This window comes from Peromyscus maniculatus, chromosome 9, assembly GCF_049852395.1.
Source record: "Peromyscus maniculatus bairdii isolate BWxNUB_F1_BW_parent chromosome 9, HU_Pman_BW_mat_3.1, whole genome shotgun sequence".
Lineage (NCBI taxonomy): Eukaryota > Metazoa > Chordata > Mammalia > Rodentia > Cricetidae > Peromyscus > Peromyscus maniculatus.
Window position 1 is genome coordinate 55,641,933 of NC_134860.1, and position 135,148 is coordinate 55,777,080.

At 43.8% G+C, this 135,148-nt stretch overlaps 4 protein-coding genes and 1 non-coding gene across 14 annotated transcripts; 2 read left to right on the forward strand and 3 right to left on the reverse strand.

The window, feature by feature from the left end:
- Positions 1-18,510: 18,510 nt before the first annotated feature.
- Sap18 (Sin3A associated protein 18) lies at positions 18,511-24,413 on the forward strand. Its single transcript, XM_006988434.3, has 4 exons — positions 18,511-18,671; positions 18,809-18,918; positions 23,548-23,670; positions 24,012-24,413. Exons 1-4 carry the CDS (start codon positions 18,543-18,545, stop codon positions 24,163-24,165), a joined length of 516 nt encoding a protein of 171 aa, XP_006988496.1. The 5' UTR covers positions 18,511-18,542; the 3' UTR covers positions 24,166-24,413.
- Positions 24,414-28,768: 4,355 nt separating this feature from the next.
- Positions 28,769-48,503, reverse strand: Ska3 (spindle and kinetochore associated complex subunit 3). The gene is made up of 9 exons (XM_016006915.3): positions 48,094-48,503; positions 45,238-45,299; positions 44,481-44,646; positions 42,636-43,047; positions 38,651-38,757; positions 34,032-34,117; positions 32,207-32,398; positions 30,050-30,223; positions 28,769-29,634 (listed from the first exon to the last, which is right to left on the reverse strand). Exons 1-8 carry the CDS (start codon positions 48,194-48,196, stop codon positions 30,098-30,100), a joined length of 1,254 nt encoding a protein of 417 aa, XP_015862401.2. The 5' UTR covers positions 48,197-48,503; the 3' UTR covers positions 28,769-29,634; positions 30,050-30,097.
- Positions 48,310-49,179, forward strand: Mrpl57 (mitochondrial ribosomal protein L57). Its single transcript, XM_006988436.4, has 2 exons — positions 48,310-48,410; positions 48,726-49,179. The coding sequence occupies exon 2, from the start codon at positions 48,734-48,736 to the stop codon at positions 49,040-49,042; it is 309 nt and encodes a 102-aa protein (XP_006988498.1). The 5' UTR covers positions 48,310-48,410; positions 48,726-48,733; the 3' UTR covers positions 49,043-49,179.
- Positions 49,180-52,175: 2,996 nt separating this feature from the next.
- LOC121832478 (U1 spliceosomal RNA) lies at positions 52,176-52,339 on the reverse strand. Its single transcript, XR_006076132.1, has one exon. It is a non-coding gene; the product is annotated as a U1 spliceosomal RNA (small nuclear RNA).
- Positions 52,340-54,062: 1,723 nt separating this feature from the next.
- Zdhhc20 (zDHHC palmitoyltransferase 20) lies at positions 54,063-121,077 on the reverse strand. Of its 10 annotated transcripts, none has more exons than XM_076545097.1 (16): positions 120,790-120,924; positions 103,431-103,538; positions 101,484-101,510; positions 96,617-96,643; positions 92,215-92,318; positions 88,830-88,950; positions 80,985-81,054; positions 79,813-79,845; positions 78,957-79,077; positions 73,223-73,258; positions 70,826-70,958; positions 65,471-65,597; positions 61,792-61,881; positions 60,271-60,386; positions 58,849-58,927; positions 54,063-57,734 (listed from the first exon to the last, which is right to left on the reverse strand). In XM_076545097.1, exons 5-15 carry the CDS (start codon positions 92,272-92,274, stop codon positions 58,887-58,889), a joined length of 948 nt encoding a protein of 315 aa, XP_076401212.1. In that variant the 5' UTR covers positions 92,275-92,318; positions 96,617-96,643; positions 101,484-101,510; positions 103,431-103,538; positions 120,790-120,924; the 3' UTR covers positions 54,063-57,734; positions 58,849-58,886. The 10 variants fall into 10 exon arrangements, 6 of the variants coding, with proteins under 6 accessions (XP_076401212.1, XP_015862386.1, XP_015862389.1 ...); XR_013042437.1 differs by lacking the exon at positions 103,431-103,538 and adding an exon at positions 60,737-60,781 and having other exon boundaries at positions 57,455-57,734; positions 120,790-121,061; XR_001579834.3 differs by lacking the exons at positions 58,849-58,927; positions 103,431-103,538 and adding an exon at positions 60,737-60,781 and having other exon boundaries at positions 120,790-121,061.
- Between the last annotated feature and the right edge of the window lie 14,071 nt (positions 121,078-135,148).

Genomic DNA, 135,148 nt, shown 5'->3' on the forward strand with positions numbered 1-135,148 from the left:
AAACTGTATGGCCGTGGCAGGCTTCTTGCTAATTGTTCTTATAGCTTAAATTAATCCATTTCCACAAATCTATACCTTGCCACGTGGCTCGTGGCTTACCGGCATCTTCACATGCTGCTTGTCCTGGCAGGCGGCTGGCAGGCAGTCTCCTTCTGCCTTCCTGTTCTTTTATTTCTCTTTGTTAGTCCCACCTATACTTCCTGCCTAGCCACAGGCCAATCAGTGTTTTATTTATTGACCAATCAGAGCAACTTGACATACAGACCATCCCCCAACACAGCCAAGTGCAGACCATCTCAGACACCTGCACTCAGGCCCGTGGTCCTAATCATTCTCTATGCGGACCTGCTGGGTAAAGCCATGAGGAACCCAAGAATGGGCTCCCACAGGACATACAGAACATCCCACAGCAGATCTGCATGTTTATTTTGAATCCCAGGTGATTCTGACGCAGGGAACTGTAAACTTCTACTTGAAGATTTGGAATATATGGAACCTTCAGCCATGGGTCCTACTTACAAACTGAAATCCACATAAGGTTGTTTGAACTCAGGCAACTGAAGAATCCCAGGTGGGTGGTGTGGACTGGAAGCAGAATACTACAGATTTACAAACCACTCTGCTCCAGAAGGCAGAAGGACACACAAAGATGTGTGTTGTGTATTATATTTTAAAGGCCCAGGCTTGTACTTCTTTAGGTGGAATGTCATAATGAAATTTGTTCTTTCCACAGGATTGCTGGGCTGGGAAGAGTGCTTACTGTTCTAGCAGAGACCTGAGTTTGGTCCCCAGCAACCACGTGAGGCAGCTCACACAGCCGGTCATTCCAGCTCCAGGGGCTCCAATGCCTTTGTGATCCTCAGCACTCACGGGCACACACCCACACACAGACACATATATACATTTAAAAAATTACCAAGCAAGGCAGGCAGTCTGCAGCACAAGCCTGACAACCTGGGTTTGATCCCCAAAATCACAGTGGATGGAGAAAACTGGCTTCCATAAGTTATCTTTTGACCTCTACATGAATTGTGGTATGTGTACACTTGTGCTCACACAATAACATACATACAACACAATAATAATAATAATGATATATGTTAAAATTACCATGAAAATGTTGAAGTATCAATCTATATTTACACAGCAAATTATACAGCTATAAGTATATAGCCAGGCATGGTGACTCTTGCATGTAATCCCAGCACCCCGGAGGCTGAGGCAGGAAGATTACTGTAAGTATGAGGCAAACCGAGATAGTGAGCTCCAGGCCAGCCTGGGTTACAGAGTAAGACCCTGTCTCAAAAAATCAATTAACTAGGCTGGTTGGTGGTGGTGCATGCCTTTAATCCCAGAACTTGGGAGGCAGAGCCAGGCGGATCTCTGTGAGTTGGAGGCCAGCCTGGTCTACAGAGCGAGTTCTAGGACAGGCTCCAAAACTACACAAAGAAACCCTGTCTCAAGAAAAACCAACCAACCAACCAACCAACCAAACAAACAAACAAAACAAAAACCCAAAACCAAAAAACCAATTAACCTAGCCAACTACCGAGGGCTGGTGAGGTCATAGATCTTGAAGGATCTTTATTAAGTTCACTAACCCAGCATAATTCCCAAGTGCATCTTAAAGATTTATCCTTATACCCTCAGATAAGTGTAGCTCTCAGCCCTCGCCAGAGAAACTTCTCTTCGCAACAGAGACTATGACAGGAAATCGTAACTGATCAAAATATAGAGAACAAGTGACCAATGGGGCTCCTGGTCCCAACTGATACATTTCCAACGGAACTACTGCACCTAAGGCTCAAGGAACATCGAGGAAGAGGAAGCAGAAAGATTGTAAGAGCCAGAAAAATGGGAAGTCTGCTGTGAGATTGCATCTCCTAGAAATGCTATGGAAGCTACAGCCATGGAGTCTCAAAACCAGGATGATACCAGGAGACATCTAGTATGAAAGGGGGGAATCTCAGTGTCCCAGCCTTAGACAAAGAGTTACAAGCAAGTAGGGAATTCTGAGACTGGAAGAAATAGCCTTCCTGAGGGAAGGACCCTCCTATTTGTTATTCACTACAAGTCGTCAGCCCTTGAAATCATACACCTACAAGTAACACTGTACAGACTTCACAGGTTACATCTATATATTTATGCATTAGCAATTAAGACAATAACAATGAAAGAAAAAGAGGCCATGGATCTGAGATAGAGCAAGGAGATATACATGGGAGGGGCGGGAGGGAGGGAAGGGAAGGAGAGAAATTATATAATTATAGTTTAATTTCAAAAAGTAAAAAAAAATTTAAAAAACCCATCAATTAATTGGATTTTAATGAACTGAAATGAAAAAAATACACATGAATTCATTTATATTATTTTTGTGTATCTATCAATCCTCATAAAATGAATGAAAAACACCAAAATGTTCTCAGTGGCTATAACAACCTAAAAATGTTGTGAACAACTTAAATTTTAATTCTATTATCTTGATTTTCTCACAGAATTTTGTATAGTAAATGTGTCTTTTAATAAAAATGCAGGGAAAATTAATCTTATTTAATATAAGTACTATTATAAAATAACAATTGTCTGTTTAATAAGTAGGTGATAATAGGCTTTCTGCCCACCCCACCCCCATTAATAGGTTTCTCTGCTGACACAGTAAGCCAGAACAAACTGAATTGAAAAAGTATGAAAACAGGTTTATTTGAGCAAAGCAACTCCTGGTCCCAGAGACAGAGGCCAGAGAAGCCACACACCTGAACTAAAGCAGGGAGATTTTATACCCTGTAGGCAAGGGGTGATGATGTGTCCACCATAAACTGGGTTTGTGGCCAAGTATGGTCAAAAGCTGAATGCTTAGGTGGGCACTTTGGCTGCTGCCAGCAACAGGAGAGGAAGTTGCAATAGTCACCAGGAATTTGGAACTGGGCTTTTTGGTGCCTTTTCTTTGTTGGAGGCTCTCTGAGAGGTCAGGATTTGAGGAGAGAGAGACAGGAATGGGGCTTTCCAGATCATGCAGGGTGAGCTGGAGGTTCCAACAAAACAGGTGAGTGCACCCTACAATTTTCTGTATGATAGATATGTTACTAAATGTATAATGTTAATATGCATATACTAACAATTTAAAGGTGGATATCTCAGTCTGTGATTATGATGTGTGTGTGTGTGTGTGTGTGTGTGTGTGTGTGTGTGTGTGTGTACATGGCAGTCTCTCCAATAGCCATGATTTCACCTACCGAAGCTTCAGTGACCCATTATTTACCATGGTCCAAAGATATTAAAGGGGCCATTTCAGGACTAATCACATTCACGCAACTACAGCCTGGGCCATCCATTTGGCAATCATATCCACACTGTATACACTACCTACCTGTTAATCCCTCAGGAGCCATCTGTTTTATCAGATTGATTGTGATAGAGTTGTGGTGCTAGTATTCAAATGACCTTTATATTATTTAATAATTTATCCAATTATCATAGTAGTAAAAATGACAATTATGATATAAGAAATAAATCTTAAAGCCAGGTGGTGGTGGTGGCACATGCCTTTAATCCCAGCACTTGGGAGGCAGAAGTAAGTAATTCTCTCTCTATGAGTTTGAGGCCAGCCTTGTCTACACAGTGAGTTCCAGGACAGCCAGAGGTGTTACACAGGGAAACCCTGTCACAAACAAACAAACAAACAAACAAAAGAAGAGAGAGAGAAAGAGAGAGAGAGAGAGAGAGAGAGAGAGAAATTTTATAGGAGTTGAGGGGGAAAGAATATGGTAAATATACTATATGAAATTCTTAAAGACTAAAAACATTAAAAAAAAGTAAACTAATTTCCTTCCTTCCTTTCTTGTTCTCTGGACATCTTGGCAGCTGCTCTTGGTTGGGGCAGGAAGATGGTGGCTGCAAAGAAGATGGGAAAATCTCTGGAGTTATGAAAAATGCAAAGTACATGCTGCGATGTGAATGGACTTGAGGATGACCAGACAGGGCCAAGCCTAGCTGGTCATCCTCGCCAACAACGGCCCAGCTTTGAGGAAATGTGAACTAGGACGTTAGCCAAAACGCTGTCTGTCACTACAGTGACAGTCATACTGAACTGGGTGCAGCAGGCAGAAGCACTACAGAGTTCATGCTAGCCCTCGCTGGCCTGGGGGATGCTGGCCCTTGCTGGCTCTCGCTGGCCCTCACTGGCCCTCACTGGCCCGGGGGATGCTGGCCCTCACTGGCCCTGGGATGCTGGCGTTAATACACCCATGCCGGGACAGACTGGTGCCAAGTAAACCAAAAAAGCTTTTCTTTAAGAAAACATGCCAGAGCATGTTTAAAAACAAATACATTTATATATTAATAATTGACTCTGTTTTGTGATTGTATCGTCCATCTCTTTTGGAACCTAACATAAATAAACTTAATCACAGATGGACAGGAGAAAACAGGGGTCCATGCTACCTGTGTCTTCAGGCATCTGCTGGAGTCTCAGGCTGTTGACAGAGGGGACTCCTGTAGATATTTTCTTGAAAACAAAAGGCTTTTAAAGGCAAAACATAGCTTTTAAAGGACAACCCATCTGACTTCTCTCAAGTTCAAACAACTTCAGCCAGGTAACTCTTCCCTCCAGAGCCTCCCTGGCCACCTGCTGGACCAACACACCTAAAATACCAGGAGGAGGCTGTGTTAGGAGTGTGTTTCAGTTTGTCTGTGTTTGAATTTGTGACCTTTAAAATTTATTTGTGTGCTGTGGGATGTCTTTCTGTACATTGTGAATATGTGTTGCTTGGATTGGTTGATAAATAAAACGCTGATTGGCCAGTAGCCAGGTAGGAAGTACAGGCAGGCAAGCAGATGAGGAGAATTCTGGGAAGAGGAAGGACAGAATCAGGAGTTGCCAGCCAGACACAGAGGAAGCAAGGTGACTAGGCAGAACTGAGAAAAGGTACCAAGCCACGTGGCTAAACACAAATAAGAATTATGGGTTAATTTAAGTGTAAGAGCTAATCAGTAATAAGCCTAAACTAATGACTGAGCAGTTATAATTAATATAAGCCTCTGTGTGCTTACTTGGAGGACGCAAGTGGGAGAGATTTGTCCTGGGTGCCAGCCGGGTGGGACACAGGAAAACTTCCTGTTTGTGTGTGTGTGCGCGAGAGTTTCTCAAAGTGAATAACAATAAGGAAAATCTTTGAACAAAGGACTTTGGTAGAGAACTGAGACCCTCTGCTTGCCTGACCACCACACCTGAGATTCAGAAGGTCATGTCAGGTCCATGGCAGTGCATGCATGCCATGGTGCTGTGGCCTCCCACACAATTCCCTACTTAACCTCCCTGCTCCCTTCTCTCAATGAAACCTGGTGTGTTTATTTTGTGACTTCCAGCTGGGTTCTTCCTTCTACTCCCAATTTTAGATCTCCTTTCTTTATATATTTTTCCTTCACCTCCCACCTCCTTGACAAGAGTCTCTTAAAACTGGATTGTTGAAACTACACCCCTGTTGGTAAGTAGTGTGGAAATGTCCACAGTGTGTGAATGGCCAAGACTGCAGGGAACCCCCAGCCCCTACTGTCCACCCACAGCCTGTGATCAACCTTAGAGAGCCCTGGGATCCAGGTTTGGAATTCCTCAGGACAAACAATGTGAAACACATTTTTAAAAAATGGTGAGGAGGCTGTCAGTGGTTGCATAATAGTAAGACTCATTCTAGATTTTCTGATGAAAAATAAAATAACTATCCCTTCCATTCTCCACAGAGGAAGTGTGGTAGTTTGAATGTAATTGGCTCCCATAATCTCGTAGGAAGTGGTACTATTAGAGGTGTGGCTTTGTTGGAGTGGGTGTGGCCTTGTTGGAGGAAGTGTGTCACTATGGAAGTGTGCTTTGAGGTTTCCTATGCTTAGGATACTGCCCAATGTCTCAGCTGACTTCCTGTTGCCTGTAAAATGTAGGACTCTCAGCTACTTCTCTAGCACCAAGTCTGCCTGCACACCACCATGCTCCCCATCATGATGATAATGGACTGAACCTTTGAAGCTGTAAGCAAGCCACCCCAATTAAATGCTTTTTTTTTATATAACATAAATGGTCATGGTAGGCAATAGAAACCCTAACTAAGACAGGAAGGCTGTTTTGTTTAGCAACAGTAGACAAAAATAATCTCTAAGAAGGCTGGCAAGATGGCTGAGCAGGTAAAGAAAGTCACTTGCCTCTAAGCCTGGTGTGGTGGCTTGAATGAGATGTCTCCCAGTATGATGTCTCCCACATTTAAATACTTGAGCCAAAGTTGATGGTAATATGTGTGAAGGCTTAGGAGGTGTCTTGTTGGAGGGAGTGTGTCATTGCAGCTAAGCTTTGAGAGTCTGAAGACTCAAGGTCATTTTGAGTTTCGTCTTTCTGCTTCTTTCTTGTGGTTCAAGATGTGAGCCCTCAGCTGCTTCTCCTACCTCCATGCTACCATGTTTCCCTGCCATGACGGGAACCCTGGAACCCGTCTGGACCATAACCCCAAATCAACTCTTTCTTCTAGAAGTTGCCTTGGTCATGGTGTTTTATCACAGTAATAGAAAAGTAATACACCTGATGATTTGAGTTTGACCCTCAGAACTGACAGAAGGCAAAAACTCCTCTCTCTCTCTCCTCCGTAAAGCTGTTCTCTGACTTCCACGTGCGCACCATGGCACACACAAGCATGCACTGATGCACACATGCACATAAATAAATACGGGGGCGGGGCATTAACAACAATAAAATACTCTGGGAAAAACAATAATGTGGGCCAGCAGACCTTCCAGAGGCAGCCCCCGAGTATGACGGTAAAGGGCGAAGGTGGCCGCTGAGCTCTTCCAGCTCCTCAGAGGTGTCAGTGTCCCCATCCATGGCAGAGGAGCCCCCTCCCCCCCCCCCCCCCCCCCCGGGAGGTGAGCTGGCTGGGCTCCTCTTGGGGAAAGAGACTGTGCCTGTAGTACCAGGGAGCTCCCATGGAGGATAACTAAGGTGAACAGAGGTGTTCTCTGTCCGCACGCTGTCCTCAATTTGTGACCCAAATCTTCTCAGGCAGCCTAGAGGTTAAAGAAAGCTTTGCTGTTCTAAGAGCAAGGTGAGGAGAGGCAGCACACATCTGGAACCCCAGCATCTGGGAGGTGAGGCTGAAGCTACATAGCAAGACCTGTCTCAAAAACAACAAAACCTAGTTAAAGCGTTCATGTGCCCAGGCAAGGTGGAGCCAAAGCAAGAAAATCTGTGTAAATTCCTGGCCAGCCAGGAATACATAGTGAGAAGGTGTCTGAAAAAAAAAAAAAAAAAAAAAAGGAAAAGAAAAAAACAACACAAAAAATCACAACAAAAACTCCAAAAACACATGACTTGTTTCAGACGATGTAATGATATTTTGACATTGTTTTATCTAGAACAATGGTATGGAAGTAATGTGGGAGCAGTTGATAGCACGTGGACCCACGGAAATTCACTGTCAGTTCTGGGTACTCTGTACTTTTATGTAGTGTAAATACTTTTCTTCTGAAGCCAAAAACAGAAAAGCATTTCTAAAAATGTCCTAAGACAATTTTCAATCATTTTTTTCTGATTGTCAAGTGAAGCCTTAGACAGAATAACTGCCAAGGAAGAAGCCCAGGCCTGGGGTTGTATACCCTGGATGGCAAGCATTCTTCTCGCTGCTTTTTCTGGTGTGTGTGTAACTGTGTGTTTGGTCATATATATGCCATTCATTAAATGAAAATTTTGAAAAAAATCTAACTTCTTTATTTCTAAATTAGATTTTAGAAATTTAGAAATTCTCCAATTTCTAAACAGTATCTTGCTGAGTGTGCACTTAGGCTGGCTTTGAACTCTTGACCCTCTGTCCCTCAAGTGCTAGAATTGTAGGCAGGTGCCACTTGTCCAGCCAAAGCTCATGCTTTTGGCTTTAAATTAAACTTTCATCACTGCCCTGTACAACTTGCTCCTGATAAATATGTTGGTACTGCAGATTATTTTTCTTTTAATAATGGAAGTATAGATTTATTAAGAGTGAGAATAAAAGTCTAGAATATACTAAGTAGAGTGGGAGTGGATTCCAGCAAACATATTGCTTAACACAGCAAATTCTTGAGAAAGGAGTGTGTTTTTAAGGGATATTTATTTAATTATTTTCAATTATTTACATTTTACCTTATGTGTATGCTGAATGAATATGGGTGACTTTAAGGCTAGAAGAGAATGTTCAATTCTCTCAAACTAGAGTGACAGATAGTTGTGAGCTGCCTGATGTGGGTGCTGGGTACCCAAGCCTTCTGCAAGAGCAGCAAGTGCTCTTAACCTCCGTGCTTTTGTTCCAGCCCCCAGGAGTGTAAAGCTGAACCATCCAAATGCTTAAGGTTGGGGATGAAGTGAGAGACTTCCATTCTTTGAACCAGCTTTATTCTGTTCCTTTGGGTTAACATCTTCTGCAAGAGAGATTGTTACTGGACACATAGTTGCAAAAGGATCTCACAACAACCTGAGAAGCTGTCTGGAGAAATGGGTTTCCAAAGTCCATGCCCAGGCAGGCAGAGGCAGGAGGATCTGGAGTTCAAGGACAGTTTCACTGAGTTTGAAGTAGCCTGAAGAGCCTTTGTGGCTCAAAAAAGAATCTAGGAAGTGCTCTTCAGAGGACATGACTTTTGTCCCAGGGTGAATGCATGCTGTAGATGGGGCAGGAACCTGGGGGGGACTGCTTCAGACTGAGGAGGCAGCAGGGGTGATTGTCTTGGACTGAGGGGGAGACCTAGGGAGATGGCAGGGTCAGTAGGACCATAGCATGGAAACCGGCTCTTTATTCTAAATTGCAATAGTGTATTAGTCAGGGTTCTCTAGAGTAACAGAACTTACAGGATGAACAGCTCTATAAATACATACAGAAAGGGGACTGACTAGAGTGGCTTGCAGGCTGTGGTCCAGCCAATCCAACAACGGCTGCTTATGAACGGAAGGTCCAAGGGTCCAGTAGTCGTTCAGTCCATGAGGGCAGGTATCTCAGCTGGTCTTCGGTACGACAGAACCCTGAAGAAGGAGGCTCTAATGCCAGTGAAGGAATAGACTGGATAGCCAGGCGAGAGCGAGCAGGCAAGGAGCGCAAGCTTCCTTCTTCCATGTCCTTATACAGGCTTCCAGCAGAAGGTGTGGCCCAGAATAGAGTGGATCTTCCCATCTCAAAAGATCTGGAATAAAGGTGTGTCTTCCCACCTCAAAGATCTGGATCAGTAATGGATGATCCTACTTCAAATGATTAAGCAAAAACTCCTCACAGAGCTGGGCAGTGGTGGCCCATGACTTTAGTCCCAGCACTTGGAAGGCAGAAGCAGGTGGATCTCTGTAGTTCAAGGCCAGCCTGGTCTACAAGTTCCAGGACAGCCAAGGAAGAAAAAAAAAAGCCCCTCACAGTTGTGCTTACCTGCTTTTGGGTTTTAGATAATTCCAAATGTGGTCAAGTTGACAACCAAGAATAGTCACCACAACTGAAATGCTTCAAAGTTTTTTGATGGAGCGGACTTTGGATTTAAAAACCCTACCTTTCTATTGTAGGGCCTGTGAGAATAGCTCGGTAAGGCCATTAGGAGCATCGGGATGGGTTGTGGCAGCATCACTCACAGTCCTAATGCAGCGACCATTTAATAGTTTCTCATGTCGTGCTGACTCTAAACCATAAAATTATTATTAATATTATTATTTTGGTTTTTTGAGACAGGGTTTCTCTGTGTAGTTTTGGTGCCTGTCCTGGATCTCGCTCCATAGATCAGGCTGGCCTCGAACTCAGAGATCTGCCTGGCTCTGCCTCCCTGAGCGCTGGGATTAAAGGTGTGCACCACTACCACTGCCCGCTCATAAAATTATTTTTGTTGCTACTTAATAACTACAAGTTTGCTACCGTCATAAATCATAATGTAAATATTTGATATACAGAATATATGAGATATGATCCCTGTGAAAAGGTCTTTCAACCCCAAAGGGTCATAACCCACAGGTTGAGAACCAATGCTCTGGAGGAAAGAAATATGCTTTTTTCCCTCTTGGTAACAGGCAGGTGCTCTGCTGAGGTTGCTCACCTGTGCCCCTTTGAGACAGAATCCCACAACGCTGTGCTTTTATAAATTCTGCACATTCTGTCCCCCACATTTGTACCTGGAAGAGTGTCATTTTTAGAACTCGAGAAGCTTCCAATAATCCCCCAGGGAACTACAAAGGCATAACCCCAAACTTTTCTAAATCAGAACCTCTATGGATAATGCATTTCATTCATCTCGACGGAAACACATTCTGCCTAGTGCTCATAAAGCCTTGCTCTCTGTCATCAGAAAGCATCCATTCTTTTACATCTTAACAGTGTGAAATTGCGGTGGCTGGCTGTGGGGCACTGGAGAAACCTCCCACTGCGTATGCTGATTTTAATTAGGATAATCTGCCTTCTCCTAGTTCCTGCTGCTGAGGCCATGTAAAAAAGGGGGGGGGGCACAAAAAGGAAGTACAGAGTTTAGTGAGTTATATCCATGTAACTCCGATGTTCCCTTTCTAATTTAAAAATTATGATAATGTTTCTATAAAATTCACTTTATTATTTTAATCCTTTTGAGGTATGTCCTTCAGTGTCCTCAAGTAGATTCACAGTGTGGTACATCCAACACTACAATCCATAGCCAGAGGTTTTCGTCATCTCAAACGCAAACTCTGTACTCATTAAGCAATAATGCCCCACTGGACCCAACCTTCGCCGTTGGTAACCTTTATTCTACTCTCTGTATTATGAGTCTGACTATTCTAAGTGCCCATGTGAGTAAAATCTTGTTTATCCTATGTCCTGCTTGCTTCACTTGCCATGTTTTCAGAGCTCATCAGTGATAGCAAGTACCAGGATACTGTTCCCTTTAAAAACTAAATACCCCGCAGTGTGTCTTTTCTTCCTTCCTTTTTATTCTTTATTTCTTTGTGCAGGGTTTCTCTGTGTAGTCCTGGCTGTCCTGTAACTCGCTCTGTAGACCAGGTTGGCCTCAAACTCAGAGATCCTCCTGCCTCTGCTTCCTGGGATTAAAGTGCCAGCCCCGACAGTCTGTGTGTCTTTTCCTCTGTGAATGTGCCTTATTGGGACTTTCTAGATTGACTCTTGTGGCTAACGCTGCTGTGCACACTGATGAAGTGTCTGTCGGAGCCCCTGCTTTAGTTCCTTTGAATACATATCCAGGAGCATAATACTTGCTTGTATAAATTCTAAATAAACCAATAATACAGAGAAAGGACGCATCACCTAAAGGTTTTTGTGTTTAGAGCTGCTCCTACAAGGCTGAGGAATGGATTGGTGGATGCTGACAAGTGATCCTAGTTTTCTTTAAAATCGTTTGTTGTATGGGCGCATGCTCACACGTGTGTGGAGGTCAGGGGACAACGTGGGGCGTTCCATCCTCTTTTTTCCACTGTGGGTTTCAGGTACTGAACTCAAGTCACCAAGCTTGCTCAGCTGCACCTTTACAGACCGACCCCAATTCCCTGAGGAACACTGCAGATTTACTGCCTCAGGGAATTAGGAAATGCCATTTTGGTGAGCACTGGGTTATTTGGAAAAGTACCCCAAAGAAAACTGGTATCTAGGAAGTGAACTCTCCCCCATATCACCACCAAAGGCTTTGAGTGTCTTCATTTTCATAGCTACAAAATTTTCCTTTTTAACTGATTGGTAACAGTGCCCTCATGTGTCTGCAGGCTTCCATTATGAACATTTCAGAAAAGACTTACTATCAGAATCATATAACAGGGGAGGGAATTCAAATATCATTTAAAAAAATCAACACTGGCCAGGCGGTGGTGATGCACTCCTTTAATCCCAGCACTCGGGAGGCAGAGCCAGGCGGATCTTTGTGAGTTCGAGGCCAGCCTGGGCTACAGAGTGAGATCCAGGAAAGGCACAAAGCTATACAGAGAAGCCCTGTCTTGAAAACCAAAAAAAAAAAAAAAAATCAATACTGCCTGCCTGCTGGATCTTATTTTAAGCACATTTAAAAAACAAAACAAAACAAAATTCTGACAGTGATCCGAATCCCAGAGATTAATGGAGACCCACACACACCCTTGTCTAACATACAAAGCACATTCTAGCACTGTGGAAGCCATGCTGGCCTGCGCACACAGTACAGTTGAAGTCACCCTCAGACAACACTACTCTGAACATCATCATTTTCTTGCTTTCCCCAAGCAATGTCAGATGAGATCTCCTAGTCTGGAGATCTACATAGGCTACCCCCTCCTCTAGCTATCCTATACTTGCTTTCCTCTGTCTCTTGAAAGAGTCAAGTGTTTCTCATTTACTTTCATCTTTGGTGTTATTCCAGTTTAAGAATATTTTCCTAAACCGGGTGATGGTGCCGCACGCCTTTAATCCCAGTGGCTTTGGGGGCAGAGGCACGCAAATCTCTGTGAGTTTGAGGCCAGCCTGGTCTACAGAGTGAGTCCCAGTGTCACGAGCCACAAGGGTATGAAATAGAAAGTCCAGCTGCATATAATAAGCTATACTTTGACCGGCCAACGGTCTGTCAAATGGGAAGCCATTTATCACAGATAATATTTGGTGTTATACAGTTTTAATATTCAGCTGTGTCTTGCTATGAATTCCTTGTGCTCATAATTCTCCCAGGTGTGTGTGTATGTGTGTGTATGTGTGTGTGTATACCTCCCTCTCGGGCACAGACGCTCAAAGTATTCGGATAAAGTCACATAGGCAGAACTTTCTGGCTCTGAGCTCTTGACTCCTTTTTTAGCGTGTGAATTGCATATCTGCCTTTTGCAAATATTTCCTTTTAGCCACATCCAAAGATAGGGCCAGCCCCAAAGCATTAAAAGGCAAGAGAGGAACAGAATAGCTACCAGACCACTTGCTAGGTGCCCGAAGAGCCCCTGAACTAGGTCAAACGTCCTTTGGAGACAACCTGGCTCCCAGGCCGGTGCCTGGCCCCTAGATGCATAGCTTTGTGCTTGTGCAAATCAAGTTGAGATCTTCCCCCCTTTTCCACTGCCCCAGAGCAACTTCTTAGATCAAAGGGGTTTCCTCTCACCAGGTACTTCAAGCTCTGAGGCAGACTAGCTATCAGTACTCCTCCTCTGCCCTGTCAGAAAACTGGAGAAAAACAGTGGCAGTTTTATTTTAGTGACTTATAGATGTCTTTATCCAATCAGCTGTGAGTTTGTAGTTTGAGCACATTCATGATAGACTCGTAATGTCTTCACCTCCACACAGTAAGGATAGATTCCTAGCACGTAAATTCCTTCTCTGACTTATTCCAGGGACTATCTGACTCCACCCTTATTCTCTGCCCTCTTTTGGGGCTGCAAATGAAGTTGTCAGGAAGCTTCTGGTGGAGACCTTGCAATTCTTATGTTGTATTGTAAACATGAAGGTGTTTGGGAAAGATATAGATGGGTCTGAGAGAACCGGGCAGAATGATGGTGACAGACGATTAAACGAGCTGACGAAAGAGCTCCGTGTATCTAGATTTATCCTGTGCCGTTGGTAGCGTCTCTTCTGGGCACCCTGGGAAGAATCTTATTAAGGCTGGTCCTATAATAATATACGAAATCCCAGTGCAGCCAAGGGTACACCCAGAAACCCTGTCTCCAAAATAAACAAAAACAAAAAAAGAATATACTCCTAAAACAGCTTCCAATTATCACACAAGAGATGTTAGAACACTAGCCAAGATGCCACCCTAAATTCGTGGTGAGTTTCTTCTGGGGTAAACATAAGGATGGAATAGTGGGGTCTTAGGGTATATATATGACTAGTTTTTCTACACTCAACCTTCCAAACTGGATGAGCACTGTCTGTAAGAATCCCCCTTGTCGTAGCCTTGACACGGGGCTGCCCATCACACGTCCACATTCTGGCCAGCCTAGCAGGGTGAAATGTGACCTTGTGGTGGTCTGAGTTTGCATGGCTGCCACAGTAGTGGTGTGCACCTGCAGACTTTCAGATGGTCACTCCAAGTTCTAGGCCACCTGGGGTCGGGGAATTAGCTCAGTGGTAGAGTGCTTGCCTAGCAAGCACAAGGCCCTGGGCTCTGAAAAAAAACAAAACTTCCAGGCCACCTGAGGTGACATGGTAACACCTTGTTTCAAAACATACAAAAGTCCCCCAGGGGAGGTGGTGGCGCACACCTTTAATCCCAGTGCTGGGGAAGTAGAGCCAGGTTGATCTCTGTGAGTTCCAAGCCAGCCTGGTCTACAGAGTGAGTTCCAGGACAGCCGAGGAAGGGCTAAGCTGTTGGGTGTCTTCACATGTTGACCCGCTGTTCACATTTAGTAAGTTCATTTGGCTCTTGTCCCTTGGAATAGTCAGTCCTCCCTCTCTCCTGTATTCTGAGGCAGTGGCTCATGTATCCCAGGCTAGCCTCAAATTCACCATGTTGTCCAAGATGACTTGAACGCTCGATCTTCCTCCTCCACTTCCCAGTGCTGAGAATGGACGCAGAAAGGCACATGCAGCTACGTCCAGGGCCTTGAGCATGTTCCGTGACCACTCGACAACTGAGCAGTATCCTAGGCTTTTGGCTGCTTTTTTCTTTTTATCAATTCACAGGTGTGCCCCCCCCCCCCCCCCACGTTACACAGGGTTTCTCTGTGTAACAGCCCTGGCTGTCCTGGGACTCACTCTGTAGACCAGGCTGGCCTCGAACTCAGAGACCCTTCTGCCTCTGCCTCCTGAGTACTGTGATTAAAGGCATGCACCACCCCACCATGCCCTGCTTTCATAGGTGTTTTCTATTGTTTGTGGAACTATTTTGTTAATAGTATAGTGTTTGATACAGAAAGGTGTAAACAATATAAAAATGCTTTTATTCCCTTTTTTCCCCAATTACATTTAGTGTGTGTGTGTGTGTGTGTGTGTGTGTGTGTGTGTGTGTGTGTGAGGTACAACTTGTGGGAGCTAATTCTCTCTCCTACCCTGTGGGTCCTAGGGATGATCTTGAACTTAGGCTGGCAGACTTGCTTGCAGGACCCTTCACTCACTGAGCTGGCCACCATTCCTCCTCCTTTTTGGACAGGGTCACTCTTAGCTCAGGCTGGCCTTAAAATCACTATGTAGTATAGGCTGGCCTTAAACTCATAGCAATTTTTCTGCATTAGCCTCCTAACTGCTGGTATTATAGGCATGTGCTACTACTCACAGCTTAAATATACCATTAAAACAATAATCTTAGATAATACATGGTAGTGCACACCTTAATCTTGGCACTTGGGCGGTAGAGGCAGTTGGATCTCTGTGAGTTCAAGGCTAACCTGGTCTACACAGTGAGTTCCAGGACAGCCAGGGCTATGTAGAGAAACCCTACCTCAAACAAACAAGCAAGCAAACAAATAAACAAACACCCAAACAAACAAAAGAAATAAACTTTCATCAAACTAAGAATGTTATAAAGTGGTGTTGTGGTTTAGATTGTAAATGTCTCTCAAAAGTACAAGTATCTAGCCAGGTGGTGGTGGCACATACCTTTAATCCCAGCATTTGGGAGGCAGAGAGACAGACACAGAGAGAGACACAGAGAGATTGATTGATTGAATGATTGATTCATTCATTCATTCTATAAGTTCTGTGGCTCCAGAGAGCCCCGACTAGTACAGTGCTGATGCTGGGTTTGAACTCAGGGCCGCCTAGGTGCTAGAGGGGCTAGGTGAGCACTCTGCCGCTACACTATCTCCCAGTCCAACGGTGTTTATTTTTGAGACACTATCCCTGTGTAGTTTGGCCTGGCTTTGACCTGGCTGTGTAGCTCAGGCTAGCTCTTAATTTACAATCCTCCTGCTCTAGCCATTTAGTGCTGGCATTATGATGCTTTGTTTAAACGTTTTTATAGAATATGGTGTACGGTAGTCGTGGCCAAGTGGTTAAGATGATGGACTAGAATATAGTGTATGATAATTCAAGGAATCACTATCCTATTGATAGACATAGACTGTTCCTGCTGGTTTTATGTAGTCCAGGCTGGCCTCAAACTCACTATTTAAGCTAAAGATGACATTGAACTCATAATTATCCTTCATTCTCTGTCTCCCAAGTGCTGGAATTACAGGCAGTGCCACCATATGTGTGTGTGTGTATGTGTGTGTGTGTGTGTGTGTGTGTGTGTATCTCATGTAGTTCAGGGTGGCCTTGAATTTTCAAGGGTGTCCTTGAACTCCTGATCTTTCTGTCTCTACTTCCCAAGAGAACTGGGACTACCTCATAAAGTGCTGGGGATGTCTTTCTGTATGCTGTAAATGTGTTGCTCTGATTGATTGATAAATAAAATGCTGATTGGCCAGTAGCCAGGCAGGAAATAAAGTATAGATGGGATAAGAAGAGAGAATTCTGGGAAGTGGAAGGCTGAGTGAGGAGACGCTGCCAGATGCTGCCATGAGAAGCAAGGTGTAAAGTATCAGTAAGCCATGAGCCACATGGAGTGGAGGAAGGTGGAATATGGTGGGGATCCTGCAAACAACCCCAGAACCAAGGAAAGTCCTTCTATTAGAGATGTCTCTACGAGGGGAATGGTCTCTGAATTTAGCAGATTAGTGAAGGTACTAGATGGGGAAATTAGGCTGAGATTTAGCAAGTTAATCCTATTGTCCCACTCTGCCTTGGGTCTGTTAACTGCTACAAACTCATATGATTGGGGAAGGAGGTCCCACATAGAGATGTAAGACCTGGCTGATGCTCTCTAATGGAGCAGCGTCTGCCTGAAGTTAAGAACATTCTACATCTGTTTTAAGATTTATTTATTTTTAAGACTTATTTATTATATATACAGTATTCTGCCTGAATGTATGCCTGCACATACATCAGATCCCATTACAGTTGGTTGTGAGCCACCATGTGGTTGCTAGGAATTGAACTCAGGACCTCTGGAGGAGCAGTCAGTGCTCTTAACCTCTGAGCCATCTCTCCAGCCCCTACATCCTTTTTAAAGGTGTATTTTATTTTATGTGTATGGGCGTTTTGATGGCTCATGTCTGTGTACCACATGCATGTAGTGCCTGAGGAATCCAGAAGAGATAATCAGAGCCTCTGGGACTGGAGTTACAGATAGCCAGGTGGGTGCTGGGAACCTATCTGCTCCTCTGTAAGAACAGCAAGTGAAGAGTACTCTTACAAGGTCTCTGGATACACTCGGGCAAAGATTTTCTCTAGAGTCTAAACACCAAGAAGGGTTTGTTAGGATGAGTGATGAGCACCAAATAACCCTGAGTAATACAAACCAGCCTGCCTTCCCACCACAGTGTAGAAGTGCCCAGTCCAACAGCGCTATTGTTAGTATCTAACTTTTGCCAATAAAGCACACCCAATTTGTTTTAAAAGCCAGTCTATTAAAAGCGGCCGCTACAGCTTTAACAAATGCTCTGGATTAATAATGAGCTTCAGAACCGAATGTGCTTGCTGTCACATTAGATTTGATTTTCAAAGCAACTGCCCAGCTTTTTCTAAAACTCATTTTTCAGTGGGGTTCAGTTTGTTCGGCCTCTTCATACTTGGGATAGCGGCTGTCACGATCATCTGGCTCACAAATACCTCTGGTGCTATGTGGTTTGCATTTTTATCTGTATAGCATATTGTGAAGGTTTTATCAATTCATCTTTCCCGGCCGGTCACAGATCCAGAAGATAGTCTAGGTTATTCCCACCCCACTCCCCCACCCCCGCCCGCAAAAGCTCCTGCTTTTGCACTTTCATTCACTGTTTTGTTTTTGGGTGTTTTGTTTTGTTTTGTCTTGGGACATGGTCTCTCTACAGAACTGTCCTGGTGCTCACTGTACAGGTCAGGCTGACCTCGAACCCACAGAGATTCACCTGCCTCTGCCCCTCGTGTGCTGGGGTTAAAGGCGACCCCTGGGCGCGCGCCTCCACCCCGCTCCCATCTGGTTCACTTGAATTTTGTGTGACATGAGAAGAGCCCCATTTGTTCACTTCCCTAGTACAGGTAAGACAGTCTCACCACCTCCTACAGAAAAGGCATCATATTCTGCAGGCAGTACCTGTCTACTTTAGGGGTCCCTTCCCCTTTTATCACCAACATCACTACCTTGCTCATATTCTTAAAGTTCTTAAGCTTCTCGTGTTCGCTACACATTTTCATCTTTTCGTATGAAGACGCCACGAGAAGCTTACCTGGGCTGCCGGGCTGGGGTGGCGGACGCCTTTAATTCCAGCACTCGGGAGGCAGAAGCAGACGGATCTCTGTGAGTTCGAGGCCACCCTGGTCTACAGAGAGAGCTCCAGGACAGGGTCCAAAACTACACAGAGAAACCCTGTCTCGGTAAAACAAAACTATAAGCTTACCTGGGCTGTGAACCTACACGTAAAGAAAACAGCTAATACACAATCAACTTTTCCAGAGACCGTGCATAGCCCACCGCGCATGCGTGTGTCCTGCCCCCTCCCCAGAGCACCGCGCAGGCGCGCCCAGGCTCCCCCCCCCACACACAGGGAAGTGCGCCTGCGCCGACCGACGCCCCGCCCCGCCACTCGCCCGCTATAAAACCTCGTGCCTTTCCTCGCGAGAGACGACTAGCTCATGCTCGCCGCAGGGGTCGGAGGTCAGGGCGAGCGTCTCCCGGGCCGAAGGAGGAAGATGGCGGTGGAATCGCGCGTTACCCAGGAGGAGATTAAGAAGGAGCCCGAGAAGCCGATCGACCGCGAGAAGGTGCGGGCCGCGGGCTGCTGCGGGGCAGAGGCGGACGGGGGGCGGGCGGACGGGCGGGCGGACGCGGCCTGCGGACGGACGGGTGGGCGGGAAGGGCCAAGCGGCGCGGCCGCGGCTGACTCCCCGCCTCTCCGCAGACCTGCCCGCTCCTGCTGCGGGTCTTCACCACCAACAACGGCCGCCACCACCGAATGGACGAGTTCTCCCGCGGGAACGTGCCCTCGAGCGAGCTGCAGATCTACACCTGGTGAGCCGCGCGGGGCTGGGGCCTGGCGGGCTGCGCCCTGGGGGACCGGGCTCTGCTGCGGGAGGGAAGAAGCGGGCTCGCCCGCCCCGGAACGCCTGTAGGCGCGGTGGCGAAGCGTTAGGTTTGGAAGGAACAGACCGGCGTCGCTCTCAGCATACGGCCACCGGGCACAAAAACACGTAGGTGGTTTAAAAGGCGGGAGTGGGACGACGGTAGGTGGTCGGGGGGTTGCTTGGCTGTTGCGTGGCGTTCTCAGAGCATCGGCAATCTGACGCCTCCGAGGAGCGCAGCGCCAGAAACTAAAAAGCACCAGCAAACCCCCAGTCCTTTCTGCACTGGCGCTTGGTGTAAAAGCCTTTGGTGGTGGTTCAGTGAAGACGGCTGTTCAAAGGTTTTGCCGAATGTTTTATCTCCGCGTTACTGCCTTGCTGCCCGCTCAGCTGGGACCACACAAGCTTGTCCTTCGTATTGTGTCGGGCTAACATCGTAATGGCTTTTGAAAAGCAGTAAAAGCTAATTTTAATATATTTTTTGTTGTAAAATATAATACGACATTTGCCACTTTAACTTTTGAAAGTTGTGCAACGTCTGCTCCTAAAATCTTTTCACACACTTCACAACTGGAAACTCTGCACCTGTTAATCAAGCAGTAATTTCTTAGTACAGGTGGATCTGAGTTCGAGGACAGCCAGGGCTACACAGAGACTCTCTCAAACAAACACCCCCAAAAATAATGGGTAGTGATTGGACTTATAGGGAAGAATTAATCAGTAATGGCTTAATGTAAACCACTTTTCAAATATTAAAATTCCATGTGTCTCCCAACAAAGATGATTTCCAATTTGCTAGTACTTTCCTTACATTCTCAGGATATAATGTGCTGCCTTTCTATACAGTGAGCTCAGCTTTTCAGAGAGGGTTACCTCTCTATCTGTAGAGATTGTTCCAGAACCACTTGGATATAAAAATCTTGGAATACTCATGTTTTTTACTTTAAAAAAAAAGAATGTAGTGTTTACCTAGAACCTGTGCACATCCTGCAGTGTATCCTTTTAGGACTTTCGGCTGATAAATTCAGGCCTACCCAGATTGTTAAAGCTTATTTAATTCCCCCCCCCCCCCCACAGGGTTTCTCGGTAGCTTTGGTGCCTGTCCTGGACTAGCTCTGTAGTTCAGGCTGGTCTCGAACTCACAGAGATCCACCTGGCTCTGCCTCCCGACGCTATTTAATTTTTTTTAAAAAAATCGCCTTAAAACAAAAGCAAATTAATTATCTCACTGCAGAGTTTATACCAGCATTGAAGGTCACTGGAGGCAAAATTTAAATTTTCCGAGTTAACTGCGGAATAGGATATGAATTCTGACAGTAAAATGCCGCTGCACAATTAAGAAGGTAACAGCGTGAGTCTTTTTATCTGAAGTTTTACAACTCATTTGACTGCACAGTGAACTACATTTCTTCTGAGAAAATAAGTTTTTATTTGAAATATACTTAGCATGAACTATATATTTTTATGTCATAGTTTCATTATGATATCTTTAAATTTTTTATTTTCTTATGTGTATGGCTGTTTTGCCTGCATGTACGTGTGTGCACCACATGAATGCCTGGTGCCCACTGAGGTCAGAAGTGGGTGTTGGATCCCTGGGACTGGAGTTACAGATGGTTGTAAGCTGCCATGTCAGTGCTGGGAATTGAAACAGGGTCTTTGCAAGAGCATCCAGTGCTCTTAACTGCTGAGCCAGCTCTTCAGTACCCCTCCTCCCAACCCCCACAATATCTTTCAAAAAAAATTTTTTTTTTCGTTTTAGGCCGAGTGGTGGCACACACCTTTAATCCCAGCACTCGGCAGGCAGAGGCAGGCGGATCTCTGAGTTTGAGGCTAGCCTGGTCTACAGAGCGAGTTCCAAGACAGCAGGACAGCCAGGGCTGTTACACAGAGAAACCCTGTCTTGAAACCTCCCCCACCCACCCCCAAAAAAAGAAGAAAAGAAAAAAGTTTTTTAGGCCCTGGAGAGAGAGCTGAGAGGATAATAGTTCTTACAGGGGTCCAGAGTTCAGCTCCCAGCACACATAGGGTGATCCAGTGCACTCATCTGGCCCACATAGACAGACACTAGGCACACACATGGTGCACATTAACATATATGCAAGTCGAATACTCATACACATAAAACAAAAAGTTAATCTTTTCCAAAATCCCTCTTTCTGTATTGCATACATGCTTAGAGAGGCCCAGAGTAATGTTAATAGCACCGATTATTTTTTAATTGGTAAGAATTGGGCTATAATTCATTGCATTCTAGAAAAGTAATGCATATACGTTCTTCCTGCAATTTATAAAATGGCCTTTGGTCTGGAATATTCCCATGGCAAAAGACAGGGTAGACCTTCCAGCCTGTTTGTAGAAATATCTTTCCCTGTGGTTGTGGGCTTGGTTACTTATTTGTTCTACTTAAGTGTGTTTGTACCACTGCTTTGTCTGTTCCCAGTGGGCAGGAATGCCGCTTGGGGGAGCCTTCGCTGATCTAACGTGTATCTTTATGATAATACAAGGACTGTCTTTCTTGGTGACGGTGACACCTACAAGTCACTTATTAGCCTGACAGGTTGGAACTTAGCAAGTATCAGGCATTGGCATGCTGTACTGTCCTGTGCATGCAGAGACCCTCTTCTAGAGGTGACAACAGGTGCCACTCCACGGCAGTTTATAGATGGGAGCTGAGGGGGTAGCTCAAAGTAAGTTGCTTGGCTCTGTGCATGAAGGCTTGGTCAGAAAACCACAAAGACAAAAAAGCCTGGAAACTTTAGAAAAGAACTCAGCACAGCTGAACAAGGAGGGAAATGAGTTTTTATCTGTGTTTAAGAGTTAGAGATAACCAGAATGTGTGTAACAAGATGAAGAAGGGAAGACTTGGAAAGGTTTAAACTAGGGCGATCGATTGGGCAGCTAAATGAGTGGTGGTAATTTTTTTTTTTTAATCGAGCTAGCAGAAGGCATGTTCTGGAAGACTGAGTTCTAGTATGGGAATATTGAGAATGTGGTCATCCTGGGTATTTACACCCCAAGTACTTTATGGTGGTGTGGATTTGTAAAGTTCACAGTGAAAATGCAATGGGTTCTGTGGTTCTCTTCCTTGATACTATTACATCAGTGTTCTCATTCTCAAGTGTCTAATGTTCTGCTGGTTTTTTTTTTTTTTTTGGTTGTTGTATGAGTGTTCTCATTCTCAAGTGTCTAATGTTCTGCTGTTCTTTTTTTTCAGTGTTCTCATTCTTAAGCGTCTAATGTTCTGCCGGCTGTTGTTGTTTGTTCTAGGACTTAGCACAAAATGCTGTTTTAAGTTTAGACTTGCATTTCACTTTTCTCATTGTTATGGGCAGAAACAATATAAATGGGAACCAGGTTGTTAAACGTTGCTAAGATGTTCGTGTTTTCAGTTATTTTGTTCTAGATTGTGTATATATTAGCTCAAAGGACTATCCTTAGCTCTGAGTTCAGATAAGGCATTTAATTAAAATTTAATTACTTTACATCCTAACCAGTTTCCCCGCCCTCCTCTCCCATTCCCTCCCCAACCTCCCTTCTGCCCCCCCATCTACTACTATTTTTTTGTTCAGATAAGTATTTTAAGTTAATAATGGCTTATGTTGTAAAAGGAGCCCATATTTGTCTTAAAATTTCATGTCCTTGGCTTTAGGATTCCATTATTAAAAAATGACTTTTTATTATTTTGTGTTGTGTTATGCACTTGTAGAGGTCTGAGGGCGTCTTTTGGAATATGTTCTCTCCACATTTACTTGAGAATTCTGGGGCTTGAACTCAGGACAACAGGCTTGTGCAGCAAGTGCCTTACCTACTGAACCATCTTTTCATTACACTTCTGTGTGTACTTGTGGCGTATGGGTGTGTCATGGTTCATGTGTGGAGGTCAGAACACAGGTGGCGGGAGTTGCTTCTCTCCTTCCATCCTGCGGGTTCCGTGGATCGGATTCAGGTCATCGGGCTTGGCCGCACGTACCTTTCTTTACCTGCTAAGCCATCTTGCCCGCCTCCATCATTAAGATTCTGTGAGAGAACAAGAAATTGCATATCCTTATGAAGATTCTATCTCAGCACATTGATTCTAAGGTGCATTCCAGTTTTAGGGGCTGTAATGTATGAGAGATTATGTATTTTAGAAATTAAAACAATTTGTATAGTTGAAAAACTTGGACTGTTTCTTGTAGGTAAGTACATCACTGAGCCAGATGATGTTATGTAGCTTCAGAAGAGGTTATGTGGGACTTTCCTTAAACTTGTAACAAGATTAATTTATTGATATTTTTAGCATTGAAGCCACCACAGGAAATATTCAGAGGCAAATCATTTTTTAAATTATTAGTTGTGTTTGCTCACATTCCATGAAATGCTAGAAGAGGTCAGAGGACAGCTGTGGAGTTGGTTCTCTCCTTCTGACCTTTGCTTGGGTTGACACAGGTTGCCAGGATTGTGTGACAAATGTCCTTTTCCCTGCCAGGCCATCTTGCCAATAAATCATATAGTGTGAGGCCCTGGAATACAACTTGTTTTTATGTCTTTGTTATACTAACGTTTATTAATCATATTACCCTTTCAAAAAATTTAGGATGGATGCAACCTTGAAAGAACTGACTAGTTTAGTAAAGGAAGTCTACCCAGAAGCGAGAAAGAAGGGCACACACTTCAATTTTGCAATTGTTTTTATGGATCTTAAAAGACCTGGATATCGGTAGGTGACTTGTTACTTTAATTTCTGATATCTGCAGTTTGCAAAGCCGCGCCGCTGCCTCCCCCCCCAAAAAAAAAAAAAAAAAGCTATCAGTCTGTTTCAGGCTTTAGTGTTGGAATTACAGGAATATGCCGCCATGCCTGGCTTTGGGAGAATCCCTTTAGCGGCCCTCTTGAGTGGCAGTGGTGGTGTCTATGGCTTTAGAGTCAGATCTGGCTTAGTTTGAATGTAGTACTTAAATTCTGTAAATTTGTTGTGTGGAGATCATTTCATGTTCTCTAGTGCATACTGTTCCCTTGATGCATTTCTAGTCTGTTAACAGTTGACTTCCTTTCCTGCAGAGTTAAGGAGATTGGCAGCACCATGTCTGGAAGGAAGGGCACTGATGACTCCATGACCCTGCAGTCACAGAAGTTCCAAATAGGGGATTATCTGGACATAGCCATCACGCCTCCAAACCGGGCACCTCCTTCAGGACGGATGAGACCATATTAAATTCTATTGACTTTCTTGAAGTTATTTTTAAGCCAGTTTGTAAAATAAACTTACTTAATCTTTTCCTCCCTTGAACCTTGCCATTAAGCCTTTAAATTCTAAGCAAATTGTAACACATTTATTTAGGAATTAGAGTTGGATGTACTTTGGTATATTAAAGTCTGTATGTTTTAAGCCCTTCTGTAAAATACGAAGAAAAGTGCTCTTAGCATTCTATATAAAACTATTGTGAAATACGTGTGCAATTAGCCCAGGTGTGAAAGTTAATGGAGATCTGGGAACAGAGTCTCACCACATGGATTTTTACTAAGCAGCAGAGGACATTTTAAGCCCTAAAGAGGCAGAACAAGAAAGCCATGGGGTTGTATCAAATGGTGCAGTATGTTTGTGGCTTTAGACTGTAGGCCTGTGTGAATAAGACAAGTTGAAGAAACCATCTTATGTTGGAAAAGTTTGGCTCACGTTGGTGACACAAGATAAAATAGGTGGTAGGAGCTGGAGAGACAGCTCAGGTGAAGAGCACTTGCTGCTCTTGCAGAGGACCCAGGTCCTAGTCCCATTCATTATCTGCATGATGGCTCACAACTCTATAACTTTAGTCCTAGGGGTTCTGACCCCCTCTCTTGACCTCGGCACCAAGCATGCATGTAGTAAAGAGAGGAAATGAGTCAGAGCCTAGGCTCCAGTGAGGCTTACCTGGGAGAGCTGAGAATGGAGGGAGAGCTTGAGGGAAGCATGTCCTGTGAAGTGCTGGGCAACTGTGAAAGCTCTAGATGAGTGAGTGCCTGTAGAGCAGCAGGTGAGGTGGCTGAGTGGGTAGGACACTGACTGGGTACCTTGGTTTCAGTATTAGATGTGTAAGTGTGCACCCTGGCACATGTGTGTGAAGGGTGAGTCAGGAGGGGGAGAGTTAATAGTGACTGACATGAAGAACTGGACTTGTCCTACCGATTTCTAGCTTATGCGGGACGGCTTAGCTGTCCCAGATACTGCACAGAGCATACTGCCAAGCACCATCTCAAACCTCCATAGCTGAGGTGCGGTGACTGACTTCGATCCACTTGGTAAGGCTGTGTGCCTCTTGAGTTCAAGACAGGCATTTGGATTAACTGACCCTGACCCTGCTTTATTGAATTCATACACAAATACAAATTCCAATCTTAAAATACATGGCTGTGCTTTCACCCTGAAAGTGGTTAAGAGTAGCAGAACGATGGCCTGTCTGGTTTGTTGCCTTAAACACTTGCCAATGGCTATGATTTCCTAGGGCTGGCAAGAAAATAAGCTTCTAAAAGTATTTATCCTATTAGGATTAATCTTGATCAGGTAACCATTCTTGGAAGCAAAAATTAGATTCTTTTTCCCCCAAATGAGGAAATTCCTAGGGGCAGTAAGCTAAAACCTAAGATCAAGATAAACTACATTTGTTTATTTGGAGGAAGGGGAGTGTGAGTCAGGGCAACTCTTGGGAATTGGTTCTCTGCTTCCACCATTGAGTCTCACAGATCACACTCAGGTTGTTGTCAGACTTGGTAGCAGGCACCTTTACCCACTGAGCATCCCACCTGCCCAAAGAGCATCTGAACATACAATTTTTATTTGATGTGTTTGAGTGTTTGCCTGCATGTCTGTCATGTGGATGCATGGTCCATTTAGAGGTCAGAGGGTAGTGTCAGACTCCTGGAACCGGCACTCCAGACAACTAGCTGTGTGTCTGCATGTGGATGCTGGGAACCAAACTCCTCTGCAGAAATAACAAGTGCTCTCTGTAGCCCTTGTTTTTGAGATAAGGTCTCCCTTTGCAGACCAGGCTGGCCTAGAATTCAAAGATCTGACCCGCTTCTGCTTTCTATCCTGGGATCAAAGACACAGGGGACTACACCTAGCACAAAGCATTATTAATACTAAACACAAGTCACTTTAATAAGCAAGTCACCTGGGAATGTTACAGTCATTACCCTGGAAAGGTGCTGTGGGAGACCTTTGGGGTTTGGTTTCTCAAGACAGGGTTTCTCTGCATAGCCCTGGCTGTCCTGGAACTTGCCCTGTAGACCAGCCTGGCCCTGAACTCATGGATCTGCCTCTGCCTCCTGAGTGCTGGGATCAAGCATGTGTTACCACTGCCTGGCTTGCCTAGCCAGGTGACTGAGAACTTGGCACACAGCCCAGGGTCAGCTGTTTTCCATAGAGGGAAACATGCCTGCCCCTCTGCTCTGCACCTTAGGTTATTCTGATGTCTGACCCTACTCAGCTGCTTTAACCACTTCCAAGGAAACTTCATGTACAGTAACTTAAATAAAAACATTTTTTGAGATGGTGTCTCGCTGTAGTCCTGGTGAACTCTCTGTAGATCGGGATGGCCTTGAACTCCTCACCATCCTGCTATTGTGCTTATAGGTCTGGTTGTACTCAACTAAAATTTGAATGTGAATGAGGTGGACTTTCAGGTAGTAGTCAGAAACTGGCAGAAAACTTACACTGTTTCTTGTTTCTGATTCACTGCAGTCAGACTTTCCAGCAGTGACTGACTGCAGGTGACTTAAAGATCAGAGACAGAACCTCAAATCATGTAAGGATGAAAAGAGTGTCGTGAAAAGGTAACTGCTGAAACCACGTGGTACAATTCTGGAGATGGCGTGAGTCCGTTCCCAAGAATGTGAGGTTCTACTCCAGATAAAGGACTCAGTCAACAGAAGAGCCAAATGCACCTTTTGTGGTGCTGGGAATCAAAACAGGGTCCTTCACACGTTAGTCAGGCACAGGCACTGCACCACACCCCAGGGTTCCCACCAACTTTTTATGTAGTTTTGACAATAATCGGAGGTAGAAATACCAGGTTATGCAGCCAAGGTGAGAACTGAGAGAACTTACCAGATTTTAGAGACCATCGGAGCTTTGCAAAAACGCGTAAAACAGGACACAAGGAAAATAATGCCTCAGTTTCTTCTTCTGAAATGCTACTTGCCTACCTCCAATTTAAGAATTACATAGGCTACTAAACAGCATTTAGAATCAAAATGACAATAAAACTCAGTAACTGATGTGATCACTAGTTAAGCAAGCATGAAACCAAGGGCAAAGGCCACAGAAGGCAAGGGTCCAACAGGCAGCCCATGTGGGAGGTGGACATGAGTTTACACTCGGATATACAGTACAAGTTCTACTTAGTGTGACAGACAATACAGCATTCAAGAGCTGGACTGGCATCTGGAACCAACCCTCTTCATTGTTTACAACCAACTCCAAGTAGCGTAAAGGACAGCTGTTTATGATCATTTATATGGGAAGTCCCCAGCATAGCTAGCTGGCCTCCAGCTCACAATGGAGGAATTGCCTGTCTTGCTAGGGCCTGTGTGGACTCTGTCCAGGTAGACTCACTCCACGTGGCTCCAGGTGTGCCTCTGCACATATCCCACAGCACTGTGCCAGAGTTTGCTATGCTGTTTGTTCTTTTCCTGGGTTTTCGAGACAGGATTTCTCTGTGTAGCCCTGGCTATCTTGGAACTCGCTCTGTAGACCAGGTTAGCCTGAACTCAGAGATCCATCTGCCTCTGTCTGCCTCCTGAGTGCTGGAACTAAAGGTGTGTGCCACCACTGCCCAGTGAGCCATAAGTTCTTAAGTGTAGAGAAGGAGGCAAACAATGTCAACTGTCAACTGCTTGAAGACAGAAGAGAATGAAGAAGAGTTGGCAGAAAAGTGTAAGACCCAAGGCAGGGAGCTGAAAACTGGTGTGGCTAAGGCACCCATTGCAGGAGAGCAATCACCTAGGCCACAGTAAAGATCTCAGATCTCATTTAAAAAGAACAGTGGGAAAACACCCTGGAAAGACCACAGCGTGTGCAGCTTGAGGAACGAGAAGCATCATTCCAAGTAAGAAACTATGGAGAGTAGGGAAGTGCTGAGGGTGAAGCACAGGAGAACAAATTCATATAATCTGAGGGGCCAAGGTCAAAAGAAGCAGAGCTTAAGCCCAAAGTCTACCACTAACCTTGAAAAAACCCTATCTTGTCTTTCCCTTCTAGCCCCATCCATTTATTAGTTGTGTTTAGCAAAAACGCCAAGGAGCTGCCCAAACCTGCTCTCTGTCCCCCGCCTCCCACCCCCGTTTTCATCAGTCCACCCCAAACATCACGTAAAAATTAACATCAACTTTGACAAACCTATCAAGCCTCCGGATTCTCAGCACTGAAACAAACGATCGCTCTGCCTAAAATACTTCTTCCTGCGTCACTAGCCTCTTTAAACCTTTGCTAGAACACTCTCCTCTTCCCACTTTTCTTTAAAAATTTTATTAGATTTACTCATTGTATTTTGTGTTTTGCTTGCATGTAGTATGTGTACCGCATCTGTGTGTGCTTGGTGCCCATGAAGTCAGAAGAGGGCATCAGATGCCCTGGAACTGGAGTTAGGGATGGTTGTGAACTACTACCTGGGAACCTGGAAGCAACAAGCACTCTGAGCCACGTTGTTTTCAGCCTTCTCCCCAGCCGCTCTTCGCCCCCTCAGCAGTCTCTCAGTTATGTGGATGCACGGCCACAAATGCCAGGTAGTGAAAAGGGCTGAAGAGATTTCAGTCAGCAGCACACACAAGGTGGGCAGGAGTTTTACTCTGAAAATCCTTTTATTATGTAACAAATTTATACAAATACCTACCCTGAGCCAGGAGCCTTGGGAACATCTTGATTACCCTGGAGTTCTTCCACTGCATTTTCAGTGCATAATTAGAATAATCCTCTTATGCCACACAAAATTTCCTAAAGCTGCTGGGCAGTGGTGGCACATTCCTTTAATCGCAGCACTTGGGAGACAGAGGCAGAGGGATCTCTGAGTTCAAGGCCAGCCTGGTCTACAGAGTGAGTTCCGGGACACAGGACGGCCAGGGCTACACAGAGAAACCCTGTCACGGGGGTTAGGAAAAAAAACCAAAAAGGAAAATTCCCTAAGCCCATTAAGTACTACCTATGGTATTTGCCAATTATTTCTTCTCAGAATTTCAGCTGGTCTCTCTAGAACACCAGCTCCTCATTCCCCTACTGGCTGCACTGCAAAACCTTCCCAAAAGCACTGTCATGAACGTAAGAGAACTACTTTCTAGCTGTTCTGGGATCAGAAGGATCTTGGGCCTAGAAGGATATTAGATAGTTCTAGAATCAAGATGTTCCCAAGGCTCCCGGCTCAAGGTAGGTGTCCAGAATCTTCCAGAAAGAATGAAGTTCAGATCTGCTGGGTGGCCAAGCTAGAGAGGCCAACACAGTGTGGCAGAACAGAAACATTAATGTAAGAATGAAATAAAACTGGAAAACTGGGAGAAAAGAAGGCAGACACAGCAGTGAGCCCTCCTTCCATCTCACTGGTCTCTCTGTGTTAACCAGCTAAATTTTCTAATAGAAGATTTGAGAAAACTTAAGTCCAGCTCACTTTCCCGTTGCTGTCCAGCTTCTTTATTGGATGTATCCACACTAGAATTCCTATAAACAGAAACAAATAAAACCAAGTAAGGACAATTAAGAGACATCAGGACAGAAGGCAATATGGTAACTAAGTATTTTATACTTACACACACACACACACACACACACAAATCTTTAAAAGAAGAGAGGCTGGTGGCATGTGCCAAGGCAGGCAGGCAGATGTGTGATTTGAGGCCAGCCTGGTCTATGTAGCAAGTTCCAGGCCAGCCAAGGTTATACAGTTAAGAGCCTGTTTCAAGAATAATAAAATTTTTTACAAAGGGAAGTTCGGAACAGATGCATCACCACACCAGCAGACTTGCTAACCTGGGAATGTGAGATTCAAGGGCCAGCTCCAGGCTCAGGTGGAGCCAGGCTGTTAACCCGCACTGGCAAGGCAAATGAAAAGGGAAACCAGCACTAGTGTTCTCACCCTAGTTTTCAAATGCCTCAGGTAACACAGGCACGTCCTGCAGTGGCATCACCAGTTTTCCTTGTTGGCAGCACCTCGGATGCTCTGCCCCCCGTACTTGAGGAAGCCTTTCCTGGATGGCATTGCTTTAACTTCCATTGGAGTAGCTAGGTTTGAGTTGTGCTTTGTTAACATCTAAAACAAAAACAATGAAAAATCTGGAAGGTGTTCTAAACACTCTAAAAGAGCCATGAACAATTAGATAAAGGTTATTTAAAATACTTAAAATATCAGCAGTCCATACAGACACTGAACAGCAAAGAAAGCAACATGAATTTCGCATGAAGTAGGATATCTAAACTCTAAATACACGTGTACTAGAGTCAATGCCTGAGAGCCGTGTTGAGTCTGATGGTGTAGACAGGAAGTCTACACACTGAAGAGAAGGGACACAAGGGCTAAACGCATGTGCACTGCGTCTCCACAAGACTGAGCAAATGAGCACCCATCATGGAGGGAGAGGCTCCCAGGCCCTCCCTGCCTCTCCCCTCTGTGTCTAGACGTTTAAGGAGGAGGGTGAGACATTGTCTTCAGTGACATAGCCACTCCTAAACAGCCCTAAGGAAACTTATTTGAGGACACACTCTCTTAACAGAGAAGGTAATGGATGTTTGTGCATCTGTGACATAAACAGGTTATGCACATGTATGAAAATGTTATCATGTAAGCTGGGCGGTGGTGGCGCACGCCTTTAATCCCAGCACTTGGGAGGCAGAAGCAGGCGGATCTCTGTGAGTCGAGGCCAGCCTGGTCTACAGAGCGAGATCCAGGACAGCCAGGACTACACACAGAGAAACCCTGTCTCAAAAAGCAAAAAGGGAAAAAAAAAAAATGAAATCCATTACTTTATATAATTAACACATTAAAAGAAACTAGAAGCAGATGCTGACTGTAAGGTGTCCCTGGGCATGTAATAAAAGGTAGAGTGTGTCTATATCATACATAATCCCAGTGTTTTGCCCACAGCACTATAAGAAAAGCAAACAACCACCAAAGATGAGGTCTCCTTACCTTCTCATAAAGAAACCCACAACAGGAAATACTCTCCACATACACCCTCACAAAGACAGACATTCTGTTTAGTTTATCTCCTAAGAAGGCAGGCAGTCAGGAGGAGGGACTGGAGACAGCAGTAAGAGCATGCACTGCTCTTACAGAGGACCAAAGTTCGGTTCCCAGCTCCCATTTTGGGCAGCTCACAATTGCCTGTAACTCTGCATCTGACACCCTCTTCTGGCTACTCAGGCACCTACACTCATAGGTAGGTATATATATCCCACAGACATACATGTATTATATACACAATTAAAAGTGCAATAAATATTTTTTAAAAAGACAAACATTTGGGCTGGAGAAATGGCTTAGAGGTTAAGAGTACTGACTGCTCTTCCAGAGGTCCTGAGTTCAATTCCCAGCAACCACATGGTGGCTCACAGCCATCTGTAATGAGATCTGGTGCCCTCTTCTGGCCTGCATCTGTATACATAATAAATAAATAAATCTTAAAAAAAAAAAAAAAAAAAAAAGACAAACATTGAACAGATCCTTTGTTGATCTTGCAGGGTGAGTCAGTTCTACTAGCATTTAGGTATTTTCTCAGTTTATTGTTCTCATGGCTCCCCATGAGGCAGGACAGCTCTAGAAGAGTCACTTAGATTCTTTGCACTAAGTACTGATGGCCAACACTTTAACTGGATTAGTCAGGGTCAGAGCGGTCAGCAGTATCTACTAGTTGGTGATGCCATACTACAGAGTCATCTATTTTAATGCCACGTCAATCAGTTTGAGTTATTAATGACACCCTGAGGCTATAGTGAATAGGGGGAAGGGCACTCACTTTCAGTGGAACAATGAATAACCAAAGTGGCAAGCACAGGTAAAAACTAACAGAAACAACACACTGTAGAACACAAATTTAGAGAGAAAACACCTTCTGCGTAACATCACTAAAACCAACTTAGGAACTGGTATCTGGTGCAAGAAAACCTTAAGGATATTCTCAATACCCAAAGTCACATATTGGCTTGATGGTAAATATGACAGTTTATATGCAATTTCAGTTCTCTAACACAAATATATAATTTTGAAAATATTAGAAGAAAATAGCCTGGCAATAACCTGGAGAATGTCTTCTGGAATTGCAGTAACTGCTGGAGGAGAAGGTGTCCTGATATTTTCACAAGAAGTAATTGTAGAAGGGGGGTCTGCAAAATTCTCATAGCATTCATCTGAATTTAAAATTAATGGATCACAGTCTTTCACTTCCAAATCACTTGATGAACTATTTGGTTTTGGATAATTTTTATATACCTGCAGAATAAAAATAAATCACTGAATTATTGTAAGTAAGTAGTGTTGTAAATAAATTTTTATTTAATTAGCTCTATTGGAGTCTACTAAAGCAAGCCCCAAATGATCCCACTTTCCTGACTGAGTTCTACCCAAATCAAGAAAATCGTACATAGAAGACAAAGTCTCATCTTCACTACTAATACAGGCTTTCAGGGAGAACTCAAAAGAACAGTGGCTGAACCCCAGATCCCATCCCATCCCATCTCAGGCAGTACTAAACTGAGGTCTTTGCGAGCTCAAGTGGGTAGCAGTGTCTGAGTCAGTGCAGAATTTAGGTGCTAAGGGCAGAGAAGAAAACAAAAGGAGGAGAGGCTAGTCTGGGCCAGACATCAAAGCCCAGCTCAGAATAGAATCTTCCTATACACTGTCTTCGTACATACATCTAAGAGATGCTCAGCATGCACTTAACTCACACTAAGTCTCACGTCAATAAAGAAAGAGTGGCGAGGAATACCACAGCAGTAGAGTGCCTTCCACAGGGACAGAAACACAAGTGGGCGTGGTGGTGCAGGCAGAGCATGAGGAGGAGGAGGTCACCGTCAATTCTCAACTATAAAGCAAGGTCAAGGCCACTCTGAGCGACAAGACACCCTAGTTCTTAAACAGAGCAAATACACACAACAAAAGATGTACATGGACTGAAAACAGCAAGTACCTGCAGGCAGCCAGCCTGTTAAAAAGAACCTGTCTACAGATGCCCTGTCTCGTATTACTAGTCACAGCTCGGGTGCACCAAGCTACAGTGTAGGTGCTTAAACACTGCCTGATTAGTGGCTGCTACATGGAACACTAAAAATGACAGCAGCCCGATCATCAAGTCTTGTTGTCCCACCTGTCTCAGCTGTCCCACCTGACTAAGGAAGCTGTCTCACGAGGAAGGTTTTGATTATGTTAAGTAAGTTAGCAGGAAAAACTGAGCCAGGGAGACATTAAATTACCTAAAAATCTGTTATCTAGGGAAAACCACTCTGATCTGTTTCTACTTATTCTTTTTTCTTTCCTTTTTTTGGGGGTGGGGTGGGGGAGGAGGTTTCAAAACAGGGTTTCTCTGTGTAGTTTTGGAGCCTGTCCTGAAACTTGTCTGTAGACCAGGCTGGCCTCAAACTCACAGAGATTCACCTGCCTCTGCCTCCTGAGTGCGGGGATTAAAGGTGTGCACCACCACCACCACCACCACCACCAGCCGGCCCATTCTTTTTTCTTAAAATAGATGTGTGTATATAATCATTTATCTTCAAGGACATCAAATTTCTTGAAAATATTCTTTTTGTTTGGTCATCCATTATTTAGACTGACAGACACTTGGCATCAGCTCTTAGATGTGCTCACTTTCTCACTAGCGGTTACATTTCTGTACTCCTGTCTATATTGTTATTCTATAAATCTGTCTCAATTCCCCTTGGATAGATTTTGACATGATATGGAAAAATCTACGGGTCCTAATTGATGGTGCCTAACAATTCCCCAGAATGTACTGCACATGTATTCCCAAGAGCTTCACTGATCTCGTCTGTTATGGACACTGAGTCCAGAAGTCATGTCTGAGTCCTAAGGAGGAAGATGACAGTTTTTAACTTTAGTAGAACTTTACCAAAGCTCCACTGTCCACTGTAGACGGAATTTTCAAACCAGGAGTGCAGAATTTAGGTGGCAATGGTGAATTTGTATATTCAGCATCTAGAAGACATAAAATAGGCATGAAAATTAAGTTGAAGTAAGTATCCAACTTTTGTAAATTATGTGTGTGTGTGTGTGTGTGTGTGCGCGCGCGCGTGCACGCACGCGCAGTCAGCTATCCCTGGAGCTGGAGATAGAGGTGGTTGTGAGTGCCTGATGTGGGTGCTAGGAACTGAATCCAGGTACTCTAGAAAAGTAGTATGTGCTCCTAACCACTGAGCCATGTTAATTGTCAATTTAGCCTATATATTTTGTTACTATTGTTCTAAAAATCTAAGTATGGAGTGTGGTTTGGCTGGACAAGAAAAACCAAAACTGTTAAATTCACATATATACTTATCATTAATATTAGTAAAAGTTGCATGGTATAAGAACAGTACAAAGTAATGAATTCTGCTGTAACAGGTAACATATAATAGCAACCAACTATTGGGGATCTAACTCAGTTGTCAGAATGTTTGCTAAGGCCCTGGGTTCAGTCCCTGCTGTCAAAATAATTTTTAAAGAAATCATGAAAATAGCTACAAAGATAACTATAAATCAATCTATTAAAAACTGTGTAAACAGGCCATTGAAATGGCTCAGCAGATAAAATCACTTGTCACATCAACCTTATGACTAGTGCTCAATGCCCATATGACACAGTGACTCTCAAAAATTTTCCTTGGACTTCCATACACACTATGACAAGCACATACCCATACTCATATACAAACATCATACACACACACACACACACCAATAACAAATAAAAATTTAAAAAAAGATACACACACACACACACACACACACACACACATATATATATATAAAAACAAGTGCTGGGCGGTGCACACCTTTAATCCCAGCACTTGGGAGGCAGAGGCAGGCGGATCTCTCTGAGTTCAAGGCCAGTCTGGTCTACAGAGTGAGTTCCAGGATAGCCAACGCTACACAGATAAACCTTGCCTTGAAAAACCAAAACCAAAAAACACAAAACAACAACAACAACAAAACAAATGAAAAACACACAACAACAACAGCAAAAAACAAACAAGCAAACTGTAATGGCTGGGCATAGTACACTTCAATTGGTGGAGTGCTTGCCTGGCACGCACGAAGCCCCGAGTTCAATCCCCACTAGTACAGAAAGTAGGTGGAGGAGGACCCGCAAGGGTGAAGTCAGGCTCAGTGGTTAAGAGCACTTGCTGCTCTTGAAGAGGTCCTAGGTTAGTTCTGAGCACTCACATGCAGCTCACAACAACCTGTAGCATGAGTTCCAGGATTCCAGTGCCTTCTTCTGCCCTTTGTGGGCACTACACACATAGTGCACAGATACTCAAGCAGGCAAAGCACTCATATACATAAAATGAAAATAAATAAATCTTTTAAGAAAGGTATTTTAACTGGACATGGTGGTTCAAACCTGTAATCCCAGAACTCAGGGGTTGAGGCAGAGGACGGCTGAGTTCAAGACTCAAGGTGAGACACTGTCTTCAACTATATATTCATTCTCCTTCCTCTTTTTTCGGCGAGTGGTGTGGTGTGTAGAGTGTGGTGTGTGCACAAGTGTGCTTCGTTGGGTACACTTGACTGCGGCTAGAAGCAGACACCAAGGGTCTTTCTCGGTTGCACCCCATCTTTTTGTTGTTGGGCTTCCAGACAGGCTTTCTCTGTGTCCCACAGCTGTCCTGGGATGCACTCTGGAGACCAGGCTAGCCTTAAATGCAGAGCTCCACCTGTCTGTCTCCCAAGTGCTGAGATCTTTTTCTTTGAGATAGTCTCTCACCGAGCCTGAGGGGTTCACCTGTCTCTGCCTCCCCCAGGGCTGGCACCAACATGCACGGATCACCGTGTCTGGACTTTATACAAGTTCTGGGAACGCAAACCTAAGTCAGTCTTCATGTCTGTGTGGCAAACACTTTACTAATTGAACTATCTCCTCAGCCATACTTTTAAAAAAGCTCACACTCTATTGATTTATTCACTTTTATGTATATGGTCGTTTTGTCTGCATGAATGTGCATATTTGTGCCTGTGGAGGTCAGAAAAGGACATTGGAGACCCTGGAATTGGAGTCACAGATGGTTGTGAGCTAGGAATCATGGCTGTCAGAAAATCAAACCAGGTCCCTGCAAGAGCAGCTAATGTTCTTCCCTGCTGAGTCACCTCTCCAGACCTAATTTCATTTAAAAAAAAAAAAAAAACATTCTTGGGAGCTAAAGAGAAAGCTCAGTGGTTGGGATACTGGCTTCTCGTCCAGAGAACTACTGTTCAATTTCTAACGCCTACATGGCAGCTTACAACCATCTGTAACTCCAGTCCCAGGGGATCCGACATCCTCTCCTAGCTAGCCTCTGAAGGTACTAGACGTGTATGTACATGATGCACAGACACACATGCAGACGAAATACCCATCCACATTTCAAAAGAATAAAAGCAGATCTTGGTAGGCAGCTCTTCCGCTCCTGCTCCGCCCAGTGCTTTCCCATGATACAGACACGAGCTGTTGTCTTTCTCTAAACATTTCTTTAATACCGTCCTGCTCTTCCTTATAGAGTGGGCTGTAAGTTACCACGAGTACAAGCCAGTTACATTTTTAAAATTGCTTGTACCAACAGTGCTTATTAATAACATGTCATGAAATTAGCATATTTTTTCTAAAACTAAGTGCAAGACTTTGGAAAGATAAAGACAGTGTTAAACATTTGCCAATTCGGTGAAAAGAACTCACAGATTTGCAAAAGTTAAATAAAGGACGGCTGGAGAGATGGTTCCATGTCTGAGAGCACTGGCTGCTCCTCCAGAGGACTTGAATTCAGTTCCCCAGGACCCACATGGCGGCTCCCAGTCACCTGTAGTCTAGGTCCAGGGGATCTAATGGCCTCTTCTGACCGCCACAGGCACCAGGCACACGTGAGTGTACGGACATAAATGTAGGCAAAATACTCATATACATAAAATAAAAATGATTTTAAAAAAATTTTTTGTTCGCTAGTGTTTTGCCTGCATTTATATCTGTGTGAGGGGGTCAGAAGCCCTCGAACTGGTGTTACAGACAGGTGTGATGCCATGTGGTTGCTGGGAATTGAACTGGGTCCTCTGGAAGAGCAGCCAGTGTTCTTAAACACTGAGTCCCCTATACGTGATTTTTTTAAAAAATTAAAGAGAAAATGATGAATATATATTTTGGAGGGTGGAGCTGTTTCTGAGACAATCTCAAAGTAGCCCAGGCTGGCCGCAAACTTAGCCTTTTCCTCCCTAGTGATGGGATCCCAAGTGTGCCTCCCCGTATCTGTTTCAAGTGAACATGACCCTGGGGAGATGGGCCTGCTCTGCAAGCATGAGGGCCTGAGTTCAGGTCTCCAGCTCTGTCTCAGTCAGGATCTCTACTGCGGTGACCACGCCACTCTTGTTAAGGAAAACACATACAGGCTTACAGTTTCAGAGGTTTAGTCCATTATCTCGTGGTGGGGCAGGGCAGCGTGCAGGGAGATAAGGTGCTGGAGGAGGAGCTGCTGCTACCTGTTGATATGCAGGCAACAGGAAGTAGACGGTCTCACTGGCCTGGGCTTGAGCATATATGGACCTCAAAGCCTGCCTCTACAGTGACACACTTCCTCCAACAAGGCCACACCTCTAATAGTGCCCCTCCTTTTGGGGGCCATGGCACTATGTAGTAGTAACTCCAGTGATGGGGAATGGCAGGCTCACCCCTGAAGCTCACTGGCCAGTCAGCATAGTCAAATCAATGTGGGCTCCAGCTTCAATAAGAGAACCCATCTCAAAAGCTAAGGTGGTAAACAATCAGGGAGACACTCTATTCAACCTCTGGCCTCCACACAACCCACATGGACACTTCCAACAAGAGTAGGTTAAACTATGGAGAACAAAAACCTGACACATACTACACATAATCAGAAATAATGCTGAGAACTTATTGGAGCTGGACGGAAAACTTATTGCTGGGCTCAGCAATTAAGAGCACTGGCTGCTCTTGCAGAAGAACCAGGTCTCGTTCCCAGCATCCTTATGGTGGCTCACAACTACCAGTAACTCCAGTTCCAGCAGCTCCAGTGCCCTCTTCTGGACTCCAAGGGTACTAGGAACACACGTGTGGGGCACAGACATATGTGAAGGCAATCAAACATACACATGAAATATAGTTGAAAGAAAAAAATTATCAGAAAAAATGTATCACTCTCCCCCATGAAATCAAGCTGAACCTAAGTGGAATGGTACTAAATAAGACCCAGTACCACCAAATTAAAAAGATGCAGTAAGGGGGGATGGAGAGAGGGCTCAGCAGTTAAAGAACACTGGCTGCTCTTTCAGAGGACCCAGGTTCAATTCCCAGCACCTACATGGCAGTTCACAACTGTCTGTAACTTCAGTTCCAAGGAATCCAACACCCTCACACAGACAAATGTGCACGTTAAAAAACAAACAAAAGATGTAGTAAACTACCTAAGGTTAATAATCTAATTAGAGAATCATTTTGTACAAAGTTAACCAGGAACGAGTACAAAGGAGAAGCTAATTTTTTAAACTCACCAGTTTTTTCCAGCTGCTCGATTATGGAACCAGGAATGGCTAAAGAATTCTCACTGGTCACAGGCCCTGTCCCTACGGCCTCTCCACTGGCACTATTCAGAGGGGAACTGTAAAGTCACGAGAGTTAACATTCAACCTTTGCAGAAAAACTTCATCTTACAATATTTCAGGCTGGGGTAGTTCATTTTTGGTTTATGAAATAAAGACCAATTGAAGAATCATTAAAATAATTGAAAAATATATTGGAAAACCTATCATTTACTTTAAATATTTAAGTAGTATACATATTTATTTTAAATATACAAATCTGTAAAGCAAGGTGTGGCGGCACATACATGCAATCCTAGCACTTGACAGACAACAGGTGATGCCCTGCTTGATCGTCCTGGAGTGGATTAACTACCTCTAACTTAGAGGAAAGCTGTGGGATTTACCCAGGATGCAAATGCAGTAAATCAGCAAGACTTCATTAGTAACCTAGTGTGGCAGGATTTGTTTTTATTAGCCTATCTGATAGAAAGCAAAATTATTCAAGCCCAGTAACAAGTTGGGTGACGGGGGGAGGCTGGAGAGATGGTTCAGTGGTTAAGAGCACTGGCTGCTCTTCCAGAAGACCAGGATTTAATTCCTAACTCCAGTCCCAGGAGCTCTGACACCCTCCTTCACCAGGCATGAATGAGGTCACAGATATACATTCAGATAAAACACCCAAACACACAAAATAAAATTAAAAATAAAAAAAATCTCATTATTTTAGAGTAAGAAGACTGAATCTGTCATTTTATTAAGATTGACTTGCCCTAGCCAGGCAGTGGTGGTGCACAACATTAATCCCAGCACTCTGGAGGCAGAGGCAGGTGAATCTCTGTGAGTCTGGGCCAGCCTGGTTTAAAGAGCGAGTTCCAGGATAGTTAGGGCTACTCAGAGATTGACTTGCCCAATTACACAAATACACATGAGGGAACACTGCATGCTGTGGATTCTATCACTCCTTAGGACATCAACAGCTTACACTTCATGGATGAAATTACTGATAAAATAGGAAATAGCTGAAATCTTTCTAAAAGTGGGCTGGAGAGATGGCTCAGTGCTGTGGAATGGTCTATATGTCAAATTGCTCTGATTGGTCAATAAATAAAACACTGATTGGCCAGTGGCCAGGCAGGAAGTACGTGGGACAAGGAGAGAGGAGAATTCTGGGAAGCGGAAGGCTGAGGCAGAGAGACACTGCCAGCTGCCACCATGACCAGCAGCATGTGAAGACACCGGTAAGCCACCAGCCACGTGGCAAGGTATAGATTTATGGAAATGGATTAATTTAAGCTATAAGAACGGTTAGCAAGAAGCCTGCCACGGCCATACAGTTTGTAAGCAATATAAGTCTTTGTGTTTACTTGGTTGGGTCTGAGCGGCTGTGGGACTGGTGGAAGACAAAGATTTGTCCTGACTGTGGGCAAGACAGGAAAACTCGAGCTACAGCTCAGTGTTTCCTGCCCTTCCAGAAGACCCCAGTTCAGTTCCCGGCACAGACATCAGGGGCAGCTCATCTTACCTCAGTCACAAAGGCTAAGATTTAAAAATAAATAAATGAAAAAAGTGACTTCAGGAGTGGTGGCATACAACTCTAATTTCAGCACTCAGAAGGCAGAGAGGCAGGGGAATCTTTGTGAACTTCAGGCCTTCCAGAACTACACAAAGAGACCCTGACTCAACCAACAAAATCGACAACAAAAACTCAACCAAACATAAAACCCCAAGCTTTTGCTGGCATGGATGTCAGGAAGGGGAGCACATTCTTTTCCTGCGGGCGAGAGTTTAAACAGGTGCAACCACTATGGAAATCAGTGTGGAGGTTCCTCATAAAGCTAGAAATAGATCCTCCATATGATTCAGCTGTGCCATTCTTGGGCATGTACCTAAAGGAGTCTATATCCTACTATAGAGATACCTGCTCAACTGCTGCTTTACAGGAAATGGAAGGAGCTAACATGCTCATCAACTGACAACAGAGAATGAAAATGTGGTACATTTACACAATCGAGTATTATTCAGCTGATAAGAAAAATGCAATCACGACAGGTAAATGGATGGAGCTGTGAACAATCATTTTGAATGTGGTAACCCAGACTCTGAAAGACAAACATCACATCTTCTCTTGTATGTGGAATGCATGCAGCCCCAGGTGTGTGTGTTTGTGTATGGTGTGTGTGTGTGTGTGTGTGTGTGTGTGTTGTCTGGAGGTGGGGGGAGTAAAAAGAATAAGTGGGGTGGGGGATGAGGACAGGACACACGGACAACTAACACTAAAAATCTTTGAAAAAGTCATGGAGACCTACTACTGTAGAAGCTTCCGAAAACAGACACAGATGGAAGAGTTTAAACTATAACCAGGAACAATGGTGCCATTCCGGAGACACCACAGACTATCAGATTAAAAAGCACAGTACCTGGAAGGGGTTACCTTTCAGGGAGGTCCCATAGACTTCCACACATTACAAATGACAATATGCCCACTGGAGTTTCAGAAATAATCACTTTCGAATTGCAATTATGGACTGATCCACAAGAGAGAACCCACGCCTAATACTGTTACTGGGGACAAGAACCCATGGCTAAATGGGTCTTGGGAGGAGAAACTACTACTATTAATCCTGATACATGGACAGCTTAATTACACTGCTTGCTCACAGATCAGTGTACCCACACCCCCAACCCTTTCTTAAGACAAGCTCCATGTAGCCCTGGTTGTCCTGGAGCTTGCTATGTAGACCAGGCTGGCCTCAAAATCAGAGATGAGCCCCCTGAGTACTGGGATTTAAGGAATGAACCACCTCACCCAGCCTGATTACTGTATCTCTCTAAATCTTTACCAAAGAAGCTTCATTTGTTTATTTTTGTTTTGTTCTTTGAGACAGGATCTTTCTACATAGCCCCAGTCATCCTAGCACTCACTATATAGACCAGGATGGCTTTGAACTCTTGACAGATCAGCCTACCTCTGCCTCCTGAGTGCTGGAATTAAAGACGTGCACCACCATGTCCAGCTTGGAGAAGCTCCTTTTTGCAGACGACCGTTAACACAGAGATCCATAACAGTCAACATGGGGAGGGTAAAAGACTATACGGAGTGCTCAGCCCTAAATGGGATGTCATCCCAAGACTCAGGGATCATCTTAGAAGAAGAGGTGGAAAGATTCTAAGAGCTAGAGGCAGTAGATGACTGCATTCAAACAGTGTTCTCCTGCAAGACAGGCAGTTGAACAGAGGAACTCACAACAGTTTTGACAGAATGCACAAGGTTAAACTACAAAATCCCAACATGGAGGAGGAGGAAGGTCATCAAGTCCCACCCTTAGCAAAGGAGCTACAGGCAACTATCCTCTGCTGGGAGAGGGAGTCTGTTTCCTTTAAGGGTCTGGTCCTGGAAGGTAGACTGTGGTCCGGCAGTATATGGGCAGCACAAATCAGACTCCATGGGTTATTTAAAAAAAAAAAAAAAAAAAAAAAAAACATGAATTGGGGGACAGTAGATGCTAAAGGAATTGGGGGGAGTATAATCAAAAACATTGTACAAAGTTTTCAAAGAATTAACAAAAATATTTTCAAGGGGCTGGAGAGCTGGCTCAGTAGTATTATGTATGGCTCTTCTAGGGCCCGAGTTCGGTTCCCAGCACTCACATCAGACAGCTCACAACTGCATGTACCTCCAGTTCCAAGGGAGAGCCAACATCTCTGGCCTCTGAGGGCACCTGTACTCACCAGCACATAGCCATACATGTAATCAAAAATAAATCTTTAAAAAATTTCAAGTTGTTAGCAGGGAGGTGGTGGCACATGTCTTTAATTCCAGAACTAAGGGACAGGAAGGAAGGTGGATCTCTGTGAGTTAGAGGCCAGCCTGGTCTACAGAGTAAGTTCCAGGACAGCCAGAGATACACAGAGAAACCCTGCCACAAAAAAACAAAAACAATTTCAAGTTGCTTACCTTTTCATGTTCTTCATATTTCTAAGTCCCATGGTATAATCTTCATTTAAACACATAGTGTATTCAGATATACCAAAGTGTTCTAATTTAGGAGTTACACACTCAAAATCATCCATCTTCAGAGCACACCTGGGAGTCTTTAGCACTGTGACAGAAGATTCTTTGGCAGGAGGGGTTTCAGATATGCATTCTTCTTTAAGGCTGTCAGCTGTCTGGGGAGGGTTTGGTGGGACTCGGGAGACTATGTACCGCTCCAGTCCAAAGTCTGAAAGCTGTGGGCTGTGTAGGGGCTTTTCAGAGACAGAAGTGCTCGGAACACACGGATCAGACGGCTCGTCCTCTGCAGTGGGCTTCTGAGCGTCTTCACACACAGCCAACTCTGGGGCCGAGTCGCTGACTTTGTGCTCACATGCTGGGAGGAAAAGTCAAAGAGGTAAATTCTGGTCAAACATTAAGACAGGAAATCTCTTGATTATTAAAAGAACACAGAATAGCCCACCCCAAATGTTCCATGTCGGTCAAATCTTGACCCTTTGAAGCTTTCATTTCAACCGTCTCTTCTGTAAGTTTGATATATACAACCTACCTGCTTGTATTCCATCTAGACACTTTAGAGAAATGGAAATGCTTTGAAAAACCAACACCCACAAATAAAATCCAATTTCCTACTTCTTCAATAGATTTATTGATCAGTCTTAGTGTTTTCTGAAAGTATTATTAGGGAATTAGTGTATAATCAACTTTGTTCTAGATTTAACACAAACTGAAACAATATGATTTTATACTTTTAATTTTGTAAAAATTTTCAATTACATTTTGTTCATTTTTTGTGTGTGCCACAGGGTACATGTGGCAATGACTATTCTCTCCTTGTGGGTCCTGGGGACCAAATGCAGGTTGTCAGGTTAGTGACAAGTGTATGTATACCCAGAGCTGTCTTGCCAACCATACACTTGACTTGTAGGTGCCCAAGTACAAAAGAAAAGGAGAGGAGCATTTGAATCTATGATTACTTTAGGAGGAAAGCAAATTATATCACACACTTTCTAACTTCGAAAGTAAACTGAATTCTAGTACAGCACGTTGACTAACATACTTACCACACATGTGGTATTACTTGTTTGATTTCATTAATGCTTTCCATACATACAAAGACCATCTCCGTAAAAGATCAAGACACTGATGCATACTAGAGATATGGGCAGAATGGCAGCAGCAGCAGCAGCAGCAGCAGCATTAACAGTGGGCAACGGCACAGCAGCTGGCTCCATCTGGCGATTTGTGTGCCTTGGCCTCCAAAGGGCTGCACGACGCTCACTCTGAACTGGTCTTTATGCACCCTCAGGAAGTACATACATTAAATACCCCACCTTACACTAACAAGAAAGGGCAGTTATTAGGCTCTGAGCAATAACAAGTTTTCAACTGGTGACCCTTTCCCTTGGCTCCTAGGATTACAGGCATTTGCAACAAAAAGTTGTCAATTTATATAGCGCAAGCACCTTGTTTTGCAGAGGAGGAATCTTAGGGAGTACCCAGTGGTTCTCCAGCTACTTACTGGCAGAGCTAATTAGGCACCCTTTTTCATTTTAACAGCTCAAAGACACTTCTATCCAGCACTGTGGAATGGAGAGCAAGGGCAGTTTTATGTCTTGCTGTAAGTCTTACTATGTAGCCCAGACTTGCTATTGTCCGAGAGGTTCCTCAAATTCAAGACCCACAAGGACCACTTTCCGGTGGACCACTGACCGGCATGAAGTGCTGAATGCTCACTCAACGACCTGACAGACAGAACTCAAGGCGTTCTTCCCTATGGAGATGCTAAGAAATGCAAGTCAATCAAACCTGAATCTTCCTTGTCACGTGCTTGATAGCCATACTTCTGGAAAAACTCTCTCAGCTTCATGATGTCTGTTGAATTTTTTTTCATCAGTATTTTTGTTGCCTTTATGAAATGTGTGCTTTCTTGACTCTCCAATCTTGCTTCACCAAGAAGAGTGTTAACATCATCCTTTCAGGAGGGAAGCAAATACAGTACACATGATCTAAGTGACTTTGTGACGGTTTACAGTTTAGACTTACTAGGCTTGAGAGACCAAAACACAAACAGCCTCTAACACGGAAGCCCTTAGACTCTACAGGCTGTACCCTAATTGCCCACCTCCCTCTTTCCCCAGACATTGAAGATTACTCTTAAAATTGACTGATCTTGTAAATCTGCCTTTCCGGCGAGACAGTAGATCATAAGACTGACTGCCATTTCTGCTTTTGTAATCAACCTTGCTTACTCTGCTCAAAAAGACGACTAGGACACCTGCAAGACAAATATGTTAAAGTAAGCCCCTGCCTACACGCAGGCAGAAGACCTGTCATTTTTGGTTTTTGCCTTGATAAGCCCTGGGTTGATATCGCTAAAGGCTGCAGCTTGGGAGTACTCTCAGGTGCAGTCCTGGGGCCAATCAGTCAGGTGCCAGTAAATAAACCGCCTCTTATTAAAATCTTAATCGTTGTCTGACTGGTGGATCTCTGAGCGACCCAGACCCATAACAACTTAAGCTACAGAAAAATTACCCACCATGGAAAAAATGAGATAAATAAGTACCTTTAGAGTCTGAACTTCTGAGTGAAGGTCATATAAAATTCTCATTGGTGAATCTTCTAAGGCTTAAAGGGAGGAAAAAAGTTCAGTAAGTGAGAGAGACCTGCTCCCTCTTCTCTCCCCAAGGTAGAGTTAGAAACACAGGATAGTTCGGGAGGGCCTGGATCCTAATCCACTGGCCCCTTCTGTCTCTTTACTAAAGTGCTTTTTAAAGTTATGTCAAGAAGTGAGACAAAAGACCTCCCCCAGCACAGCCATCCCAGACACCTGGTGACCATGCACGTGGTCAGCTATCCCCTAATGCAGCCTGGTTGTGTAAAGCAAGCTCAGATCTCACTAGGAAACCTTTGTGGGCTCCCACAAATAAGCATGAGGAAAATGAAAAATTTATTCCTTAGACATAAAAATCCTGCTGGGAGCCGGGCAGCAGCGGCTCACGCCTTTTATCCCAGCACTCGGGAGGCAGAGCCAGGCGGATCTCTGATAGTTCAAGGCCAGCCTGGGCTACAGAGTGAGATCCAGGACAGGTACCAAAACTACACAGAGAAACCTTGTCTCAAAAAAAATAGAAGGAAGGAAGGAAGGAAGGAAGGAAGGAAGGAAGGAAGGAAGGAAATAGCTCTTAAGAAAGAAAGAAAGAAAGAAAGAAAGAAAGAAAGAAAGAAAGAAAGAAAGAAAGAAAGAAAGAAAGAAAGAAGCTCTCATGCCAGTAAACAGTTGTTCCCCGTAATCCTATCACTGTCCATCATACTGGCTCCAGGCAACCTTATGTCTCCTTTCTGTGTGAGTGGACCTGCCTATTCCTGTAAAAGGAACCCTATAGTGTGTAGTCCCATCGTTAGCATCATTCCCCATGGTCATCCACTGTAGAGTGGGTCTTATTCCACTGTATCAGTTGTAGGCTATTTGTTGGTTAGGTGTATTTACTTGGTGAGATAAGGACTCACTGTATAGCCCTTGCTGTGTGGATCAGAGCCTGGTCTGGCCTTGAACTCACAGATCCATCTGCTTTTGCCTCTCAATTCTGAATCAAAGATATGGGCTGCCATGCCTGGAGATTTATTTACTTTGTGTATGCTGTCGTTCATTAAAGGTTTTTCATTTCTTTATGTATTTATTTTGTTGTTGTTTTTCAAGACAGGGTTTCTCTGTAGCCCTGGCTGTCCTAGAACTCACTCTATAGACCATGCTATGTCTAAGGAATTACACTAAATTTTTCATGTGCCACCACTGCCCGGGCAGCTATTTTAATGAATCAGTTTGGGTTTGGGGTTTACTGGAGTAAAAAACACACCTGTAAAGACAGAAGCAAGGCTTCTGTAAAGAAGTTTCAGAAAGTTATCAAAATCTAAACCTTCTGTAACAGTTGCGCAACTGACTATACTAAGAACCAATGAAATGCATTCTTATGAGTTTTACTGTATGCAGATTGTCTCAAAGATAATTTATAAGTCCATTCAATCATCCATCACTACAGTCATTGTCTTAGTTAGGGTTTCTATTGCTGCAATGGAACACCATGACCAAAAGCAACTTGGGGGAGGAAAGGGTTTATTCGGCTTATACTTTCACATCCTAGTTCATCACTGAAGGGAGTGGAAGGAACTCACACGGCCTAGGAGCCTGGATGTATGAGCTGACACAGAGGCCATGGAGGAGTGCTGCTTACTGGCTTGCTTCACATGGCTTGCTCAGCCTGCTTTATTATAGAACCCAGAACCACCAACCTGGGGATAACACCACCCACAACAGGCTGGGTCCTCCCCCATCAATCACTAATTAAGAAAATGCCCTACAGCCCAGTCTTATAAAGGCATTTTCTCAACTGGGATTCCCTCCTCTCAGATGACTCTAGCCTGTGTCAAGCTGACATAAAATTAGCCTGCACAGTTATAAAAAGTGAAACTGCTGGCAATCATCTTTTGCATACTTTTTACATAATAATTAAAGAATTATTACAAGTTTTATTGTAAAAAACAAATGAAGCTTATGCAGAGGTAATGTTTTGGTAAGAATATAGACTAGCAAACTGTGAAAAGCAATTTTCATATAGTCGAAAATACTAATGCATTTTAGTCTATTATGCAGCATTAGCTCAAAAACATAAACAAATAAAGCACATTTTAACTCCCTAAAATAAAAATGGTAGAAACATTGCTAAAACAGTAAGCGATGTCTCTTTTGAGTTAAATAGAAAATACGTATATTCTTGTTAGTGTTCTGTATCTGAAATTTCCTACCGTGCATGTTACTTTTATAGTCACAAAAACATTTCCAAATGGAGAGGAATCTGTGTCTACAGGGTGCAATATTACTTAAGATACATTATAATTATGACATTTTAAGTAAATAATCTCAAAATCTGAACCACTTTTGCAACGATTTAAAAAAAAAAAAAAAAAAAAGACCGGTCAGTCTGGAGCTCCCTATGGGGAGCAGGCTGGCCTAGAACTCACAGAAATCCACCTGCTTCTACCTCTTGGGTGCTGGCTGGGATTCAAGGCGTGTGCCACTACTCCCGGCCATGCAATTATTATTATTATTATTATTATTATTATTATTATTATTATTATTATTATTCAAACTCTAATACGAGTAAGAATGGTGGTGAATTTTATTTATTAAAAAAAAAAAACACAGCAGTACCGAGTATTTGTACTGGAAATACGATATTACTGGAGAAAATGCAGATGTCGGCGTCAACTCACACATGCAGAGCACAGGCCTTAGTGCATTTTCGATCAGGCGACGGTGGACGCTGTTGACAAGCACCCAAGGCACACAGGACGCCTGGAAAGCACAGTCAGCCTCGCCCCCCGTCGCGGGTGCCCCGGCCCACGGAGAACCGCGCCCACTCACCGTCGTCCTCGCCGTCCAGCGCTCGCAGCAGCCGGGCCGTCTCGCCGTCCAGGACGGCGGCCAGACCCCGCAGCTTACAGTGGAAACTCTGGATAGGGTTCATAGCGAGAGGAGCTGGGCCGGGCGCCGACCTCCACGCTCAGCCTCGAGCGCGCCACTCATTTGAATCCTACCGTCCAGTACCAGCCGCCCGCTCCGCGCAGGCGCGCAGAAGACGTCTCTCGCGAGAGCGGAAGTCTCGCACTGGGGCCCCGGCAAGCCCCGGAAGAAATGCGCGCGGGCGTCCTGGCGTGTGTCAGTGTCTGAGGGACTGCGAGGTGAGATCGTCGCGAGTTCGTGGGCCAGGGGGGTTCTCTGGGAGGCCCATCGTCCCCTGCGGTGTGGTCGGCACCCGGTCCCCCACTTCCGGCGGGGGCAGAGCGTGCCCTGGCATCGGCCCGGCTACCCGGTCCTCCACTTCCGGCGGGGGCAGAGCGTGCTCTGGCATCGGCCCGGCACCCGGTCCCCCACTTCCGGCGGGGGCAGAGCGTGCTCGGGCATCGGCCGGGTGGGCGCGGGACGTGGGAGCCAGCGTGTACGCTCGCCAGCCGCCTCCGGGTCTCAGCGACCCCGGCTTTCGTGTCCTTTCCCAGGAGACACCATGTTCTTCACCGCTGTCCTCCTGCGCGGCCGCATTCCCGGCCATCAGTGGATCGGGAAGCACCGGCGGCCGCGGAACGTGTCTTTCCGGATGAAGGAGAACATGATCCGTCGCCTGGAGGTGGAGGCCGAGAACCACTACTGGCTGAGCATGCCCTACATGACAGTGGAGCAGGAGTACCGCCACGCCGCGGAGCGCAGGGCCCAGGCCTTTGAGGCCATCAAGGCGGCCGCCACTTCCAAGTTCCCCCCGCACAGATACGTTGCCGACCAGCTAGACCATCTCAACGTCACGAAGAAATGGTCCTGACCTGGAGCCATCACCTGTACGTTTATGGATACCAGACCGCTCTGTCCTTACCTGGTCCTGGAACTTAAAAAAAAAATGTAATTTATATAACAGTGTGATCCCTTCGACCAGAATCTTATTAAAACAAACATGATTAATAGTTGTTTCATATAGAATATTGGGGGCTCTACCTAGGCATTTGGCTCACACCTGTATTCCTCACACTCAGGAGGGAGAGGGAGAAAAATCTTTGCTAGTGTAAAACCCAGCCGCAGGAAGCCAAAAGAAAGAATATTGGGGGCTCTAACCTTGCTACAGGTGCATAATTTCTGATCTATTGCCCTTTTTGCTGACCTCAAATTTGCAGTAGGCCTGCCTATCTCCCAGTGCTGGAGTTACAGGCATTGGCTCCCTGCCTTACTATAAAATGGGGGCGGGGGTTGTTTTAGAGATGGGTCTCCCTACTTAGAGTAGAACAGCCTTGAACTCTAGAGATCTACTGGCCTCTGCCTCGCAAGGGCTGGGATTAAAGGCACATGCCTACACATGTAGCAAAACTAGATCTTGAAACAAAGGGCCTAGAGTTAGTCACAGGGTAACACACACATGAGGCAACAGTTCTGATACACAGATTTTATAAGGAGTCATTCCACTTGGCTACTTCTGCCCTCCTCTCCAACCTGTGAGATGAAACCGGTATGAATGCGTCCAAGAAGTGATGTGGAGATCACATTTACAAACTTTCCATCTCTAGAGTAGAAAACTCGATTGTGCTGGTGACTGAATTTGGGGTGTCAGCTGTTATGCAAGGACTCGACCAACTGAGCTCCATACCCCGCCTGAAAGTAGGGGATTTTGTTGGCTGTGGTGGTGGATGCCTTGAACCAGCACTCAGGAGGCAGAGCAGGCAGGTGACCGAGTGCCTGTCTGGGCTACAGAGCTCCAACCCAGCCAGAGCTACAGAGAGACCCTCTCAAAAACAGCAAAACCCGGCAAGGGTGTGGTCCACAGGGTTTCTACAAGGGCTTGTTGTGAGGTATCCACTAGAGAAGACAACTCAGACACAGATTCAAGCCAGGAGAAACTTTATTAGCCAGCTGGTGACTACACTGGGTGCCCCCCCTACCCAAACCACATCTGGGTTGACACTTCAGTTAACAAGAACAGTTAGCCAGAAGCAGAACTACAGAAGCCAAAAAACAAGCATGGTACATTTAGGGACTTGCCCAGAACTCTGGGCTTCGATGGATTTGGTCTTTGTTTTCATTTTTGGCAGGTGTTGCTGCCTCTGTGCTGGGTTCCAAGGCCCAAATGGTACTTCTGTCATGGTGTATGACATTGTGCTAATGTCTGGGGACCTGTTACAGGTTCATCATGTAGCCCAGGCTGACCCACAAATTATCTTCCCACAGTGCTGGGAATATAGGAAGTAAGTTTTTCAAACTGTACTTCCAGCACACATCAACATCTCTACATGATGCAGGCACCGAATTCAGTTGAAAAGACTGAACCTGGAAGGTGGTGATGCACACCTTTGATCCTAGCACTCAGGAGGCAGAGGCAGAGGCAGGCAGATCTCTGAGTTCAAGCCCAGCCTGGTTTATAGTGAGTTCCAGAATAACCAGGACTACACAGAGAAACCCTGTCTTGAAAAGCCAAAAATGAAAAACGTTGAGGGACAGGCTGGAGGTGCTTGCTTACCAGGTTCTAGGCCCAGAAGAGGTGCGCGCGCGTGTGGCGCGCGCGCACACGCGCGCGCACACACACACACACACACACACACACACACACACACACACACACACACACACACGGCTGAGGGAAACTGCTAGTAGCTAGTTCATTCTAAATCCAGGTTCACTCAGTTGATAATCTTCCAAATACATGGCCATTACTTACAGTGACCAAATGAAGTCAGCCTAAAGCCAATTTTTTGTTGGTGTTGGTGTGGATTCTAACGAGCCATTTCTTACTCTGCCAATGACCTTCCAGGGCCCACTGCAGTCTTGATTCTCTCACTGGCTACCCACCATCTCACCACCTTAGACCTACCTTTGCCAGAGAGCCCAGGTCCTTATAGGTGCCCACTTGTATACCCACTGCCTAGAAGACAGCTGCTGGGTTTCTAATGCCACCACTCATGCGCGTTCAGGTGCTCAATAAACATGGCAAGGAGCCTATAAATCCTGCCATTGCGTGATCATGTATGAAACTTCTTTCAATTTTTATTTTCACTTCAAGATCTTTCCCATGAATGCACTTCAATTTTTGTTTTTTGAGACAGGGTCTATGAAGCCCTGTCAACTATGTAGACCAGGCTGGCCTCAAACTCATAGGTATCCTCCTGTATCTACATCCAGAATGCTGGAATTAAAGGCCTACCCAGCACGCTCACACCCTGGGGTGCTCCAAATTTTGTGACTAATTATAGGAAACCTTAACATGGTTTCATGGTGTCTCTGGAAGTGCAATGGAAAAGACACAGGTCCCCCTCATTTACTGTTTTGTAAAAAGGCCTCCAAACAACTAGTTTCCTCTGCTCATTCCTGTATCAATTCCAGGCTGCATCTCAGGCCTCCATTTAATCAGTGCTACCTCTTAAGTCTTCATGCAAACTCAGTGTTTCCTTTTGATCACCAGCATGACAATTTAGCTCTTTTCTTGGAATAGCTTTAACTTTTATTACAATCGTGTGTGCGCGTGTACATGCACTGGCTACTTTGCACGTTGGCTTCCTGGAACCAAACCCGGGACTTCAGGCTGAAGGCAAGAGCCGCTATCTGCAGAGCTGTCTCACTGGCCCAGTAGTTTTAAAATAACTGCAAGCCCTGTAGAATGAGGCAGACCACCCTCGAGTGGGTACACAGTGGTCTAGCATCCAACATCTTTTCATCATTGATGCAGACTATCTACCGCAAGTTTTCTGTTTGAAAACCAATGTAGGCACATGGTAGGAAAGTAGGAAAAGATAAACACTGAAGTGGTGGTGGCTATCAACTCCAAGCTCCCCTCTCTGGAAGCAGCTCTCTCGAGGGTTGGTCATGCATGTCTTTGGAAACTCCACTGCACGTGGAAACAGGAGTGGAGTCAAGACACAGGGTACCTCAGTCTTCTGTTGCCTCAAACAGTACTGGAATGGATACTTTTTCCCCCCCAAGGGAGAGCAGGAATACAGTCCCCCACTACCACAAATTATGCAGCTGAGTTTCCTACATTTGGGAAAATCGAAGGGGTCAGCATATCTGGAGTGCAAAAGATAAGCCTCACCCTGGGAAAACTATCTTTGTGATTATGGTAAATCCACTGCCAGATAAATATAGATAATGAATATTCTTATACAAAGTATGACCCCTAACGGTAAAATGAGTCAAAGAATGTGAGCACTGAAAAATTTGATGGCCACTGCCAAACCAAACTGGTCTCCTGAAACTAAGGTCAATAAAACACTAAACTCTGATCCTTTTAGAAGATATTTAATTATGTGTATGTGTGTGCCTGTATGTAGGTATATGCACACGAGTATAGGTGCCTGACAAGGCCAGGTGTTAGATCCCCCAGAGCTGGAGTTAGTCACCCTTATAGGTGCTGGGAACTGAATTCTGGTCCCCTGGAAAAGTAGTATATACTCTTAACCACTGAGCTCTCTCTCTAGCCCCCTGGTTAATCTAGAGAAATTGAGGAACCACCACAGAAAAATAAAACTAGCAGATAGGAAGCTCATTACAGTTCCTATCTGATTTTTAGTGTTTATTTTGTGGGAAGCTATTAGAGGAAAATAAAACTTCAAGAATTTACAGTTGATTGGAGCCATGTAATCAGCACAGCAAAATAAAAACCGTAATAGAAACTAGGTGCTGAGGTGGTACCAAGGGTGTCAGCCTGTGATGGAGGCCAGGCACTTGGAAAGGTAATGGAGCTGAAATGCAGCCTGGGGTGAAGCATCACTCCAACGCTATTAGGGAGCTGTAGAGTTGGCTCAGTGCTTAGAAGTGCTTCCCACTCTTCAGGGGAATGTTGGGTGGCTCACAACTGCCTTTAACTAGAGCGCCATAGAATCCAGGCACTAATAGTCCCTTTCCTGTAAGAGCAGCCCCCCCACCAAAAAAAAGCTTAAAAAACAAAACACCCTGTTAGTCATGGACACTAGGTCAAAGACAGTTAACCTCGTGGAAGTTAACATCACAGAACTGCTGAATACCCACAAAATCCTGTGGCCTCAGAGCTATTAGTTGCTATCCTTGTGTATTTTGGAACACCACCTAATGGTGTTATTCTGTTGTTGTGAGACAGTCTCAACTATGTATCCCTGGCTTGCCTGGAACTTTATGTAGACCAGACTAGCTTCAACTCACAGACATCCTCCTGCCTCTGCCTCCTGTGTTGGGATTATAGGTGCATACCACCAAGACTGGCCTCAAACCGTGTACTCACTCAACCAGAGGAAAAGGTGCTCATCTCTGTGAGCCTCTCTATTGGCTCTTACACATGCTCTTGAGATTTTAACGGTCAAGATAACATCTATTATCCGTAATTTAACAACCGCAGTTCAACCATTTTACACATCTGGCAGTGGCAGATCCTAAAGTGCTGTGTGAAACAAACTGTCTGTCCAGAAAAGCCTAATTAAACTCGTAAGGTTCTGAATAAACTAAACCACAATTTAAGTTGCCTGTCTTAGAGGCTGTTTTCAGAAATTACTAAGCTCTTAAACCAGTGGTCCTCAACCCATGGGTCTCGACCCCTTTGGGGGTCAAATGATCCTGTCACAGGGGTCACAAATCAGATATCCTGCATCTCAGATATTTACATTATAATTCATAACAACAAAGTTACAGTTACAAAGTAGCAACAAATGCAATTTTATGATTGGGGTCACCAAAACACGAGGAACTGAATTAAATGGCTGAAGCATTAGGAAGGTTGAGAACCACTAAACTAAACAAGACTTTTAACAGATTTTCACACTGATCAAAATGAAATTATTTCCTCATTTGGCAAATGTCACTTTATAATGGCAACAAACCATTCCCAAACAAGGCAATTATCTTTATCTGTTTATTAATAAAGTAATTATGATTTCTGAAAAAAAGTTGTAAAATGTGCACATATTAATGTAGGTTAGGCCATTCAAAATACAGAGCAAAGAGTCATGGTCCAGGTTCACACAAATAAGAAATAAATACATGGCTAAGCACTTGATAGGTAAAGACAACTAAGGGAAACTAGATTTCAAACTTGTTTATAGAAAAGCATATTAAATATCACCTTAAATAGTATCCATCTTTTCTTTTAAATGGGCATAGGCTTGTCTATAATCATGTACAAATATAATAAACTAACAGCTTTCTTAGCCCCTTAATACAAATACGATTCCTTGCTTTACATAACCCAAGAAAATAACAGAGTGAAGTCATTAGAAAAATATGGACCTTTCTGAATCTCTATTGAACTTTAAATTTAAAAATACAGCTTAGATCATATGAAATATGAATTTCAGATTTATATCTTATCTGTACTTTTACATATGTTCTTATTAGTTTGACTGAAATGCAAAAATATGATTTAATATCAGATTAGTTAAAAATACTTATCTACAGCTAGAAGTACTAGTTTGTAGAACGAGATGTAAGCTAAGCATATTTTTGAGTTACTGCCTATTCAATGCCCCAAATACACAGGCTCTAACACTAAGCCCTTAATATAAATTTGATTCAGAGAGAACAGGAGATCTCATGACTCATCTCAAGCATTCCTGTAAACAGTCAAAATTTGCTTTCTTTTAAGAATTAAAATTCAAGTAAACACCGTATGTTTAAGCTAACCTGTTATGCTCATAACACATTGAATCATAACCACTATGTAAAAAGTTTTTAAAAAATCATTCTTATGTGAAGAGAAAACTCAACTTTGTAAACATGTTCGTTTCAATAGCTGGTATACTGCAGCTGCTTTGGTTGGCACAGTGACAAGGGTCAGGTGCCGCAGGTACTGAGCAGGCCAGTACCTCTGTACCCAGATAAACCAAGTCTCCTGTCTAATGTTTTTAATGGCAAGGGCAAGACCTGAAATTCAACTTCATTTTCTTCACGAATGTTCAAGTGTTTGAAATTTTGGCAAAGCTTAATTTTTGACCTGGTCTCCCCAGCTGACAGCAGACTCAATGCCAGTTGAAATACTGAAGAGCCAGCCTTCCCCGATTCTCATACCACTTGCTACCCCCTAATAAATAGCCACTGTTATGTATGAGCAGATTCAGCCTGGACCAGTGGTAGAGGACTTTCCTAGTATGCACAAGGCCCTGGGTTTGATTCCCCAGCATTAAAACAAAACAAAACAAAACAAAAACAACAACAAAAGCTAGGTAAATATTTTAGATTGTGGCAAAATGTTGGCTATAAAGGCTACAAAACCAAAAACTAAAAATAGTTTACTCTGCTAATAATCAACTGATAAGAACTCGGAAAGATGATACTTCTACATAATAGTATGTTAAAGGGGCACATTGTGCCAGGTGCATGCAAATCCTCTGATCTAAACTCAGACAGAAGGATCAGGATTCTGCTGAAAGCAGCATGCAAACTACCAGACTGAGGTTGTATTTTTGGTTGGGAATTGATCTTCTTTTCTCTCCTGACTTTTTTGACACAGGATCTCATGTAGCACAGGCTACTTCTGAACTCACTACAAAGCTGAGAATGAACTTGACCTTTTTGCCTCAGGCTCCCAAGTGTTGAGACTGGTAGCGTGGATCAGCATGCCTAGCAGTAATTTGTATCTCTTAATTCACTCTGTTTTTTAAGAATCAAAAATATTAACAATAAAGAGTTGAAACAAAGAGGAATTCATACTACATATCATTTTAAACCACACTTCCAAAGCTAACTTACTCCTCTGGTCCAAAGGGGGAAGTTACTTGAGATTCAGAATTAGTGCAGTCAATGAGAATTCAATCAATTCCCCAAACTGCAAAGCTGGAACAGCAGGAGTCTTGATTTACGCAGGATCAGGGAATCACAGCACTATCTTTATAATGTTTGATAGACAGGGGAGTCCAGAGATACTTGGTGGGAAAAGGAAAAGCAAGGTTATTTGCAAACTTCAACATTGGGGGATCCTGGGAGTCCTGTAGCTCAGTCCCCTCAGGATGCCCTTTCCGCTGCAATCCCACTGTGTGTACAGACACCGCACAGCCCCGATACCTGCACATCTGAGTGAGGCTTCTCTCTGCTGTCTGCTGCAAGCTATCATGTTGGGTGCATTTCTCTGATAAGCAGTGTAAACCGAGAGCAGCATTTCCACACTGTCTTTCCATAGAACACTGGACTAGTCTCCTAGGTACAACCGTTCCTGCTAAAGCCGTCAGGCGGCTGCTAGGGAGCCAGGCTTAAGATTTCACATATGAATCAGAGACTGAGAACTTAAAACATAGTGTCTGTGTGCACCACAGTGCACATGTGAATGTCAGAAGACATGTGGGAGTTGGTTCTCTCCTCCCAGCATGTGGCTGATCTCAGGCTGTAGGTTTGGGAGCAAGGGCCTTTATCTACTGAAACATTTCTCCAGCCCAAGACTGGAATTTGTTTTATTTATTTCACTTCATCTGGAGTGCATTTTCAGTCACTGTTTAAGCTGTTAAAAGGTTACTGGAAAGTACCACAGTGATTTTTAGACACCATCTAAACTGAAAATCTATTCATAGCATTTTGTAGCACACATACTTTTAGGGCTAAGAATCTGTTTCACTGTTTAAAACATTCCTTCTACCATTCTCTCTTTTCTTAGCTACTTCCACCTATTCACACTGAGTTGGATCTTGGCCTAGCACGTGAACCCCTGTGCTTCCATGCCATATGAATTCCCCTGAAAATTCAACAAACAGTAATTAAAAAGCAGAGAGTACAGAACATTTCTTTTACTACCATGTGTCCTTTGAGACTTGGGCACATACTAGACCACATGGCTGTAATGCTTCTTTTACTCTGCTCTTTGGATACGGACCCTATGAAACCTGCAAGATTCAAACTCACAGCAATCCTGCCTCAGCCTCCTGAGGGCTGGGATTACAGGCGTGTGCCACTTGGCTTGTATTATTATGCTTCTAACTAAACCTTTGAATTATATCAACATCTTCAATGTTCTAAATGATTATATTTAGGTATCTGAATCCTTCTGAGTGCTATTTCATAGCCAATAATAAAAAAATCTTTATTAAAGTGTTGAAAAGTATAAAACAGTAATTATAAATTAGTAAACATCTAATTAAAAAAGCAGTATTTCCTTTCCCTTATACAGCACAAGAATCAATGATTTGGATATCATTTTTAGCCACCATCTGCCCCAGATTGACTTCACCGAAGACAACTTTTTAGTTTGTTTTTGGAGTGAAAATCTAAGTGGATATTAAGGAATAACTCTATTGTTTTAACTCAGGTGTTAAGAAATACAAATGCCATGTTAACATGTGAGGATAGTATCTCAAGACAGGTGTTATTTCCAAAGGAAAATTAGTCACTTTTGAGCTGAGGCAATGCTGCACGAATGGACACTAGAAATTAAGGCATCTTTCTGCTCTGTAGTGCTTCTGTGGAGCCAGCAAACTGTACAAATGCTTCCGTTCAAAAATATATCTTCTGTTATACTTCCATTACTTCATTCCATCCATCATTTTCTTGCAAATAAAACTGAAAATAGTCCAAAATGTGTTTTTATATACCTACAAAAACAGAAATAATTGAATTATTAGTTGGAAGCCAATTTTTCTATTTCCTTAGCTATTTAGTAAATGGCCTACGGACTAACAAGATAGGAACCAAACTCTTGAATTCTACAATACCACAGACTTTTGCAAAGAGGGAAGGAGGGATCACTGAGCTTTCAGCCTGCCCTCGGCACCCTGTCTGCCCACTTGGACACCATCCGAGAGTCAGCCTCTCGCATCCACCAACTGCTATAGAAACTTCAGCTGGGAGTTCTCTGACTACATGAGAAGTATCGAGTGGTTGAATGGGGCAGTGTCCATAGATGCAGACCCTGTAGCTAGCTCTTCACAGTGCGGCCTATTTGGCCCGATGGAGGCTTAGAACCGCCGCCTCTGGAGCCTGGGACTCATTTTGTCCTAGGTCTCGGGCCCTGCCTCTAAATGCGTAGGCTCCAGGTCCTCTGCAAAGACCTGACCTCATGATAAGCCTGGAGTGGAGGATGCAGGTGCTCCACTTGGCAAGGCCCCAGATGAGATCTTCTGGGAAAATAACAGTAGCCAGGAAGAAAAGGGGATACTAGGTCATAGGTTTGAGACAATTATGTGTTACTGTGTTTTACAGAACTAACATTAATGACCCTGGAAACCCTCTGTCTGCCTTTAGTCAATCTTCAATTGATCAAACTTCAATAATAGACATCCTTTGTTCGTTAAACCAACCAGTAAGGCACTGCTTCCATGCTTACATGTACATCTTTGTTTGTTTGTTTGAGACAGGGCTTCTCTGTGTAGCTTTGGAGCCTGTCCTGGAACTTGCTCTGGAGTTCCTGGAACAAATTCACAGAGATCCGCCTGCCTCTGCCTCCCGAGTGCTGGGATTAAAGGTGTGCACCACCACCACCCAGCCTTACATGTACATCTTAAACATTTTCAATTAGTTTCTTCATTAATCTACCAGCAAATGGTTAGTAACATTGTGTTAGAAGTAGTAAGGAGAACGAGATTCGGGCAGAAGTCAGACTGCAGTTGTAGGACAGAACTGCTTAATTGGGGTACATAGTTGGAAAAATGAGGTGAAATATGCAAATAAACTACACTTTGCTGAAGGAAATACTCCGTGCTGTCTTACCTTGCACTCATCAATGGTTAGTTAGGAACAAGTAGTACTCAGTTACTTTCTATTGCCACTGTAACATTGTTATTTGTACCTGTGAACATATAATTAATTAGAAGACACAAGAAGAAGCAAGTTTCTGGCTAAAGGGAGAAGTTAATTACACTAAAAACAAGTTATGTGAATATTAATAGGTTTAAAATGCCAACAATTTGCCTCCGTGTAGAAGGCAGGCATGAGCAGAGCGCGTTAGAGAGCGTGTTAGGTTTTGTCAGTTGATCTGTGGACATGGCCACTGGGCTTAGAAGTTAAGCAGCAGTAATTAACAAGTGCATGAAACACATCCTTACCAGGAGCCAAATAATCTTCAAGACCCGAAGACACTTATTCACAGATTCCCTTCACTTACTTATGATTTTTTTGACACAAGGTCTCACTCTATGGCCCAGGATGGCCCCAGATTCATAGAAATCTTTCAGCCTCAGCTCCCAAGTACTGGAATATAAGGTGTGCTACCATGACTGGTAAGGGAAAAGAAGCTCAAGCGCCCCCCCCCCCCAATCAGAGCATTCCCTGGGCACTTCCTGATCTGTTTTCCTATTGTCATGCAGATTCCTGACAGTCATCTTACTGTTAGAATCAAGCAGCACCCGAGAGAGCAGAGAAAGGATTTGGGCTGGGGATGCTGATTAAGTGGTCAGTCAGGTGACACCGTGAACCCAGTTCTGCAGAAATCCCCTTCGCCTCAGCATCCACAGTTCACAGACTGGTCATTTAGAAAGGCCAAGGCCTCACGCCGGGCGGTGGTGGCTCACGCCTTTAATCCCAACACTCAGGAGGCAGAGGCAGGCGGATCTCTGTGAGTTCAAGGCCAGCCTGGTCTCCAAAAGCGAGTTCCAGGAAAGGTGCAAAGCTACACAGAGAAACCCTGTCTCAAAAAAAAAAAAGGCCTCCTCCATGCCACCCTTTAGAGAGGACGAAGTCACTACACCCCCAAGGGAGGTTTCACAAGAAGCCTAGGCTCGCAGAGTGCTTGTTGATCCTCCTGCCTCAGCTTCCCAAGAGCTAGAATTACAGGTGTGTGCCACCATACCCAGTTGAGTACAATGCTTTCAAAAATTGTTTTCAATTAAATATATACCAGAACACTACAAAACGTTCTTAAAATATTATTTGGATTAGCCAATACCAAACTATCCATTTGTGGGTGAAGAAACTTGTGACTGGGAAACAGCCCAGCTGAACAGAGGGCAGAGTACAACTCGGCCATTGTGCCCTGTCCCTTTCCTCACAGTCCATCCACAAGCACGGACACCTCATATGTAGGAGTTTTACAGACAGTCTTCTATATTGACTGTCTCAAATATCACACCATTTTGGCTTTACACGGTCCTGTTGAATCTGGTGATTTTCATCTGAAGGGATGAGAATCATTACCTGGTCTGGTGACTCCTTCTTCAGCTCCATTCTCTAGCCACTGAGACTCACTGTCCAACAAACGGTTTTTTGATTCACTAAGTGGTTTGATAGGAAAAGGTTGATTTGAGCTAATACTGAAAAAAGGAGCAGACAGTTCAGTGTATAGTTTAATGCTCAATTAAGGATACTTAATAATTAATAAGCAGCAAATTAGTATTCCTCCTCTGAAATATGTGAGGACACTCATGAGATCTTAGCACTCTGAAAAGGCTATCTCCAAGAAAAAAATATGCCCACAACCCCCGCCCCCCAGTCAAATGACTCTCTGGGCCCAGAAGTGTGTATTCCAACACTGCCAAAGAAACCAGTTAGACTAGGAAACAGCTTGAGGGGCCAGTGGGAAAGGGCTTTCAACACTTGTTAATGGGAGCTGGAGTAGCATAAGGCCAGGTGAAGAGCTGTCTGTGGCCAGTACAAAAGTTACCTGTCATCTCCCAAGTTCTCTGCTCTCTACCTCTGCAGTTTAGATCTAAGGGGAAAAAATGATTCAGTGATTGATCGTAGACTTATTTTTCTAACTAAGAGAGCCAGGGAGGAAGGGAATGGAGGAGGAAAGGAGGAAAAGGGAGAGAGGTCTGCCAGGTATTTCTTACGGGCCAGCCACTGCGCTGGGTGCCACACACGCTCTCCACCCTCTGGGAAGGAAACAGATTGCCTGCATGGCTTGTTTAGAAGCGGAGTGAACGCTAAAGCTGAAGGGCTGGAGACCTCCGGTGCGGTGCTGAGGCTTTGCCCCACCTTCCTTTATTTCTAACTTGATTGCTTTTTCCCAAGACAGGGTTGCTCTGTAACAGCCCTGGCTGTCCTGGAACTTACTTTGTAGACTAAGACTAGGCGGGCCTCAAATGCACAGAGATCCGCTTGCCTCTGTCTCCCGAGTGTTGGCATTAAAGGCGTGCACCACCACACCTGGCTACCTTTCATTTTTTTGTGTTGACAGAAATATGAATTTATGCATCAGTTTTCCTGGTGTGAAACTATGTTAAGAAATTTCCTTTAAGACAAATAAGAAAACATTTGTACTTTCAAATTATCATTAACTATTCTGACATTGTAATTAAAACCTAGTTATTGAAATTAATAGTTATTAGAATAAGGATTGGCTTTTAAATTTTCTTTAAAAAATACAACTTGGTGTAAGCCAATATGAAGTACTGAAAGGGAATTTTACTTTCTAGAAGATGAAGACAGAATATTTACTTGCTTGATAGTTTCCCTAGACATTGAAGCTGCATGTACCTGTACTGATCTAACTACTGATTCGCTCTGCTACTCTGGTTTTCTGGTTTACATGTAAAAAGTGTGTAAGATTAGGCACCTAACACCGATCGGTCTTCCATTAAAAGAGAATGTAAATAGAATTTTCCTTTTTCTGTCTGTTTCCTGGAGTGCTACTGTTTGTGTATGAATCATTCATGTAGAACAGGCATCAGACTATTTTACAATGACTACTGAAAAACTTAGGAACAAGAAACATACCTTCTGGCATAGTCACTCTGGTTTGCAACAGAAGCTTGTTCGGGATCCATCCCCACAAGGCGAGTTGGAAAACTGCAGCCATCACCCAAGCTGTATGATGACAAACAGTAATTATTTGCATACTAATTTAATAACAATGGTCAAGTTTAACATTTGCCTTTTATCTAACTCACATGTACTTAGAAACAATGTCCTCTATGATGATTAAGATCACGATGTCCTGTTAGCCCTTAACGCAGACAGCTATTCAATTATCTGGGTACCTGACAGCATCATGATCACTGAAAACATTATCCACACTCAACCTGAAATTGCAAAGTAAGTTCCATGAACTCAGTCAACAGCACTGCCAGAAGAGCTGGTACTATGGGTGCAGCTCAGTGCTGAGCTCACAAGCAGCCTCTCACAGAAGGCCCTCCAATGGCGGGTTCGCAGGCACTACAAAACCAATCAGCCAACCAAAGAGCTCCGAACACCTTGGTAAGAAGTACAGTGAACAAAAAGACAAAGTCCACCTTCGGGCTTATTGCTGTCCAAAGAACCACAGCATGTCCGGCTGCTCTCACACTCCTGACCCATCACAACTGTGTACAGCAGAGGCACCTCTGGCCAAGACAGAGTGGCTGTAAATTTGACATGTCACCATAAACAATCAGAAACAGACCAGCACACAAACAACTGACTTCAAAACAGACAGTATAGGACAGTGTACTAGTCAAACAAGTATTAAGGGGCTAGAGAGTTGGCCCAGCAGGTAAGAACACTTGCTGCTCTTTAGAAGACCCAGGCTTCTTTCCCAACATCCACATGGCGGCTCATAACCACCTATAATTCCAGTCTCAGGGGACTGGAAGCCCACTTTTGATCTTCCCTGGCACCAGGCATACACGTAGTGCAAATATCTACATGCAGGCAAAACTCGCATGTGCATAAATTTAAGACAATTCTTTTTTAAAGTACAAGCCCCAGACATCCGCTAGGGCCTAGGGATGGGGGAATGCAAGCAAAGGGGTCTCACTGCATCAAGGCAACAGAGAGGGAGGAAGCTTTGGGAAGCTGAGGTGGCTTGAACCTAAAAGACAGAGGAGAAATCACTACAGAACTATGCATAGAACTGTTCCCACAGCTTCTGACAGATACTATCCTGTACAGGCAAAGTGAGAAAAAACCAGCGAGAAAGCTTGCAGTGAACTGGTTCAAGCCCTGTGACACTGAACAGCGTTCACAGCTGACCAGCCAGCAGGGAAACCTCTCTCCATTGAGACTCCATCTTCAGTAGAGCTAGGCTTAGCTAACTTCAAGAAAATGCTACTATTGAGCCAACCTGACAAGGCTTAAAACAAACCTCAAAAAGACTACTGTGAAGCCTAAAGAAACTAACAGTGTGCCCAAACCAAACTCACCAGCTACAAAGAGAGACAATAAAATCTAGACACTGATAAAACCACCATGTTTAATCAGAAGTTACTGACAATGTGATCAGAACTAAGAACAAAAAACAACCAACAGCAAACGAAGTGAAAATTAGCAGCTTCCAAACTGCGATTATATATTAAACACATCCATGAATTTGAAAGACAAATGGATATAACAAAAACAGAAAAACTTGATAAGAAAGAACCAAATCTAACTTACAGAGCTGAGAGACACATCCTCTCAAACTAAACCACTAGATGGGGCTCACCAGCAGACGAGATACCCCAAAAGGGCTGACTGCACTTGTAACAATTAAGGACAAGGGGAAAAGATGAGAGGGAGCACACACAGCACAACCACAGTATTAAACGCTCAAAACATAAACATTTCTGGAGAGCCGAGCCAGAAATGCTGGTGGGGAGAGGCGGGAGAAGGGGAACAGGTAAGAGCCCCAAACAAACAAAACCCAACAAATAAGCTGTAACAAAATAACTAAAGCTACCTCGGGTAAAAACTATTCCTATCTGATGGGAACAGCACATTCACAGATCCAAGAAGCCTGGTAAGTACCAGGGGAGAGAAAAGCCAGGAAGCAGCACTCACTGTTCACCTCAACATCAGACAGAAGATCTGGAAACGGGGCTGCAGAGGGTGGCTCCCAGTCAGGAGCCCAGGGTCTACAGGAAAAGGCACGCACAGACAACAGCCAACTATCACAAAGCTGTGGGAAGCAAGAGCCTCATGCAGGCACAGGGGGAGTGCCCCAGGGGAGGTCACAGAAGAGGTGATGCTTAGCAGTTCCCAACTGATGAGAAGACACAGACAGACTCAGCCAGCTGGGGTGCTGGTGCACATCTGTGATCCCAAGGCTCAGGAGTTCAAGGCCTGGGCTTTGAGACCTTGCCTCAAAAAAACAAAACACAAACTAAAAGAAAAACCAACAATAAAAAACCCCTAACTTCCACTAATCCCAAATAAAAGAAACCTGAAAAAAGCTACACTAAATTTTAATCACAATAAATTTTGTGAAAGGAGTGATGAACACTCTTAAAATTATCCAGGGAAGCTGGCGGTGGTGGCGCACGCCTTTAATCCCAGCACTCAGGAGGCAGAGGCAGGTGGATCTCTGTGAGTTCGAGGACCAGCTTGGTCTACAAAGTGAGTTCCAGGAAAGGCACAAAGCGACACAGAGAAACCCTGTCTCAACCTCTCCCCCCCCGCCCCCGCCCCCCAAAAAATTATCCAGGGAAGACATCTGGAGCAGAAATAATAAGATGACTATATCCTGGTCAGCAGAAAATAAGGCAAGCTGGGAGACAGTGCAGCAAAAATAGATAGACAGACAGACAGACAGATAGATAGACAGATAAGATAGATAGGTGATAGATGGATGATAGACAGACAGACAGATAAAAGAAATGAAAGCAAGCCATTTTAGACAGAAAATGGCAATTTCATTAAGGAAAAGGCCCTACAATTCCCATAACCCCTTTAGAGACAGGTTCTGACTATATGAGAATACAACCCAGACTGACTTCAAACTCACGATGACCCTCCTGCCTCAGCTCTCTAAATCCTGGGATTCTAGTGTGAGCCTCCATCCAACACACCTACAGATCTGACAAACTTGGCGATCCCTTCCCAATAGTTTTCCTTCTCTGTGGTGACCGCTGTAGAGATGGCCAGACTAGCTGGATCAGGGAGACGTGAATGTATGACTTATCTAGCATGTGTATTATTTATACCTGAGGTAGAACTGCATCAGCATCCAGTCTTCTTTAGAAGATAAAGATAAGCTGGATGTGGTGGCACACACCTTTAGTGCCAGCCCTCCTGAGGAGAGACAGGCGGATATCTGCGAGGTCAAGGCCAGTGTAGTCTACACTGTAAGTTCTATGCCGGCCAGGGCTACACAGTGAGACTCTATCTTTAAAAAACAGAAAAGGGAGGGGGGGGGGACAGCACACATACAACACTTCTGTGTCATGATCTATGAAATACTCTTTATGTTCCCAAAAGCAATTGATTTTCATTTTGAAGAGCTCTTGAGCCATTTGTATTTATCTTCTTCCCATTCAAATGTGTACTCTTGCTGTATAGATAATCGTACCGTATCCAATTTTTAAAAAAGAGAATATATGTTTTCATGTATGCTCAAGATATTTTGAGTTTTCATTTTAAAGCCCTTAAAAAAAATCTCTGGATCTTAAATTATTTAGCCAGAGGCAGAAGCTACTACTGATTCCTACATTCTGCAACTTACCTTGAAAATACTGGAACTAGCCAGTATTTCTTTTCATCACCAAAGACTTGTCTCCAATTTTTACTACACCCAAGAGAAAAACCATTTCCATCTATTCCATAAGAAAACATAGGTGCACGGAAAGACTCTGTTTAAAAAGGAAACAAACACAAGCATGTATACACACATGAATAAATCTTATCTACTTAAAAATCATAAAGGGGATAGAAAATATTAATTTTCTTGCTTATGGTTTTGACATGGACAGCTATGAGCATAACATAATTATAACAAAAGGTAACAAGGAGTGATAATCATCTGAGATGACAGATGTCCTAATTATCCTGATTTGACTGTTACATTATAGACGTGTACTAAAATGTCACCTCAGCATATACACAATTATGTCAATTAAACTCTACTTTAAAAAAGATGAATTTTTGACTTATTGGAGAAAGTGTATTTTTATTTCAACCCTCTAAAATGACGGGGCCAAATAATTATCTAATATTACTTTTATTTACTTATTTTGAGACAGCGTTTCTCTGTGTAGCTTTGGCTGTCCAAGAACTCACAGAAATCCACCTGCCTCTGCCTCCCAGGCAGTGAGATTAAAGGTGTGGGCTACAATGCCCAACCATATACTGCCTTTGGAAAAAAAAACTTGAACATTTACACTTCTGATTTATTCCCTTTTTGTGGTGCTAGGTATTGCCCCCTGACCATCCTATCAAGTGCTCTCCCACTGAGCTAAGTCCCCGGTCTTTACTAAAAATATTCTACTTCATTTATTGTATTTCAATCCATTTTTAAGATACCGGAACTTGTTCACTCTTTCTTGATGAACTTCCTATATATTCCTAACAATGTAGTGCTGTCACCCAGACAAAAAATTAGAATGTCTACTAATCTACAGTCTAGAAAACCTACATGTGTTAAGCACTAAAAGTCCTGTGCCCCTGGAGTACAGAAGGACAGTTAACTCTGCAGGACAGACTGTGTCCTGGGGGTGGGGGTCGGGGAGATGAAGATGTCAGGAGCAGCTGGCATTCCTCATGCTTGTATAGTGAGGCAGCGGAGAGGAATTACAGACCCAGCTTCAAGCTTCCGTGTGAAGTGACAGAGTGAGGTCCAGGCAAAGACAGGTGTCACAACAAGAGTTGTACTCCTTTGTTTTTAAATACAAAGCACTTCAGCATCTTACAAGCGGGAAGGATGGAGCCAGACAGCATGAGAAAGCAAATAAAAACGAAGGCAACTTAGAGCAAGAGTCTCAAGAGTTCTAAGATGAGTCTTGCAGAGCAAAGCTACACCCTTCCTCAGAAGTTGGAGGAAGGCCACCACTCACAGGTGGGAAGGGAGATGTGTATAGAAGCCTAGAAAGGTGAGAAGATGGGAACTTGCTTGTGGTCCCTATTTTCCTCTAAAGGACTCACAAATCGGAAGAATAGAATGGTGACAATCACGGCCAGGAGAGGCCAGCCTGGGCTACAAAGCGAGTTCCAGGATAGCCAGGGGCTACAAACTAACCTGGCTATCTCAAAAACCAACCCCTAACACCCCTTCAGAAGACTAGATTAATAAGGAAAGAAGCTGAGGAAGCTGACTGACCTTACCACCACTGTTTCCACCCTTTGTGAGGTATGGGATCGTCTTATCCTTTTGTTTCTGACATAGACTTGAACTCACTGTGTAGATGAGGCTGGCCTTAAACTCACAGAGATCCGCCACCTCTGCCTGCTAACTGGCTGGGGTCTAGGATCTTCAACCTGAAGTGTGACACTCTAGGGAGTTATGGTTTCCTCCAGATGTAAGCAACCACAAGACACAGCAGGAGCGGACAGCTGAAAAGCCCGGCCCAGGGATTAGTTAAGAAATCACGGGAAGACACCCGGGGGCACAAGAGGGGAGAGCACCCTGAAGACAGAGGCTCTAGAACGGACTGGTGTGTGGAATCGGAGCAGAAGAGAAGCCCTGTGAGGAGGACTGGCAGGGGAGGACTCTACGACAGGCGTGCAGTGAGTAGAGGGGAGTACAGAGAGGGAAGGAGGACTGGGGAGAGGCAGGACACTGAGAGGGCAGACAGTCAGAAAACTCTGTTTTCCTCCCAGAGTCTCCCTATGGAGACCAGCCCGGCCTTGAACTCAGAGATCTGCCACGGTCTACCTGAATGCTGGGATAAAAGGTGTGCCCCACCACTGCCAGCTCTAGATACATAAGAATCTGAGACCAGCTTATGCTATATAAAACCCTGTCACAGAGAGACAGAGAAATGAAGAGGACATTAAAATTTCATTTTCAGAGGCTTTTCAGTTTCATGTGATTGAAAGGTCCTTGTGTGATCATGGCAGACTGACCAAAACCAAAGGGACATGGATGGACTTCCGTGTTTAAAGATAATGGGTTAGCTGGGACACGAACTCAGTGAAATCCGGGTAGGCGAGTTAGGGAAATGGGCAGAGGTGGCCCAGCATAATCCAGTGACCCCACAGGAAGAACAGGCTGGCCCAAGTAGTGGAGAACGAGCTGGAGGCCAGGGTGGGGTTGAGGCAGTAAAGGAAGTGGTATGCAAAGGCAACATGTTTTTCAAAGCATGGCCACAGAATCGTCTAATTGGCTGAACTACACGGTACAAAATATCAGACTACATTACACAGGATTGGAATTAATGATACTCTTTCTGAAATCTTGCTTATTTGTGTAATTTTGTACCCATGACAAGTCATGACATAAACTGGTTTCACTGGGAATAATAATAGGAAGAAGTGATTTAAGGATAATAGCAGAGCACCTAGAACCATGGTCTATGTCTGGGTCTGGCCTGTGCTCACAGGCTGGTCACTAGAGATACGGTCTATGTTTGGGTCTGGCCTGTGCCCACGGGCTGGTCACTAGAGACACGGTCTATGTCTGGGTCTGGCCTGTGCTCATGGGCTGGTCACTAGAGACTCGGTTTATGTCTAGGTCTGGCCTGTGCTCACAGGCTGGTCACTAGAGACACGGTCTATGTCTGGGTCTGGCCTGTGCCCACGGGCTGGTCACTAGAGACATGGTCTATGTCTGGGTCTGGCTTGTGCCCACAGCACAGAGCACAGGAGGTGAACATGGACTAAGACCTCTGAAGACACAATGCAAAATCAAATCCTGACTCTGTTTCCTTTAGGCTGATCCAGCTGAGGTACTCCATCGTTCTCTTGCACACAGGCTCAGACTCCACACACAGGTAAAAAGCTATGTGAGAAACAGACTAAGGTGTTCGCATCCCACCTACAACTGGTTGCTCCTTAGACCAAGGTGGTCAGTACCAGCTGGGAAAATGGACCTACCACTACCAGGTATCAATTTTGAAATGAATTCCTTAACTTTATTATTTAATATGAATGAGTGTTTTGTCTGAATGTATGTATGCACACCACATGTGTGCCTAGTGCTGAGAGGCTAGAGAAGGCACTGGACCCCTGAAACAGTTGTGAATTCTGGTTTTCTGTGTAAAGTCTGTTTTTCTGGTAAGAGGTCTCTAGGGTAGGGCTTTGCAAACAAATCAGGTTGTTGTCAGTTCTAGGGTAAGAGCACTTCTGTAAAGAGAATAAATTACTTAATAGACATAAAGAATTTTATTTATATGGAAAAGTAAAGCATAATGGACCTGAAGTGCTAAACAGTGGCGGGTGAGCTGGGCAAGGAAACAGAGAAATCCTTATACTGGAAGCCACATCATTCACACAGCCCAATAATAAATAAGACGATACGATTCAAATATAGTAACTACAATGTGCCCTCAAATCTCTTACTGTTTCTATATTAAAAATTGTTTCCTTCCAATTCTGGAACATACACAGGCTGTGGATGGCAGGTGGACTTCAAGCTACTAGAGAAGAATTAACGAGGCTACGAGGCTGGCACGAGAGCAGCTCGGGTGAGCAGGGCCTCGAGCGTGTCTTGCTGGGTCCCCCTAAGCTAGCCTCACACCTGTGACCCTGCCTTAGCCTCCTGAGCGCTGGGGAAAAGGGCATTTGCCACAATGCCCAGTCCTCCTACCCTTGAACAACTTCGTTGTGGAGTATTATTTTAAGATGTGTTACATTTGTTTATGCTGTGGAATATGTTTAATGATGCAAAGATGTATTGTATTCTTTTATGTTGCATTTGTTTAACTCTGTGAAGCTGTGTTACTGTACCTGTCTAAAATACCTGACGGTCTAATAAAGAGATGAACGGCCAATAGCGAGGCAGGAGAAAGGACAGGCGGGGCTGGCAGGCAGAGAGAATAAATAGGAGGAGAGATCTGGGAGAAGATGAAGGAGCAAGAAAAGGAAGAAAAGAGGACATCAGGGGCCAACCACCCACATACACAGCCAGCCACGAAAAAAGAAAGAAGGATACACAGGAATAGGAAAAGGTAAAAGCCCAGAGGCAAAAAATAGATGGGTTAACTTACAAAAAGTTGTCTAGAAACAAGCCAAGCTAAGGCTGGGCATTCATAAGAAGGAAAAAGTCTCCGTGTGTGATTTATTTGGGAGCTGGGTGGTGGGCCCCCCAAAGAGTAAAAGAGTAAAGAGTAGAAACAACCGACGACACACCTTACTTAATTATTCCTCTGTATTTGCTTTTGTTTTTTATGTTCACTTCCTTTGCACTTATCCACTTCTTCAGTGTGTCTACATATCCACACGGCTGAACACACGTGGCAGTCAGAGGACAATGTGGAAGAAGGTTCTCTCTCCTCCCACCATGTGGGCTCAGGAGACTGAGCTCAGCTCACCAGGCTTGGCAGCAAGCACCCTTACCTACCTAACAAGCCACCTCTCCAGGCCCGCATTTTCATTTTAAATTAGAGAAAAGGGAAAAGAAAAAAGCTGGTAACAATAATACTATGCACTAAAATTCACTGACAATGAACACAAAAATGGAAATAAAAAGGCATGTCATAAGTACTATCCCTTAGAACATATGCCCATCAAATTGTGCAGGGGTGTGCGTGCGTGTGCGTGTGTGTCAAGAATACACATGAAGTATGCCTTGTCTTAACAAGAAGGTAAACTGAAGGATTTAAAATGGTTTGAGTCTGAGCATAAACTTTATGAAAATCTATCATTCAGAGATTCTTTTTGGAAAGATACTATATAAAGACAGGTACTAGCTCTTATTTCTAAGTTTATAAACTATAAATTTTGCTATATAATACATGACTCAAATCCTCCTACACATAATCACTCCCACAATCCTCTTCAACAGGAGTCTATCTTACACACCCACTGTATCCAACAGTGCAGTTTAAATACACAATTACTTCCTCATCTCTTCACTGCCTCCCGCAGTCTTTCTACACATTCCTGTTCATCTGTGGTCATCTTGAAGAGACTTAGACTCATTTACCTATTGTTGTTCTGTTTTTCCCAACTAGCCAGCAATGGTAGCTAAACAGTGAGAGCACACTCACGAAGAACATCGCAGACACAAAGAAAAGGAAAAGGACGTGGAATTTTGCACGTGACTCTCTCAGCTCGTTCTGAGGAAAGAAGAAAGAAAGGTTAATTGTGAGGATATTCAACCTCTAAAATGCAACTTGTAATCTGGTTCTTCCTAAAGATTGAATCCACCGAAAACAAAAGAAAAAAAGTCATATATGAAGAGTAATGAACTAAATGAGACCATGTATTCTGAAGCCACAATCTCACAGCAGGCTGAACCCATAAACAGTCCCAAGTCATTTAAAAACTGTCCTTATGAGCTGGAGAGATGGCTCAAGGGTTAAGAGCACTGACTGTTCTTCCCAGTACCCACAAGGCAGCCTACCACTGTCTGCAACTCCAGTCCTATGGGATCCAATACCTTCTTCTGACTTGTGGGTCCCAGCCATGCATGTGGTGCACAGATATAAATGCAAACACACACTCACCCATACACATGAGAGAATAATAAATAATACAAACATTTTTTAAAAGTTTTCCTTAAACATCTAACAATCTCAGCAATTCAGCCATAAAATGAAAAGGTGGACTATTCTCCCTAGCAATTTCCTTTCATACCTTATGTATGTATTCAGATTTTCCTCAACATCCAGAGGAACAAGGGCACTTCCATTTGTATAAAAACAGCCACTTAACTACACGGGCTCTACAAACAAGTGGAATGTGATGTAGTTCACTTTTACTTCGGCGCATCTTTCCTCCAAGGTATCCATGTCCTCAGATGCTGATGCCCACCTCCTCATCCTTGTTTCTTTTCCTTAGAAATCTGTGTAAGCAACTGCCATTTGATAAAAGATGCCGTAAGGTATTAAAGAATGAACAGTTTCTGTCATTCCTTCTTACAGAAATATGGCTATTAATAGGGGGAAGCCTTTAAATACTTGCTCTTAAAATAAAACCCGGAACGGGCTGGGGATATAGTTCAGTCAGAAAAATGCTTGCCTAGTATGCATGAAGTTCTAGGTTCAGTCTCTAGCATTACTAAAAACTGAGCATGGTAGTACATCTCATAACTTCAGGACTCAAAGTGGTGGCAGGAGAATCAGGAGTTCAAGGTCATCTCTGACTGCACAGTAAGCTGCAGTCATCTTGAATCATATGAGACTGTCTCAAAAACTATACAGCCAAGTCTCCTAGTTTTCCAGAACAGGCTGCCCTATTGAATTTAAAAAAACGTTTAATGGGCCAGGCGTGGTGACGTGCACCTTTAATCCCAGCACTTGGGAGGCAGCTGCGTCTACAGAGTGAGTTCCAGAACGGCCAGGATTACACAGAAAGACTCCGTCTCAAAGGAGGTGGGGACCCGCACACAACAGACTGGAGAGATCCTTGTTTAAGAACAGCACCTCAGGTGGCTCACAACTACTTACAACTCCAGCTCAAGGGGATCTGATGCCTCTGTGCGAACACACGAGAGCGAGAGCATGCATGAGCACACACGTACGTGTGTGTGTGCACGCGCGCGCGCGTGCGCACCCCCCCATTTTTTTTTAAGTTTCTAACCAAAGGCCCAGCAAGGTGGCTCAGAGGGACAACAGTGCTTGTTGCTCAAGCCCAACAACCCGAGTTCCATCCCTAGAAGCCACGGTAGAAGGAGAACTGGCTTCCAGATTAACCTCTCACCTCCTCGTGTGCCTGAATGCATGCATGCGCGTGTGTCAGACATACAACTATAATTTAAGTTTTTAAATTTAAAACAAAAAGAGTTTCACAGGGGTTAGGAAGACGGCTTAGTGGATAAAGGCATTTGCTCTGGAAGCCCAAAGGCCCGAGTTGAAATCTCCAGCACTCACATTAACAGTGGGAATGGCTACATATCCCTGTAAGGGGTGGAGCTAGGCAGAGCAGGAAAGCTTGCTGGCCAGCGAGAGGCCCTGTCTTCAGGCACTAAGGTGATGTGGCAGAGGAAGACACCCAACATCCTGCTATGGCCTCCTACATCTGTGAACACCCACACTCATGTGCATACACCACACACATATAATCCCACACACTACACACAGGCTTTGACAGACTAACTGAAAGGCTGCTAGCGTGTGTGTGTGTGTGTGTGTGTGTGTGTGTGTGTGTGTGTGTGTGTGTGTGTGTTGGAGAGTGGACCTAGGGACTCTAGAACTTTACCACTGAACATTTCGCCACTAGCCCTGCATTATTCCAATATTTATTTTTTCCCTCAGAGTGACCACTGTACTTTTGAAACACAGTGACTATTCCATCTTGCCAACTTGTAAAGAAATATGAATTACATACATTCACTCTATAAAGAGATGATGAGAATGTCATGGCAATGATGTGTTTTTACCTTCGGGCAATTCTCTGTAGATTTCCTGCGGCAAAGCTTGTGCAAACAGAGACAATACATTAAGAAAACAACTTTTATACAAAGTTATCCTGAAAACTAGGCTTTATCAGTTATGTGCACTTGGAAGGAATATAAGAAGCTGTCCTCTAATGGTCTACATTTTTCCAAAAAGTTTTTTTAAAAAAAAACACAACCCTAAACATAACAGGCAAAACCATTTCTCTCTTCAAGCACATCTCAGAGACCCTCTAAACATGCACTTTCCCATCCCTACACAAGACACTTGTGTCTAAAAGAACAAAATAAACCCTTCGGCATGAACATCTGCAATCCTTTAACCTTCCGGTTGGTTAGTAGTTGCAGAAATGAGACCTGACGACTCAGCACCTCACTGCGACTACCTGTTTCATCGGGGAAACAATGGTAACCTCTGACACCACACTGTGCTGACTCTGCCTCAGTCTCAGCTCAGCAGTCAGAACCTTTTACGAGTCACCTCATTTCACCCTTTTGTTCCCATTTTACTGAAGACAGACAGACAACAGACAGACAGAGACATAGACATCTTCTAACACTAGAGATCTCTCAAGTCCCTTTGTTACTTAGCCCTACCGGGATCCCGGGCTTCCCCTTAGTATCCTTCTTAGTCTAATCTAGCTATAAAAATCCCCTTGGAGCTGGGTGATGGTGGTGCACATCTTTAATCCCAGCTTTTGAGAGACAGACAGACAGACAGATCTCTAAGTTCAAGGCCAGCCTGGTCTACAGAGTGAGTTCCAGGACAGCCAGGACAGTTTTGTATAGCACAAAAACTCCAGGAATGCCTACAGGCCTTGACAGTCTGGCTTAAGTGCTGTTTCCCCAGACACCCATCAATTCCCTTCTGTCTTGGTTCACATTTTCCACTCATAGTAGGGCCCATCTTGTCCACTCACTTTAATATACAATCTACTCCATTTCAAGCATCCCAGATATGTGAGGGTAAACCAGCTGCCTAACCCTGGAGTCCACTCTGCATCTCCTACTGGCTGAGAGTGCAGAAACTTAATACAACTAATAACATCAACGCTACCTGCAGACAATGCTTGTCTTTCTAAAGACATCTCAAACAAAGATGTTAGAAACTATGTATATTTAGGACACAAGGTTTGTGACCTTGAATTGAAGTGTTTTAGCACTCTCCTGTCAGCCCTAAGTCTAAAAACATACACCTAAAAAACCACTTTCAAATTTCAGTTTGGCTTCAGAGGCAGGGTCTTACTGTGTAGCATTGACTAGAACTTGCTATGGAGACCAGGCTGGCCTCAAACTCAGGAAAGCATATTCTTTAAAATAAGAGAAATAAATAAAACTAGTTCAGTTTTGTTTTGCTTTACTAATTAAACTCTTTTTTTAACTTTGTTTCATCTTTTTTATTTCTTTTTAAGACAGGGTTTCCCTGTGTAGCCCTGGCTGTCCTGGAACTCTCTCTGTAGACCAGGCTGGCCTCAGACTCATTGCGATCCACCTGCCTCTTCCTCCCAAGTACTGGGATTAAAGGTGTGCACCACTATGCCTGGCAACTTTGTTCAACTTTAAATCTTGTAGATTACATCTTCCAAACAATGTAACTTAGCCACAAAACCATACACATAATCACTAAAGGGTATCTTCAATGTGACTGGAGAGTGCACTGCCCTTTCCTGCACCTCTTCCTCTGCACGCCAGCACTAACTCTAGAGCAGCGGTTCTCCACCTTCCTAACGCTGGGACCTTTTAATACAGCTCCTCATGTTGTGGTGACCCCAACCATAAGATTATTTCATTGCTACTTCATAACTAATTTTGCTACTGTTCCGAAGTGTAATGTAAACATCTGATATGTGACCCCTATGAAAGGGATCGCCATCCCAGGTTCAGAACCGCTGCTCTGAAGCATGTACTGTATCTTGTTTCTACTCAATAAACTCACTAACTCTGACTTGTCGACACTAAAGCCCATTTCTGTGGAAGTGCGTAAGTAGGCACCTTCTCAGGATAGTGGGTTGTGCTGGGCTGCATCTCCCAGCTGATGCTGCTGAGGGACCATGGCCCTTAAGCTCACACTATCACTGAGCAGAAACTTTATTTAGCTTTTTGTTTGTTTTTATTTTGTTTTGCTTTTTGAGACTAGGCCTCACTACGTAGTTCCATCTGTCCTGAAACTCTGGACAGACTTTCAGACTCAGAGATTCACCTGCCTCTGCTTCCTGAGTATTGGGATTAAGGTGTGCACCACCATGCCCAACATGCAGCAAGTTTAAAATCATACATTTTTAAGGATTTTATTTTATACAAGTGGGTTTTTGTGTACATATATACCGTATACATGACTATAAATGGTCGTAAGCCAGCATGTAGATATTGGGAATCAAACCTGGGTCCTCTGCAAGGGCAACAGGTGATCTAAACCAATGAGCCATCATCTCTCCAGTCCCCCAAGTTACAATGCTTCATAAAATACAAAGGTATTTCCTGGAAATAACTGTGCTCTGTTACTCAGCGCTGTACACAGCTGTTAAGTAACAAGTGACCTTGGAAAGTACCTGAACCCTGGGATAGCCAGGTCTGACTTTAGTTCTAGTTCTAGTTCTCTATACTATGAAACACATGACCCTGGGCAGCTACCCAACTTCTCCGATCTCAGTTGTCACTCTGATAACTGCAGTCACAACCCTCTGGACAAAACTATGGTTCCCTACATTCCCGTGTAAACACCTTGGGACCTTGGGGCTTCACTGACTTGGGGAGGTAATACCCCTCCCAAGTTCGCCAGTACGCAGAAAAGCACTCCCTTCTAGGAGAGCAATTTTCATATGCTAACCAACCCAGAGCCTCCAAGCCTGCCATCCGGGTACCACCCCCACAAGGAAGCAGCATGGCTCTAGTCATCCCAGAATCCACTGGGATGATTCAAACTGGCTAATCCTAAAGCAGTTTCTCCTGTCTTAGACACCTGCAGCTCTTGACCTCACTGAGTCTTCCTTACACTGTGTCTGCTCTCTCTGGGGCCTGAGTAATTCTCAGTCACAAGGGGCTCTAGCTCTGTGGCCTCCCCAGACCTGGAGAACAAAACACACACTCTTTAAACATTTTTCCAGGTGTTAAAAAGAGTAAATGTGGACTTATTTTTATACCACAATTATCTCCTCCTCCAAACCACAATTTAAAAGAGAAAATGGAGACAGTAACAGTGTCAGAAGACAATGTGTGACCATTTGTACAGCCGTATACCAGACAGTAGTCAGGAACATGAAAAAGAGTTGGTTAAAAACACAGAAAACGGGGGCTGGAGAGATGGCTCAGTGGTTAAGAGCACTGACTGCTCTTCCGGAGGTCCTGAGTTCAATTCCCAGCAACCACATGGTGGCTCACAACCATCTGTGATGAGATCTGGTGCCCTCTTCTGGCCTGCAGGGACACATGCAGGCAGAATACTGTATACATAATAAATAAATAAATCTTAAAAAAAAAAAAACACACACACACACACACAGAAAACGTCGACGACAACCAAACCTGTTTAGAAGATACAAACTAGACGGGAAAGGAAAGTCTCAGTCAGCGTCACGGAAAGACAGCAGCAAGGGCCAGCGCCCTGAAGACAAGCATGCTGGGCCCGGGCACTGCGGCTGCCTTTCCACTTGGAAACTTTGCTCTCCTGTGTGGCCGAGGCTGGGCTCTACAGACAAATCTATCTCGGTCAGCGGAGTACTGGACCGCGGCTGCACAGTGGCTCCTGGTAATGGTTAGTCAAGAGTCTCGCACACGCAGAGTGAAGTTAGGGACCGGTTCCTAAGGCAATGGGCACTGCCGTAAGAAAGGAGAATAGAACAAGGCACCAGGAGACAGACATGGTTACGACAGGAATGGTTTGACACAGACAATGACGTCACAAAAGGCTGAGGCAGGAGGACTGCCATGAGCTTGGCCTACACAGTGAGTCCTAGACTAGACTGGTTAATTTAAGACCCTGTCTCAAACACAGAGGAACAGACAGACATCTACTGGGTGCTTTTTATATACCACATGTTTACATTAATTTAATCTGCCAATTCTGTGCAGTATTACTCCAAAGTTCACAAATGAAAGAGCAATCTAAGCTAACGTCACTTTGGTTATTTTACCATTCAGCAGACATTTACTAAATACTTACTATATCGTGGGCCAGGTACCACCCTAGATGCTCTGCTAATGAAAAAGACAAAATGTCTTGCCTTCATTGAGTTTAGATTACAGCAAATATATAAGCAAAGAAAGCCCCTGCCCTTTCCTTTGGGATCACTGTGATTCTGTATCTAGGTAAAATGACAGGACGAACAAGGACCCGGGGATGACGTCATTATTCTAGCCTGGCAATCAATGGACTGCTGTAGACTTTGTTCTCATTACAGCAGATAAGGAATGAAAAACAGTGGAAAGGGAACAGGAAGCAGATGTGAAACATGTCCACTTTTATGATGGCTCAGTGACAATTATCAACTGAGGCCTGGGTATTAGGTTCAGCAATGTGACAGTCACGACTGAACCCACATTTAATGGGACTCACGGTGACACTGGAGGGGAAGACTAGAGAAGAATAATACCCAGACAGTTAGAGACTTTAATGAAGGGATAGTTTCAATATATTTTAAAGTTATTTCTAAATTATATCAACAGAACATGCACATATAAAAATCAAACACTGTGAAAACATTACGATGAAAAACAGCAGTTCTCCACAGCACTTCTAAGATGGCGTTCTTTCCATATTTTGGGTAGTTATTTTCCCTTCAAGTTATACACTTCCACATTAAAAAGGTTTCAACTTGATTATGTATTCTGAATAGATGAGCATCTGTATATGGTGGCCAACATCCCCAGGAAAATGGGAGCAAGCATGTTCCCTGACGGCTCTCGCGTGCAGCAGTGAGTGCTGCCAGAGGAGCCAGGACATACTGGATGGTCATTTCCCCTTGGACACCCACCACATACTATATGCACCGTCATGAGCCTGCTCCTCACACGTACTTCAGCTCAGAGGTCACGCCCCAGTCATCTGTCACCCTGAGCTGCTTGTTTCTACACGACTTCCTCTCAGGGAAACCATACTTTGGTCCCCTGTTGATAAAAACATTTGACTATTTTTAACTATTTGTTGTTTTTAAAAAAAAAAATCTGAAAAGATGGGGGCTGGAGAGACACCTCAGCTGTTAAGAGGACTGGCTGCTCTTCCAGAGGACTCAGGTTCAATGCCCAGCACCCACATGTCATGTCGGCTCACAATCTTCTGTAACTCTAGTTCCCGGGGACCGGACACCATCTTCTGGTCTCCGCAGGAACCAGGCACACTATGGTACATGGCAAAACATCCATGTTCAGAAAATAAAAATAAATCTTTTTTTTTTTAAATTCTGCAAAGAGTGTATGCAGACAGGAAGCAGGGCTTGTCTGGGCTAAGACATCAGTCTGACTGCAAAGCGGCAGCGAGTCTCATCAAGGCAAGCGGAAGCACTCACTCTTCAGAGCAGCTCTTCCAACAGCGCCCCAGTCCTCAGGGCCTGTGTACTACATGCTTACTTACAAGTACACATGCAACCTATGGAGGAGAGTGTAGTCCTGTCTGAGCCATTATAAAAGCTAATCAGATCTACTTTAAAAAAGCATGAGGAAGTTCTTTTCAAATACACATCTTTGAACATCTTTTATATGTGTTTAAGACAGAAAAAAGACTTACCGTCCAAAATTTTATAAAATACTCTAAAACTGTTGCAGCCACAAAAAGGCAATATAGTAGGGAATACAGCAAGAACAGCATGAAGAATTTGTAATTAGTAAACCCCACACAGTTATTCACCCTAGAAGAATACAGAAAGTAACATTGTAAAACAAGACAAATCACAATATACAGAAACAGAAAGCAAAACAGGGTCTCGGGGCTGGTGGGAGAGGGGTGTAGGGAGTGTCTCATCAAACAGCTCAGCTCTGTAAGAGCTGAAAATCCGGTGCTGTACCAGAATGGGAATACAGCAGACATTGCTGAGCTTACAGAGATGGTTAAGATAGTAAATTAATGTGTGACTTGGGGTCAAAAGGGGGAAAAAGGGATCAGAGAGCTTATATCATCATGACTTGGAAATAGGTCCAGTGAGAAGTAGAAAACAAACAGAATCTTAACTATGGATGTTTTCAATTAATGTTATATAGATTTTTGCAACTCTAATGTTAATTTTTAACATATCACCATCTGGAGTATTTATCAGAAAATATTTTTAAAGGAAAAAATAAAAATGTCCATATCTACATATATATATGTATATATGTGTGTGTGTGTGTGTGTGTATTTATGTATGTATGTATTAGTAATTTAATTGAGCTCAAAAATAGGAATACTGGAGCAAGGTACATGGTTTTAGTCATAGAGAGCACATGCTTAGAATGTGTAGGGACCCTGGATTTAAACACCAGCACCAACAGAAAAAAAAAGGATTACTAAAGAAAATAATTCTCAGTTTCCTGCTTCTAACATCCAACCCCCAACCCCTTGACTTAGGCAATCTCCACTGTTTTTCATACATATTTTTCATACATACCATGGACAGTGATGATCCATCTTAAGAACACATCTAGGAAGCAAGCATAAGAAAATTCATATAGAAAAATCCCGACTCTAATTTCTCATTGTTTTACTGAACTTAAAATATCCTCTAAAAACTAAATCTTTGAGAAACAACTGAGAAACAACAAGTAACTTCTGCCTCTTCCTTAAGCACCTTCCCAGGTCAAAAGTCACAGTTCTTACACTGTGACCTCAGTTCATCACATCTGGCTCACTGCACCATACCAAATGGCATCTTATTATTCAGGTCTGGGAAGACTCTTGGTCCATTGGAAGGCCCAGCTTAGACATCAGCTAAGGAGATAAACAGATGACCTCTAGTACTGTGAGCATGTGCAGATCTAGAGTATCAATCCTTACAAATGCACACACCAGACACTACCACATGGCTTGAGATGGTTGCTTTCCTCCATTCTTTCACATCAAGCTTCCCCGTGGTGACCACTACTAACTTTATCATAAGAACACCCAAACTAAACCAAGTCAGCCTCCCTCTAGAGTCCTATTTTATACATGAGAAAGTGAGACTACACATCTCCAGTAAAGATGAGAAACCCAACACCCAGAAACTTAACTTACAGCTTGTCTAAGAGGCTTGGATTAGTCAAGAGTTTTAAACTAACAATCTGTCCTTTACCATCCCACCTTCCCACATGAAAACAAGGATTAAAACAGAACAGATGACAACTGAAAACAATTGATAGAATTTAATTCAGTGACTTTTTTTGGTTTTAATATCAACATCGATAATAAAAACAAGAAAATATCATTATAGTCTCTTTATATTGGTTTTTCGAGACAAGGTTTCTCTGTGTAGCACTGGCTGTCCTGGAACTCACTATGTAGACCAGGCTGGCCTCGAACTCAGAGATCCATGCAAATGCTGGGATTAAGGGCATGTGCCACCACACCTGTCTAAAAAGCATATTTACAATTAAAATTCTACTCAATGAGCAGAGAAAAGGTTATCAAAGTCTTCTTCTAGCATATTCTAGCTTATTTAAGTATTTACATTAGTTCTATATCCATAGCAAATAATAGGAAAAGGATGAAATGGTTTTGCTAAATATGAAGAAGCATGTAAAATGTTCCTCTGTTGCCAAATTCCAGGGTTGGGTTAAAGGAAAAAATCTGAGTAACACTCACCTGTCACACGCAGAGCAGTGATGAGCCCGGTCAGGTTTAATCAACTGACACTTTTCACAATATCGGATAGCTGGAAAGAGGAAAGAAGAAGACGCTCAAAGGTGTGCAAGCTCCACTGATCTATTAAGCTTGACTTTTGGAATGTCCTCTGGAAACTGACAGTGATTCATTTAAAAATACCAAAATGCACCAAAGAGCGTCTCAAATAAAATGTCAAGAGAAAAGAGGCCTCATAATGTAGTGTCCCAGAAGTTTCCAAACTAAATAAAGCAGATCCCAAGTAAGTGCCTTGCAGAATGCCAAACACCAAGACGAACAGCAGAACTAGGCAGAACTCAGGCCCACTGAAGCCCACACCCAGGGCCTGGCTGACTCTAGCATAATGTCTGTAACAGGTTATCACAACTCTTCAAGACATTCGCCTTCTGTCTGCAGCCATCCTACTCTAGACCAACGACAATTCACATCTGGATCAACAAAAACATCCTTCCAACTAAAATTCTAATACATGCTTTGCTGTCGCCTAGTTCACATTTACTTGCTCCAAAAGATACTGATCGCCTACGATGTGTCAGGTAATCTCAACACAATCCCTACTTTGTGAACCTTACATACTCTATGTTCTAGGGACTAAGAGAACTGATAAAATAAACAGCACATTAGACAGCCGACAGTGGGCAGTAAGGAGCGTGGGAGGAGTCGAACTCACAAACATCTGGGAAAACAGAGTTAGAGGATAAGGGTGTAGCTCACAGAGTGCACAGAGCCCTAGGTTTGAAGACCACCATGCATGTACAAGACACAGAGGTGCGAGCCTATAACCCCAGAACCTGGGAGGCTTGAGGCAGAAGGATCAGGAGTTCAAGGCCATTACCACCTACACTGGCAGTTTGAGGCCAATCTGGGATACATGAGATTTGAGAGGCAAACAAGCAAGCAAACAAAAAACCCCACTACCTTGGAAAACAAAGACTTTAGTTTGAAGGAATAGATTCAGTGATAGAAAACTGCTTGGCTTGTTTGAACAGTAATAAATACCGGGACTGGAAAGATAGCTCAGTGGTTATAAACATTTGTACTTGCTCTTCCAGAGAGGACCATGCTTCACTTCCCAGCACTCATAGCAAGTGGCTCACAATCATCTATAACTCCAGCTCCAGACCTCTGGCTTCCCCAGTATACATATCTACATGCAGACACACACATACCCCTACACCGAGTTAAAAATAAATCTTTAAAAAGTAACAAATATGAATGCTCATTACAGCTATTTTAAATAATAAAAGAATAATCTCTTTTTTGTGAATGAGTGCTTTGCATGAATGTACATTCTGTGCAACTTGTTCATGCCTGGTAGTCTTGAAGTCCAGAAGACGGCATCAGATCCCTAGGATCTCAAATTATAGACAGTTGTGAGCTGCCATGTGGGTGCTAGGAAGTCCTGGGTCCTCTGGAAGAGCAGCCAGTGCTCTTAACTACTGAGCCAAGTCCCTAGGAATAATTTTATACATGAAATGGCTAAATACTTTATGGTATGTCTGTATAGTGCACTATTCTGCAGAACAAGAATTTCCCACACAAAACACATATTCCGTTAAGGAAAAGACAGCAAGCTGAAGCTGGCACCACTAATGCCAAGGCTACGTGGGTAGCAAGCTCAGGATCAGAAAGAAGCCAACCACCTCATGTCTCCTGCCTCTCCATCCTCCCTCCACTCCGCCTGTGACAGCTGTGCACACATTTAGGAACAGGGATGGGAATGAAATCAAACAGGCCCTACAAGAAAATGGGTTGGAGTTGGATGTGGTGTTGCAAGAACTTAACCCAGCACTTGGAAGGCAGAGGCAGGTGGATTACTGTGAGTTCAAGGCTAGCATGATCTACATTTCGAGTTCTAGGGCTACATATTGAAATCTTGTCTAAAAGAGGGATGGAGGGAGAAAGGAAGAAAGAAAACTGTAGTTAACAAATGAGCAGATAAAGCTAAAAAAGAGTTGCAATCAAAGGAAACTTCAGTTTCTTGTATAGAGCAACCAGAAAAGGACAGTGCCAAAGACAGCAAGAGCAGGGTGTGGATGGGTGTTCTTCCATTTGTTCAATGAACACTTGGGAGTCCCTACATATGATACACACTGCCCATTTCGAGAAGTAAAGGTGAACACAGCAAACCTGTCGCCTGCTTCCATGGCACCAGACTTTAAATGGAAATCTGTTTCCTTTTTTTTTTTTTTTTTTTAAAGTTTTCAAGACAGGGTTTCTCTGTGTAGTTTTGCTGCCTGTCCTGGATCTCGCTCTGTAGCCCAGGCTGGCCTCGAACTCACAGAGATCTGCCTGGCTCTGCTTCCTGAGTGCTGGGATTAAAGGCACACGCCACCACCGCCCAGCTGGAAATCTGTTTTCTATGAGTTTGAAGGTTCAAATAATAACTCATTCAAGTACAAGTATCCTTCTACAACTGGAAACACAAGAATGGCTTTGCTTGTATGGACAGGTACTTAATTGAAAGGCATAAACCCAGGTGAAAGAGGAAGCCTGACTCAAGGTTCCTAGGATGTGCTGGGGCGAAATGTCAGATCCCTCTGAATTCACAGGAGTGCGAAGCTTCTCTGTTGATAAAATGTGCCAGAAATGAAGATCCACTGAAGAGCAACTTGGGCCCTGTTCTTAGGCTGTCAAACTACTGAAACAATGGATGCCAAGAAATGGGAATTTCTCCAGCGATCTCCTGCAGGGAGAAGGAAGGCTGAGGTCTTGGGACAGCCAGAAGAGGAACTTGTCTCCCAGGATTTACTAGGCAGAAGACCTTACAGAGAGATGGAGCTGTAGAGAGGTGCAGAGCCACACCTTGACCAGGACTGCTTGGTCTCATATTTAAACTTTACCCTCATGTTGGGACCCCAAAGATGGACTTGGGAAAGTTACCAGATCTTGTTGTCTCTCTTCCCAATGTGGACACATGGAATAAACCTCAGGGGAAAATATTCTGATTTTCATAACTCTCTTTAATTTGTTTATTAAAGACAGGCAGCCGAGCCTGGCACGTAGGGCTGCCAAGGCAATGTTGACATGAAACTGTGTGTACAGCTGCAACTCCACCTAATCCCTGGCACAGAGCACAACACTTGGCGGGTTACTTCATAGGATTGATTCCAAGTTAAGAAGAAAACTATGAAACACAATGAATGATCACAATATGGTGGTGTCAGAGCTTCATGGTTAAAAATCACAGCTGAGGGCAGGGGCTATATCCCAGTGGTAGAGTGCTTGTCTAGCCTTTGAGAGGCCCTGAGTTCAATCTGTATCACCACAGGGGGTAGGGAGGTAGTAACTGAAAAGACAATACAGAAAGAAAAGGGATAAGACACTCAGGTGGAGTTAAGAAACAGAACACAGCCAGATCTGCCTTTAACCCTAGCTCTTTTGGAGGCTGAGTCAGAGGCAGGCAAATCTCTTTAAGTTCAAGGTCAGCCCAGCCTACAAAGTGAGTTCCAAGACAGCCAGGGCTATATAGAAAGACCCTGTCTCAAAAATATAGAAGATACTGGCTGGCCTTTAATTTGCTCAATCCATCTGCCTTAATACCCTGAGTACTAGAATTACAGGCAAGAAACCATGCTGAGGCCTAGTTAACAGACAAGTTTTTATATCAATGGTTCTTTATCTTTAGGGGAGTGGTTCTCAACCTTCCTAATGCTGTGACCCTTTAATACAATTCCTCATGGTGTGGTGACCCCCAACCATAAAATTATTTTTGTTGCTACTTCATAACTGTAATTTTGCTAGTTATGAATCATAATTTAAATAACTGTTTTCTGATGGTCTTAGGCAACCCCTGTAAAAGGGCCATTTGACCCCCTAAAGGGGTTGTAACCCACAGGTTGAGAAACATTGCTTTAGGGGCACATGAATTAGTTCAAAACTGGGTGATCTCAGCTAGATGTGTAGCACATGTCTTTAATCCCAGCACTCAGGAGGCAGAGGGAGGTGGATCTCTGTGAGTTCTAGGCTAGCCAGAGCTACATAATTAGACTGTTTTTAAAAAAAAAAAAAAAAAAAAGCCAGATGGTGGCACACAAACCTTTACTCCCAGCACTCGGGAGGCAGAGGCAGATAGACCTCTGAGTTGGAAGCCAGCCTGGTCTACACAGTGACTTCCAGGACAGCCAGGATTACACAGAGACACCCTGTGTCAAAAAGACAAACACAAAACAAAACAAACAAAAAACCCTGCTGTTTTGAAAACTATCCACTGCCCAAATTTTATAAAACTTAGGAATTCATAAACCCACTGAAAATATGGACCAGCGTTAAAAACATGAATATATAGAAGTACAACCACTATTATAAACCAGTTGTTTAAAATTCTACATAAAATAAAAAGGACTGTTTAGAATTAGCTGTCATTTTTTGGAAATGAAATTTGCTAAAAACTTCATCATATACTGAGATGCACATTTAAGTGTCTATCTCATCTCATTTACTATTTCTACAGACCCAGAAGTGGATGATTATTCTCACAGTGAAATGAAGAAACTGAGACAGGATAGGAGCAGGGGACAGAGGGTTCTCATCCTTGCTGGCTAGAACGAAGAAAACCTCACAAACAACTACACGAACCATATCACCGTCAAAGTGCACGCTCTCATCTCCATATGGCCGTGTACAGTACAGTGCCTCTGGCTTTCTGAACTTCTCTCTCTCTCTCTCTCTCTCTCTCTCTCTCTCTCTCTCTCTCTCTCTCCAGGGTTTCTCTGTGTAGCTTTGGCACCTTTCCTGGAACTCACTCTGTAGACCAGGCTGGCCTCGAACTCACAGAGATCCACCTGCCTCTGCCTCCTGAGGGCTGGGATTAAAGGTGTGCGACACCACTACTCAGCTTGCTTTTATCTTTTCAGTCTGAAATCTGTACAATGTACCTCATAAATCACCTAACACTCTCATTTATTTAAAAAAAAAAGTTTACCAAAACACCTTTACCTAATCTCTTAAAAGTTTTTAACAACATAACTTCAAAACCCAGACACAGAAAAGTAACTCCTTCCCAAGAAGCCCACACCTACTCTTGGGTGCACAGCAGTCTTTCTAAAGCCTGAACCCTCTCTAGCACTAGTGTGTATCTATATTTTTTATTTTTAATTATTGTATGTGTGTGTTCACAGGAGTATGTGCATGTGGGCACAGGTGCCTGTGGTGGCTGGAAGAGGCTGCTGGTTTCCCCTGGAGCCACATGATGTGGAGACTGGGAACCAAAGTCAGGGCCTCCACAGGAGCAGAAAGAATGCTTAACCTATCACTGACCCATCCCTAAAGCCCCATAAACCTTTTTCTTAATAAACATCCACTCCGCTTCACATGGACTCATCCCGAAACTCTGATGTAAGTCACAGGTGCCGGCTTGACCATAAAGCCTCTGAAAGAACCCTGGAGAGGGCACTGCTGGCAGCATCAGGCCCTGGCTTCTGCTGCTACTGACGTAACGCAACTGTTTAAGTGACTTCCACAGCACTAGTAAGGAAAACAGGAGGGTTTAGTCTACATTAGATGGTGTTTGTTTTGCTTTTCTTGTTGTTCTTGTTGTTGTTGTTGTTGTTGTTTGTTTTGTTTTGTTTGAGAGAGGGTTTCTGTGTAGCCCTGACTGTCCTGGAACTCACTTTGTAGACCAGGCTGGCCTCGAACTCAGAGATCTGCCTGGCTCTGCCTCCTGAGTGCTGGATTAACAGTGTGTGCCACCACACCCAGCTTACAATAGACTATCGTGTACTTTAATATGCTAATTCGATCTCTTACCATGTGTTGTCTGTGTGTGTGTGTGTGTGTGTGTGTGTGTGTGTGTGTATGGTTTATGTATAGTGCACGCTCATGTGGAGACCAGTCTGTCCTCTATTGTCTTGACACAGGATCTACTGAGCAGGAAGCCAGCTGTTTTGGCTGGGGCTCTCAGGAAGTGCCTGACCCACCCTGCAGGCTTACAGACACTCACTGCAACCCTGGGATTTTTACATGGATGCCAGGGGGTCAAACTCAGGGCTCAGGCTAGCACGGCAATCCTCTCACCCCGAGCCATCTCTCCAACCCACTGTCCTGTTTTAATCTTGAAATCCCAATCCCCCCCCATAATACTGCAGATAATTAAAACCTTCTTCTTATTATTATTAAGACAGAGTCCTCATTATGTAACTGTGGCTAGCCTAGAACTCACTATGTAAGACTGGTCAAGATTTATACGCAGCCCCTTTATGTGCACGTCACTGAGAAGCCCGCTGGGTTCTGAAATTAAGAGCACTTGGATTCAAATTCTGTTTTCTTCACATACAGCCTTGTGTGATCACAGTAATTCAACCTGTGTCACTAGGGATTCAATTTGACAAACTACTGCCATCCTGAGTCACAGTACAGGAACTCTGAGTCATCACGGTTGGCTTTTCCTGCAGGCTGCTACCATGCTATAAATGGACTAATCATGTGGATCTTTATAATTACATTCAAACTCCTGCACTGTACCTGACTCCATCCGAGCCCTGCAGAGGCCACAGCAGGGGGATCTAATCCAAGGCCAGTCTAAGCTACACAACTTAGGCTACATCACCCTAGTCAATTCCATGTTGCTACTGCGCAGGCCCATGCTTCCTTCAGAAAGTCCCTCAATAACCCCCAACCTGTGCTGACTTCTCTGATGCTTTTCACTGGTCTCACAGCACCTTGGGCTAGTTCTCACTATTGGGACAAGATTATCCTAGGACAGTGTCTTACTTTCCCATGTACACATGGGACTACAGTATCTACCCCATGGGTTACTGTGAGTTTAAGTGAGTTTTTATGTATAGAACTCAAACCATTAAGATGCTATTATTTATAATTAAAACAATTTTTTATAGCAATGTGACCAGCTCAGCACCTCTGACTCCTCTCTATCAAAGAGTTAAATAAACCCAAAGAGAGGAAGCTGCTGTCTCAATTGACCCTTAGGAAGAGCAGTCTCAGAGGGACCAGGCAGGGTGGAACCAGGCAAATGAACTGTCCTGTTGGGGTTGCTATTGCTGTGATGACACACCATGACCAAAAGCAAGTTGGGGAGGAAAGAGTTTATTTGGCTTACACTTCCACATTGGTGTTCATCACTGAAGGAAGCCAGGACAGGAACTCAATCAGGGCAGGAACCTGGAGGCGGGAGCTGATGCAGAGGCCATGGAGGGGTGCTGCTTACTGGCTTGCTCAGCCTGCTTTCTTATAGAACCCAGGACCACCAGCCCAAGGTTGGCCCCACCCACAATGGGCTGGGCCCTCCCCCATCAACCACTAATTAAGAAAACGCTCGACAGGCTGGCCCACAGCCCCATCTTATGGAGACATTTTCTCAAGCCAAGCTCCCCCCTCTCTGATGATCCTAGCTTGTGCCATGTTGACATAAAATGAGCCAGCACACAGTTGAGAGTTCACGACCTCACAAAGTCTTATTTTGGTCAATTTCTTCCCCACTGTCTTTACTTCTTCCCATTTTCATACATTCTTGACTTCTTTTTATTATTATTCAGGACACAGAATAGCTAAATTCAAACCAGAATTCTCAGATGATAGTGAATTAGGAACAGTACCTGAAAGCTTTAGTCAAGAAGGCTAATTGTTAGGTGAAAACAGGCAGCAAGACAAACTAAACCCAGATTCACATTAGAGTGAACCCCTCTAAGAACCGAATTAATCCATTTACATCTGAAACACCACACGAGATACACTAAACAGGAACCCGTGTGTCTGGTGTGCCATTCAGGGACCAGTCCAGCCAAGCAGATCTAACCTGCCAGAGACACACCTTTACACTCCTCCGCCAAGTTCACCCACTTCGCTTACCTTTCGAAGCTGATGTGGTGTAGACAGGCAAGTCTCTTGCGGCTCTTCTCAAAATGTCTTGCTGTCTTTCTTGGCTGAACTCTTTCTCATAACGTTCTTTTTCAGAGTTTGACAAGTAGAACTAGAGAGAGAGAGAAAGACAACTACTCAATTATAATTCTCAGCCAGTGTGCTGAGAAAAAGTCTTATCTAAAAGAGGGGGAGGATCCCCAAATACTCTGCTTCATGAAAACAAAACTTAACTTTATGTACATTCTAACAAAACAGCACAGATTAAAAGTGTTAAACTGGGCAGTGGTGCACGCCTTTAATCCCAGCACTCAGGAGGCAGCGGCAGGCAGATCTCTGTGAGTTCAGGGCCAGCCTGGTCTATAGAGTGAGTTCTAGGACAGCTGGGGCTATACAGAGAAACCCTGTCTTGGAAAAAAAATTAGTACTTCCTACTAATGACAGGAGAGGGCAGGAATTCCATTATTTTTACACCTTTGCCTTTTACAGATAAAATTAAAATCCTTAATAAAAAATAGTTTAACACATCTTTTCCTTCAGTAAAAAAGTACTGGGGACTGGGAACTGGGGAATGTGGCTTAGTGGTAGGATGACTGCCTAGTGACACCAAGTCTTTTTTCTTTTTTATAACTTACTATCAACTAGGTATGGTGGCTTATGTCTGTAATCCTAGTACTTGGAAGGCGGCCTGAAAGGACTGTCATGAGTGAATTCCTGGGCTACAGAGTATCTCATCCAACAAAAGAAAATTATATAATGATACAGACAAAATTCAAATAAGCCAAGTGTTTTCTTCTTCACTTGCACATGTTTATACAGATGGTGGTATATGTATGTGCTCATGGTGTGTATATGCACATATATGCTAATGCTGTATACATGTGCGTGTGTGTAGAGGCCAATGTTTTCATCAATTTCTATTTTCTGAGCCAGAGTCTCTCTCTCTTTGGGGGGGGGGGGGAACGACAGGACAGAGTTTCTCTGTGTAACTCACTTTGTAGACCAGGCTGCCTCTGCCTGCAAGTGCTGGGATTAAAGGCATGAGCCACCACCATCTTATCCCCAGACCCCTTTTCCTCCACTCTTTTTTTTTTTTTTTTTTTTTTGAGACAGGGTTTCTCTGTGTAGCTTTGGAGCCCTGGCTGTCCTGGAACTCTCTCTGTAGACCAGGCTGGCTTCGAACTCAGAGATCTGCCTGCCTCTGCCTCCTAAGTGCTGGGAATAAAGGCATGTGACACCACCGCCCTGCTCTCTTGACTCTGTCTTTTCACCTTTTCCTCCCAATGCTCCCTGCCTTAGAGGTAGTCATTCAGATGCCCCATTTAGGGCTGAGCACTAGCAAATCATTTCTTCTCAGGGCTTTGAGCGGTTGTGTGTCTGCCAGAAATGCTGCCATCCTCTACAAAAAGAAGCTTCTCTAACCAGAGTTAAGTTCTAGAGAAATTTTTAATTTTTACAAGGATAGACAAAGGTTGATATGCTCCGGTGATAGTGAGATCCCTGGCAAGGAGTCCCATGCTTTGTTTTTCTAAATGCCTCAATGAGATCAAAAAGTCATTCGCTCACACTTTTCGTTATTTTTTTCTTTTAATTACATGTAGGTATATGCCTGCATGTGGGTATATGCATGTTAGTGTAGGTGTTAGCGGAGGCCAGAGGTACTGGATCCTCTGGAGCTGGAATTATAGGCTTTTGGGCCACTGCCTGTCATGGGTGCTGGGAATTGAACCCGGGTCTTCTGGAGAGCAGGCCATGCTCTTACCTGCTGAGCATTTCTCCAGCCCCATCATTTTTCATTTTTAAAAAGCCAACCAACTGTGCTGTTCTCTCCAGAATTACAGGGCTCATCACCTCATCTATAATTTCTTTTCCTCAACGAGATACTCCTTTCAGAGGTGTTTCTGGCTTTACGTTGTTTTTTTATGGGGGGGGCCTTAAGAGTAGTTTTTCATATAATGTATCATATTCTTCCCCTTCCAAATGCCTAGATCCTCCTTACCTCCCTACCAACTTTATGTTCTTCCTTTCTCTCTTAATATAATAATAAAATATATATATATATATATTTTTTTAAGATTTATTTATTTATTATGTATATAGAAGAGGGCGCCAGATCTCATTACAGATGGTTGTGAGCCACCATGTGGTTGCTGGGAATTGAACTCAGGACCTCTGGAAGAGCAGTCAGTGCTCTTAACCTCTGAGCCATCTCTCCAGCCCCTCCTTTCTCTCTTAAACAAACAAACAAATAAACAAAAAACCAAAGCCAAAAATCAAAAAGACCTAAAAAAAGGGAAAATACCAAACCAAAGCAACAACAAAAACACAAAAAACATCATGGAGTCCTCTAGTTTATTTCTTTTTTGTTTGTTTTTTTGAAACAGGGTTTCTCTGTGTAGCGTTGGAGCCTGTCCTGGAACTTGCTCCGTAGACCAGGCTGACCTTGAACTCACAGAGATCCACCTGTCTCTGCCTCCCAAGTGCTAGCATTAAAGGTGTGTACCACCAACACCCGGGTTAGTTTATTTTTAAGACAGGGTTGTGCTATGCAGCTCAGGCTGGCCTGGAACCAGCTATGTAGCCCAGGCTGGCCTTGAATGTACAATCTTCTTTCCTCTGCATTCCCAGTGCTGGGATTATGGGCCACTAAGGCCAGCTGGGTTCATTTTAGAAACATTTTCCTACCAAGTACCAGTTCAGTTGCTCTTCTTTCTATGTTCTCCCAGGGCCTCCCATCTTCCAGGTATCTCTCCACAGCAATAGAAACTCTTAAGACAAGGGATAGGGTCTCTCTGCGTCTAAGGCTGGCTTTGGATCTGCAATCTTTCTGCTGAAAGCTCTATTATTAGCTTAATCACCTTTGCTATTCTAAATTTCAGTGAAGGAAGAATTCATCTGTGTCAAGGCAAGAGTGATACCAGTTGCAAAACCTACTGCGTTTAAATGTTTACCTGTATTATTTTCCAAATGCATCCTCAAGCAGAGAAATGCAGTCACAGCAAGGTGAACCCTGAATAACTGTTTTCCATAGCCACATGTGATTTAGATATAGCACATTTTTTCATGGCTGAGAAAATATGATAGAAGAGTTTCTAAAAACCAATCCTAATTCCCTAACTCAATTCCAATCCTCAACTTTTTACTCCAGTGTTTTAAGAAAATCCAGCATGCCAGAAAAGTGTTAGTACAATTAAACATTTACTACGCTGTCAGTAAACTATGCTGAGAACAAGCCAATGACTCACATTCACATTACCAAGAGATTTTACAAATGGAAACAACAAATGTATCATGCAAGGTTTTAACATAGGCAACACAGGAAATATCATTCCGTAATCAGTTAAAACATTTGACAATTTGACAACATAAAATTTACCTCTTTGGAGGGGCTAGCGGGAGATGTGAATATTGTCATCCAATAGGACCATACAAACATAACAAAGAACAGATGGAAAGCCACAAGGTAAACAACGGTCTTTCCTGGTAAATAAAAACAAACAATATTTCATTGAGTCCAGGTAGAAACAAGAAAATGTACTACATTACAACAGTATGGTCACAAGACCTGATTTAATAAAAAACCTTCATTTAAATATCAAATACATAAACTCCTTTATCTATATGATACAACAGTAAGAGACATTAAGAAATATTCTATCCTTGCATTTCAGGATGTAAAGTTATAAAATAAACTTTATTTATAAACCACATTTGGTGAGCCTTGATTGCATTCATTGCTGAGGATCTGAGCTAAAAACACGTTTGCACATGCTTACACACTGGGTTTGGGTTCCTTTCTTCCTTTCTTGAGACAAGGTCTCTCTACACAGCCCAGGCTGGTCTGCACTCACTGTGTAGACCAGGCTGGCCTCCAACTCTACTTTCTGAGTGCTGGGGTTAAAAGAATGTGCCACCAACCTCAACTGGGTTTGAATTTTTGTTCTGTTTGTTTTTTGAGGGTTTCTCTGTGTGACAGCCCTGGCTAATCCTGGAATTTACTTTGTAGACCAGGCTGACCTTGAGCTCACAGAGATTCATCTGCCTCTGCCTCCAAAATGCTGGGATTAAAGTCATGCACCACCACTGCTGGCCTGAATTTTTGGAAGAGAGTTTTTGACAGGCTGGCCTTGAACTTACTATGTAGTCCAAGCTGGCCTGGAACTCATGACCCTCCTGCCTCTGCTTCTCTCGTGCTAGGACGGTTAGAGCGCTAGTGTAACAACCCGCACCCACAGCTGGCCACTCACTGTAACTTACAGTTTTCCTTAAATGTTAATTCTCAAAGACTTAAAAATTACTTAAAAGGACGCATCACTATGAACATTAAGCCAAGGGGAATTGGAAACAGAAAGTAAAAAAAAGTTTTTACTATCACCAAAAATAATGAATAAAATTGAGTAACTCAATTACTGTCTGGGTTAGAGTATTCTGAAATTTATTCTCTTGTTCAACACAGGCTAACAAGAAAAAGCTAGCCACTGTGAATTTCTACCATAGTCTTTTCCAAGTAGATTAGTGTCATATTTGACATCTGGGACTCCAACTATCAACTCACCGATGTAATGCTGAGCCTTTTGTTATGTTCTGTAGTTTTTCTATTTGAAACAAGTAGGGTTAGGTGTTTTTGTTGTTGTTTTGTTTTGTTTTTGTAGTTTTTTGAGACAGGGTTTCTCCATGCAGTTTTGCTCCCTGTCCTGAATCTCGCTCTGTAGACCAGGCTGGCCTTGAACTCACAGAGATCCGTCTGACTCTGCCTCCTGAGTGCTGGGATTAAAGGCGTGCGCCACCACCGCCCAGCTAGGGTTAGTTTTTCTAAGGGAGAACCACTGACCAGAGCTAAACTCCTTTTTTTTTTTGGTGTGAAATGTTCCACATATACACTCTGAAGATAACAAGTTTGAACTCTACTCATTTCTAAAGTCAGATTAAATGTCATCTCCTCCTCAAAAGTTCTCTCCATTCTCAGAACTTCATTTCTAAAGTTCCTCACTTCTGTCTCGGGCAATTGTTCTCCTCCACTTTCTCAGTCAGCGTTTACTAATCAGTTCTATTTCCCTGCCAGCATCTGAACTCGAAACCCTAACCACGACTTCCTTCTGTATCCAAGCACTCTCTCTTTCCATCCCCACTAATACGTCGTCCACACTAAAAACGCCGGCTTCTCAGGGAGCTGCATTTCTCTGTGGTCTGTACCCTCCAGGCCAAATGTCGTGGTCTATCCCGTAGACTCCGAAAACACTACCTCGTCGGGTTTTCCTTTGGAAACACATTTGGGAGCTTAGGTCCCTTCTCTGACACCAGCTCTGAGGCTGTTCAATCACTGGCAAGTGGTACTGAACCAGTACTTCCTGTATTCATTTTTGCCCACATCAATCAAGCTAGAAGTCATCGATAGCAGCGGTTCTCAACCTGTGGGCCACAACCTTTTCGACGAGTCACTACCTCCAAAAATATTGCCATTACAATTCATAACAGGAGCAAAATTATAGTTATGAAGTAGCAACAAAAATAATTTTATGACTGGGGGTCACCATGACACAAGCAACTGTATTAAAGGGCCACACTGTTAGGAAGGTTGAGAACCACTGGTTTATACAGTGCTAATTTTAAGACAGATGTCAACACCAAAGTACTTTAAACTTCTTAATTGCTTATAACTAAGACTAGCATAAACAAACTCTTCTTTGAACATTTACTATTCCTTCAGGAAATTTCTACACTCCATGCACACAAAATAGTTCGCTTTAAGACACATTTCCAGTTAAATAAAATTAAGCTCTTTAGCACAATGCCTGGGATATAATTAATACACAATAACTAGAAATGAAAGAAAATAGTGCTTTTAACTGAATTCAAATTCATGTGATTTGTGGTTTTTTTCTTTGGGGGAGCTGGAGGGCTGAGGACTATATACGGTTGTGTGTGTGTGTGTGTGTGTGTGTGTATGTGTGTGCGCTGCCCTTCTGTACTCTCTCCCCCCACCCCCACCCCCACCCCCCTTTTTTTTTTCCTGAGACAGGCTTTCTCTGTGTAGCCCTGGCTGTACTAGAACTGTAGACCAGGCTGGCCTTAAACTCACAGAGATCCGCCTGCCTCTGTTCCCGAGTGCTGGCATTATTGTGCCACCACTGGAGGCAACAGGGTCTTGATATATAGCTTGGGTTGGTCCTAAACTCACTGTGTAGACAAGGCTGGCCTGAAACTCAAGTGGTCTCAGCCTCTCAAGTGCTGAGATGTGTCCCACCACACCCAGCTTGTGTGATGTTCAAAGGCAGACTTCTAGTCACGCATATAAAAGGAGGCTGGCAGGACGGCTCAGCAGAGGAAGGAGAGCACCAACCCCAAAGTCGTCTTCTTCCGCTGATCTACTCATGTGCATGCGCTCGTGTGTACACACACACAATGTAAATATCAATACATAAAGTAAAATATCTGCAAACAAATTAAAGCTCTAAGAAAAATCTGAATCTATAAATCAAAGTCTGTGTTCAAAAATCACCTGTGACTCAATGTTTCATAAAACTTCAAGATAGCCTTTAACAAAAAGGAAAAAGAAAATATTCTTTAAGACATGGTTTAAAAACAATCAAGACATACATAATAGTACAAAAGAGAACTTTGAAAATATAATGTCAAGGCTGAGCAGATGGTACACGCCCGTGACACCAGTGTTTGGAAGCTGAATATGTTATATATGTCTGTAACTTCACCATTTGAAGACAAAAGCCGGAGAATCTGAAGTTTAAGATACAAAGCACGTCCTGGCAAGCTGGAACTATATGAAAGACCCTGCCTCAAAATGAACAAAACAAAATCTTCAGAAATTCCCTGCATTTGGCGTCTATACTTTCAACACATGTAGAATAATCCTGCACTGAAGAAAGACAGGACTACCAACACTGAATGTGTCTCTTCTGTTACTGAAAATTAGACTTAAGGGCAACTTTAAATAATCAGGCATGACTATCTCCAGGAATAAGACTAAATATTAGGCCAGGAGTGGTGGCACATGCCTTCAGTACCAGGACTTGGGAGGCAGAAGCAGGTGGATATCTGTGAGTTCAAGGTCAGCCTGCTCTACAAGGTGAGTCTAGGACAGCCAGAGCTACACAGAGAAACCCTGTCTTGAAAAACCAAAAATAAGAGAAAATTAAAAATATTAATAACTGTTAATTGTTCGATTTTTTCAACTGTTTTAGAATCCTCTGGGATTCAGTATGTTAAAATTTAATTTTAGTGGTGAAGTTTTACTTCAATGGTACTACTTAAGTTTTCTTTAATTCTAATGAAATTCTTAGAAAAGCTCTTTCCCCTTAGGCATTGTTTGACTGGTCACTATAAACTCTTATTCCCTTGACCTATTACAAATTTAAAGTCTGGTTATTTGATTAAATATCTGTGAGTAGTAATGTGCTGTTTGAACAAATACATGAACAATGGAACGATCCCTAGGATTTAGGCATTATGAAAGCAGATCTTCTCTCTCTCCAGTGAAGACTGCTACTAGAATTGAAACAGACAGAGCTCTGAGGGACACACAAGGTAGCAATGCACAAATTTACACAGAGCAGTCCTGGGAGCCTTACAAAACACGGCCAAGTTAGTCATTTAAGATACTGTGTACCTGGGAAGAAACACAGCATTCTCTCCTTTTAGTGACTTAAAAGTTAAAGATACACATTATCTTTTAGGAAAACAAAAACACATGTACTCACCACTAAATACAAAGTACATGGTTATAAGAGACTCTACTTAAAATGAAACTAAGAGACTCTTACCTGTTTCTCCTTTTCCAGAAATAGTAACTAGAAGAAAAAATATGAAAAAATATATTTTATACATGAATTTTATTTCAAGTTTAATATTTACCTTATTTCATCTTCATAAAACTTCAAAAACATTCTTTACCATTAACAATACAACTACTTAAAATTTTTAGACCTCTTTAAACTTCAGGTGTGTTGATGGAGTTCTTTAGTGCTTTCCTTAATCCCACAGTAAGAAAAGGACTGTTCTTTCATTAGAATACAGTACACCTTACCAACCTCTTTCTGAAAACTATACTCAAAAAATTCTTCTGGGCCTGGGAGATGGCTCAGTCAGTCTGTAAAGTTCTGGCTGCGAAAACATAGGGTCATGTGCTGTGGGACGTCTTTCTGTACGCTGTGAATAAACACAGGGCCATGTGCCTGTCCCCAGCCCCCATGTGCTGTGGGACGTCTTTCTGTATGCTGTGAATATGTGCTGCTCTCACTGGTTGATAAATAAGGCTGTTTGGCCAATGGTGAGGCAGAATAAGGTTAGGCGGGACATTCAAACTGAGGATGGAGATAAACAAGCATCGATCGAGTTGGGGTCGAAGCTGCAAGACACCCAAGAAGCAAGCTGTGAGAGAACTGGTAAGCCGCAGGCCATGTGGTGATACATAAATAGAAGTGGGTTAATTTAATTGTAAGAGCTAGCTAGTAATAAGCCTGAACCATTGGTCAAACATTCATAATTAATATAAGCTTCTCTGTGTTAATTTGGGACCAGGCGAAGGGTACAGAAAAGTTACACCATGTGCTGGAGGCAAGCATATATAATCCTAACTCTGGGTATTAGTTACAGGCAGATCACTGGCTGGCCAGCCAACCCAGCCCAATCAGTGACATTCAGGATGGGGTATAAGAGGAGACATCTGGACAAGGCTGGATGAAAAGAGAGAACATAATACAAACCAAGGTGGATAGTTCCTGAGGGAAGATGTCCAAGACTGACCTCTGGCCTGCACACATATTCCTCTTTCCTTTTAACTGACACACAGTAATCATCCATTATTTAGGGAAAGAGTGTAATAATTCATGTATACATGTAAAGCTCTCAAATTAGGGTGGTCAACACAGAAAAGGTACTCCCTCTCCCATCTCTTTCCATTCTGTACTATTTTTAAAGTTTTTATTAGCCAGGTGTGATGGCACACATCTTTAATCCCCAAATTCAGGAGGCAAAGGCAGGTGGATCTCTGTGAGTTCAAGGCCAGCCTGGTCTATAAAGTGAGTTCCAGGAAAGCCAGAACTACACAGAGAAATCCTGCCTTTTAAAAATAAAACTAAAATGAAATAAATAAATATTAATAACTTAACTGTTCAATTGTTTTAGACTCCTCTGTATGTTAAAAATCCTTGTATGTTAAAATCTAATTTTATTTTTAAAGTTTTACTTCAATGGTACTACTAAAGTTTTCTTTAATTCTAATGAAATTCTTAGAAAAGCTCTTTCCCCCTAGGCATTGTTTAATTGGTCACTATAAACTCTTTTATTCCCTTGACCTAATATTACAAATCTAAAGTCTGGTTATTTGATTAAATATCTGTGAGTAATAATGTGCTATTTTGAACAAATACATGAAAAATGGAATCATCCCTAGGATTTAGGCATTATGAAAGCAGATCTCCCCTCAGTCCAGTGAAGACTGCTGTTAGGGAATATTATTTTAAGGTGTGTTACTTTTGTTTATATTGCATTTGTTTAACTCTGTGAACCTGTGTTACTGTGATATTAAAACACCTGATGGTTTAATAAAGAGCTGAATGGCCAATGGCAAGGCAGCAGAAAGGATAGGTGGAGCTGGCAGGCAAAGAGAATATATAGGAAAAATCTGGGAGGAAAAAGAAGTAGGCAGAGAAGGAAGAGGACTCCAGGGGCCAGCCACCCAGCTACACAGCCAGCTATGGACTAAGAGTAAGATTTACAGAAGTAAGAGAATGGGAAAAGCCCAGAGGCAGAAGGTAGACAGGAGAATTTAAGTTAAGGAAAGGTGGCAAGCAAAAAGCCAAGCTAAGGCCAGGCATTTATAATTAAGGATAAGCCTCCGTATGTGATTTATTAGAGAGCTGGATGGTGCCCCCCCCCCCAAGAACAAAAACAACCAACAAACAATTCCCATAGGGCCCGAGAAAGCTTGAAAAGTAAAAAAGAAAAAGGACATGACTTCTTTAGGAGGTGCTGCTGTTCAGCCAGCAGGCAGTGGCTAAATGAAAATGGCAAGTTAAGTGAAAAAACACCTACAGGCAGGTCAGGTCCCAGTCCCCACAGCTAGGAAGGTATAACACAGTCTTTGGTCACCTAACTCCAGACCAGGACATGCATTTTAGGCTTGGCTTTCATGATCCCAGAATCAGGTAGAGCCAGCCAAGAGCCATACTCGGAGGATCCTTAGCAGTCTAAAGTTTGCTCAGGTGGTCAAAAAAGACTAGAGATACACAGTAAAAGTAAAAGAGATCCAGACGGAAAAACCTCTAAACAGGTTACAGTATCTTTTACAATGTGCATAAGCTTAAGAAAAGGAAAAGAACCTGGGCAGTGGTGGCGCATGCCTTTCATCCCAGCATTCAGGAGGCAGAGCCAGGCGGATCTCTGAATTCCAGGCCAGCCTGGTCTACAGAGCAAGATCCAGGACAGGCACCAAAACTACACAGAGAAACCCTGTCTCAAAAAACCAAAAAAAAAAAAAAAAAAAAATCAAAAAATGTATTTGTCAAATGGAAATAAAAAATGCTTTGGAGTTTTGTTTCCACAGGAAGTGAGAGGCTGTGATTCAGCAATAATATGGATCAGATTTGATCAGGTGAGACCTCCTGAAACTTGACAGGTGATATCTATCAGGAAAGGTTATTGCTGGTCTTCCCAGGACTTGGTCATCATCTCAAAATTTTCTCTCTGGGACTCTTAAAGATGCTTCATCCACAGCAGGAAGCAGTATGGAGAAAATGAAGGCCACATCCCCAAGAGTTGGGAAGTGTATGATGGTTATATGATGGGCTATGGATGTTTGTTATCATTCAGGAAAATATAGTATATTAATACAAATTTAAAATTAATTTTGTTATACTGTATATGGCTCTATTTCTTTTTTCCAGAGCTGAGGACCAAACCCAGGGCCTTGTGCTTGCTACCACTGAGCTAAATCCCCAACCCTGGTTCTATTCTTATTTAAAGAATTTTTATATATTAATAACAATTTATGGTTATTTTTGTTACAACATATTGTATATATGTTTCTATTCTTGTTTAAGGATATATAAAATTTGTTTAAAAAATTATAAGGTAAAATTCCAATTTTTGAAAGCTGTTATTAGAAACTATATAGGAAAATTAGGAAACATAGGTTAATCATTTATAAGAATCAAATTTGTAGATATGTTAGGTATGCTTTCCAGATCATATAGAGATATATTTTAGATAGAAAGATGATCTTCAAACCTTTCAAAGACCTACAGAATATGGTATTTAAAATGTTTGTTAACATAAAGTTTTCCATGATAAAGAGACACATCTGTTCCTGACAGCACCAATTTATTTCAGAGAAGATGATGGATACTGAAGAAACTCCTTATGGAGTTTGCTTTCACTGTGGCAAAGTAAGCCACCAGGCAAAGAAACTACCCTTGCCTTTGACTCCTGACAATGTGCTGCAGACTAGACATGCAGGACACACAGGAAAATGAATTGTTGAACTCTGCCAAACAAGGCAGGATAGTTCTTCAAAATTCCTGCTTCACTGAGAAGTCGGCCAGATACTGTGGGCCTGTAGGCTGGAAACGGATGCCTCAACATTGCAGAGGAACTTGGAGTGACTGTCTAGGCAGTTAGATGTCTCTGTTGTTAGATAATATCGCATCCTTCTGGGTCTTTGATGACGTTGAAGACTAGACAGTTATAGTTGCAGTTTTCCTTAGTCATGATAGTCACTGAGATGGATGAATGGTAGAATGCTTTCTCTGAATTTGCTGAATGTAAATGGACAGAATATTGTAAATATAATCTTGTTAACTGTTTTTGTTGTATATAGTTTTACTACATTAAAGTTTACTACATTTAAGTTAAACCTTTCTTTTTATTTAGACGAAAGAGGGAAATGTTGAGGAATATTATTTAAACGGGGTGTTACTTTTGTTTATATTACTTATGTTTAACTCTGTGAAGCTTTGTAACTGTGCCTGTCAAAAACGCCTGATGGTCTAATAAAGAACTGAACAGCCAATAGTGAGGTAGGAGAGAGGATAGGTGGGGCTGGCCGGCAGAGAGAATAGATAGAAGGAAAAATCTGGGAGGAGAAAAGAAGTAGCCAGAAGAAGGAGGACTCCAGGGGCCAAACACCCAGCTACACATCCAGCCACAGAGTAAGAGTGAGATTTACAGAAACAAGAAACAGGGAAAGCCCAGTGGCAAAAGATAGACAGGATAATTTAAGTTAAGGAAAGCTGACAAGTAACAAGCCAAGTTAAGGCCGGGTGTTTAAAATTAAGGATAAGCCTCCATATATGATTTATTTGGGAGCTGGGTGGTGGGTTCCTCAAAAGAACAAAAACAATCAAAACAACATTTGCTACTAGAACTGAAATAGACAGAGCTCTGAGGGACACACAAGGCAGCAATACACAAATTTACACAGAGTAGTCCTGGAGCCTCACAAAACATGGCGGAGTTAGTCACTTAAGATACTGTGTACCTGGGAAGAAACACAGCAGTCTCTCTTTCCTTAACTGAAAAGTTAAAGATACACATTTTCTTTCAGGAAAGCAAACACACACGTACTCACCACTAAATACATGTACATGGTTACAAGTGACTTTACTTAAAGTGAGACTAAGAGACTCTTACCGTTTTCTCCTTTTCCAGAAATAGTAACTAGAAGAAAAAATATGAAAAAAATATACTTTATACATGAATTTTATTTCAAGTTGAATATTTACCTTATTTCATTTTCATAAAACTTCAAAAACATTCTTTACCATTAACAATACAACTACTTAAAATTTTTAGACCTCTTTAAACTTCAGGTGTGTTGATGGAGCTCTTTAGTGCTTTCCTTAATCCCACAGCAAGAAAAGGACTGTTCTTTCATTAGAATACAGTACACCTTACCAACCTCCTTCTGAAAATTGTACTCAAAATTTTCTTCTGGGCCTGGGAGATGGCTCAGTCTGTAAAGTTCTGGCTGCGAAAACACAGCCATGTGCCTCTCCCCAGCCCCCATGCAGATCCCTTAGAACTGGAGTTACAGATTGTTGTGAGCTACAATATGGGTCCTGGGAAACGAACCCAGGTCCTCTGCAAGAGCAGAGTTCTCTCTTCAAGGCTCCACTTTCTATTACCCGTCTGAGTACACTGGAGGCATTCTACAATGCCTGAAAACGTAGGAATGATCCAAAAGCATTTAGGTCGAGCTGAGTCCAAGTCTGTTTCAAAGCCGTCACTGCTCCAGTCCTCCACCTCTTTCCTTGCCTCCCTCAAATGCACCACTTAAGGCCCCTGCCCAGATCAGCTGAACACACTCACCACCAGCAAATCTGACGGCTGAAGACTCTTCAGCAACCACGTCACTTCCAGAATAAAGCCCAGTCTTCACGGTGGCCAGAACTAAAGGCCTACCATAATCCAGTCCTGTGTCTTGCTCACGCTTCTGGTCTAACTATTCTGAACAAATGTGTTACAGAACACAACTTCACAGGTCCTATGTTCCTTCCTATCCACCTTTCAGAGCTCAGTGTGAACTCTCCTTTCTCTCTATAGCCTTCCTGAGCCCCACGTCCAGAATAAAAACCACACTTTTGTTACTGCTATTCACTCACATCTCATTCTCTCACGATCCCCCTCTTCTCCTACAGCATCTCTCATCTATTCCATATTTTGAGACTCAATAATACATACATCAGCAAGACTTAAGTAAAATCAAATCTGAACTAAAATCTCTAGATAAGACAGAACTAGCAAGACAGTGGTGGCACACGCCTTTAATCCCAGCACTTGGGAGGCGGAGGCATGCGGGTCTCTGTGAGTTCAAGGCCAGCCTGGTCTTCAAAGCTACACAGAGAAACCCTGTCTGGGGGGTGGAATGGGACTATATTGATACTTTCTTCACAAACGAAAAATAAATTTACTTTACTCGCCCACCAGCATAACACTGAAGAAACAGTCCAATTAACATCAGATTTAAGACAAGTTTTTGATCATTACTTTTCTTTTAAAAACACTTTACAGAAGCATAAGGTTTTTCAACCCATCTGAGATGTTAGGTAAGGCTCAAACATCTCAGCCCCCTGGGCTCATCATCTCCCTTAGCTACATTAAAAAGATAATGTCCTGGATATACCATCACTTGAATGAAAATTCCTGAGTACTATACCTGCCACACCAATTAAAAAATCAAATAAAAGTTTAAAAATTGAGGGCTGGTGAGGTGGCTCCACAGGTGAAGATCCAAGCCTGGCTCTGTATTGTGAAAGAACCAACTCCTTCCAGATGTGTGCATGGCACACAAATCCAATCACCATCAACCACAAAAAAGGAGTAAATGCCAGGGCTGAAGCAATGGCTCATTGGTTAAGAGCACTAGTGGTTCTCCAGGAGCCCCAGGATCGAGTCCCAGCATCCACAGTGGATCACAACCATCTGTAACTCTAGCTCCAGAGGATCCAATACCCTCTTCTGATCTCCAGGGGAACCAGGCATGCACATGGTAACATACATGAAGGCAAAATACTCATACATATACAATCAATCTATATGTATTTTTAAATTAAGGGAGCCAGGCTTGGTGGTACACACCTTTAATCCCAGCACTCGGGTGTCAGAGGTAGGCAGATCTCTGTGAATTCCAGGCCAGCCTGGTCTACAGAGCAGGTTCCAGGACAGCCAGGAGTACACAGAGAGACCCTGTGACAAAAAGCCAAATAAATAAATAAATGCAAAATAATTTTAATGAAACTGAGGAGGAGAATTGAGATGTAACTCAGTTGGTACAGTGCTGGCCTACCAAGCATGAAACTGGGTTCCAAACCCAGCAATGAAATGGAGGCAGGAGGATCATACGTTCAAAGTCACAGCAAGGATCTGAGTTCCAAGGCCAGTCTGGACTATATCAGACTGTCTCAAAAACAAAAAGCAAATATGATCTATCTATAGGTTGTATAGTAAGTATGCATTCCTAGATATTCGAAGAAAAAACTAAAAATAATATTATTTTTAAAAAGGGTGTCGGGGGCTGGAGAGATGGCTCAGCAGTTAAAAGCACTGGGTCCTTCCAGAGGACCCAGGTTCAATTCCCAGCCCCAATATGGCAGCTCACAAATGTCTGTAACTCCTGTTCCAGGGAATCTGACATCCTCATACAGACATACATGCAGGCAAAACATCAATGCACAAAAAATTTTTTAAAAAGGGAGTATGTGTGTAAAAACTAATATGCAGAAATCCCTATCTTTCCCTTTTGAAAGGTTATCTAATTGAAGAAATGGGGTGCAGATGGCTGGGCAGTTAAGAGTGCACACTGCTCTTGCAGAGGACCTGAAGTTCCTAGCATCCATGTCTAGCAGCTCACAACTGCCTGTCGTTCCATCTCTAGGGGACAGGACATCCCCTTCTACCTCCGAGGGCACCTGCACTCATGTGCACACACGCCCTTCCCCAACAGACACACAGGTACAAATATACAGAATTTAAAAACTTAAACCAGCAGATGGAAATTACAGAAAGTCACAATTGGTCAAAACGCAGAGAAGACCTAACTGTGGGGTGCTCATCCCCAGTGAATACACATACAACACCACCCCACACCTAAGGCTCAGGGACATTTCAGAAGGAGAAAAGCACTAAAAACTAACTCCTAGGAAGAAATGTAAGAAACACAGAAGCTCACACAAGTAAAGTCATTTTTAAAAAGATTTATTTTTAGTGTAAGAGTGTTCTGCTTGAATGTTATGTGTACTGCACGTGTACCTGGGGCCCATGGAGACCAGAAAGGGGGGTTGGACTCCCTGGAACTGACGTTACAGGTGGCTGTAAGCCACCATGAGGGTGCTGGGAACCAAACCCAGGTACTATGGAAGAGCAGCAAGTGCTCCTAACCAGTGAGCCATCTCTCCGGCCCAAGTTAAAACATTTAGTTGGCATGAGAACCACAAAAGCAGGTCTGAACAGATAGACTCCTACAGGGAATGAGTCATTGTTCTCTATCACACAAGCAGTGTTTTCCCAATAATAAAGCAGTTTTTAATTTGACAGACTGAGAGGTCCTTTATAGAAAATAAAGTCACGACATACGGAAATGCTGAATGAGAATGAAATGTGACTAGTCATCAAATACAGAAGCACAATCTCAAAGTTTTTACCATTCTGAGAAGTAGGCAATTCCAACCGCTGGAGGATAACCCATACTCAGACAAGACTAGGCAGTACGGATCTATCACTCGATGTGGCTTTTTTAATGCAATCACAAGTAGCACTAAAAATTGGGCATGAAGGTTAATGAGGTCAAGGCCACCCTGGTATCCAAGTGAAACAGTCTCAGTACCCACTCACACATTCCAGAGAGGGAGCAGGAGTCCTAAGTGATGGCACTCTACTGGAGTCTTAACACTTGGGAGTTAAGGCTGGAGGAGCAGGAGTTCAAAGCCAGACTTAGTTACAAAGATAGGAAGGAGTGTGAAGGAAGTCTAAACACAAGGTTGCCACTGATAAAAACAACACACTCTTAGAGCAAATCAGACTTCACATCATCACTATGGAAGAGCAGAAAAATCTCTTGGGACAAATAGATAGATATGTGCAGGCAAACAGACTACCATTTGGCATAGGACTGCATTTGGTTTTGGTTATGCACACACATTTCTTGTAATAATGCACTTGGCAGCCTAGCTCCTTCACATGCACATCCCGCGCACACACTTCTCTCCTAAAAATGCACCTAGCAACTGCTGAACCCCCCTGCATCAGGCTAAACATACCCAACTCTGAGCAACAGTAGGTTTCCTCCCTCCTAGTAACAACTGAACTTAGTTTCTATTCAAACGTACTCCTCATGTATGTGAGTATGAGTAAGTGAAGAGCCAGTCTGGTCTTAACTGGTTTTGGGTACATATTGTGACCCCAGAAGAATCCACTATTTACCATTTATGCTTACACAAGATTGAGTATGTGTACAATTAAAACCAGATGTATTAGAGACCAGGCATACACGTAGAAAACTGACTATATCACCCATCTACCAACACCCTCACCATGCTCCTTAGGAACCAAATGACTCTCGAGCCTACTAAGCAGAAGTCCCAAATAACTGGGCCGTTTAGTGCTCACATGGCCTAGTGTCCATCTTGACAGTGTAACACGCTGTAATAATATGCACCGTTTTATTTTTATTTGAATAAAGTGATCCTGCTACTTTTGCAAATCTATGTGAGCCCGTTTTCAAGTATTTAGATAAGAGGTGGTAAATGCCTAACCAAACCACTGGTGACAATAACCAACTAGAAAAGCAATTATCATCAGTGTGCTCTCAGCATTCTGGCTGGGAACAGGTGTCAACTATCCAAGTCACTCTTCACAAAAGTGGTTTGGCTACTTTTGGGTATGCATTTCCATATACATTTTTGTCTCTTTAAAAAACTAAAAACAAGAAGCTTACTTGGAGGCTGTAGAGATGGCTCAGGTTAGAAGCACTGGCTGCTCTTCCAAAGCACCTAGGTTCCATTCCCAGCACCACAGGGCAGCTCACAACCCCCCATAACTGCAGTTCCAGGGGATCTGCTGCCCTCTTCTGGCCTCCACAAGCACTGCATGCACATGGTGGACAAACATACATGCAGACAAAACATCCACACACTAAAATATGTTTTAAAGCCTCCTTGGCTTTGTCTAAGTTAATCTTATGGATCAATTTGGGGAAAACAGACATCTTTATACTACTGTCTTACATTCCATTATTACGCTATCTCCATTTTAGATTTTTTTTATCCCATCAGTATATAAAATGTGCATCTATTTGCTAGATTCACTCCTAAATTTCATTTTTGATGTTATTAGAAATGATATTACTAAAAATACTAGTGAGTTTTACTAACCTTCTATCTTGTCATTTTGCTAAGTTCATTTTTCAGTTCTAGTGGCTTTTTTGAGGAGTTGTTGGGATTTTCTAATAAATGATAGTCTAGTACATCAACAGGCCACACCCTTTTCTACCTGTGATGTATTTCTACAGTTTAGTACTCTTAAATTTTTTTTCTGTGGTCAGGCAGTGGTGGCGCACACCTTTAATCCCAGCACTGGGAGGCAGAGCTAGGTAGATCTCTGTGAGTTCGAGGCCAACCTGGTCTACAGAGCGAGATCCAGGACAGGCACCAAAACTACACAGAGAAGAAACCCTGTCTCGAAAAACAAACAAAAACAAATTTATTTTGTGCCAGGCTGTGGTGGCACACATGTTTAACCCCAGCACTCAGGAGGCAGAGGCAGGCAGATCTCCATGAGTTCCAGGCCAGCCTGGTCTACAGGGCGAATTCCAGGACAGGTTCCAAAGCTACACAGAAAAACCACCCTGTTTTGAAAAACAAAACAAAATATTATTTTGTGTGTATGAGTATTTTGTCTGTATGTATGTCTATAGACCACATGCATGCCTTGTACCTTTGGAGGTCAGAAGGAGGAGTCAAAATCCTCTTGAGTTGGAAGTATGGATAGTTGTAAGCTCCACGTGGGTACTGCAAATTGACCCTGGGCCTTCTGAAGAATCCCCAATACTCTTAGAGCTGAACCATTTCTCCAGCCCTGTGTATGCCTTGTTTGTTGTGGTTTGAGACAGAGTCTATCTAGTCTGGGCTTGACTATCCTGGAACTCACTATGTAAACCAGGCTGGTCTTGAACTCAGAGATCATCCTGCCTCTGCCCACCTAGTGTTGGGAGGTCTATACCACAATGTGTGGCCTGTGCATGCACTTTTAAAGATAAACTATCTCCTAAGTTTACACTCATGTTTTCAGTTAAGACCCACACCTACCATTTTTGGGTTTTTTTGTTGTTGTTGTTGTTGTTTCAGACAAGGTTCTCCTGTGACCCAAGCTAGCTCTGAACATTCTATACAGCTGAGGATAGATACTGAAACTACCACACACATTCAGTTTATGGAGTCCTGGGGATCAAACCTAGGGTTTTACACAAGCTAGCAAGCACTCTCCAAACTGGGCTCATTGTCATAGATTTAGCCAAAAGGTGTCCCACACACCAGCTCCAAGGTCTTAACAGTCTCTAAAGCTTTTTTTTTTTTTTTTAAGATTTATTTCTTTATTATGAATACAGTGTTCTATCTGCATGTATGCCTGCAGGCCAGAAGAGGGCACCAGATCTCATTACAGATGGCTGTGAGCCACCATGTGGTTGCTGGGAATTGAACTCAGGATCTTTGGAAGAGCAGCCAGTGCTCTTAACCTCTGAGCCATCTCTCCAGTCCTCCAAAGCTTTTTTAAATTTACTTTGTATGTAAGCTTGTGCACCATGTGCACATGGGGAAGTAGAGGACAATCTGCTGGAGTCAGTTTTCTTCTTCCATCATGTGGGTCTCAAGAACTGAACTCAAATCAGCAGGTTAGGGGCCAAGGGCCTTTACCTGCTGAACTATCAACAGCCCGGGAAATTTTTATTCTTTTTCCCCCCAGCACTTGGGAGGCAGAGGCAGGTGGATTTCTTTGAGTTTAAGGCCAGCCTACTCTAAATAGTGAATTCCAGGAAAACTAGGACTATTTAAAGAGACCCTGTCCAAAAAAAAAAAAAAAAAAAAAAAATTACTTTAAACTATGTGCATGCATATGTTACATCTATATGGGTATGCATGTGTATAGGTGACCTTCTGCAGAGACCAGAAGATGACATCAGTTCCTCTTGAGCAGTTCCAGGCACCTGAGAGCTACCCAATGTGATGCTAGGAACTATGTCTTCTGCAAGCTCAGTATGTACCCTTAACCAATGGGCCATTTCTCTAGTCTACACTGTTTTAGTTCACAATTTTAAAATAATGTTTATTATTATGTACATTGAGTACTTTCCTGCATTTTGTATGTTCACCACATTCACACCTCACACCAAGGAGGGAGGAAGGCATCAGATCCCCTAGAACTATTGTAACAGACAGTTGTGCGCTGCCATGCGGGTGCTAGGAAATGAACCCAGGTCCCCTGCAAGAGCAGCAAGTACTCTTATTAACTGCTGTGCCATCTCTCCAGTCCCGTAACTTTTTTCCTTAAATATTTGCTTTGCCCATGCTTTGAGTTCTTAAGGACTCAAAGCATGAATAAGTAGAATACCTAAACAATGTTCATCCAATAGTCTTCAGACAACCAGACTGGTAATGCTGCCACTAACACCAAGATCAAAGCTTTCCTGGTGGCTGCCCGGTGCAGGCTTGGCTGCATTCAAGATCGAGCTTCATGAAAAACCCATGACCGTGGCTTAGGAGACACTAATACACGTTAACATGGGAGCTGGCGAAGGGCTAGAGAGACAGATTGCTCATCCGCTACAAGCGCTTGTTGCCAAGCCTGACCACCTGAGTTCAATCACTGGGTCCACCATGACGGAAGGAGGCACCAACTCTACCATGTTGTCCTCTGGCCTCTTCACACTTGCCATGGCACACATACAATAAGCCTATGTGAAAAAGAACCTCCTTTTTTGTTTTGTTTTGTTCAAGACAGGGTTTCTCTGTGCAGTCCTGGCCATCCTTGGAACTCCCTCAGTAGACCAGGCTGGCCTCGAACTCACTGAGATCCGCTCACCTCTGCCTCTAGGGTGCTGGGATTAAAGGTGTATGCCACCACCACGCAGCAAAAAAGAACTTTTTTATAGATTTAAAAAAAAGGGGGGGGGGTTGAAATTTCTCTGCATCTATGATGGTGCAGCAAGTATAATTCTTGAAGCTGCCAAAGCCTTGGACAAGTCCATGTTACAGTCTTGTCGTGTGGACTGTTGTAGCTGGAAAACTGCCAACAAGGGGAGAGAGCACGGAGTTCGTGGCACCAGCACACAAATTCTGAGTCGCATCCTTACAACAGGAAGCGGAGGAAGAGGCTGCAGGCTTATCCTCATGTGTATGCGTGCCAATGTGACACCCTGGTGGAAACCCATGATGTTGACACATCAGTCTTACCGATGACAGGAAGAAGCTGGAGTGAAATGGAGACTGTGAAGCAGTTGCGTCACAGTGACTGTGGCCAGGGGTGTCAGCAGAGAGCACTTCAGATGCAAAAGAGGAACAAAAAGGAGCAGCGTGGCCCTCGTTTTCCTTCCCCGGTGTTACCGAAGTGTGGGTAGGAACTCACATCTGCTCATCTTCCAAGACAGCCAGAGCAGGCTGCATGGGCCTGATCAAGGTGAACGGCGTCTCCCTGGAGTCCTGGAGATCACTGAACCCAACACAAATTACCGAAACTGAGCTGCTGCTGGGCAAACAGCACTTTGCTGGTCGAACATCTGGTTTCATGGCAAGGGTGGCGGTCACGTGGCCCAGATTAGTGCTATTTGGCAGTCCAACTGGCCCTGAAAGTAACCAAGCCTGCTGCTGTAAGTCAGAAGATTTGGAGGCCATAGTACCCATGCTCACCACCAGAAATCCTACTGAAAAGCCCATCAGGAGCATCAGGGTCAACCTTTGTAATAAACACTGGGGAGTTTTAATGTTTCCAGACTGGGGGAGGAGGGGGAGGGGGGAGAAGGCAAAGGCAGACATGTTTACTTATAAGAAAGAATTCAAGCCAGATGTGGTGGTGCATTCCTTTAATCCTATCACTCGGGAGGCAGAGGCAGGCCAGCTAAGACTATAAAAAGGAAAACAAGAGTTCAAGTGTTCTGCACACATGTGCTCTCATTCTAACAGCTGTCAGCATCTGTCATCAGTCAGCGTCTACTAAAAACTTCCTCTCACTTCCTGATAGCCCGCATTTAGTCTTAGATTTAGAAGAAAATAGCGAATGTTCCTATCAGTGCTTAGTTGTACATCTGTAGCCAGTTTGGCTACCTGAAGCTCATTCTCCAGCAAACTGGTTTCATTGTAGACACTCTCTGAGGGTCTCACTATGGCCTCGAACTCACAGAGCTCCACCTGCCTCTGCCTCCTGAGTGCTGGGATTAAAAGCTTGTGCCAATACACCCAGCTAAGATGGTGATGGAGGCAGAGGAAGTCAGATCTCTGAGTTTGAGGCCAGCCTGGCCTACAAAGTGAGTTCCAGGAAAGTGAGGTCTGTCTCGAAAAACAAAAACAAAAAAAAAAAGGATGGTACTTTTTTTGAGACCAGGTCAGATGACTTATGAAATGTCTTAGATACTCTAGCAATCACTACACATTAGCAATAATCTTTTTTTTTTTAAGCACTGCAGTTTTCCATCATGTGGGTGTTCTGTTTTACAATCAGGCTTCCGTGAGTGGACGTCTGGGTTGCCGCCAATCTCTTGTTATTAAAACACACAATAAATAACCCTGTAAGTGTGCCATTTATTTATGGAAGCTTATGTTCCGTGCAGAATCCTCACAGCAGGATTACTGAACTACAAGTGCATGCCTGTTGTATTTTTAGCTTTCCCCAAAAATCTTTGAAGGATTTTACACTCCTTTAAGCAAAGTACCGCACCCTGTCTCTTTTCAGTCAGAGTGTTTTCAAACTCTTGGTGTTGCAGGGTAATTTTACAATCTGCATTTGCAAATGAGCATGAGCATCGTATGTTTACAAGCCGTTTTCCTTTTTTCCTATGAACTACTTATGTCTACCTATTTCCAGTTTTGCCTATTGGACTTGGCAATTCTAAGCTACGGGGGGGGGGGGGGGGTGTTCCACTGGTGTCTCCTTAGAGATTATCCACTTAGTTTCTTTTAGGGCTTGATTTTTTTTTTTTTTTTTTAAATCAGAGTAGGTCCACTTTGAAACATCCAATGGCAGGAAAAGTACCAAATGAACCTTAAAAGCTATGGTAGAAGAAAGAAAGTATTCAAAATGAGGGTGCAGAAACCAGGGAATGGGGCTCCTACTGGCCAAATCTGGGACAATTTAGGCAACAAAATAAATACTAGACTGTAACTCATAAAATGGGACTCAGGACTGTGCACTCATGTTAACAAATGCATCAACTGAACAGGGAGGCTGGACCAGCAAGTTGGCGTAATGAGTAAAGGCACTTGTGACCCAACATGGAAAACCAGAACTGACTCCAACAAGTCATCCTCTGTCTACACACACACACACACACACACACACCAAATACATAGGAAGATAAGTCATTCCTGCCAATAGAATTCTAGCTAATAAATATAGACAAAATTATGGCATTAGAAAAATCACCGGCCTAGGCCGGGCGGTGTTGGCGCACAACTTTAATCCCAGCACTCGGGAGGCAGAGGCAGGCGGATCTTTGTGAGTTTGAGGCCAGCCTGGTCTCCAAAGTGAGTTCCAGGAAAGGCACAAAGCTACACAGACAAACCCTGTCTCGAAAAAGCCAAAAAAAAAAAAAAAAAAAAAAAAGAAGAAAAGAAAAGAAAAGAAAAATCACCGGCCAGGCAGTGGTGGTGCACACCTTTAATCCCAGCACTCGGGAGGCAGAGCCAGGCGGATCTCTGTGAGTTGGAGGCCAGCCTGGTCTACAAAGTGAGTTCCAGGAAAGGCACAAAGCTACAGAGAAACCCTGTCTCAAAAAACCAAAAAAAAAACAAACAAACAAACAAAAAGGGCTGGAGAGATGGCTCAGAGGTTAAGAGGTCCTGAGTTCAATTCCCAGCAGCCATATGGTGGCTCACAACCATCTGTAATGAGATCTGATGCCCTCTTCTGCCATGCAGGCATACATGCAGGCATAACACTGTATACATAAATAAATAAATCTTAAAAAAAAAAAAAAAGAAAAGAAAAAAGAAAGAGAAAAACCACCATTTGGTAACCATTGTTTTTTCAAGCGAGAATTGCCATAGGATGCTACAAGGAATCCAATGAAAGTACCAGGAACAGAGGGTTTAGTTTCAGCGCTTAGGTTGAGTTCTGTGGAATCCAATGTTGTGCTAGCTGTTTTTTTTTATTTTATTGTTATTATTATTTGCCAATCTGACATAAGCTAGACTAATATGAGAAGAGGGAACCACAGCTGGGAAACTGCCTGTGTAAGACTGGCCTGCAGTAAGTCTGTAGGACATTTTCTTAAGTTGTGACTGATGTAGGAGCTGAGTGAGGCAGTGAAAGTGTTCCTCGTTGGCCTCTGCTTGGATTCCTGCCTCGGGAGTTCCTGCCCTGACTTCTTTCTATGGTGGATGTGTAAGTCAAATAAACCCTTTCCTCCCCAAGCTGCTGCTTTTGGACATGATGGTTACTTCATTGCGGCAATAGAAACCCTGACTCGGGCATAAGGCGGGTGCTGAGACAGATCTGAGGTGCAGCCCATTTTCTAGGGGAAACGTGACAGGACAGAAAGGGGAAACAGAGTGGACTGGCCCCAGGGGGCAGCCTGAACTGCAGCACAGGCTGCAATGAGGAGGCACGGCGCTCTGCAGGGACCAGCCCCGCCCCCCGCCTCCCTCAGGCACCGGGCGAGCAGGCTGTGCCAGGAAGGCTGTGACCTTGGGTGAGGCCAGTCACATGGAAGGAGTTGGCTGCTGCCTGCGGACAGCACTTGCCATGGCTGCTGAGCAGCCGGTCCTTCCTCGAAGGCAAATCTGTATAACTGGAACTCTGAGTCTACCAGAACACCAATTACAGAGGGAAACTGCACCTTTAATAGACGAAAAACTGGGCAGACGTCATCTCTCAAGTGGTGACCAAAGTTAATAACAATGACACAGCATCACTTCTGCACCTTTTCTGCTCAAGTGTGATCTAATCACGGGAAAACTAAAGATAAACCCAAACGGAAGGACACCCTACATCATGCCTGGGTTTTTTTTAAATGCCAGAGTCAGACACACAGACTGAGAAACACTTCAGGCCCTGGAGAGGAACAGCTGTAATGCATGAGCCCTTCTATTTATCTGCACATGCTCACACTGACTCTGCTTCATGAGCCGCGGACCTGCTCTGCAGCAGACTGGCCTGTGCTCACGGCCTAACTCACAAACTGTGCTTGCAGTACTACCTGCAAGCTGGCCTTGAACTCACAACCCTGTCTCTGCCTGAGTACTGAGACTGCAGGCAAGGACTGCCATGCCCATCTTTAATGTGCAACCTTGACTGGATGGTGGAGGAGGAAGAGGAGGAAGAAGGAAGTTCTGCTGTGTGGAGAAAAGGAGATAATCACATCATGCAAATTAAGCAAACCAGAAAGACAAACGTTTTCTCTCATTGAAGGTTCAAACATGACAGCAGAAATGAACTCTCTGAGGACAGAGGGGAATAATGAGAAGTGTGAGGAGAGGGACGCTAGGAGAATCATGAAGGAGAGTAACAGTGCCTGCAAAGCAGGCCACAGGCCCCAGCTTCAACTTCCAGCACCGCGGAAGACAAGACAGACAATCACTGAGGGGACACGGACACACACACACACACACACACAAAGTGAGAAAAAATCCAAGTGTAATCAATCCTCAACAGTGAGGCTCGGGACTGATTTTCTTTCCAGATTCTTTTTTTTTTTTTTTTTTTTATATTTATTTATTTATTATGTATATACAGTGTTCTGTCTGCACATATCCCTGCAAGCCAGAAGAGGGCATCAGATCTCATTACAGATGGTTGTGAGCCACCATGTGGTTGCTGGGAATTGAACTCAGGACCTTTGGAAGAGCAAGCAAGTGCTCTTAACCTCTGAGCCATCTCTCCAGCCCCTCTTTCTAGATTCTTAAGCACTTATCCCATCCTTTCCTCCAGGATTTCCTCCAGGTGCTGCCGTCACTGTCTTCTAGATGTGAAGTATTGTCTTTTTCGAAATACGGCATTCTGTTCCACTGCCAATGTATCTGTCCATTCACTAGAATACGTCATTTTAAAAACAGACCACTTGGAGCAGGTTTAGACGCTCAACAACTCAAAGGAAGCCAAGTTGTCACGTGCCCCTAACCACTAACTAATGACAGATACTGCTTTCAAATCTGGGGAAGATCAGGGTGTGCCCTTCACTTTAGTCCCACTGCTCAGGAGGTGGAGGCAGGTGATCTCTGTGAGCTGAAGGCCAGCTTGGTCTACACAGCGAGTTCCACGCTAGCAGGCTACACAGTAAGACCCTGTATTTGTCTTTCTTGAGGCTATGTTGTTTAGAACAGAGAAAAACTTACAAGGTAGAAGTGGAGTTTCCGGCCTGGGTGGAGACCTAACATTCAAGCTGGGCAGGTTCAGTCACTGGCTAAAGGACCACCCGACTCACGTTAAGTCTTTCGAAAGAGACAGAAGGAAGTGGTTCTCTAATGAGATGCTCGATTATTCTTTGTCAGAATCCGGCCCCTAACTTAGGGGTGGCAGGCCCGCAGTGGGGTCCTAGTCTGCGACTTCTCTGAAGTACTGAGTTCTCTCAAGTCTCCAGAGCGGCGGGACTTTTCTTCTTTCCACCTCTTTCCTACGCATGCTCTCCTTAAGTCTGGGCTTTCTCGACAACATCACGGCTCCCTGACCCTTCCTCAGGGTCATGTTGTATGCCCTCCAGTTGCCTCCTCCAGGAGGCTGCTGCGGTTTCCAGCCTGCCTGCCCTGTAAGTTCTCTTGAAACAATCAATTCTGTCATGTGCTTCTACCTGAGTTCATTCTTGAATTCTTTCATTGAAGAGACTGAGAACCCCAAAGAGGGAACCCCAATTTCCTCTGTCTCTGTATCATTGTCTTAAAAAAAAAAAGCCTGGTGAGGCTGGAAGGCCCCCTCCCGGTCCTGCTGTATTTTTCCTCGCTTAGGCTCGAGAGATACAGCATTAAGCAGTGCTCAGGAGAGCCGCACAACTGTCAGGGGGCCCGAGGCTGAAGAGTGGTGAGGGAGGAGGCATCTACAGTGGAGAGGGAAGTCAGAAATGCCCTCCTCAGGTGACTGAACAGAGCTGTAAACAGAGACCTCTCCACAGGGAGGGGCAGCATTCCAAGCAGGAAGAGGATGCAGAAGGGTCCTCCGGTGACCACGCCTGGGCCGACAGGTAGTTTATTTGTCCAAAGCATAAGAAACAAAGTCAAGACAGTAGGCCATGGGGACGGCGGAATTCACTGAGCAAGCTGGAGAGCAGCTGGAGATTGTGAAGCAGGCCCTAAATAATACTTTGGTTTTAAAAGATTCAATCTAAGCCGGGTGGTGGTGGCGCACGCCTTTGATCCCAGCACTTGGGAGGCAGAGCCAGGTGGATCTCTGTGAGTTCGAGGCCAGCCTGGACTACCAAGTGAGTTCCAGGAAAGGCGCAAAAGCTACACAGAGAAACCCTGTCTCGAAAAAACAAAAAAAAAAAAAATAAAAAAATAAAAGATTCAATCTAGCTGGGGGGGGGAAACAACATTAGGGCAAGATATGAAAGGCTCCGACACATCTTTGATCTCAGCATTCATGAGGTAAGGGCAGGTGGATCTCAGCCTGGTCTATATAAAGAGTTGCAGGCTAACCAGAGCTAGATAGTGAGAGCCTACCTCAAAAAAAAAGTACATTGAGTATGCGTACCTGGTATTAATTATGGCCATTGTCTTAGTTAAGATTACTACTGCTATGATGAAACACTAATGCGAAAAACAACTTGGGGAGGAAAGGGTTTATTTGCCTTACACTTTCACATCATAGTTCATCGCTGAAGGGAGTCAGGACAAGAACTCAAACAGGGTAGGAGCCTGGATGCATGAGCTGAAGCTGACACAGAGGCCATGGAGGGGAGCTGCTTACTGGCTTGCTCCCCATGGCTTGTTCAGCCTGCTTTATTACAGAACCCAGGACCACCAGCCCAGGGTTAACACCACCCACAACAGGCTGGGCCCTCCCTCATCAATCACTAATTAAGAACACCCCACCAACACCCCATTCCCACCCCCTACCCCCATTCAAGGCCAGCATAGTCTACAGAGTGAGCTCCAGCACAGCCAGGGCTATACAGAGAAACCCTGTCTCAGAAAACCAAAAAAGGAAAGGAAAGAAAACTCCCTACAGACTTGTATGGGATATGATCTTAGAGGCATCTTAACTGAGGTTCCCTCCTCTCAGATGACTTTAGCTTGTGTCAAACTGACACGAAACCATCCAGCACAATCATAACAACGATTTTTAAATACTTGCAGGAAATAGACCAGTTATCTCTTGAAAGAACAAAATACAGGCTGAGCATGGGGACACAGCCTATAATCCCAGCACTCCGGGGAAGCAGGGGGGCTACAGTGAGTTTGGGGCCACCCTGGACTACAAAGTCAGGCCTTTGTATCAAAATGAACAAAATTTTAAAAGGGCCAACCACTAAAAATTGCTTTTTTGTTTTAAGATGCTAACTTTCAGGATCTGGACCTCTATTTTATAGAAACCTATCTATCCTGGAATAGTTGCTTTTACTGCTGACCTCTTATTTCAGTATTTCAGAGGATGTGCTCCATACTCTAGGAACACCTAAACCTGCACTGCTTCTAAGCTTACAGGAGGAGCATGAGGTGTTAACCATCTACACTGCACGGGATGATGATGTGGGGCCTCCTTCTCGTAGACAGTACATCTAATCCTGACACTCAGCAGCGTAATAGCAAAACTGGCACACTAGCAATATCTTAAAAACAATCCAGCTAGGAAAACAACTGAAACTGGATGAATAGTGTTCCACATGGAAGGAAGGCTCTGGGTTTGGACTCCAACACAGCAACCAAGCAGACAGGCCATGGTGTCTAAACCAGTATTCTCAAATATCAGCTTGGGGAAAAGAAAAAAGACAGAAAATCAAAAGGGAATTCCAATCTAAAACTAAAACTCGGTATTATTCCTGGTTCTCTACTTCTCCACTCTGAAAGGCAGGAGCTTAGCTGAATCACTTCACAGTCAATGTTGTTCTAAGTATGTCCTTCCACAGGGCTCAGTCTCCTCCATCTGTAGACACACTATGTTCTGAGATACTGGGAGAAAGGTGTAAAGGAAACGCTCCCTCTATGCTCATTAACACACAGCACCCCTCTATTCACGTTCATTCCCTCTATTTGAAGAGGCAGAAGTGGGTCAAGGGGCTTGCTGCCAGCCTGATTCTCTGAGTTCAACCACCTCCAAGCCACAAGGGAGAAACTGAGAAGCAATTCCTAAAAGTCAGATCTCTCTCTCTCTCTCTCTCACACACACACACACACACACACACACACACACACACACACACACACACACTTACTTTAAAAATAAGGAATTGATGAAATAAAAAATAACTGGACCATTTAGTTCACTGTGGGTATTTTTGAACAAAAACTATTTTCAGCTAGGCGCTGTGGCACGCGCCTTTAATCCCAGCACTCGGGAGGCAGAGCCAGGCGGATCTCTGTGAGTCCCAGACCAGCCTGGTCTACAGAGAGAGATCCAGGACAGGCACCAAAGCTACACAGAGAAGAAACCCTATCTCAAAAAAACAACAACAACAAACCCCAAAACTATTTTCAAGTGAGGCTGTGCAATCTGAACCTAATTTACATTTTTAGTGTTCCTTCAGGAATTTTAACTAATAAGAGTGCCAGGGCTGGAGAGATGGCTCAGAGGTTAAGAGCACTGGCTGCTCTTCCAGAGGTCCTGAGTTCAATTCCCAGCAACCACATGGTGGCTCACAACCATATGTAATGAGATCTAGTGCCTTCTTCTGGCCTGCAGGCATACATGCAGATAGAACACTTTATACATAATAAATAAATCTTAAAAAAAAAAAAAAAAAAAAGAGTGCTGGGTGGCGGTGGAGGCGGTGGTGGCGGTGGCGGCAGCACCTCTGATCCCAGCAGAGGCAGGGAATCTCTGAGTTCCAGGTCTACAGAGCAAGTTCCAGGGCAGCCAGAGCTACAGGGAGAAACCTCCTTCTCAAAAAAACAAAAGAAATATTTAAATCTAGTCAATTCTAATTGACTCAACAATTTTAGCAAACATTTTGGTATTCAAAAGGATGAGTCTAGGTCATTACACTCAACAAACGTAAAATTTGGAAAGGCATTCCATAATTTATTCTGAGCATAGCTACAGAGATAACTAAAAAATACTGTTTTGTTTGGGCCAATGAGCCGGCTCAGCAGGTAAAGTAACTGGCATGCAGGACTGATGTCCTGAGCTCCATCTCAGGATCCCACATAACGGTGGATGGAGAAAACTGACTCCACAAAGATGACCTCTGACCTCCACAAATGAACCTTGACCCATATGCACCCTTGTATATAATACAAAAAATATTATTATTATTATTATTATTATTTTGTTGTTGTTGAGAGACAGGATTTCTACATCACTCTGTCTGTCCTGGAACTCACTATGTACACCAGGCTGGCCTCAATCTCACAAAGATATGCCTGTGCCTGCCTCCTTAGTGCTGAAATTAAAGCCCCAGCTGTTTTATTCTAAGACAGGGCCTCACTATGTAGCCCAGACTAGCCTGGACCTCAGTCTTCCAAGAGCTAAGATGGCAGGTTCACACTGTTTCTTCTAAATCAAATGTTCTGAGGAGCAGTTCTTTTCTTAATGATGTTGTCATTTAAAAACCTGGGTGGGGAAGGGATGGGGGTGGGGGTAGGGGTGGGGGTGGAGATGAGGGTGGGGGGTGGGGTGGCTAGGGGAGCATATCTCATTCTTTCAGCTGGATCTCTGTGAGTTCCAGGCCTGTCTGTCTACAGAGAGTTCCAGGATAGCCAAAGCACTTACACAGAGAAATCTTGTCTCAAAACACCAAAAATAAATACCTCAGGGACTTTTTCTATGTACAGAACTCCGAGCTTTTTTTATTTATTTAAGATTTACTTATTATGTATACAGTGTTCTGCCTGCATTTATGCCTGCAATGCAGACCAGAAGAGGGCACCTGAATGTATTACAGAGGGATGTGAGCCACCAGGTGGTTGCTGGGAATTGAACTCATGACCTCTGGAAGAGCAGCTGGTGCTCTTAACCTCTGAGCCACCTCCCCAACTCCCAGAGACCAAGCTTTAAACAAGTCTTGATTCAAAACTGACCGACTCCAGAGCCACAATTGACGTCCAGAGTCTACCATCTTTTTTTTTTCCATTCTTTTATTTATTTATTTATTTCCCCAAAAGAATGGCTGTCCTTCAGATAAATGAGGGCTGTCTGAAAATTAAAACCACATCATTTTTGGGAAACCAGCGGACTGCTTTCTCCTGGATTTTCATTTGATAATGCGGATGTTTTGATAACAAAGAATTTCTTTCCACGTTAAAGACAACCTATCTGAACCAATAGCTAAAGTCCTTTAGTATAATGTGATGCTATTGCTTTATTCCAGGAAACCAGGTAACAACTACATGGTAAAAATTAAATAGGGGAAGCAGCAAAAGTAAAAATAAAGCAAAGCCCTAAAACTAAAGGTATGGAAATACAAACCTTCAAAACAAACAACCAAGAAAAAGCTAATGGTGCTATGCACCTCTCGTTCAATTCTTCGTGCCTCAAAACAACATTCTGTATAAGGTCAGCCCTGACATTCGAAATGAACTTTAAAAACGGTCAAATACAGCCCAGATGACAGGCTGGCTCTCCCTGTCCCCGGGCTGAGCCCTCACTGCAGACCTTGGAGACACACCTCCTTCTCCAGCCCGAAGGCCGCGCGCTTCTCGCGCAGTTTGGAGAGAAACAATCTGGGAGAAACAAGATTTCTTTGTCGTTTGTTGTTGTTTTTAAAGCCAAATTGACCCTACAAACCCACCTAGGAAGGGCGATTTCTCCAGTTCCAAAGGAAAAGCCTTTGTGAACATTCCGTCATAGAAGGGCAGGAGCCCCAGGGCGACTGCAGCCACCCGGAAGCTCGGGGACGTGGGCGGCGCGCAGGCCCGAATTCGGGACCCCAGGAGCAGCGAGCCGCGGGCCGGAACCCTCGGACGGGGAGCTCACCAGCGGGGAACCGCGGGCCGGAACCCACAGACAGGGCGCCCACCGGGGCCAGAACCCTCGGACAGGGAGCCCACCGGCGGGGAAACGCAGGCCGGACCCCACGACTGGCCCGCGGCGCCGCAGCCTCGGCCTGCCTCCCGCCGCCCGGCCCGCCGCCCGCGCCTCCGGTACTCACACACGCACAGCTCCACCACGTACGCGTAGTAGGACCAGACGACCACAAAGGTGATGAAGAGCACCGGAACCCAGCCCACCACGCGCTGGCAGCAGCGCCAGAGTGTCCAGGGCGCCATGTTCCTCCGGTGACCTGGTCCCGCTCCCCACGATTCTGCACGGCGCCCAGACCCCCGCCGCTGTTCCACCAGCTCCCCCTCCCCCGAGGCACCGCTGCTGCGAGCGGAGGCGTAGGGCGACGCCGCAACTCCGCCCCTCCGGGAGCCCGACCCGGACCCGCCCCCGCCCCGCATCCCGCCGCCCCGCCCCTAGCCCGCCGCCGGGCTCTCCCCGTAGGGGGTGGGGCTTCCCGGCCGAAGGAGGCGGGGCCTGAGGCTGGGGCGGGGCTTCTGCTCGGGCCCGCCCACGGGATTTGGGGTGGGGTCTGGGTGGAAAAGAGGGGCGAGTGCTAGAGGTGTGGGAGGGCCTCCAGGACTGGGTGATGTGAGGGATGGGGATGCGCATGGAGAGAGGAGTGAATCCTTAGCCGCCCTGTGTGCCTTGGCTCTCTGTATAAAACTCTTCCCCTAGGGTCTTTAGGACCCAGACAAGTTGGGTTCTTTTTATATAATGCCATGCCCCACTCTAACGTGCGAGCGAGAAAAGCATTATAAATAATTAAAATACAAGACTCCTATGAGTCTGATGTGTCTCCAATGAAGAATCCCCAAGACAGTTTGGTCCTCACCCCGCCCTTCTTCCCCGTGTTTTGTTTGAACTGATAGGCGCCTGTGATTCAAGGTGGAAGCCATATGTTCAGCCGATCAGTTTGATTTGGAACCCACATTTAAGGTTACATTGTGAAAGTGGAATATATAAACAGCCCTTTCTGGGCGCTGAATTTTCAAATTTATTTACTGCTGGAGATTGCTAAGCAATGAGTGTAATCTTGGTAGAATCTAGAAGCCTTGCTGTGAAGCGTCATAATGCGCAATCATTCAGACATTCTAGAAAAAGAGTAGTACATTCATTTATTTGCTTTGTATGTGGACGCCCATGAACCAGCTCAGGTGTGTGTCCGGGGTGGAGTGGGGTGGGGTGGGGAGGGCGGGTCTGAGGATATTTTACTGGAGTGGTTTTTTCTCCTTCACCATGTGGGTACTAGGATCAAACTTGTCAGGTTTCCCACACTGCATCTCACTGGCTCCAGACGGCATGTTTTGTTTTAAGGTTTATTTATTATTTATTTAATTTATTTGGCACTGGGCATGGTGATCCATGCCTTTAATCCCAGTGCACTCAGGAGGAAGAGGCAGGTGTATCTCTGTGAGGTTTGTTTGTTTGTTTCTCGAGACAAGGTGTGTAGCTTTGGAGCTGATCCTGGAACTCGCGCTGTAGACCAGGCTGGCCTTGAACTCACAGAGATCTGCCTGGCTCTGCCTCCCCAGTGCCGTGATTAAAGGCGTGTGCCACCACTGCCCGGATCTCTCTGAGTTTTAGGCCAGCTAAGAACTACATAGTGTGCAACCCTGTCTTAATTATTACATTTTTTTTCTTTTAGTTTTTGAGTGTGTTATTTGCAGGTATGTCTGTACATCACATGGGTGCCTGGTACTGAGGAGACCAGAACTGGGCATCAGAATCCTAGAACTGGAGTTACAGACAATTAAGAACCACTAAGTAGGTGCTGGGGACTGAACCTTGGTCCTCTACAAGAGCAAAAGAGCTTCTCTCTAGCCTTCGAACAACATTCTTAATGCCAGTTACTGCTGCTATCATAGCAATTTGGGTTTTAGAGTGAGATTTTAGTTAGCTACTATTCACTAAAGTCTCCAGGAAGAAGGCAACTGCTTTTTTTTTTTTTTTTTTTTTTTTTTTTTTGGTTTTTCAAGACAGGGTTTCTCTGTGTAGTTTTGGTGCCTGTCCTGGATCTCACTGTGTAGACCAGGCTGGCCTTGAACTCACAGAGATCTGCCTGCGTCTGCCTCCCAAGTGCTGGGATTAAAAGCATGCACCACCACCGCCCAGCTAGGCAACTGCTTTTATAGTATGATAAAGACTTAGTAAAGTGAGTATTAATATTTAACTGCCACATACTACTGTTTGAAATAATAAAATGTGTGAAATAGCCTGACCTCAATGTTCTGACTACATATTAGTGGCAGAGTTGACACTAGGTGCTTAAAATTCAGACAGTTTTCCAGAAAGACTGCTTCAAAGTAAGAGTCAACATGGAATCTGGAGGCTAGGGGTGTAGCCAAGTGGGGTACCACTTCAAGTACAGGTCTGGCAATAGGTTCAAACCCCAGTGAGATGTGTGTGTGTATGTGGGGTGGCTATGGTAGAATTAGAATTGACATAAAAACTAGTATTAAGAATGCTGTACGCTGGGCGGTGGTGGCGCACGCCTTTAATCCCAGCACTTGGGAGGTAGAGCCAGGCGGATCTCTGTGAGTTCGAGGCCACCCTGGGCTACCAAGTGAGTTCCAGGAAAGGCGCAAAGCTACACAGAGAAACCTTGTCTCGAAAAACAAAAAACAAAAAACAAAAAAAATAAAAGGATGCTGTAGGAGCTGGAGAAATGGCTCCATGGTTAAAAGCACTGGCTGCTCTTCCAGAGGACCTGAGTTTGATTCTCAGCACCCACATGGCAGCTCACAGCTGTCTGTAATCCAGTTCCAGGGGATCTGACACCGTCACACTAATGCGCATAAAATAAAAAAAATAAAAATAAAAAGCCAGGCAGTGGTGTTGCACACCTTTAATCCCAGCACTTGGGAGGCAGAAGCAGGCAATTCTCTGTGAAGTCAAGGCCAGCCTGGTCTACAGAGTGAATTCCAGGATAGTCAAGGCTACAACAGAGAAATCCTGTCTCAAAAAACAACAAAAAGTGCTGTCCGAGGACCAGGATTGGCATGTAGTCAATGAAGCCCTTTTCCTCCTGCCGTCCCTCTATGTAAAACTGTGTTAAAGGTTAAGCCCTTCACAGCTTCTCTGTAAAACAGAAATAATTTCTCTCTGTTATGTCATTTCCCTTATAACTTCTGGAACCTGCACAGCTTCGGGGATTGGCCTAATTGAGGTGTCTTAGGGTTTCTATTGCTGTGAAGAGACACCATGACCACAGCAACTGATATAAAGGAAAACATTTAACTGAGGTGGCAGCCTACAGTTCAGAGGTTCAGTCCATTATCACCATGGAGGGAAGTAAGGCAGCATGCAGGCAGATATGATGCTGGGGAAGGAGTTAGGAGTTCTTACGTCTTGACTCACAAGCAAGAGGAAGTGGTCTGAGACACTGGGTGTGGCTTGAGCATAGATGAGACCGCAAAGCCCGCCTCCACAGTGACACACTTCCTCCAACAAGAGCACACCCACTCCAACAAAGCCACGTCTCCTAATAGTGCCACTGCCTATGAGCTTATGGAAGCCAATTATCTTCAAACGACCACATGTGGGATAAATAAAGGATAGCTATACAAAAGAGCTGAGATTGGGTGGTCTTGGCTCACTGAAAGAGAAGACTCGGCACCCTATATCTGAGTCAATGCTCTATTGGTGTGAAGAGACACCATGACCATGGCAAATCATATAAAGGAAAGCATTTAATTTAAAATTCAGAGGTTTAGTCCATTATCATCATGGTGGGGAGCATAGAGGCACAAAGGCAGACTTGGTGCTGGAGAAGGAGCTGAGAGATCTACATCTGGATCAGCAGGCAGCAATAGGGGAAAAAGTCACTGGGCCTGGCTTGGGCCCTTGAAACCTCAAAGCCCTCCGACAATGACACATTGCCTCCAATAAGGCCACACCTATTCCAAGGCCACACCTCCTGATCCCTCTCAAGTAGTGCTACTCCCTCATGACCAAGCATTCAAATATATAACCCAGTGGGGCCCATTCCTAGACAAACCACCACACCCTCGAAACTCAGTGTGTGTTGGTCAGAGGCAGGTTATTGCATACAGCTGAGCACAAGAAGAAGGGCCATTACATACAGTTGAACAGAGAGACAGGTTATTGCATACAGCTGAACAAGAAGGCAGGTTTAACTAATCTCTGTAGGGGAGCAGTCTTCAGGCGATTCACATCTGGGGGGCGGATTACAGTGGACATTTTCTATTCACACTGTCAACATTTTTACCCTAGAGGAGGCTTTGCCATCCTTCTGAGCCCTGCCCAGGGAGGGCTTTGTCAGTCTCATGGAGCTGAAGCTTAGGTCCTTACATGGCTGTGCCCATGTCAACAACATACATTCACTAAGGACTTACTGGCTCTCTACATATAACACTAGCTACGCAGACATAATAGACCACATAAGCTAGAGCAGTGGTTCTCAACCTTCCTAATACCAAGACACTTTTATTACAGTTCCTCATGTTGTGGTGACCCCTAAACATAAATTTATTTTTGTTGCTGCTTCATAACTGTGATTTTCCTGGTGCTATGAATCCTAATGTAAATATTTTTGGAAATTTAAGATTTGTCAAAGGAGTTGTGGCCCATAGGTTGAGAATCACTGAACTAGAGGCCTAAAACAATAGAAATGGATTCTCTAAGTTCTGGAAGCGAAAAAGTCCAAGCCAAGGTATTGAGAAGACCACATTCTCTTGGAACAGAATAGTGAGAACTTTTTGCTGGTATTTATTTGATTTTATTGTTTTGAGACAAGATCTCAGTATATAGTCCTCAAACTGACAATCCTCCAGCCTCAGTCCCCCAGGTGCTTGAATTAAAGATGTCCTCTGCCAGCCGGGCAGTGGTGGCGCACGCCTTTAATCCCAGCACTCGGGAGGCAGAGGCAGGTGGATGTCTGTGAGTTCAAGGCCACACTGGGAACAGAGGGAGGCGTGGTGATACATGCCTTTAATCCCAGCACTAACCATAGAGGTCTGGAGGTTTGTACAGACAGGAAGTAACAGAGCTGGGCAGGAAGAGGAAGTGATGGAGCTGGGCTGAGAGAGCAAATGAGAGAACAGAACAGAAAGGTGCATAGGTGTGGGCAGACAGGAAGTAGCTCACTTTGGAAGCTGTGGAGTTGTTGAGGTGAGGTTAGCTGTAGCTTTCCCTAGTTCCCTGATCTCTCTCAGGCGTTAACTCCAATTTCTGGCTCTGAGTTTTTTATTAATAAGACCGTTTAGCAATTCATCTACACCTAATTATGTAGGAAGAATCCTTCTTTGTTTCTTCCTGCTTATGGCTGTGGCCATCAGTCCTTGGCATTACTTGACTTACAAGTTGTCTCACTCCAAGATCCACCTCTATTGTCCCTGGTGTTTTGTTTTCCTGCCTTTTTTTTTTTTTTCTTGGTTTTTCGAGACAGGGTTTCTCTGTGCAGCTTTGTGCCTTCCCTGGAAACTCGCTTTGGAGACCAGGCTGGCCTCAAACTCACAGAGATCCTCCTGGCTCTGCCTCCCAAGTGCTGGGACTAAAGGCATGTGCCACCACCGCCCGGCTTTTCCTACCTTTTTCTTGCTGTCTCTTAGACTGGATTAAGGCTGAACCCTACTCCAGTGACCTTGTCCCAACTAGTACATGCATAATGATTATTTCCAAGATTATTATCCCTAATTCCTGGGGGGTGACCACCTCAGCTTATCTTTGGGGAGGCACAACTCAGTATATAACTTAATTTTGAATCTTACTGAAATGAATCATCTTGCCTATTACTTTGGAAGTTCTTGAAGGGAAGAAGTATTTATTGCGAATCAGTGCCATATGGGTAAGAAATATTTGGCAACTGTAAAACGAATGTTTGAAGGTTTCTGGCTAATGTTTCAATCAATCAAATAGTCTCTGATTTCTAAGTGAGTAACCCATGTGTCCCAAAAGATATTAACTTTTACAAGGGGTGTAGAGAATATTTCAGATCCACTTCCTTGTCTTAAAGTCATCTTTGGGGCAGGTTGTGATTTATTTTAGGCAGGATTAGGTTTACAATAGCCCCCTGGGGACATTTTAGAAATATGTCTATCTTTGGTGCTCACAGGCATGCTCTTTTGCCTGTAGGTGGTAGGAACCAACATCCCAAACCCCTTCTGTTCCTCATTGGGTGCATGACTTCACTGTATCTCTGCTTCGGGTTAAGGTAGCATCATGATGTGAGTGGAGAAACTGTATTTGAAGACCTGGACCACGGGTGAAAGAATAGTGAAGAGAGAAAAAAAAACTCTTCAGACTAGAAGACCAACTGGAAGGCTGAGGCAGGGTTGGGTTTCACAGGCATGTTGAGGGTAGCCTGAGGCAGGGTTGGGTTCCACAGGCATGTTGAGGGTAGCCTGAGGCAGGGTTGGTCACAGAGAGAAGCTGTTCCGAGCTTCAGATCACCTTTGTTGCACTGCCCCGAAATACAGCAGTGATAGAAGAAAATGGAGACTGAGAAGACCCACACCCTTCACCCCCAACCTTTATTTTCTCCACATCTGACAAAAGAAGCAGAAAAAAAAAAAGCCTTCAATCTCTCAGACAGTGGCCTCCTTCCTTCCCTCCCAGCCTCCCCCTTCTCTCTCCTCCTTTTTGCCAGCTGCCAGTTAGCCTGATGACTGATTTCTGGGTTCTCCATCACAACCACCAGCAGGAACCTAAATACAGGTCAAGTTCTCTCTTTGGGTCAAGGGGTAACGGGGGATCATTAGGACTTATGTAAGGCACGTGGATGTGGGTGTGGAAAGAGTGAAGGTGAGCCAGGTGTACCACACCTGAGATCCCAGTACTCAGGAGTCTGACGCAGATTGAGAGCCTGAAGGCAGGCTGGCTGGGCTACAGTAAGACTTTGTCTCTTTTTTTTTTTTTTTTTTTTTTTTTTGGTTTTTCGAGACAGGGTTTCTCTGTGTAGCTTTGCGCCTTTCCTGGAACTCACTTGGTAGCCCAGGCTGGCCTCGAACTCACAGAGATCCGCCTGGCTCTGCCTCCCGAGTGCTGGGATTAAAGGCGTGCGCCACCACCGCCCGGCTAAGACTTTGTCTCAATAAACAAAGAAATGAATTCATGTATCTGAACTAAAGCACAATTCCACAACACATGAAGAAATCTAGTATTAAGAAAGGATGCAAGGGGCTGGAGAGATGGCTCAGTAGTTAAGAGCACTGACTGCTCTTCCAGAGGTCCTAACTTCAATTCCCAGCACCCACATAGTGGCTCACAACCATCTACAATGAGATCTGGTGCCCTCTTCTGGCCTGCAAGGACACATGCAGACAGAACACTGTATACTTAATAAATAAAAATGAATCTTAAAAAAAGAAAGGATGCAAATAAATATCAGCAGATGAGGGCTGGAGAGATGGCTCAGTGGTTAAGAGCACTGACTACTCTTCCAGAAAACCCACGTTCAATTCTCAGCACCCACATGGCAGCTCACAACTGTATTACTCCAAGATCTGACACCTCACACACACACATATACGCAGGCAAAATACCAATGCACATAAAATAAAATTTATAAAAAGAAAGACATCAGCAGAAGAAATGATGTAGGGGCTGGGGGTGTGGCTCAGTGGTGGAACATAGAACCCTCACAGGGGAGCACCCTCTTTGAACCCCTGGAAAAGAAGCCATTGGCCCAGAAGGCATGGAAACACCAAGAAACATTTGAGCAAACAGGCCTTGCCGAGCTCCTGTTTTATTACCATTAAATCACACCTTTCTCTTCCAATCACATTTCCACTCCACCATCCATAAGAATGGGTAGGTTCCCTGTCTGGATCTTCATTTTTAAAGACTCCGTGTCACATAAAACATAATGATAAATACATCTGGACGCTTCTCTGTTGCTAACCTTTTATTATAGGTGCCTCAATGATGAAATTCACAATGGATGAGGAATCGTTTCACGACACACTACCCACACAAAAATCTTTTTGAGAGCTGCAGGAGGGCTGTGTCTTGCTTTAGGAACAAATGACTCAGAAGATTCTGCCAACCAAAAAAGGCAAGTTGAGGCACATGGAGTATGAGAATGCAGAATCAGAGGCAATTCATGATGGTCGCTGAGGGATCAGGTTCTAGACAAACCAAACTCGAATCCCCCTGATGGTGTACAGGGGTCTGGGGCTTTTTAGGATTTTGTATGTGTGCTAGGGATTTTATGTAGGGCCTCAAGTAAGGCATGTACTCTAGTCCTGTCCCACTTCACCCTCAGCCCATGTGTAATAACTCCCCAAGAGAAAGACACAGAGAACCCCATTGATTAAGCCAATTAAAAATATGAGTCCTTTCATTTTTGGCGAGTAACTAAGAGTGGGCTTATGCCTGAAAGTTTTTGGTGTCAAAGCTCAGAGGGACAGCATTTTTAAAGGCAAGAACCACAATTACATCAACGTCCGGTGAGGGCCAGAGTCACATTTGTTTTGACAGAACATAGTAGTTATTTCAGACACAGTGTGGCAATTAATTTTGGCTTATACCTTCTTCAGTTATTTTAGTTTAAGTTTGTATAAATATTAATTATTTTGGTTAATACATCTGGACCATGGTCAGGGACATGGAAACCTCAAATGTGTTGCCAAGGCAGACATGACTGTTGCAGGAGCAGAGAGAGGGCTGAGAACCGTCTAAGCAATTACAAAATGAATCAGAGCAAGATGGCGTCACCTTAGTCACCTCATATGGATGGGCTATTATAGATAAAGAATAAAAAGATGGAGGGTGTCATAACACCGTTTGTCACTGATTAGAGTATTTGACAAGGACAGTGCTGGATGGTGATTAGCAGTGCTCACATGTAATTGTGATGAGTACTGGGTGTGTGTGTGATGCCCCCAAGGCACACATTTCCTACCTTCCAGGTCCCAGGTTCTGTAAAAAGGACCAAGACCTTAACATAACTGACTCCATGATGGAAGTACCATTCAGGTTGTAAAACTCATCACGTAGACAGCACCACTTGCCGAAACTAAAAAGCCTGATCCATCAAAGTCCATAGTCCTGGGAAAGTCTCTCTAAATGAACTAACTTTGCTTTTTGGCTTCTGTAGTTCTGATTCTGGCTAACTATTCTTGTTAAATAAAATATGTCAACCCAGAACATGGTTTTTGTACTTAAAAGCTCACCTTGAGAAGGGCTCAGGGCTACACTGGGATCCTGACACCCAGTGTGGTCACGAGCTGGCTTATAAATACTTTCTATTGGCTTAAACCCATGTCTGAGCAGTCTTCTCTGGTGGGTACTGTTAATCCCAATGTCGAGAATAAGACCACTTCCACAATTTGAGGCAAGTCTGAAGTAAGCTTGATTTTTTTTTTTTAATTAGGGTGCACCCAAGAGCTGGCTAGAAACTCCCTCCTAAGTCAGGTTAAAAAGAGCAGCCCCAAATCCACCTCTTGGGCCCTTTTAAGGAATAAAATCATGAGTGGTTTTACAGAAGAACGACAGTGAGGCAATAAGGAAATCCAACAAAACAAAACAAACAAAAACAAAAAAACATGTCACCATGTGGTTAGGGAGGGATCAGGGAGGTAAAATGGCCATCCCCTCTTAGGACTAAACCTAACAGGGACAGTTGGTTTTTTTCTTTCCCAGGGGCCAGTTTGCTAAGACCTCTGCCCCGTATTACCCCAACATCCTATGTTGACTCATGTCTGGCTTCAATCAGACCCTCAGGAAGCATGTACAGACTAGTCTGGTAGCCAATCAGGGTCCTACCTGACCACAAACAGGAGCCATTCTAGCTATTTTTCAGTCAAACAGACCCTGGACACAGCAGACAGACCCTGGACACTGCAACCACAGGTGCTGACCAGATGTCATGAGCCAATCATAAAATGACTCCTGTACCAGTCAGAGTCTATACCCAATCACTTCAAAGTACACTTAACTACAGCTGGAATTTTCCTAGCCATGCTTAAAAGGCACCTGCGAGCTTCTCCTGGGGTTGCCATTTTGATTTTGACACTTTATCTGATGGTTTGACCCCAGCATGCTGGAATTTTTTATTAAACGCTCTTGTTGATTGCACACATGACTGGTGGTTTTGAGACTTCTCAAGGACCCTGAAATACCTTAGGTATTTTAAGAATACCTGAGGGTATTCTTAAAAACAGGTCAAGGCCATGGGTTGGGGAAGGTCAGGTCCCAGGAAAGAGAAAGCAAGTCAGCTCTTACAGTAAATAGAAACTTATTTTTTAACAATACAGCATAATGGCTTCTGCCTTCAAAATGGAGCCAGGCAGGTTCAATATACCATAACAGGTTCCTCCTGTGTTACTCAGGGTTCCCTAGAGGAACAGAGCCAATGGGAATTTATATAATATATTCAGATTCAAATTAGTCAGCTTTAAAACAATAACAACAGCAGAGTCAGATTTGAGAGCTGAGAACCTGGTTGTTACTTAGTCTTGAGGCTTTGTGTCTCAGTGGCCAGAGAAGTCCCACAGGAACTGTCTCTCACTAGGCTCTCTCCTGAGGACCTTTAGTTGCCCAGTCCACAAGGCAGGGTGCCTCAGCAGTCCCAGGCTGGTGCCAGAGAGCCTGGAAGGTTCCTGAGGATTGGCTGGTCCCTAGCCCATGTTGAAAGCTTGGGAAAGCTAGTTGTGATGTCAGTGAAGGGAACAGCGGCGCCGGCGGCAGGGCAAATCGGCAACAGGAAGGAAGGCCAAGTGAGTGAGCTAAGGGTAAGATGGTTTTCCTTCTTCCCACGTCAATCATGGCAATCAGGACAGTTGTTCAGTTGAGGAGCCACCCTCCAGTGATTCTAGTTTGTAGCAAGTTGACATTAAAACCATAATAGTTCTATCCTTAGTACCCCAAAACCAACCCAACAAAACCAAAAACAAAACAACAAAAAAACAAAATGGAAAAACAAAAACAAAAACAGGAGGCACAAAGTCTGCTCTGAAGTTGCTTTTTTTTTTTTTTTTAAATTATGGTTTGTTTTGTTTCTGTTTGATTTTGTGACCAGGCTCCACATGTAACCCAGTCTGACCTTGAACTCTCCATCCTCCTGGGTTTTCTCTGCAGTGTTGATGGTACAGGCATGTGCCACCAAGTCTGCCTCCGTGTGTGATCTTTGTACATTAGGGCCAGTGGAAAACTGCAGTGTAGATCAAAATGACTAAGGTGACTGTCTTAGTCACTGTTCTGTTGCTGTGAAGGGACACCATGGTCAAGGCAACTCTCCTAAAAGAAAGCATTTAATTGGGGGCTTGCTTACAGTTTCAGCGGGTTAGTCCATTGTCATCGTGATGAAAGGTAGACAGGCATGGCACTGGAGCAGTAGCTGAGAGGTTTACATCTTCATCCACAGAGAGACAGGGGGAGAGGGGGAGAGAGGGAGGGTCCTGGCATGAACTTTTGAAACCTCAAGCCCACCCACAGTAACACACCTTCTCCAACAAGGCCACACCTTCTGTACAAACTTAGCACTTTCCCAGCATGAGATTCCTGAGGAAATTCCAGCTTCCTGGAGCCAGCATTTCAATCATCAGATGATCAAAGGGGCCCAAGTGTCCCTGTTAGTGTCCCTTCCCCACTGCCAGGCCACAATCGCATCTGGTAGCTAACGGGCCCAGATCTTGACACCCACCCATTCTTCTCCAGACCATGACTTTTGTTTGTTTTTTGGCTCTTAGCTCTTTACTGTTTACTCTTTGGGAACCCACCACTCTGCTTCCAAATAAATCCACACAGAGGCTTATTCTTACTTATAAATGTCCAGCCTCAGCTTGGCTTGTTGCTTGCCAGCTTTTCTTAACCTTAAATTAACCCTTGGGGTTGGGGATTTAGCTCAGTGGTAGAGCGCTTGCCTAGCAAGCACAAGGCCCTGGGGTTCTGTCCTCAGCTCCGGAAAAGGGAAAAAATAATAAATAAAAAACCTTAAATTAACCCATCTGTCTTTTGCTTCTGGGCTTTTACCTTTCTCTATTTTTGTATATCTTTCTTTCTTACTCCATTGCTGGCTGTGTACCTGGGTGGTTAGCCCCTAATGTCCTCCTCTTTCTTTCACTCCTAGATCTCTTTCCTCCTAGATTTCTCCTTCTATATATTCTCTCTACCTGCCAACTCTGCCTATCCTTTCTCCTGCCTCACTATTGGCCGTTCAGTTCTTTATTAGACCATCAGGTGTTTTAGACAGGCACAGTAACACAGCTTCACAGAGTTACACAAATGCAACAAAAGCAACACACCTTAAAATAATTTTCCCCAACAGATTTTGCTGAATGTGGAAGTGACATTTGTTGGTGTATTTTTAACACAGCAGAAGAAAACATGCTTCAGTAAAAAGTTTTAGATTCTGGTGGGTTTTGTTTGTTTCCTTATTTTTTTTAAACTTCTCAAACCATCATAGTTTTATAGATTAGTTGGAAAATCAGTACAGAGAATTTCTGTAGAGCCTTCACCCAGCTTCCCTGAATGTCGGCTTACATAACTGCCAAGTATTTATCCAAACTCAAAAATTAGCACGGGTCCAACAATATTACCTAAGCGACACACTTCACTGGGATATCACAGTCCCTACCAAGGCCCATTTTCTGTCCCAGAATTTCTCATATATGTGTAGGTGTTGGGCTTTTTAGTCAGCTCTAGTCTGGCTATGGTTTCTCAGTCTTTCTTTGTTATGCATGAAAAACACTTTGGAAAAGTACTGGCCAAGAGGCCCAGAAAGACAACACAGTATTCTCACTTGCATTTGGATTCGAAACAATCAGATTCACAGAAGCAGAGAGAAGAATGGTGTTTACCAGAGGGGTGTGAGTGTGTGTGTGTGCATGTAAGAATGTTGGTACAATGCTTCAGTGAGACCAAAGGGATGAATTTTAGTCCTTGGTGGCACAGCATGGTGATCATGATGGTATTTTGCATGTTTCATATTGTTGAGGGTAAGTTGCAAATGCTCTAACTACAAAAATAGTATTTGAGGTGACAGATGTATTAATTTGACTTAATCATTTCATTTTTTGTGTTTACATATGTATATATATTTACATATATATTTTGTGTTTACATATTTGCATATATATAATCACTTAGTACCTCAATATATGTATTAAATTTATTTATTTATTTATTATCTATTTATTTTAGTTTTTTGAGATAGGGTTTCTCTGCGTAGCTTTGCACCTTTCTTGGATCTCGCTCTATAGACCAGGCTGGCCTCGAACTCACAAAGATCCGCCTGCCTCTGCCTCCCGAGTGCTAGGACCACCACCACCCCGCTTTTTTTTATGTATTAAATTTATTTTGGCCCATTTGCTATATTTAATATTACTGTGTGTGTAGTCAAAGGTCAATTTGTTGACATCAGTTTTCTCCTTCAACCTTTAAGTGGGTTCTAGAGATGAACTCGAGTCACAAGCCTTTCAGGCAGGTGATGAAGCATGAATCTAATTAATATTATCAATTAAAAACCCGGAGTCAGGTATTAGGGTGAAAGCTGAAAGATCAGAGAATCAGAGCAGCTAGGCAACAGAACCTTTTTACCTCTACGAAATCTTGGACTGAAATGGGGGGAATCCTGTCTCTACAAATCCTTTGATTGAATGGGCTAAGATCTTGTCTCCACTCGCCTTATATTCCTGTCTCCACCTCCTGATTGTGCTGGGATTAAAGGTGTGAGCCTCCACTGCCTGGCACTGCTTCTCTTTTAGACTAGCTCAATCTCATGGTGGCCTTGAACTCTTGATCTTCCTGCTTCCTCCTCCCAAGTGCTACCATTGCCTGGTCTCTATGGTTAGCTGGTAGCTAGCTCTGCCCTCTGATCTCAGGCAAGCTTTATTGGTCAAAACACAAACAAAATATCATACAATAAGGTGCCTTTTCCTGAGAAACCATCCTATAGGCCCCTTTCTCCCATTTACTATAAAAGACTCAGTCCCTCAACTGCCAAAGCTACTTGAATTAATATATATATATATATATATATATATTATATATATTTTCAATTTTGAAAGGAATGAGTTATTGTAGAATTTGAGGACAAGTCCTGAAAAGAAGAAAGAAAGAAAAAGAAAGAAAGAAAGAAAGAAAGAAAGAAAGAAGAAAGAAAAAGGAAGGAAGGAAGAAGGAAGGAAGGAAGGAAGGAAGGAAGGAAGGAAGGAAGGAAGGAAGGAAGGAAGAAAAGGAGGGTGTAGAGGCAGAGGCAAGTGGACCTCTGGGAATTCAAAGTCAACCTGGTATACATGTAAAGTTCCAGGCCAGCCAAGGTTACATAGTGAGACCCTGTTCCCCACCCAACCCCAATCCAAAACAAACAAAAAGAAAAGTACTGTTCAGGTATTTTGTAGAAAGTTCCTGAATTTGGGTTCATCTGATGATGATTTCTCATGACTACACAGAGGTTGTAAATTTTTTCTTTCTTTTTTCCTTAAGATTTATTTTATTGTTATTATACATGTTATTGTTTGTTTTGACTCTTTGTGGTCTTGGTCTTTTGGGGGTCCTGCCAC

Coding starts and splice junctions, on each gene's coding strand:
- Sap18 (XM_006988434.3), top strand. CDS start 18,543: ATGCTCGCCGCAGGGGTCGGAGGTCAGGGCGAGCGTCTCCCGGGCCGA. Junction 18,919..23,547: donor GAGCTGCAGATCTACACCTG/GTGAGCCGCGCG, acceptor CAAAAAATTTAG/GATGGATGCAACCTTGAAAG. Junction 23,671..24,011: donor CTTAAAAGACCTGGATATCG/GTAGGTGACTTG, acceptor CCTTTCCTGCAG/AGTTAAGGAGATTGGCAGCA.
- Ska3 (XM_016006915.3), bottom strand. CDS start 48,196: ATGAACCCTATCCAGAGTTTCCACTGTAAGCTGCGGGGTCTGGCCGCC. Junction 44,647..45,237: donor CAGAAGTTCAGACTCTAAAG/GTACTTATTTAT, acceptor CCCTCCTGAAAG/GATGATGTTAACACTCTTCT. Junction 34,118..38,650: donor CGAGCAGCTGGAAAAAACTG/GTGAGTTTAAAA, acceptor TATGTCTTCTAG/ATGCTGAATATACAAATTCA.
- Mrpl57 (XM_006988436.4), top strand. CDS start 48,734: ATGTTCTTCACCGCTGTCCTCCTGCGCGGCCGCATTCCCGGCCATCAG.
- Zdhhc20 (XM_016006900.3), bottom strand. CDS start 120,907: ATGGCGCCCTGGACACTCTGGCGCTGCTGCCAGCGCGTGGTGGGCTGG. Junction 79,846..80,984: donor CACTGCTCTGCGTGTGACAG/GTGAGTGTTACT, acceptor CTTGCTTCCTAG/ATGTGTTCTTAAGATGGATC. Junction 79,078..79,812: donor ATGGATCATCACTGTCCATG/GTATGTATGAAA, acceptor GTATTCTTCTAG/GGTGAATAACTGTGTGGGGT.